General features: G+C 37.2%; 11 protein-coding genes and 2 long non-coding RNA genes across 21 annotated transcripts; 7 read left to right on the top strand and 6 right to left on the bottom strand.

Moving 5' to 3' along the window:
• Positions 1-17,907: 17,907 nt before the first annotated feature.
• LOC103438899 (uncharacterized) lies at positions 17,908-34,247 on the bottom strand. Of its 6 annotated transcripts, none has more exons than XM_070824574.1 (26): positions 33,776-34,247; positions 33,551-33,631; positions 33,097-33,234; positions 32,276-32,386; positions 32,133-32,183; positions 31,866-31,966; positions 31,546-31,634; positions 30,825-30,956; positions 30,485-30,742; positions 30,287-30,365; positions 29,191-29,282; positions 29,001-29,084; positions 28,525-28,599; positions 28,358-28,405; positions 27,986-28,081; positions 27,637-27,866; positions 23,716-27,212; positions 23,502-23,581; positions 23,270-23,350; positions 22,203-22,274; positions 22,019-22,124; positions 21,860-21,914; positions 20,895-21,023; positions 20,692-20,809; positions 19,060-19,139; positions 17,908-18,691 (listed from the first exon to the last, which is right to left on the bottom strand). In XM_070824574.1, the coding sequence occupies exons 6-26, from the start codon at positions 31,870-31,872 to the stop codon at positions 18,271-18,273; spliced, it is 5,829 nt and encodes a 1,942-aa protein (XP_070680675.1). In that variant the 5' UTR covers positions 31,873-31,966; positions 32,133-32,183; positions 32,276-32,386; positions 33,097-33,234; positions 33,551-33,631; positions 33,776-34,247; the 3' UTR covers positions 17,908-18,270. The 6 variants fall into 6 exon arrangements, with proteins under 6 accessions (XP_070680675.1, XP_070680674.1, XP_028961290.2 ...); XM_070824573.1 differs by having other exon boundaries at positions 31,546-31,639; positions 33,776-34,228; XM_029105457.2 differs by having other exon boundaries at positions 31,546-31,639; positions 32,133-32,173; positions 33,776-34,197.
• Positions 34,248-36,296: 2,049 nt separating this feature from the next.
• On the top strand, positions 36,297-40,227 carry LOC103438898 (protein NUCLEAR FUSION DEFECTIVE 4-like). The gene is made up of 3 exons (XM_008377437.4): positions 36,297-36,910; positions 38,422-39,362; positions 39,455-40,227. The coding sequence occupies exons 1-3, from the start codon at positions 36,602-36,604 to the stop codon at positions 39,954-39,956; spliced, it is 1,752 nt and encodes a 583-aa protein (XP_008375659.3). The 5' UTR covers positions 36,297-36,601; the 3' UTR covers positions 39,957-40,227.
• Positions 40,228-41,080: 853 nt separating this feature from the next.
• LOC108173739 (B3 domain-containing protein Os04g0386900-like) lies at positions 41,081-43,500 on the bottom strand. Of its 3 annotated transcripts, none has more exons than XR_011582668.1 (4): positions 43,338-43,500; positions 42,032-42,195; positions 41,477-41,781; positions 41,081-41,292 (listed from the first exon to the last, which is right to left on the bottom strand). XR_011582668.1 is itself a non-coding variant. In XM_029105452.2 (4 exons), exons 2-4 carry the CDS (start codon positions 42,724-42,726, stop codon positions 41,476-41,478), a joined length of 540 nt encoding a protein of 179 aa, XP_028961285.2. In that variant the 5' UTR covers positions 42,727-42,737; positions 43,338-43,402; the 3' UTR covers positions 41,338-41,475. The 3 variants fall into 3 exon arrangements, 1 of the variants encoding a protein (XP_028961285.2); XR_011582669.1 differs by having other exon boundaries at positions 42,032-42,189; positions 43,338-43,449; XM_029105452.2 differs by lacking the exon at positions 41,081-41,292 and adding an exon at positions 42,651-42,737 and having other exon boundaries at positions 41,338-41,781; positions 42,032-42,189; positions 43,338-43,402.
• A 5,189-nt stretch (positions 43,501-48,689) lies between these two features.
• On the bottom strand, positions 48,690-50,293 carry LOC103410080 (xylulose 5-phosphate/phosphate translocator, chloroplastic-like). The gene has a single exon (XM_008348847.4). The coding sequence runs from the start codon at positions 50,198-50,200 to the stop codon at positions 48,782-48,784; it is 1,419 nt and encodes a 472-aa protein (XP_008347069.2). The 5' UTR covers positions 50,201-50,293; the 3' UTR covers positions 48,690-48,781.
• Positions 50,294-57,019: 6,726 nt separating this feature from the next.
• Positions 57,020-59,043, top strand: LOC139197283 (uncharacterized). Its single transcript, XR_011582520.1, has 3 exons — positions 57,020-57,414; positions 57,496-57,592; positions 57,694-59,043. It is a non-coding gene; the product is annotated as an uncharacterized lncRNA (long non-coding RNA).
• Positions 59,044-69,607: 10,564 nt separating this feature from the next.
• LOC103438897 (AUGMIN subunit 7) lies at positions 69,608-75,134 on the top strand. The gene is made up of 9 exons (XM_008377436.4): positions 69,608-69,897; positions 69,992-70,068; positions 70,856-70,917; positions 71,286-71,377; positions 71,513-71,638; positions 71,948-72,038; positions 72,744-72,851; positions 73,267-73,365; positions 74,779-75,134. Exons 1-9 carry the CDS (start codon positions 69,764-69,766, stop codon positions 74,974-74,976), a joined length of 987 nt encoding a protein of 328 aa, XP_008375658.1. The 5' UTR covers positions 69,608-69,763; the 3' UTR covers positions 74,977-75,134.
• A 2,852-nt stretch (positions 75,135-77,986) lies between these two features.
• Positions 77,987-79,972, bottom strand: LOC139197284 (uncharacterized). The gene is made up of 3 exons (XR_011582521.1): positions 79,687-79,972; positions 79,225-79,283; positions 77,987-78,262 (listed from the first exon to the last, which is right to left on the bottom strand). It is a non-coding gene; the product is annotated as an uncharacterized lncRNA (long non-coding RNA).
• An 11,986-nt stretch (positions 79,973-91,958) lies between these two features.
• On the top strand, positions 91,959-93,325 carry LOC103438917 (aspartic proteinase CDR1-like). The gene has a single exon (XM_070825601.1). The coding sequence runs from the start codon at positions 91,964-91,966 to the stop codon at positions 93,323-93,325; it is 1,362 nt and encodes a 453-aa protein (XP_070681702.1). The 5' UTR covers positions 91,959-91,963.
• A 1,552-nt stretch (positions 93,326-94,877) lies between these two features.
• LOC103444401 (aspartic proteinase CDR1-like) lies at positions 94,878-96,251 on the top strand. The gene has a single exon (XM_008383325.3). It carries the CDS (start codon positions 94,878-94,880, stop codon positions 96,249-96,251), a length of 1,374 nt encoding a protein of 457 aa, XP_008381547.2.
• Positions 96,252-103,369: 7,118 nt separating this feature from the next.
• On the top strand, positions 103,370-104,731 carry LOC103432537 (aspartic proteinase CDR1-like). The gene has a single exon (XM_070825600.1). The coding sequence runs from the start codon at positions 103,370-103,372 to the stop codon at positions 104,729-104,731; it is 1,362 nt and encodes a 453-aa protein (XP_070681701.1).
• A 2,816-nt stretch (positions 104,732-107,547) lies between these two features.
• On the top strand, positions 107,548-108,384 carry LOC103438918 (aspartic proteinase CDR1-like). Its single transcript, XM_029104843.1, has 2 exons — positions 107,548-107,697; positions 108,010-108,384. Exons 1-2 carry the CDS (start codon positions 107,548-107,550, stop codon positions 108,382-108,384), a joined length of 525 nt encoding a protein of 174 aa, XP_028960676.1.
• A 58-nt stretch (positions 108,385-108,442) lies between these two features.
• On the bottom strand, positions 108,443-114,592 carry LOC103438894 (pentatricopeptide repeat-containing protein At5g01110). Of its 2 annotated transcripts, none has more exons than XM_008377434.4 (4): positions 114,260-114,592; positions 111,315-113,852; positions 110,449-110,538; positions 108,443-109,061 (listed from the first exon to the last, which is right to left on the bottom strand). In XM_008377434.4, exon 2 carries the CDS (start codon positions 113,599-113,601, stop codon positions 111,334-111,336), a length of 2,268 nt encoding a protein of 755 aa, XP_008375656.1. In that variant the 5' UTR covers positions 113,602-113,852; positions 114,260-114,592; the 3' UTR covers positions 108,443-109,061; positions 110,449-110,538; positions 111,315-111,333. The 2 variants fall into 2 exon arrangements, with proteins under 2 accessions (XP_008375656.1, XP_070680673.1); XM_070824572.1 differs by lacking the exon at positions 108,443-109,061 and adding an exon at positions 110,086-110,282 and having other exon boundaries at positions 114,260-114,573.
• Positions 114,593-115,556: 964 nt separating this feature from the next.
• On the bottom strand, positions 115,557-124,448 carry LOC103438896 (protein TIC 40, chloroplastic). Its single transcript, XM_008377435.4, has 14 exons — positions 124,085-124,448; positions 123,574-123,682; positions 123,362-123,419; positions 123,243-123,260; positions 122,623-122,953; positions 120,888-120,997; positions 120,742-120,805; positions 120,025-120,103; positions 119,313-119,353; positions 118,866-118,911; positions 118,075-118,169; positions 117,354-117,457; positions 116,867-116,914; positions 115,557-116,063 (listed from the first exon to the last, which is right to left on the bottom strand). The coding sequence occupies exons 1-14, from the start codon at positions 124,269-124,271 to the stop codon at positions 116,004-116,006; spliced, it is 1,350 nt and encodes a 449-aa protein (XP_008375657.3). The 5' UTR covers positions 124,272-124,448; the 3' UTR covers positions 115,557-116,003.
• Positions 124,449-133,362: the final 8,914 nt, after the last annotated feature.

Below are 133,362 nucleotides of genomic sequence, written 5' to 3'. Positions count from 1 at the left end.
TTGTTAGGAAATTCAAGGAAGCAGCATGGACAGATTGACCAAGAGCCAGAACATGACAAGTGAAAGGGTCAAATGTGAATACTAATTCTTTCTAACGTACTTGAACAGGATCTGTTCTCTAGGTTGTACCTCTGCTACCTGTATCTTTGATTTCTAAGGAGACAGCAGTGATCCTTGGACCATTCAAGCAGTCGACAATATCTTTCTCAGCCATGTTAATGTTGTGTAAAACTAATTTTGAATCAGTTTTTACTTCTGGAAATAGAAATGAAATGATGATGATGAAGGTTGAAGAAGAAAGTCAATGTTTCATTTCTTTACTTGTCATCATCTTAATAGAAACGGCTACATTCCTTGATGTAAGAGAATGTTTGCATAGATCCAAATACAAGATACCATGAGATTATGGCACATGGAGATTCAATGGCATGTAAGCCATAAGCCATAAACTTAAAAAGAAAAGATATATGCGACTCACCAGCTGATAGAGCATGTAGAGGTTTTCCTTTGGAATCCTTGGTTCGTGGAAGTAGCCTTGTGGTGTAGTTTTTATGCAGCTGGTAAAAATCAGACAGGGCCGTAGAAATGCAACTGAGAATAATCTGCCCTTCCATTGACCCCATGTCAAGAATCACACCCACATGAACATCTTCAACAACAATATTTTCAGCAAACAAGAGACCTAGAAGGCTAAACAAGGTCACTACGGACAGACAGATGATGGCTATTGGCTTCGTTGATTGAAACTCCATGTGCATCACTAACTCAAATTCCTCAATTAATCATTGTTTGGTTTAGCACCGTAGCATCGTTTCGCTTATATAGGGTTAAAATTGTTGGAATAGAGGTGAAGCAAGAAAGTGATGGTATCTACATCTCTCAACAAAAGTACATGAGAGACATGTTGCAGAAGTTCAATAAGGACAAGTGCAATGTTGTCAACACTTCAGTTGCAACTAGATTGAAGTTGTCCAAGGAAGAAGAAGGTGAGTTTGTAAACTCAACCGTGTACAAAAGCCTCATTGGAAGCCTAAGGTACCTTACAATCACAAGACTGGATACCTTTTCTTGAAATACGTTCCCCGAGTGTTGCAACTGAAGTGGGAAAGAGAAAACACTTTAACTAAAATGGTCGATAGATAAATTTTTTAAAAGATATGTATAACATTAAGATTGTGTCTAATCAACATATGCCTCCAATGAGGAAGAGAAAACACGGGGAGGGTATATAAAGGCCACCAATCGTCGCCTACAACCGACATTGTTTTCAAAATATTTTAAAAAATTAAAATCTGTATCAGCTACAACCGACACCGGCTTTGAAAATATTTCTTTTAACCAACACTAACATTATGTCGGTTACAACCGACACCGGGTTTCAAAATTTTTAATAAAAATTAAAACCTATGTTGGCTACAACCGACACTATCTTTGAAAATATTTAAAAACTATCATTAGTGTCGGCCATAAGCAACACCAGTTGTCTTTTAACCGACGCTAACGTTATGTCGGTTAAAGCGACACATTTTTTTTTTAATGTGACACCAGTATTAAAAATATTAAAATCAATGTCGGTTATAAGCGACATTAACAGTTTATGTCGGTTATAACCGACAGTAACTCCAACACCATATTAAATGGGTGTCAGATGTCTTATCTGCCATTATGTTGTATAAAAGCTACACCACCCACCGACACAATAAGGCTCTTTTGTAGTAGTGAGTGATTGGGGAGGTGACCAAGATGAAAGGAAAAGCACAACTAGCTACGTGTTTTTTCTAGAATCAACAGTTTTCTCATAGATTTCAAAGAAGCAATCAATTGTTGCTTTGTCATCGTGTGAAGCCGAGGACGTAGCTACGGCCACAACTGTGTGTGAGGCAATTTAGTTAAGAAATCTATAGAAGTCAATGTGTCATCCACAAGTGGAATTGACTGTGATTCATGTGGATAACAAATCAGCAATCAAGCTTACAAAGAATCATGTTCAACATGGAAGGAGCAAGCACATCGATACCAGGTTCCATTTTTTTAGGAACCATGTGAAGCAAAAGACAATTGAGCTTATCAATTGTCACACCAAGGAACAAGTGGCTGATATCTTCACAAAGCCACTACCAATTGAGCCATTCAAGTTGTTGCGTGAAATGCTAGGCATGAAGGCATTTTGATTTGAGGGGGCGTGTTAGAAGTTCAAAGCAAAATAAATGCCAATAGTTACATATTGGTGGAATAGTTGGCGGCATAACCATCATTTCAGCTAGCATGTTTTTTTAACTTTCTATAGCTGCCTTGTTTTTTAAACAACATCAGCTATACTTGACTTTTACTCTGATAACATTCAATGCTATGTTTTAAGTTGTCTTGTAAAATCTCTATAATAGAGATACGTGCATGTACGTTCCGTATATCCCATTCCAGCAATAAGAGTTGTAAAATCTTCCAATATTTCAGAGTATTTTCTCAAAGCTTGCTGCTTCTTTCTTTCTGTCGGTCCAGTTTCAAAGTGAGTGAAGTGAGAGATGAGATAGTTTGTAAACTTATCATTTATATATTTTGGTATTGAGTTAGTAAACTTTAAATACCAAAGAAAGTCAATAAATAATTTCACAGGAAGAGCCTTGTTTTTTAGTACCTGAAACCCCAAAAGAAGTGAATGAGAAGAGATTTCACAATTGGATTGAGGTTTTGAATAAGGCGACCTTTTCATTTAAAAAAATAATAATTCATAAGAAAAATTATGACTTAAGACATCTTCCTTGTTACTTCCCTTTAATATTAACTGAGTGTAAGAAGGAAAACTTTCACTGTCAGGACTTCTTCCTTGTTACTTCTCCTTAATTAATTATGGAGTAGCTAAAAAAATGAATCTTGGAGCAGCTAGCTGGGTTGGGGTGGTGCGGCGTTGGAAGCAAGATTCGTAAACAATTTCCGTTGTTAGGAAATTCAAGGAAGCAGCGTGAACCGATTGACCAAGAGCCAGAATATGACAGGTGAAAGGGTCAAATGTGAATATTAATTCTTTCTAACGTACTTGAACAGGATCTGTTCTCTAGGTTGTACCTCTGTTCCCTGTATCTTTGATTTCTATGGAGACAGGAGTGATCCTTGGATCATTCAAGCAGGCGATAATCTTTCTCAGCCGTGTTAATGTTGTGTAAAACTAATTTTGAATCAGTTTTTACTTCTGGAAATAGAAATGAAATGAAGAAGATGAAGGTTGAAGTAGAAAGTCAATGTTTCATTTCTATACTTGTCATCATAACAGAAACAGCTACATTCCTTGATGTAAGAGAATGTTTGCACAGATCCAAACCTAATACAAGATACCATGAGATTATGACACATGGAGATTCAATGGCACGTAACAAGGACAGAGCCAAAAAAAGATTATTTGGATGGGCTAGCTAAGGAGGGTGTAGTCAAACTAAGATTTTAAAGGATTTTAAAAGTGATAGATTTGATAGGATTTAAGAGGATTAAAGATTCCTACAAAATTCATATGGATTTGAATGGATAGTTTGTAGATTTTGGTGGATTGTGATGGAAGGATTTGAAATCCTAGGGGGTGAGGTTGGATTCTTTTTAGCCTTGATTACATATAGAAATCCTTAGAAATCCTTTAAAATCCACAACTTATAGAAATCCTCCAAAATTTGAATACACTTAGATTTGGATGGATTTTAAAATCCTTTAAAATCTTTTAATTGACTACACCTAGATTTTAATGGATTCTAAAATCCTTTAAAATCTTTTAATTGACTACACTAGGATTTTAAAGTCTTTTAAAATCCTCTCAAATCCAAGTTTGACTACACAAAAAATTACCCTAAAATCAAATCGGTTTTTTTTTTTTTTTTTGTGCTACATACGTATTGTATGCAAAAATTTAAGTTTAACTTCTGTATTTGTATACTTAAAGTTTGTCTGGCAGGAACTCAATAAGCTTCACAATTGCAAACTAACAAAGTTACAATGAATCACAAAATTTCACATATATTTATATTTAAACACAAGAAGAAGATAGAAAACTTGATATCTCAATTACAACCACACAACTAGCACAAAGTAAAACACTTAAAGTAAAAGTAAAGACAATCTTAAAAAAGTTGGTTGAAACTAATATAAACCCCACTATCTCGAAGCAGAATAATCTTGAACAAAATGACATCACAATTTTCGTAGTAATTTTTATATTTTTAGTTGTAATAAATACTCACTGGGCTAGTTTCATTAAAAATAATTCTTCTTACTCATTTTTTTGTCTATTATATAGACTATACACTAAAGTATATATACATATTGCTACAAATCCTCCCTAGGCTATAGTTCACTATAGCCTTTGGTGTGGCTACGCCATTGGCATGTAAGCCATAAGCTAGGAATGAATCTAAGAGATACTCTTGGCATCTTACAAACTGAAACTCGGAAGAAAAAAGGACAAAATTTCGAAAAGAGAGCTTAGTAAGCTATTTAACTCTAACACTCCCTTCTAATTGGCTTACTGACTTTACCCCAAGAATTTTCCTAAGATATGTAAACTTAGACCTAGCATTCGTGTCGTGTTTTTCGTGTTATACCCAATATCTTAACAGGTCGTGTCGTGTAACATCTGTTAAAGTAAACGGGTAATATGACTCGATCCGAAATCGACCCGTTAATATTATCAGGTAATAGACCCGACCCATTACCCGGTAAAAAAACTTATTTTAAATCAATAAAGAATAAAAATGAAAAACATAATACTAAATCAGTATATGCATACCACATTGTCACATAAATATTACTCCAAAACATAAAAAATTTAAAAAATAAAATAAAAAACATTTGTCTTTTAGGTAATATATACTCCAGAGTAAGGGCCTAATGTAAAAACATTAGTACATAACTATAAAATACCAAATGTTCAAGGATATGCAAAATGAAAGGAGTTGTATTTCAAGGTTGAGGAACCTTGCACGTTTATATATGTTTTAACATTTTTTTGACTTGTACATTAATGATTATGAATTTTACTTATTTTGAACTCCCTTAAAAATACTATTCATGAGGATTTTATGGTTTTAAAATTCAAACTACGATGTACCCATACTCATAGAATAGAGGATGTTGATCACGAACCTTTGCATATTTTTTTTTATTTTTCGCAATTGTAAATTAATTATTATGATTTTTTAATGTGTTTGGTATTTTAAATTACTTGATACTTTTATTTTATGTGTTTTATAATTTTTTTAATCTCATTCTTTACCTATAGTATATTATAAATAAAACTTAATTTTTTAAATTCATATAGAATAATAATACAATGATACATATTTAATATACAATATATACATACCAATGTTCTAAAAGATGCTAGGCATTGGTTGGGCGGCGGGCTGGGGCCTAGCGCCTAGGTGAACTAGGTGGATTTGTGTAAATCTATTATTTTTTTTGTAAATAAGTGTTAGTTTATACTTAAAATATGTATTATGAAGTGTAACATAGTGAAAACATAGAGAACAAGATTATAATGTGTGTTCATTTAAGTCTACAACAAATCTCTTACAATTTATTGAAAAAAATAATAAAATGCAAAATGAAAGTTATCTATTTTCTGTCTAAGTGAGTCGCAACCTAGGCAGGTGCCTGGGCGGGTCTGGGCAGGGTAGGTGGGTGCTTAGGTGGTCTAGGCGGGCGCCTCAGTAGGTCTAGGTATCATTTCCTAATTTTTAAAACAATGATACATATACACTATGGCTGTTGTATTTATAGTAAGTTTTTTAGTAGTTTAAAAAATTAAAATCATCGAAATAATTTTTTCCTTAACATGTCGGAACAGGTTACTCACATGTCACTTTCGTGTAAACCTATGACCCAATTAGTTATCGTGTTGACCCGAAACCTGTTATTTTCGTGTCATTTACGTGTCGTGTTAACAAGTCGTGTAAGAAATTGTCAGGTCTATGTAAACTGATTTTTTGGCAGTGCTTTGGTAGTGATAGCTGCCAATTGTTCCTCAGTTTTGCAGTAGACGAGTTCAATCACATTTTCTTGCAGAGCTTGCCTTATGAAGCGATACCTTCAATTAATATGCTTTTGACTTTTGATGAAATACAAGGTCCTTAGTGATGGCAATTGCAGACTTAAGGAGAGGAGTGGCGTCAAGTTGAATTTCAACAAAATCTTCCAAGACAAATCTGATCCATGTAGTTTTTTAGCCCAAATTTTTATAGAGGGGTATGAGCATACTTCCTTTGGTGAATGAAGATGCTCTTCTCAGTTTGGATTACCCCGATATCAAGGAAATGGTGTAATAGACCTAGATTAGACATTTCATATTTTGCCATCATATGAGTTTTGTAATCACTCAACATTTTCTCACAATTCCAGTGTATACCACATCATCAACATATAATGAAACTATGAGTTCAGAGTCACCTTCAATTTTGATATAGAATGTTGCCTCATTTGTGCTTCTTGGAAACCCATTTGCAGTGAAATAGGGGTAGATTTCTTGGTATCAAGCTCTAGGAGCTTGTTTTAGACCATGGAGAGCATTTTTTCAATCGATAGACCATGTCTTCTTCTCCTTTGATAATGAATCACTCAGATTAATCCACATAAACCTCCCCATCTATCACTAGCTATCACTAGATTAAGGAATGTTTATTTGACATTAGGCTGGTACTATTTCCGTTCTTTCTATGCCACAAGTGCAATCAGTGTTCTTATGGTGTCCAACCATGCTACTGGTGCAAATGTTTCATTGAAAATTCCCCAAGTTTCTTTGAATACCCTTTTGCAACAAGCCTTGCCTTGTTGTTCTAAATTGAACCATATAGGTTAATGTTGGTCTTGTATACCCACTTAACATCTATCATTGGCTTCTTTGTGGGTTTCTCCACTAAATCCCAATAGCCATTTTTCACAATCATGAAGAGTTCATCCTCTATTGCTTTTTTCCATGCACCATCCTATGTTGTTTTGAAATTGGTACTAGGTAGAATATCTTGCAAACAAACAACTCAATTTTGCACAGTAGACTAGCCAAATGAGCTGGTCAACTAGTTACAAGTTAGTCAATGATAGAAAGTACAATTGCAAGTACGGATCCTGGTTGACCAGTACATCTAACTAATCATAGTTTGTCCAGATCAGTTTCACAACATCAAATCCTAAACTTGAACACATTTACATATTAGTTCATTATGCAAAGCAGTAATGACAAAGCAATTATGAATTAATGTATCTTGGATTGATTAATCAAGCTTATCAGTCAACTAAGTATAGATTCGTTAGTTAACCAAATGCAAATCTACGAATCAAACTTAGTTCACTACAAGTTATTCTAGTCAATAACAATTCAGTTCATAGTTCATAATATGCAGTGTAAACTTAGTCACAAACACATATCAATTAACAACTCAGGATGCAAGAAACATATACTAGTAAATAAGTTATGTGAACAAGTTTAAGAGAAAAAGAACGCAATAAGTTTTTGGCCAAAAAAAAAAACCACCTCTAGGTTAAAAAACCGGAGACTCTCCACTGAGTCCAATCCACTAGTGTAAACAAGATTCATACAAAGTATCCACACGAGTCCAATTCCTAGATCCTAATATACGGAGCAACTTATACCTTTATGTAACCTTGCCTTACACGAGATGAAGATTCCTTCGGTCTTCACGAAGTAGCAACTCTTCCTGGGCTCTTCACCTTGTGACACCGAAATGGAGTCGTCTCTAATCTTCACAAGATGGCACATGATGTGATAATGATGATAGTGTGTAATCTAGATTCAATGATTAGTCAGTTTCTTCAATCAAACAGTTGAAAGAAGAAACTGACGAGAATCCAAAGCTGGTCAATAAGCAGATTTGAAACTTGTAAAACTTGACCAAAAAATTTAATGCAAAACCATGAAGAACAATGCAACCCTATTATGCAATGATTGGGCATGGTTTTGTCGATAGGGTTTCTAATGAAGAACACAAGAGGCAACCTAAAGTTTTAAAAACTCTATGAAAATGAAAATTTTCCTAGCCAAAATAGTTGAGCATATAAGAAGATTTAAACAAGTATTTTCAAAGATCAATATATAAATATTCAAAGAATAATATTACCCAGAAAAAAAAATGCTTGATCCTAATAGGAAGATCTTAGTTGGTGAGGAAAAACCAACCATAAGAAAATTGTAAACTTTCTCTCCAAAGAGGAAATTAAATCCTCTAAATCTATTAAAACAAAACCTTTGATTGTTGCAAACAAGGTACAAAGAAACACTTGTCAAATATACAAGCAATATGAGCATATCAATGGTGAAAAGCTTAATCCCGTATAAAAGGTGTCAATCACAAATGTGGGCTGTCTTAAATTGTGTACCCTGCTAGCTGGACACAAGTGAGAAATTCTGACAAGACAAGGTCACTAGTCAAAATGCATCAGTAAGTTAAACATGAAATGCACATGCATGAGCAAACCTTTGAGGTGATGTGCCACAGCCTCAAACACTTATTCTTAGCAACAAAAGCCCTTAAGGAAATATTCTAAAACTAATTGGAGCATGTGTGGTACAATTACAATTTTGACAAGGAAAGTCAAACATAAAACTCTAGATTTCACAATCTCCCTCTTTGACTTTCCTCAACAAAATACCTCAAGTCTAAAACTAATTTCATTTGCCCACACTCAAGAAAAGAACCAAGGAAGGAATCATGTACAATAACAACTCTTGACAAGAACAAGTAAAATTTATCATGGGTAAAAAGCTTGCAACGTAAGAACACAACTAAAAATTTTCTCCCTCATTCTATCATAGTAAGATAAAGACAAGGCGGAATATCGCACTCAAGATCTAAATTTTTAGCAAATACACAATGCAAGGATAGCAAAAGCACATCAAATAATAAATAGTAATAGATCATAAAAGTTCGCCTAAGTAAAGTGTAGTAACAATTAGATTAGCAACAAGTAAACATAGATCATACAAATAATCTCAAGTAAAGCACAAGTTATTCAACTTAGCACAAAGTCCTAAAAGAAGAACTACTCCCCCAAAAATAGTACTTTCCTAAAAACCAACACCCTCGTAAGAAATACTCCAACAACTTTCTAGCTAAAACTCAAAGGAATAATGGAGCTTTATAACTCCCCAGAATGGAACTCGTTACCAAAAGCAACAGAGTCAGAGACATAGTCAACCAACCCACACTAATCCAAGACAGCTTATTTCGATTCATAGACAGTAGTCACAGTAATACTGAAGGCACAAAATTTAAAGCATACAACCAATAAGGTTCTATGGAAAGGACCGGATCCATAGGCAACTCAAAAGAATGGTGGAGATGGAGTATAGAATTGCAATTTGACATGAGAGAAGCACAAAAGAATAGAGTTAGGTAATGAATTTAGTAATTTAGTACACACAGTACACAAACAAAACAAAAAAAATCTAACTCCCCCATAACATGAGCTCTAAACAAAATACTATACTCCCACATAATGAGTCATCTGATAAGGCAACATGACTCCCCCGTAATACCCAGATGTGAAGATGGAGAATAAAGCATAATATCAACACAAAGTGGTAGAATGATACATATATGCCCTTAAGAGATACTCAGATTTAGTGGTGTCAGCATAAGTAATGACAAGATAGTCATATAATGAAAACCAAAGAGATGTGACTGAGATGATTCCATATCAACAATAGATAAGAGCATTCCTTGCAAATTGACAATCCCAAATGACCTAAGTAACCCTTAAATTTTTTACTCTTTTGACGAGAACCAGTTACTCGATAGACCATTTAAAACTGATTTTATGCAAGAGTACACAACAATGTACCCAAACAATTTGGACAACACACAACGAAAAATTGAGATCAAGGAAGATATGCATAATCTTAGCACCAATAAATTACAGCTAACCAGACAATCCACAATGGAATTGAAACACAAAGTAGTTTGAATATTTATGCTTCCAAGGAATGATTAGCAATGCAAGAACTTGAGAAATAGACATGCAGTGCATCTCAAATGACAAATTTTCAAAGGCATACATGGGCAATAAAGCATAGATTAACACAAGCTCATAATGCAACAATGATGTGCCAAGGTATAGGAAGAGGGATTGATGATAGCTTTCTTGAAATCATAGCTCCATGCCACTAAGCCCAAGGTTAACTAAAAGGCTAACCAAACTTTTAATAACCTATTAAGCTTAAGAAACAACACTTCCTTCATAATATGAACAAATGATAAGACTCGCAAAAAGTAAGACACAACTCTTGAAAGAAAGTGAACTTTGGTGTGGAACTTTGAGTGAGACAGCAATTTGAGATATGCCAAGGTCAATTGAATGAAGGTGAATATTTATGACACACCATTTGATTTTTAGAAATTCAAATCCATGACCTACAGAGGGGATCTTGAACCACAACTTCATGAAATTGCATGGAAATGCCATATTGATGAGATTTTCCCATTTTTTATGATATATGATTTATTTTTTAAGACACTCCTCTCATACAACACTCCCATTTGAATTTTTGTTTTGATTTGGGGAGATGACAAGAAGAAGATAAATGACACATGGTCCAAATTATAGAGTAAGAAAAGTCACTACAACTTAATCAAGACCAAAGTGAACTTAACCCACAAATCAACCCAAGCTTTTGTGAGGTAAGAAAAATGATTTTCAGATGCAACATGAAGTAATAGGGAGAACCTTTGACATCACATTGGAAAAATTATCCAAGGTTAATCAACAAAATACTAACAATGTATGATACTTAAGAGATGCATACAAAGAGATAAATACAAGTATCTGATGAGTCAACTGACAAGGCAGATGCACAAAAGCTGGACATACTAGAAGACCTTGGAATCTTAGCTATTCAACCTATTTAATTTAGCACAAAGATAGCTAACTGTTTTTCAGTTGGCACAAAGATTAAAGCAAAAATTTCGCATATCTCTAATGAAGTGATGTCGCATGTCAATATGTTTAGTTCTTAAGTGTTGGACAGGGTTCTTCAAAATGTCAATTGTACACATGTTGACACAAAAACAAGAGATTGCGGGAGCCTTAAAACCATAAATCTCATAAACACCGAGCACTTGGAGTTTGTTACACCATTGGAATTACCATAATCCTTAAAATCATTTGGTGAATTAATGTTGACTTCTTCATTGAGGTGACCATTAGGAATAAAAGTTTTGCCACCCATTTTGAAGAATTTGAACTTCAGCTTGAATGTAATGGGACGAAGGAAATTTATAGATTCAAGTTGTGCACAAAAGCGAAGGTTTCATCAATGTCAACACCTTCAAGTTGAGAGCAATCTTGAGTAACAAGTTTGGCTATATTTATGATTACATTTCCTGACCCAACAAACTTGTTGATGTATATTTATTTAATGCCAATAATATGAAAGATTGATAGGCGATTGGCAAAGGACCAGCCAACATTTCTTTCAAGATGATTTAGCTTTTCCTGCACAGCTGAGATCCATTTCTTATTAGTCAACGCAACTTTAATGTACTTTAGCTCATATTAGGAAACAAATCACACATGACCAGTCTTGATTCTGACTAGAGCAAAAGGACCGAACATAGATTTACTCGGCTAACTTTGTACTTAGTGAGCAATTGATGTGAAGTGTTACATTTCTCTCTCTCGAAACGTACACCCAAGTGAACATAAGGTAGTCATCCACAATTAGCAGACATAAATTATTCCCATTGAAAGATGGAGGCAAAATTGGACCAACAAGATTCATGTGTTTACTTGAGGAGGCATGGATGTTTTAATGTTAGACAATTTCCTAATGGACACCTTAGTTAGTTTCCCCAAAAACCATGATCCACAAACACGAGTCAGAGATAAAATGATGTAACAGCCCCTTAACAACCTTTTTCTTGGATAATCTTTGTAGACCCTTAATGTTCACATGACCAAGTTGTCTATGAAACAACACACTCATTTCATCAATTGCTTGGTCGAACACTAGAAGATTTACCAATTTTAGAAGCATTAAGGATGTAGCATTTGTCTCTGAACCTTAGGAAGACAAGCATATTATTTCCAATTTTATCAACAACTCGGCAGTCTCTTTTGGAGGAACACACTTCATCAACCACTTTGTCACACAACTGACTAATACTAATGAGACTTAACTTCGACCCAATTGCATAGCAAACATTCTTTAACTAAGGAAAATCAGGAATGTTGATAGCACCATTTTCAATTAATCGAGACTTGTCCCCACAACCAAACACAATGTCACCACCATTAAAGGGAGCAAAAGACAAGAAAACATCTTTGTCTCTAGTTATATGACAAGAACACTCACTGTCAAAAATGTCACACATTCAGTTTGGTAACATGCGTTGAATATCACAAGACATTTATTAGAAACTTTCTTGATCCATTTAGAGTTTGGCTTCACATGATTCAAACTAGATGACTGAACAAGTTGTGAAATTCTGTTAGCTTCAATGACCATTTGATCAACCTAACCTTTCAAGGTGTCATTCTTTCCAATTTAAAGCAACCAATGGTTTGGTCAAATATGAACTACTTCATCACAATGATGACATATAGGAAATAATCTTCTCATTGGACTAGGACTGACTTCAGTTGCCACAAGCTTTTATTCCTTTACACACTTTATCTTGGTAACCATAAAGCTTGAAGTACTTTCAACATAACCAATACCACTTTTATCAACATATGGCTTCCCAACACTCATCATTTTTTTCAACCTTTTCAGCTTTAATAGTCAGTTGAATGACCATGTTGTTAGGTTCATTCAATTTGGTTAACTACGTCAAGTTAGTCTCATGGTACATTAGATTGTTGGCCTTTAATACATGAACTTGATTTAGCATGTTTTCTTGAGATTTCTTTAAGTCCTGAACTTGAGCTTCAATGGCAGCAACTTCATCATTTTCTTCTTTATCATCACAAGCAGGGCCCCTTCCATTTAGAGACTTGACTTGAGCCCCAAGAGAAATAACCTTTTTCACCCAGTTCCATTCTGACAAGTCAGAGTGACTCATTTTCTCTCGGCGCCTTAGAGACTTTTTTGGACAGTTCAACATTATCCACTTTAGCAACACAAGTCTTATCAAAAAGTTAGTCATACTTTATACACATAACATCATAAGTCAATTCCAAAAGATCATCCAACACACGTTCATTAACATTGAGTTAGCCTTCTTCCACCAAAGCAACAAGAGCAACAATTTGTACTTCATTATCAGATGACTGGTCAGATTGTTGAGAGTAATTACTCTCACAATCACTTGAAGGCTCCATCTTAGCTTTATCTCTTCTGTAAACTAGTTTTTTAAAGCTATTGGCACATACATCAGCATGATGATCAGCTCCACCATAAGTGTAACACGATCGAAGCTCACTCAAAGATGATGTAACTTTAAGATTGAAAAGTTTTGCTTGCTTACTATCAAAAGACTTCTTTTCTTGTGATAGAAACTTTGGATTTTTGGAATAGTCTCCAGTCCTTTTGACATCTCTTCCTTTGTTCTTGAGAGTCCTTCTAAATTGTTTGACAAACAAAGCCAAATCCTCTTCAAGAGATAGATCTTTTGATCTCAAATCAACTTTAGCTTTTGGAACCCCTTGGAAAGCAACATCATTCCCCCTTTTCTAATCTACATGCACCATATCAAGAGTAAGAACCAAGGGCAATCAAACCCTAAGCATCCAAGAAAATTTGAAATTTCTCACTCTAAGCAGCGTAATTTGTTACATCAAATAAAGAAAAAGAGTTAGATGAACCAATAAATCAGTCACGATCCATAATGAGATTCCACCCAATACCAACAACTCCCAGAGATCATTATATGTATATCTAGAGCAAGGATCTAATACCAATTAAAATTGGTACTAGGTGGAATATCCTGCAAATAAACAACTTAACTTTGCACAATAAACTAGCCAAATGAGCAGGTCAGCTAGTTACAAGTTAGTCAGTGATAGAAAGTGCAGTTGCAAGAACAGATCCTGGTTTTACTGTATTGTATGGTTGATTGCATCATCTATCATCTGGCTCGTAAGCTGATGTCGCTCACTTAACAGGAGCTTGTTTTCCAGGATGTGTGAGAAATTATTGATTCAAAGGCTACGCTCATGAAGAGGGTGTTTATGCGACTGGTGTCGTTCTTTTGATCATATGGAAAGGGAGAAACTCCTCAACAAACTACTAAATAGTAGAGGAAGGAGAACCTCATCCCTTGCTTCTTCAGTCTTATTAAACTGAACTACTCAGGACCGCTACTTGCCGAACAAGTTTGGCTGCTCAACCCGATACCATCGCTTCTCGACCAATACATCCAACTAATCAGAATCTACCCATATCAGTTTCACAACACCAAATCCTAAACTTAAACACATTTACATATCAGTTCATTATGCAAACAGCAATGACAAAGCAATTATGAATTCAGGTATGCTGGATTGATTAGTCAAGCTTTTCAGTTAACTAATTATAGATTTGTCAGTTAACCAAATGCAAATCTATGAATCAAACTTAGTTCACTACAAGTTATTCTACTCAATAACAATTCAATTCATCGCTCATAATATGCAGTGTAAATATAGTCACAAACACATATTAATTAACAACTCAGGATGCATGAAACATATACCAGTAAATAGGTATGTGAACAAGTTTAAGGGAAAGAACGCCATAAGTTTTTGGCCAAAAAAACCACCTCTGGGTTAAAAAATCAGGGACTCCCCAATGAGTCCAATCCACTAGTGTAAACAAGATTCATGCAAAGTATCCACACAAGCTCAATTCCTAGATCCTAATCTATGGAGCATCTTATACCTTTGTGCAACCTTGCCTTACACGAGATGAGGATTTCTTCAGTCTTCACAAAGTGGCAGCTCCTCCTAAGCTCTTCACCTTGTGGCACCAAAATAGAGTCGTTTCTAATCTTCACAAGATGGCAGCTTCTCTTGAACTCTTCACCTTGAGTTACCGAGATCGACACCAAAAAATGCACATGATGGGATAGTATGCAATCTGGATTCAATGACTAGTCAATTTCTTCAACCAAATAGTTGAAAGAAGAAACTGACGAGAATCCAAAAACTGGTCAATAAGCATATTTGAAACTTGAAAAACTTGACCATAAATTTAATGCAAAACCATGAAGAACAATGCAACCTATTATGCAATGATTGTGTGTTGAATGCATGAACATGGTTTTGTGGCTAGAGTTTCTAATGAAGAACACAAGAGGCAACCCAAGGTTTTAAAAACACTCTTTAAAAATGTAAAATTTCCTATCCAAAACAATTGAGCATATAAGAAAATTTAAACAAGCATTTTCAGAGATAGATTTATTAGCTCACTAGTCGAAATGCATCAGTAAGTTAAACATGAAATGCATATGCATGAACAAACCTTTGAGGTGATGTGCCACAACCTTGAAGACTTACTCCCAACAACAAAAACTCTTAAGGAAATGTTCTAAAAACTAATTTGAGCATGTATGGTACAATTACAATATTGACAAGGAAAACCAAACATAAAAATCTAGACTTCACATGCTTCCTCATAACTCTCGGGTTCAATAATGCAAAGATTGCAGTGTGCATATACGTTAGTCTGGCTTCTTAGTTTTACAAGAGTTGAGCTTGATATTAAGTTATGTGATTTTGTTACATCTTCTAGGGGTCGGGTATTTTTACAGCCCAAATTAAGTCCATTGACTTTAAAATTGACTTTTAAGTTAAGAACATTTTAGGGAAATGTGGAAAAATAACCATAATTTAGTCCTCATATAGGATTCTAGCCATCATTTAAGATTTATAATAATTATAACCAAAAGTTGACATGAAATTATTAAAATACCATTTGATACAGTTTTATAATTTTATACTGTACACACAAATGTGGGGCTGAGGTGGAGAGAGAAGGTTGCAGCCGCCGGGTGTGATGGTCCAGATGGATGGATGGAGGATTGAGTAATGGTATAGGATTGCTGCTAGGTTATGGGTACTTGTTTTTTGGCTTTTTAGCCAAAACGATTCTTAAGATTTGCATAACTCATCACTTTGGTCCTTGATATTTGAAATCAATAGAAGTGATCCCTGAGTTTGTCCATCATCAATCATTTTGGTCCTTCCTTGAAAAACTAAGGACCAAATGACAAAAATACCCTCAATTTAATAAACAATGGGCTGAAATGACTTGACAAAAATTGAGGGTGTTTTTGTTATTTTATCTTTATTTAATGGAGATTTTTCAAGGAATGATCAAAATGATTGATGGTGGACAAACTCAGGGACCAAAGTGAGAAATTATACAAATCTCAGGAACCATTTTAGCTAAAAAGTCTTGTTTTTTTTCAACTTTAATTGAAGTTACTCAATTTGATTTGGGTTTGTTGGATTTGTTTTCAAGTTTTATCCTTCTTAATTATCTCTTAATTTCTAATTTAAGGATATATTTGAATTTTTTTTTTTCAGTTATAATTATCAAAATTTGAAAGAGTGATTATAATTTTATATGGAGTCTAAATTTTTGTTTTGTTTTTAATTTTAGTTACATGTCAAATTGTAAGTACTTTTATGAAAGCTAGTGGGGGAGATTGGGAGAATAAGAAATTGTAAGGTGCAACAAGCGTTTTTCATTGCAATAATTCACTTTTAATGAGCTCGTTGTTTGCCTACAACTTTTATGAAAACATGAATTATAGAGTTGCTTGATTTTGTTTAAGAGAAATGTTAAGAAGACTCTTTCAAAATAAGACTTTTTATGGATTCTCTGACATGGTGACACTTCACAGTTAACATTATAAAACATTGTGCCAAAACTATGAGATGGCAGAGAGTCCATAGAGATTTCCACTAAGAGTCTCCTTAGCATTTTTCTCTTTGCTTAAATCATGTTAGCCTAAACAAGTTGCAACGAACTAAGAGTTGGGATTTTATTGGCCTCACATTTCCTTATTGATAAAACTACAACATATATTGCCCTTTATTTTGACTGACATGTTAATTCTCCCAAATGGCTTAACATCGCGAGTCCATTCCATATACCACCATGTGGAATTCCGGTTATCACCTTAAAATTTCTCCAACATGAAACTCTTTTTCTTTCTGATTATATTGAGGAGGAGGAGGAGAGCAACGGCATAAACCGTGTACGCATTTGCCATCACCTTCCCATAAACCTTCAATATGCATGTTAGCTGCATTTTCTCCTCTTGGCATCTACGCGGCTGGGGGATCTGCCATGTACTCAGGAACATCGCTGTCGACTCCTCAAGTCTCAGGCATTATGGCTCTACTCAAAGCAATGCATCCTGATTGGTCCCCAACAGCCATTAGATCAGCATTAGTGGCAACTGGTATTCATATTTTGATATAGTCTAATTTCATTATCACGATATATGTGAAACTTAACAGTGTTACGAAATGTCGTCAATAATGCAGCATGGAGGAATGCTCCATCTGGTTTACCATTGCTAACTAATGTCATTCGATGCTTAAACACCGTGGAGTGATCTCTTCTCAACGTTTGTGTGAGATCCAATTGTTTCTTTAGTCCTCATGTAACCATAACCTTATGATCGAACCTCCGAGTCGATGAATACAACTTTCCCTTGAATAAAAACACACTTTTTATTGCAAAATCTTGGAGCAACGTAGGGAGTGGTGGACGGCTTTCCAGCACGGAGCTTCGGAATGCTGTAGTACAGGCTTCTACTGGGGAGGAATTGGATTTATCTGCATGTGTGTTGGGCTCTCTGGCAGCTTTTCAGGTCTTTCTGGTGTTCATGGGAGCAACACGATGCAAATGTTTTCGCTCGTTAATTCATGGATTGAGGAGCCACTGCTAAAGTGGCAGGGATGTGTGTGAAATCGAACTCAAGTGCATACGAAAGAGCACATCCGATTAGCCATCTAAATTACAAAAAGGAAATATTTTGCCATATTCTGAGCTGAGATGATTTCTGTCTAAGTATGCAAGACACTAAACACAAAATACAAGTTCTCAAATTAAGGTACAAGAATGTTACACAAGGCCTCATCAGAATTTCACCTTTTTACCACCACATCAAGCAACCATGTCGGGATTCCGGTCGAGAGCATCCTTTCAAAATCTGTGTTCAGAATCTCTTTGTAATGGTTTTTCCCCGAGGGAGATCAGAGTACGACCTAGTACACTGCACGTCTTTCTGTACGTACGCTTGAGCATTGTAGCCTAGAACCCAATTTTACTCGTTCTGAAACTATTAGTCATAAATGTTTCCTTTCCCATTTTCCTTCTCGTCTACCATCGCGTTCCCTCCGCTCCACTACCTGCCTGGATTTGCTCCCCCTAGAACCATGCCTCTGACCTGACCCATATCCACCAGGTTGTCCGTCAAATGCTGATACTGAGTCCGGATCTCCAACACTACCCGTGTCACCAGAGTCCTTGCTTCCATCCAGATTTTCTTCATAACCACTGCCGCCATCATCCAGACGATCACGTGATTGTAAAATCGTAGGCTGGCTTGAAAATTGCCGGGACCCAGACAGAACCACAGTTGGCATGGTCCCCATGGAAGAACTGGTAGTTGAAGTTTCGAGCTGCAAGTTTCCGGTACTTGATCTTGTGCTACCGTCACTACCCGCTCTTCCATTTTCTCTTTCACGATACCTATCTCGGGGCCGACTGCAAATGAATAATACCAAACTGAGTCTAAACTGAAAGTAAATGCAGAATATAAAAACAGATGCAGCAAAACATGCATGCACAACAATAAACCAAGGAAAACAGCACAAATGAACACATGCCAGTTCAAAAAACTAATTGCAGGTAATTATGGAAATTAAAGAAAGTAACCACGCCCGATATTTGCCACAGATGCAACTTAGGATGCTACACAGAAAATACAAAGAAAATTCATATTTTATTCAAACTTTCAGTGGCATGCCCTCCACCTTTATATTGGCTAAATAAATATTTTAACATACACTAGCTATTCATGGATGAAAGTTTAGGATCATAAACCAGTCCCACAAATGGCACAGAAGTCTCACCTGCTGTAAGTAGAGGAGAAGTCGCGTCGTGATGGTCGTACTCCTGCTTCAGCCTGTTCTAGTTCACGCTGAAGCTCTCTCTGCCAAATGGAAAGTGTCGAGATATTAGCATGTAACCTTTTTTAGCCAAAGTACTATATGTAAACATATCTAAAGCCCACAAACAAGAGGCCATAGAAACTGCTTCAGTAAAAGGCCTATTACTTTCAAATATTGTGCTTCCACCTTTTAATCAATATAATAAACTTGAATCATAAGACCGTTCCCTCACCATGTTAACAAATTTATCAAAAAATGATGTTTATCAGAGGACTTGCAGATGGCAGAAAACTGGAATGACCAGATACTTCCAGTGATGCCAAATTATCAGCTCTCTAAAAATAGAATTTGAAACCTAAGAGAAAAAACAGAGTGGATGGATTCTCATTTGAGTCATTTATTTCCAAGGGATGCTTTCGAAAGATCTTACTCAATTCATTCTCGAGTTTGTTCATGCCTACATACACAGCTACATACATATGCACAAATAGATCCAAAGATTCTCTCTGCAGGGCGTCTATTCTTTCTTGAATGACGGACTAGGAGAGAATCATACATAATACTCAATTTCATTCAACCTTGATGTCATTTATTGACAGGATTAGGATGGCGCTTTAAAGCTTCAGCATTACGTTTAAGTATCAGACTCGGCCGAACCCAAAGTTTGAGACTTAAAACCTAAAAAACGTCCTGTCCAAAGGACTCTAAATTTAGACATCTAACATGTAAAGATAGGTAAAGGTGGGAAGAAATGGAGGAATGCAAGCACTAATAGAGAACTCCAGGGTATAGATCAGTAAGGGCTGGTTTGGTATTGCTGTGCTTTGAAAAAAAACTGCTGTGAGAATAAGCGGCTGCGAAATAAATCAGCAGAGTGTTTGGTAAATTTTTTTGTAAAAGTGCTTTTGGAAAAAGAAAAAAATAAAAAAAAAGCAATCTGATAGTGGGTCTTTTCATTAAAGGAGCACTGTAGCTTCGTGTGCTTTGAAAAAAAAGCTAGTTTTCCAAAGCTGCAAATAGCAGCTTCAGCTTTTTCCTTTGATTTCAGCTTATTCTCACAGCAGCTTCCAAAATAAGCCCTTTTTTTTCAATTTACCAAACGCCTAAAACCCTCACAGCTTTTTTTCATGGGTGCTTTTTTTAAGCACCTCACTCCCAAACCACCCCTAAATATATGGAGTAGAGGGGAAAGCATGATCACCCAATGTATATCAGCTAATAATTTAATCGGGTATAGGTATAGCAGAAAAAGTTATAGGTCCAAGTCCTCCTGGCTCTCATGGTCCTTTGGTCAAATTAATGAGACAAGTAATGAGAATACAAAGGATACTTTCAAGCCAACATAGAACTAAGAGTCAGGGACCACCATGAACAATGGTCTAACAAATTTTTCACATGAATTTACCAGTCTGCCAATTATCCAACAGACAGCCCAAAGAGTAACAGCATTTCTGATGCCAATTTTACTGAAAGGATTTTTATCGCATATCAAAAGAGCCAAAAAAATGTTGACTGAAATTTCACAGATCAAGATAGTAATGAAAGGGTTTTTATCACATATCAACATAGTACTGAATAGTGCTAGGGCATTACCTGTGTTTGCCTTTCTTTCTCCATCTCGAGGTTTTGTCGCAGCTCCCTCGTTTTTGCACGCTCAATTTCTAGCAATCTCTGCCTCTCGATATCCTTTTCAACTTCAGCTGCTCTCTCCCTGGTACATTTAGTCCATATGTTAGTTGTAGCACGGGCGAATATGCAACAACTACAATATAACACAAGATGACAGGAAGCAACACCTGTCAAGTTCTTGAAGTAGCTCAGCTTCTCGTAAAGCTGCCTCCTCCAAATACTTCTGCCGGTCACGTCTCATGAGAAGTTTTTTCTGCCTGCGGGCAACTATGTCTTCACGTAGCTTGGACTTTTCTCTGATAGCAAAGTAAGACCATAAAAAATGAATTTGAAGTCTAACAAGCTCCCAGCCAAAGAAACTGAAAACCTTCCCAAAACCAAGGGACGATAGTTGAAGAATTGGTACAAGATTATTTCTGATTTCCTAGCTGTTATGCGTAAAAGATTTGATTGTTCTAAAATTTGGTGCTCATTGTCCATCAAAGTTGGGTGCCTTAAAGATTAGGTCAAATGGCACCTGTTGAAGAATTTCAAAAACTGACTCGGAATATCTTGACAACCAAACTTTGAGCTAGTGGATCCTTTGTTAGGAGAAGAGCCTTATTTGTTTCGGCAAAAAGGCCTTGTAGAAGTACTTGACAGTTAGTTTTACTAAAGGTTAATAACAAGAAAAAGTAGGCACTGAAAATCTGAGCGTAAAAGGTAAACTTGAAGACTCCTGAATGAGCAAACTAGTCTATGTTACCAGCCAATAGCAACTCAAAAGTAACCATTTTCTGTACACTTCATAGTGATTCTATAGAGGTTAAAGAGGATCTCAGCAGCGCACAAGTTGTAAGTGGTAACTAGACTTGGGTATGTCATGTGCTCATTTGTTGGTGCATGTTTGTTGGCTGGTAGTTGGGTTTCTCAAGAAAGGGAAAAAAAGATGAGGAAAAACAAATCTAAGATAAAACATAATATCACGGAGCTGGCCCAAATTCAGATTTTGGAATCCTTCCATTTCTGTGCTGGTATGCCTCAAACATAGATATATTGCTGATGTTTTGGACAAAAATAAAAGTTGTGAAGCTTGCTCATTCCAGTGAGTTTTACTAATAACTAACATACCAAGAATATTCGTATCACTTACAAGGAATGAATGCAATCCTTGATTTGCTGAAGCTGTGCATCATCTTTCAGAGGAGCTGAAAAACAGAAAGTTAACTATTTCTGAAGAAAAAAATTGAGCATGACAGTTCTCAAACAGGCAATAAAAAGTAACGGAAAATCTAGGGAATGAAAGGATTACAGCTTAAAGAAGGAATCCGGTGTGCATCTTTAGAATTGTTAGGTGATTCTTGTAATGCATGTTCTTTCTGAAGAATATCCAATTCCAATTCAGCCTCCTCTAGTTCCTATGACATATACAGATAATGTAACCACATCTATAAGTTTGCAACATAACAAAGGCATCTACTCTAATAAAGGCTCACCATGACTTCTTGGTCAATTTTGTTTGAGAAAATGTCGAAGTACGACGTTGCAGAAGTTAAACTGGCAAGGACCTGTGATAAATTACAATTATTATTAGCTTTCACAAGATGGAAAGGCTGTAGGTCAACTGAGCCTCTTATTCTAGGCCCTATTTTTCTTAATTTGAGGACAAAAATAACCCATATGTGTTTCGAGTGCTCCTGTATTATCAAAGTAAAGAGATAATGCCAAATATGTTTAGTAAATATCAGATGGATGCCTATCAGATAGCATTTGAGATGTATGGATAGGTAGATACCCATAACAGATACGACTGCTGTTTGAAAGTATATACTTAGGATTTTAAAGCTCAAAGTGGTTGCAAGAACAAAGGTGGTCAGACCTAAAATTGATAAAAAGGTCGTACCCAGTGCACAAGGCTCCCGCTTTACGCAGGGTCTGGGAGAGGTGAATGTCGGCTAGCCTTACCCCCATTTATGGAGAGGCTGCTCCCAAGTCTCGAACCCGAGACCTACCGCTCATGGGCGAAGGCACTTGCCATCGCACCAAGTGCGACCTCTAGACCTAAAATTGATAATAAAAAAAAAAAAAAAGCAAAACATTTATAGCAAAAATTTGAGTAAAAATCAGTAAAACAACACATCCTACAAGATCAAGTATACCACCAACACATATAAATATGAAATACTATGCATTTGTATTGAAACCAGAATACAACCCCATTGCAGCTCTGTTTGATAAGAAAGACAAGGACCTCTAACAAGCAATCCTAGCTTTATTAAATTCCAACAACCATAAATGAATAGTATAGCATTTTGGTTACGACGCAAAATTTCTGGATGTACTTAAAACAGTAAATATTTATGACTATTCAAGAAGAACTTAACCTTTACAGGATCTTTTATGCATCCTATTAGAATAAGTATGTGTCCTATTAGATTAAGCTTTTCAGGAGGGCGGGATCAAACAAAGATTTTTCAATACAAACAAAATTACAATAACATCAAACAATCACTATGCGCAAGTCAATTATATTTTACCATATCATCTCTAAAATGTTCCTTACCTGAAGAACAGACTCACGAGTACTTTCAAAATCTGGGTCAAATTGTTTTGAAGAGCTTGAAGATAACACTTCTCTCAGGACCTTACATGTAAAATGATTTTCAATCAATAAATGAATATAATTTTAAATCACTGATAAAACAAAACCATGTCCAAGGAAAATGTTGGCCAGGTAGTCCAAGTTTTTGAGATGTTTCTGTGACAACAATAAACAAGACTTTCCTATTACCTACCTCTTTAGCTTCATCCCCTTCATTTCTTAATCTACATAAGACTTGGCAAGCCCTTTTCTCGACACCCCCAGACCTGCCATCTAATGAAGGAGCAATAGGAAAATAAAGATAAAAATTAAATAAAATACATAATATAAAAAGGAAAGACAAATATCACTCCAAACACCTCCGGGATGATATTAAAAAAAGTAGAGAGATTATGGCAGGTGGATACCAGTTTTTGACAATGCTAGAGTCTCAATATTCTTCCAAACATTTTGAGGAATCAGAGAGATATCTTCATCTGGACAGTATAGACAAGCACCAGCAATCAGTGCCAATGAAAGCCTCAGCGATGGGCCCTCACAAGTAGAACGGGAAAGCTCTCCCAAACCATGAATACTATCAGTTGCCGCGAGAAAAGACTGTAACAGACGTCGCTCAGCAAATGGGATATAATCAACAAGAAGTGCCATCGCACGAGTCCTTACAAGTAACGATGCATCAGATGATGCCAGCACAACCACCAGATCCCATGTACTTGAAACCAAATGAGAGATTATTGACTCGGGAACAGATGTAACTAAACCAGGTGAAACTAAATTTTTGTAGAGCATGGAAGATTGAAGGTCACTTGCCCCACTCAAATCTTGGCCAGCAAGCTTTCCCAAGAGCTTAAGCACTATAGATCGTTGCTCAGGTTCAGGATGACCCAGCATTGTACAGAACAAATCAACAAGAGGAGCCTCACATTCCTTAAGGGAATGGACACCTCTAGTAAGCATAATCAATAACCATTTATCACTTTGTAATCGCCAAGCAATTTTCGGTGCATCGCAAGAACTGTTCTTTATTGCAGAACAGATGGAGCCAATCACACTATTAAGGGCAAACTTATGGGGCACAGCAAGTAGGCAATCAAGCATGACAGATGCAACTTCCCAGCAGCTGTTTTTCTGAAGGGTCAGAATGGTCTCAGAAATTACTTCTAAGCCATACCTCCAATGATCAAGGAACTGGTCAGCTGAAGTAGCTGGGAAAGAAATTTCAGAGTCATTTTCTTGAGCGTTGTTGACTCCTTTTGCAATTGATGCCAAGCATCTTGAGTACATAAGACACTCTGTTGATATAATAGTCATCTTCTTAGATAGTTGATGATGAAGATTCCAACACAGCTCAGTCGTTGAGTAAAGCTTACCAATGAGAACCTCCAAGTGTTTTGAGAATTCTTCTATCTCCGTGGGAAATAAATGATAGACCCTTTTGTTCGCAATATCAGCATCAACATTATTACCATTCAACTTCTCGGAAACCTTATATTGACCAGCACTCGGGTAGACATCACTGACAAACCACAAATGTGACTCCAAACTACTACCATTTGATACATCAGTGGGCAGCTCCAGTGGGATGGCACCAAAGAATCGTAAAGTCTGAACTAACAGAAGTTTGCAACTCTCCAGAACACTCTGAAATGCACAAAGGTAATTGTGGAAAGAAGAAGTTGGCTCAAAGGCAGTAAAATCAGCCCAAAAAATCAGGGACTGCAGCATTTCCCTCCTACTCTGACCAGATAAATCAGGAAAGACAGACGCCAAAATGAAAATTGTCAATCCTCTGTTGTACACTTTTTCTGTAGAATTATCTTCATTTGCTGCCTGCTTGATGTCATTGAAAAGCTCATCAAAGCATAATGACTCAAAATTAACACATGAATCATCAACCAATGACCTTTCCTCATCGCACACCTTACATAAAGAATACGAGATAATTGGTTTCAACAAACGCAATACAGAATCCAGAAATGATACATCGCAGTAAGATGCCCTACAAAGGGATGCCAGCACTTGCACCACTCTAGGTATCTCAGGCACCATTGCCTCCATGTGCTCAGTTATGATGGCTTCAAGTGTATAAAGGATGATTGCTTTGGCATTCTTTGAAACATAACCTTTCAAATTGTCATGACTGTTTCGTGCAGAAAGCTGCTCTGTATAAAGAAATGGCCATGAACACAACTCAGAGAACCAACATAAAATATCAGGCACCATACTCGAAGAAAGGGACCTCAACTGCAGTGCAACAGCCTCCAAAATGGTTTCTCCAAAAGCTTCAAATTGCTTTTTCATATTGGGAAAGAACTTAGAGAGGTCAGGATAGATGACACGAAAAGATTGGTCCCGATGTTGCTGATCATCAAATTTAAATCCTTTAATGGATGCAGAAACAATGTTGTCTCCTGATTCTTCATATTTTCGATTGACAACATTATCCACTAAAGAAAGTTCATCTGAAAATACAGATAATAAGTACGTCAGCTGTGGTAGATCTGAAGCAAGAAAAAGCTGATCATTCATGTACTGTCTTGCATTACGAGATACTGCCATCCAACCAAGAAATCGAACAAGAGGGGATGTGGATCTGGAAAACGTAGATATCCTCTGCATCCAGGCTGAAGGTGGAATCAGATTTCCATAACGAAAACAACTTTTATTGATTGCAAAGTCTGCTTCCTCATCACCACCACTTGAAGAAATAACCAATCTTTGAAGAAGTATCCACCGTCGTTGTATCCCATGTATTGTTTCTGGCTCCAACTGGAGATTGCCATCTTTGAACTGGTAATACAGGGATCTGAGCATCCCATTTAAGTACTCAGCGGATCCTAATGCAATGTCAATCACATGTTCTGGAGCACAGCATAGCTTGGTAGCAGAATTCAACAAAAATATCATGCACTGCATAAGAATTTCATGCATTGAGTGCTGCTCCCTTTGCAATCGTTGGACCAGAAAGCAGCACACCAAAGCTTGATTTTGTCGAACCAAGGTGATAGCATCTGCAGATTGTACATCAAGGGCAGACACCATAATAACTTGTTCATCAAATCCTGCAGTGCAGTACGGATTAATTCCTGCATCTGAAACTTGTTCTCGATATTTCCTGTCTAACTCTGCAGCCTCAAGCAGAATTTGAAGAACAGTTTTGTCTCTTTTCCTTTCAAGAAGAGCTATGGTTTCTAATTCACTCTTAGACTTTTCAGCGAGCATTTGCATCCCCGTTTCATGATTTTGTGGAGTCCTAGTCCCATTAGTGTTTATTTCCTTCATTAACTTTGGACTGCCTCTGAAAGACATCATAAAAAAGGGATTGACATAGCACTCTGCTGCCAAGAGCAAAGCATCTATAGCAGCATCATGACTCTCAACAGTAATCTCGTTCTGTGAATGCAAATCTAAGGCCAAACGACGGAATTCAGAAGCCCTGAGCTCGCAGTCTTGATAGCTTATAAGTTGAAAATAATCGGCCTGCACGTTGAAATATTCCGCTGAGAAACCAGAATCTAGTTTTAAGTCAGTTTGAAACTGGTGTGGAAAATTTTTCCCAACATGTTTTGGTTCAGATCCACCATCCCCATGCTTAGAGACAGAGCTGTTCTCATTGGGACCACTGGATATATTTGTCAGTACAATGTTATGCAGTTCCGGAGGAGAAAAAAGAAGATTGACGTCTTCTGAAATGTCAATTTTTACGGCTGTATCAGAAACATCTGTCTTCCCATCAAATTCATCGTGGCTGTTTGATTTTGAAGATGCTACCCCATGGTGAGAAACTGAAGAATGGGATAAACTAGATGAAAATTCAGGTTGCAGTGGTCTGGAGGCAGGAGACGTACGAAGATCAATTTCAGGAGGCAACTGCATGTGAGGTTCCAATACCGAGAGTAACACACTGCATCAAGAATTGTATGTCAATCACCAAATCCAATATATCGCAATAAAATTTGTTTGCAGGGGCAAAAACAATAATGTTAATTTGAAACACTACAGATTTCACTAAATGAAAAGTGATATGTGTGAAACAACAGGATAGCATTAACTTGTATATTCGAGGTCTGATAACAGTAAATAGAAGCTTGAACTGTGATAACCATAAATAGAAGATCCGTTACTTTTTTTCCTCAGAGCCATATGGAAATTCATATACATTTGGGCAAGCTGAATTCGAATTAAAACGAGAGTTCAGTAGGTAAAGCCAACAAGTCATAATAGCGTTAAAAATTAAAAATATCCCCCAGTCCCATTTAACCCAAGTAATTATAAAAAGTAAAAAAAAAATAAAGTAAAAACCTTATGACAGGCACATGTATTATTACCTAGGAGCAACTGTTCCACGCCTCCATTCAGATTCCAATGAAGGGAGAACTGCTGGTTTCTGCACTGCTGTACGAATAACATTGAGGGCAATAACACAATTCTCTTCCTGCTTTTCTGGATATGCAGAAGATAGATCTCCAAAGGCTATTTTCCCCTTCAATCTGCCTACAGCAGGATCAAGGAAAGGCTCTAGCATCTCCACAAGAAAGAGTATCCTGTGCTTGACTTCCTGAAAACGTTGAAAGTACAGCATAAAGAAGCTATTAGAAATATTCTTTTAACTCCACAAACATATCAAATTTAAACTACTAATCATGATGAAAAGAAAACAAAAACACATTGCTATACCTTATACTTTCCTAGCATATCATCCAAATGACCAGAGAGAGCCAGAACAAAGTATTTTAAGGCAGCACGAGCACAAGGCAGGGAATGGCGAGCACCCTAAAACAAAAGCAACAACAGTGTTTACATATTGAAAACAAAAGCTAGCTATCAAAAGGTAAATAACATTCATAGTTATGTAAACCTAGTACAATATCATGGATGAAGTTCCATTATATATTTCAATTTTGAACCCAGGAACCATTTAATCCCAACTATGTACAAAAACAAAGAGACTTTAACAGCTGCCCAGTTGGCACTGGCAGTTATACAAAGTTTGATTTATAAGAACATTATACCATTAACATTTGTAGCTCACATAACTGACAAGGATACCTGAATTACACCCAAAAGGTCCTCTAGAAGCTCTACAGCCAGATCAACCTGTATTGAAGTGAAAATTGGATGCTTAGAATTCACACCAAAGAGAAAAAGTTTGAAAAGAAGGGAAAATTCAACCACACTATAGAAAGTAACACAAAAGAAATCTGCCTCTGACAAACCTTTGCAACAACTTGACTTAGCCAAGGTGCTAGCACACCACAACACAGATCAATTAAAACACATGCAGCCTTAGCCTGCAAAACAAAATAGGTCAACACAGATTGTTCCCAGATGAGAACAATAGATTTGTTGATAAATAATGCTTCAAACTATAGTGTATTAGTTTGTGCATATTAGAACTTATATTTATGGGTTATGTATTAATATGAGAGTAAGTATCAACGAAATATCTAACACTCTCACACGTAACTTCAAATTTTTTTTTTTTTACATTGACACAATTTGAACAAAACAATATCATCTTTTTCCGCATCAAAAGACTGTCATTCAATCATTGAAATTGTAGTTGATGAAATCATCTAAAAGGTCATTTCTTAAATGTATAGAAAAATTATCTCATTCTTATTTCTTACATATAATATGAAGAGAGGATAGTATTCTGAGCAGGATAATAAGAATGAACAGAGTGACTAACATGTGATGGTGAATATGAAGATAAATAGCCAGCACAGGCATGAAGAAGTGGACGGTATAATGATGAGGACGATGTTGCTACAATCTGCAATAATAACACCATGATCAGACTTATTATGATCACACAGACAAAAAACCAAAATCATAAATACCAGCTGAAATGAATAATTTGCATTAACATTAATGTTAACCTGAGAGAGGGCTTGTTGCACAATTGGTTGTTTCCATGGAGAGAAACTGTCATCAACAATGTCGGAAGGACGGCTAACAGAGGGACGAAGTGCTGTAAAATGCAAAGAACATGTGAAACAAATTGATCAAACGCTCCAAGATATTTGAGTAAATAATGGATACGACATTTTACATATGCTGAACTTTTGGCTATACGAAAAACAACAAATACACTGTTAGAAATCACATCATGTTCATAACTTCATATATAGCTCAACTTTTCAATTGACTACTGTTTCTAAACGGTCCCATACCTCTTACATTCTCAATTTAAGTCTGAATTAACTTTTCAAATTATAAAGTTAAACAGCCAAAGTACAAAACAGAAATTACAACTAAACTTTTTGCCCAAAAAACATTACAACCAAACTTAAACCACCATCAACAAAATTTTAAGGATGAGAGTGGAACAATATATTTTAAGGACTTCTGTATGACAGCAATGTATTAAAAGCGTGAGGCATGGGCGAGGCATCCGAGGGATAGCCTAGCCTAGGCGTGAGGTGAAGCCTCACAGGACCTAAATTTTTTAATATATACACAGTGCGCACACATATATTATATTAAAAGAAAAAAGATTATTAATCAATAATCACCCTGAGCACACACATATATTATAAATACACACACACACACACACACACACACACACACACATATATATATATATATATATATATAAAATAGAGGATGAAAAGCACAATGAGCATATATATAACAATGCACACAGACAGCACACACATCCATTATATAAAAAAATTAAAAACAGAAAAAAAGGCAAAGAGACGATAGTGCAAGGTAGAGGTATGAGGCAGTTAAAACCTACCCAAAATTTGGGTTTGGGAGTAAAAAAAACATAAAAAAATATTAAAAAAAAAGCCCTGAGGCACGCCTAGGCGGCTCCGACAACGCCTTCCGCCCACTCCCTCAAAACATCGGCGGCAACCCTCACAGCCAAGCCTCAGAGGATGCCTAGGCACGCCCTAAGGCGAGCCTTTTAAAACATTTGACATGACATGACAATACAAGGAAGAGCGATTAGGTGTGATAATCAACCTGGAAGTAACGCTTGAACTAGCGGTAACGCAGACCAGAAGTCAGAAGTCCTATCAGCTAATTTGCTGCAGAGAAGAGGCTGAAAAATACCACAGATTAAATTGTAAGCAGATGGATCCGAACAGCAGCAAAACAAATCAGACATCAGAATAGCAGAAGATGCGTATTGAGTATTATGTTCCAATTGCTCTAATCAACCTGTGACGCACACGCATAAAGAACGTGTAAAATCCCTTCCTCCACTGCTCCTATATCCAAGATGTTAAGAGAGCTTGAGTCCCAGTGATCATCCGGCAACTGGAATTCTTCCCCAAACAAGTTTGAGTAATCAACTAAAGGAGCGGGATTAGTTATTTCAGACTTTGCTGCTTCATCTTCAGATGTCACTTCACGAGGAGATGCCGATCCTTCATGTGCTGGAACAGGCTCTATAAGCTTATGTAAAAATCTTGCAGCCTGAGATGAACAGAAGATGTAGTAAAATCAAAAGCTTGTCAATGACCAACAAAAGGCAAAAGTGCAGAGACCGATGCATTACCATTCTGCAAACGATTCCTAGATCAGAATCTTTATATGCCTTTCTCAACAGCAGAAAAATTGCATCTGCCCTGAATACTATAGAACTGGATGTCGATAGGACAAAAGGTAAAGTGCTGCGTGATCTCCGTGGCTGCATACGATAAAAGGAGCAAGAGGGCTTATACAGTTATCTAAGAAAACAAATAATGAGAAGTTCCAGAATATAATGCAGCAGGCTATGGCAAGAAACAGAAAGAAAAAAAAATTCAAGAACAACAAGAAATTCGGTGATAAAAATAAGTAAAAATATAACACTGTAAAAGAGATTAAGATATTAAAAACGTATTTAACATAATTTATAAAACAAAAGTAAAAGCATATTCTTGAGTTACTTTATGTATAATTTACATTTAAGGAACACATAAAATCACAAGATATTGTTTTTTCTTGTCCGCTGTATTTGGACAGTACAAAACTCAAGAGTTGGAAAAATTTTACTCAATATTACCTATACATATGAATATATAAATATGAAATGATTCCAATAAAGTTGTAAGTCAAACAAATCGAATATGTAGAGCATGCCACCCCCATTCCCACAGTCCATAGGGGGAACATTTGAGGATAGTTATGCATGTCTAAAACAACAACAAAAAAGCCTTATCCCACTAAGTTATGCATGTCTAGTCAAACAAAAAAGGAAATGAGAAAAATTATAAAAGAAAAAACACAAAAGCAACCTCAAAATTAGAAGACACGGTTAGGGATGATGACGGCTGGCTATTTTTAGAAACTTCAGAATCTGAGATATTGCCCGAAGACTTTGCAGCTGTCCTACATTATCAATACAAACAACTTTTAGTACATTGGCATAGCTAAGAGACCAAAATGTGAAAGCGTGCAAAAATGAGAGATCTACAGGAGCAATGATGACTGAAAGGCCAACTTTATAGAAAAAAATCAAATTTATGGCTAACCGAAAACTTAATAACTTAGCAGTTATTAACGACTATGCAAACTTTGAAATAGCATGTGTGAAAGATGTTAAGGAGGTACATGCCTTTCATTCCCAAGATTAAGTATCGGATACAAAGGACCAGCAAGCATAGCAAGAAAGCGTAAGTTAGATTCAGCAGAATCCACAAAACTGCTAAGGTCTGCCTGCACAATTTGGAAAAAAAAAATATTGCATTAAAAAAGGCCATCAATGCAATAGAAAAAAGAGAAGGAAAAAAATAGAAGATAAGGGGAAAAACAGTAAGAAAAATAGGGACAAACGCAGAAGGAAAAGAAAATATATACTAATTTGAGACAAACGTGTATATACCTCAAGTTGGGGAAGGAACACAACCAACCGACTTGTCATGTCTTTAAGCAACTACAAACTAGTGGGCATCAGAAGACAGAAAGATTTGAAAATACAAGAACATGGTAGACAGTAAGCATTATAGATAGCACAGTGGGATCCACCTGAAGATGCATATCCTGAGCATCTTGTTTGTGAGATGTAATAGATGGCAACAGGTGGTTAACCACAGGTTGAAACTCTGGCTCCAGGCCAACCACTGAAACCCCAATAAGCTGAAAAGGTAGAAATATTAGAATTTTCAGTGCCAAAAAGTCTGAGGCAAGATGTGATTGACAATCAAATTATGGGATCGTTTTAGGCAGGAAATAAATCCACAAATATATATATATATATTCAAAACCGTGGAAAAGATAGGACTTTTAAGAGATCAAGGTGAGATCTCTCCATGTACAAAGCCTTTTTATTAAAAGAAGACACATACTTTACTAAAGAATCATGTTGAATCACAATAGCATTGAACAAAAACAACAAAGAAGCCTTATCCCACTAAGTGGGGTCGGCTGCACAATAGCATTGAACAAAAACAACAAGAAGAACAATAACAAAGAAGCCTTATCCCACTAAGTGGGGTCGGCTGCACAATAGCATTGAACAAGGAGTCAAATTTTAAAAAGAAACTAACCGCGAGAGAAATTCTCTATGTTCTGAGTAAGCAAGCAGAAGAAATTTATGTGCAGGAGCTATAGAATTTTGATGTATTATTGTCTAGAACCATATGACCCTTGGTCTTATGGGTGAAAAGTGGTCGGTACCAAGGTTGGGTATGGACATTATTTTGTAGAAGAGGGAGGTGTTGTGGCATTGGGGGCAATAACTCAGAGCTTGATAAAATGAAATTTATCGCAAAACAAATCCATCGGGATATTAATCTTCTAAGGGAGATTTAACCAATAGTGTAGCAGAAATAATTCCCATATCATACCTGTATGAAGAAAATAGATATAGGATTTCCCCGCAAACAAGAAATTCGCACGTAGCGGCAGGGAGTATAGTTCATTGGATATATCATGTCGCGTCGCGGTGCTTCACAACGTGGGCGAACTTTTACAAACGCCTCTGGCTGTTCAAAAATGAAACAGAATAAGAGCGACAGAAGCGAACAACTTGGCACCGAATGCACCAAAAACATGCTAACTGATTATGAATGCTCTATCAGTAGTTCCCACTTCCCAGTATTCCTAAATCATATCAATCAAAAGATGCGATGTTCATGTGCAATTGCTCACTGCTTACATTAGACATCACATAGCTAAAGCGGATATCAATGAAACAAAATTTGAGCCCCAAAAAATGCCACAGGTCAAATTAGACAAGGAAGTGAACTTTCCCATGCCACAAAACCAAAAAACCAAATACAAACCAAGCAGCACACTGACCTTGTAGCGTAAGCCAACAGAAATCTCCCATTCCAGCACAGACTTGTTGTAAATTCGTATGTGCGATAGCAAGCAAGGTTCCTACCAAAACCCAGAATACAAAACTTAAACTAAATCAAAATTAACTTAAACTAAATCAAAATCAAGTGAACAAAAAAACATATTAAATAATTTAAATTAGGGTTAGGGTTAGAATTGAAAGGGAGGGAGAAGGAGAGGAGGTACGTTGAGTTCGAGAAGAATCCACTCCTTGGTATTGGTGGCGGTGGACCAGTGGGAGCGGAGGTCGGCGTCGAGCACGTGACCGGCCTTCTGGGACGGCGACTCGCGTGACATTGCCTTGACTTTGTATTCCAGAGGTTTCACCCTCGGCTCCAACTCTATCTCCATCTTCTCTTTTTCCTGTCTTTCGAGCTTTCCAGTGAAGAGGGGCTGCTGAGACTGACTGACAGCGGAGAGAAGAAGAAGAAGAAGAAGAATATTGTTATTCAGTACAATTGTGTGGTTGCGGAAGCGCCGGCGGCTGAGGCTGCGGCTGGTCGTCGTCTCCGTGAAGGACAAATGGTTATACTGAGGTGGTGTTTGATTCTTTTGTCCTGATTTCTCTTTTTTTATTATTTTTTAATATAATTTCTCTAATCAACGCCAAAGAGCGAAGAAGGGCGAAGAGATGGCACATTTCTTTCAACGTTGTGACGAATACCATTAAAGCATAATGCCTTGACAAACCGATTTTACTTCTCACACTTCTTTTAATTTTCAATCATCGGATCGAAAGAATATAAGAACATCAATTAACAAAAATTATCAAGGGTATATAAAATGTAAAAATGTGTATATGAATAGCATTACCCTTTTGAAAAGAAAAAAAATTATGAAAAATAAGTCCATATCTAGAGTTGGTTAACCTTTGGTTGTTTTTCTTGTCTTAAATTTAAACCAATGATGATTAACTGTTAAGTGGTACTTCTTTTCAAATGTTGGAATAGAGAAATGATTATGACTAGATAAATCATTATGGTTCACACACACTTTGTTTTTTGCTCTCTTCTGCGGAGTAGGGTTATTTACTTTTATCTTTCTGTAGTTGTAATAACTTGTAAGTTTTGTTAGTTGAACTTTTCCTTGCAGGATAATCGTAAGTTTTTTTAATAAATTGAACTCGTTGGTTCTTATTGTCACACATAAATCTTTAAGGCTTAGTTGTAACAGTGATCCCTAAACGTTACCCCTAGTTTAATTTTAGTCCCTCAACTCTTATACTAGTTTTTTCTAGTCTTCGAACTTAATAATGTGTTATATTATTGGTTATTTTCACTAATGCCGTCTATTTTTCCATTAAATTTAGGGCTATATTATGAACTTCATCTCACATCATTAAAAATGAGAAAGGAAATGGACCGTCAAAAAAAATTTCTTTTTTATTTTTGTGTATGAAAATTCATAGGATTTTTTTTTCGAAGTTCATTATGTGATTTGTTAGTTGCTTAAGTCTAGCCACAGTTTGTTCTCCTACCAACTTTGAAATCACATTGCCTAATATTTACAAGTTGTTAAAGTCCAACCATTTTCATTTTGTATTTTTATAGTTCAAAATGCACTTTGTTTTAAGTTTTAGATATTAGTTTATAAATTTTCATTTGTTTTTTTGCTTCTTTTATTGTTTTTAATTTTTAAATTGTAGTTCCTAATATACCCTAGATTTAACGGGAAAAAAGACGTTAGTACAAATGATCAATGGTACAACACAATGTTAAGTTCGAGGATTAAAGAAACTAATATGAGAGTTCATTGACTAAAATTAAACAAGGGGTAAAGTTCATGAACCATTAGTACAAATAAGCCAATTTTTAATTATCACATTGGCTCTATCACCTCTTTAGTGATGCACATCTCTACACTTAGTTTGATGGCTATTCGGTCGGTATACTTCACGTTTCACCACATAATTAGACTTGTAGAACCTTATGTGTGCCACATCAACAAATAATTGAAAATTTGACGAAATACAACTAAATCTTGCCATTTTGCTTCTTGGTATTATTCCTCCAAGTGTTCAATGCAGTGGCTCATCGGATACCACCATTTGAACTTCGAAACCGGGCTTTTCGTCTTGGATGGCAGATGTGAGTATCATACATTGGAGATCAAATTCTTACATCAAAATACTTAAAAATCTTGAGTCCAACGATCCAAGTCGATACGATAAGCTTCCTTTTATAAATTCAAAAGGGAAGGAGTAATTCAGCCATAAGATCCTTTATAAATCATTTTAGAATGTCTTGCTGTCCTTAACCAATAAAACAGAGGAGTTTAAGATCCCTAAGCAAATTTGGAAGACAGGTATTAAGTCATTGCATGACGGCGTGAGTTCGAACTCATCAGTGGTTAATTTAACACATAATCTAACAAAATATATCGTTTGACAAAATATATCGGTAAATGTTCTTGTCGGGGAATTTCAACACGGTCTAAGAAAAAACTCCCTGAGCAAAAGTCAAAGACTTTTTGAGCAAAAATCATATTAAATTAACTAATAAATATCCCAGGCTCCCAGTCCAGTCCCAGCAATAATATGCTTGCAAGTTTGAACTACTAACCACCATCTACATATAATATAAACTCCTCAAAACAAGGCTCAACAAATCAATATCTTAACGCACAAGCAATTTTCACCCACCAGCACGTAACAAATATCCAAACAACCCTTCCTTTCACAGAAATATTACTGCCTTATCTGATTCTTTACATGTGTGTGTGTATATATATATATATATATAGATTGTAGAGAGAGAAACTGATGCATAAAAAAGAGGGCAACAACAAACACCACCAGCATGTACAAACATAGCAGTTGCCGAATATAGTTACACCACCATAACAAAACATCAATCCAATCCTAACCCAGAACAAAACCTACCTCTAAAACCCCTTCTTTCTCCCTCAAACCCCACAAACCCATTTTGTTTTTTCTACATCCTATGCGGATTGGGTTTCTGATTCAAAGAACAATTTGAATTAGAAATCAAAGATTTCGGGGTCCGAGAAAGAATGGTTGCGCAATCAAGAAAATGGATGATACTCGTGGCGGCGACATGGATACAGGCGTTCACAGGAACGAACTTTGATTTCGCGTCCTATTCATCCGACCTGAAATCTGTGCTGGGGATTTCTCAGGTGCAGCTCAACTATCTATCGGTGGCCTCGGATATGGGGAAGGCATTGGGTTGGTGTTCTGGGGTTTCTCTCATGTATTTTCCCTTGTGGGTTGTTATGTTCATGGCTGCCTTCATGGGTTTGTTTGGTTATGGCCTCCAATGGTTTGTCATTCAAAGACTCATCTCTCTGCCTTATGTTATGGTTAGTCACTTCTCATCTTTCTTTCTTTTAATTCTTTTATCGAAATTATGTGATTCTCGCTCTCTCATTTTCTTTCTTTAAATCAACGAAGAATCTATGAACAAAAACATAAAAACGAGTTCAAGAAGAGAAAACGAGAGTGAAAATCGCTACCCTTGTTTAATATTTCATTTCTAATTTTGTTGGAGTGGGTTTTCTTTTTCTTGTTTTCCTTTTTTTGTTTAGTTGTTGTATTTTCTTGGCAAAGTCAAGGGGAAGTTTGGCCTAAAATTGGTGAACTTCTAACCTCCACGGCTCCACACAGTAACCACAACAACCACAAAAGCATCAGGCTGATGTGTAAGTTAGGACTCCATCTACCACTTTCCAAAAGAAAAATCCAAACCATTTTATGTTGCATAAACTAGAAACCCTAAACCCCCAAAAAAAACTAGAAACCGGGAGACGATGAATTATTTCCCTCTCTTTTTTTGTTTTGGTTTTGTTTCGGCACAGAGAAAAAAAATACCGTCAAAATAAAAGTTGTAGGTCATTTAGTATTTCGATTTAGAGGTATTTTTCATTATTTAAAAGTTAGAAGTTCTAAGTTTAATTCCCGTTAATGGCGTGTATGACACCACATTATTCTTGCTGGTGCATTGTGTAGCTATGCCAAAATTCTCGTCCCTTGGTAATTATATAATCGTAATTCAAAAAACGAAAATAAAAAAGTTGTGGACCTAAATATATCAGTTCTCAAAAGGACAAAATTAATGTTATAGTAAGGCTAATATTATATTAACACCAGAAACTTACAAGTCAGTGACAAAGATCCAAAAATAGACAGAAAAAAGGATAATGTTAGAGTAAATCCATTTTCTTTTCCCGAGATTTATAATTTGATATCAAATATCCCCTTCGTTTATGAGGTCATGGGAGTCATCCATCTTTACCTAGACAAATACTCAGCTCTGTAAAAAAAAATGAATTTACTGTGGTAAAAAATAAAAAACAGAATAAAAAAATGATCATACACTAAATTAACCTTTCATAAATCAACTATTTGTTTTGTTAAACTTAGGAAGGTTTGTTTATGTTTCTTTTCTAAATAACCAGTCACGAAGTATTAGTACACGTGACGTCAGGTGCAGGAATAAACGCTCTTAACCTTCCATAAATCAACTTCTTACTCTGATAAACTAAGGTAGGTTGGTTTGTGTTTTTTATGTTTCTAAAGAACCAATATTGATTAGAATAGTACACATGGCTTCAAATGCAAGAATGAACGCTCTTAACTACTTATGCTACAAATCTCTATCAAGGTTTATTTCTTTGAATAAATAAGACAAAAAGCTTCAAAGAAATAAGAATAAGGACACAATACATGTTTAGGCCAAGTGATCATCACTTCATAAGAACCTATTAATGAAAAAGTAGCAAAAACAATTGAGAACAAAATAAAAACCAAAGGAAGATTGAGGATCAAAAAACAACTAACCAGATGATTAATGTTAAGTATTTTGGCTTGGCAGGTATTCCTTCTATGCTTGTTGGCTGGATGCAGCATCTGCTGGTTCAACACAGTCTGCTATGTTCTATGCATCAGACACTTCCAAGCCAACCGGGCACTTGCGTTGTCTCTCACAGTCAGTTTCAATGGGGTAAGTGCCGCCCTCTACACCCTCATTGCCAATGCAATAAACCCGAGCGACGATACCATCTACCTCTTCCTTAATGCTCTAGTTCCTCTCTTCACATCCGGCTTAGCACTCATCCCTGTGCTCCGTCAGCCCCCAGTTCAATCACTTCCTGCTGAGGCCACTCGTCGTGACTCCATGATTTTTCTTTTCCTAAACATCCTAGCTGTGGTCACAGGCATATATCTCCTCCTCCTTAACTCACTATCCTCTGATGTGTCAAAAGCTCGGACACTCTTAGTTGGTGCGATTTGTCTCCTAACCCTACCTCTGTGTCTGCCTGGCATGGCATACGCACGTGAGTGGGCTCGTAGGAACTTCCCCTCAAGCCTACGTTCTGAAAACTCATCAACCTTCAATCTGGTTGACACTGATGATTTTGAGCTTCATAAGGAACTCATTGATGTAAGTGAAAATGCTAATGCCACGAAGGCCACAAATGCCACAAATTCCACGAACTCCAATTCATATGGGCTGGTAGACAAGGAACGCTTTTTTGGGTGTTTTGCGTGTTTTGGGAAGGTGATGGAAAAAGATAGGTTGACAGTGCTAGGTGAAGAGCACTCAGCTAGGCTGCTTGTACGTCGATGGGATTTTTGGCTATACTATGCTGCATACTTTTGTGGGGGAACTATTGGGTTGGTCTACAGCAACAATCTTGGCCAGATTTCACAATCACTTGGATACAGTTCCCTGACTACTTCTCTTGTCACACTATATTCTTCATGCTCCTTCTTCGGCCGTTTGCTCTCAGCTGCACCAGATTTCCTGCGTGAGTAAGTATCTAAAAAACTAATGCTTTTATCAATTGGAGAATGAGAAAAAAAACCTGATGCAATAAAAACTAACCTGCGTCTTGCTAATGCAGCAAGGTTTATTTTGCGAGGACTGGATGGCTACTAGTTGCTCTGGTGCCAACACCAATTGCCTTCATTCTGCTTGCTACATCAGGCAGTGAGGCAATGCTGCGTGCTGGAACAGGCTTGATTGGGATAAGCTCCGGCTTTGTGTTCTCTGCAGCTGTGTCAGTTACATCAGAGCTTTTCGGCCCAAACAGCGCTGGCGTAAACCACAACATCCTCATCACCAACATCCCAATTGGCTCACTCCTATACGGCCTTCTTGCAGCTTTGGTGTATGATTCCAATGACGGAAGCTCAACAACCTCAGTGAGCTTGTTAAAGGAAGCAACATTGTGCATGGGAAGCTCATGCTATAGGCAGACATTCATATGGTGGGGCTGTATTTCAATAGTAGGGTTAGCTTCAAGCTTATTACTATTCCTACGAACAAGGACTGCTTATAATCGGTTTGAGAGGAATAGGACTAAGACGCAAGTCACACAATCCTCCTTACAAACCTCCTCTTAGCTTCAAATTCGCCTGTTTTTATAAATGGTAAGTTCTGGAAAAGCTAATAGATGTGTGGCATTTCATATCATGTTAACTTCGGGAAGAGCTTAAAGATGTGTAGGATTTCAAAGAGAGTCAAAGATACGAAAACATAGATGTAAGCAATGAGTATATGCTTGTTACTCAGACTGGGAAGATAAAGAGATTACCTGTAACATAGTAGAAGGTAAGATGTCAGGAAGAACGTTAGAAATTTTTGTAGATGGGTTCTAACCATCTTTCACCCTTCTGTTTTTGTTGTGCCCTTTTTTTCTTTATGTATTCTTTCACACATGCTTCAAAGTACAAATTACAGTTGCATATAAACAACAAAAACATTACTGTAAGAACCAGGTTATTTTTGTCCAGGTCAAATTCATCATCTATCCTAATCCCAAATTCCTAATCATTTTTCCTATCCCCTCACTGCTTGAGCTAGCCCCAAACCTTATAAACCGGTTTTACGCCATAAACTACTGCGATTTACAGGAGTTCAACTACTGTTCAACAGATTGAGAGTTCAACAGATTGAGATTTTCTTTTTCTTTTTAACATCCTACTCAATATATTTAATCAGGGTTTGAAAGTCTAAGCATTCTTGTCTACTGTTGGCTGGAGAAGCAATCAAATAGCTAATCAGCGGTAACAGCTCTCTTTTTTTTTTCTTTTTTTTTTTCCCAGTAACTGCTCAACTTCTGAGAGAAAAAGAAATGAAATAACAGAATGAAAAGATACAATCTTAAATCAAATGACGGAACTACAGAGTCTCCTAAATTATTAAACATACGTAAGGACTAAACAAAGACAACTTAGAGGTTTAATAAATCGGTGCCATCCTCTTTCAGTTACATCAGATTCAAGAATCCCTTGGGGACAACGAAGTCCTTCAAACCGAGAATTGTGATAGTCACAGAAAATCTCCCAACTCATCAGAAATAGACAGTATTGCCACAGTAGTGGATTATGTGACCTTCAGAATTCATTCCTCAGGTTTTTTGATGCATTTTGAGACATCAGATCAGTTGAACGGTATGAACTTGTTAAAGTGGACAGTTATCGAAACCGACTTTACTAAATAACATTCTTTCAAACGTATCCAAATGTGCATAAAATAGATTCTTATATATAAAATATCATGTCAGATTACACCATAAGGCCTAGACTGGAACAACATAAGGGACTCAATAGTATACAGATCTAGCATCCTTAACAGGATCCGCTGGAGTTCCACAAATTCAAATTATATTCGCTCCTGACAATAATGTACTCGGGAAACTGAGAGCATTGATGAAAGAGGGAGGGAATATCGAATATACTAAAAGGTCGTACCCAGTGCACAAGGCTCCCGCTTTACGCAGGGTCTGGGAGAGGTGAATGTCGGCTAGCCTTACCCCCATTTATGGAGAGGCTGCTCCCAAGTCTCGAACCCGAGACCTACCGCTCATGGGCGAAGGCACTTGCCATCGCACCAAGTGCGACCTCTGGAATATCGAATATACTAATCAATAATAATTGGTGCATCTACAATATCACCCTTGAGATTGCCTAGAAGTTCAGATGGGATGTCACCTCTGAGAATTTGGACTCTGAATGCCAGTTTTGTGCTGCTGCACTCCTGAAGTTCAAATACACATGCATCTCCAACCTTCAAATTGTTGTCGTTGACAAATTCTCTCCAGTTAATATCGAACTTTCTCTGAATGGATCCACCAGTATATGTCATCTCCCAGTTTTTGCCCCCAAACGTGAGAACTGTAGGAATTGAACAGGAAGGTAGTGTTGGTTGAAATTTGGCCGGGATCACCTATTCCAACAAATTAGCATATGAGTACTGCACACTTTTATGGATTTAAAGCGGTATTGATGCAAAGACAGAAAGAAAAAAAAGTTCCAGCAGCAACCAAATTATCTTTAATTGCGCTGGTTCAACAAATTGTTACTCCATTGCAATGGCCTATTGACAATAATGTTAATGTGGACCGTATCAACAGTTAAGAAGTTGACATAGTCGGATACCTCACCACCTTTTTATCATGGGAAGATAAGATACTTACCATTTGATAAGAGGGCTTGACATTTGCTTTTCTGATGATGACTTCAAAAAAGGGTTTCTTCGAGAGTGGCCAAAACTCATCCCCTTGCAATTCAATCGTGGGATTTGATATGGGTTCGTGACGTTGGTCTCCCATTTGAGGATCTTCTACTTTAGCAACTGGAACTTAACAAAAAGGAAATTATCAACGAAACAGATCATGCTCTTAATGAAAAGATACCTAACAGCGCAAAACACAAGAAAACATCTTGCAACGAAAACTAAGTCAGAAATTTTGAAGGTTATGACAAGTTGCTAACAGCTTCAAAAATAACTTCACAAAACATGCATTGGCGCAGGAAACATAAATTATATTGCAAATGATGAGCAAAAGGAGAACTTTTTTACCTAGTACGTAAAATAAAACTGTTCAGAAGTATCCGAAAGGGTGAAAGTGAAACACAAGGAAACCAGTTACAAAACATACGATGAACTAAGGAGACTGATATAAAGTTTGCCAATAGACTAAAAACTTCAGGATTATATGAAGAAGTATTCCGAACAGCGAGTAGCCAAACTAGAATATATACGTGTTTAAAAGAAAGTATTTTTATAATTTTATTGTCAACCAACTTCTGCACCTGAAGCCCCCAAATCCCAGGGGTGTGGAACGGAAGTAAATTGTACGGAATGCTGGCCATGAATCACCAGAGTCATCTAAAGCTTGTCTGTAAACTCCAAAAACATGAGGATAAAAGATTGAAAATATTCAGACTGACCAGTGACCACAAGTGAAGCTAAAAACATATGAATATCAAGAATTATTTTAACCTCAACCACATCCACATCCACATCCGCAACCATATCGAAAAAATGTGGAGGTATTAGTCCATCGGAGAACAACCATGGATCGCCATCAGAAGCCAGTAATTGAGGAGCATTCATAATTTTAAAAAATAACCTTGCCGCAATCTCAAATATTTCCGCAAGCAATGGCCATTGAAGTTGATGAGCGAAACAATGAAGAAAAATGGTGAACAGGTTTTCTTCAAATATGAGATTTTAAGACCATTTTGAGCTCCAACATAACGTTGCCCACAAATGGAAAATATATTCAAACTCTTGAGAGTCCAAGGAAAGATATATCCAACAAAAAGATAAACAAACAAACATAAACCTAGTATTTTCCAAACTAACCACCTCTTGTGCTCTATGAACAACGTAATTCATTCAAAACCCATAAGTCATGAGGCATACCACATTAACGATTAAGGATAAAAGCTTAAGACCAGGAAATTTGAAACCAATTTTAATAGGAAAAATTATACCTTGGAGAACCTGGTTGAAGTGGGTTGGTCACTGTCACTGAGGTGAGGGTAGCCGATGACAGTGAACGAGCAGGGGAGAAGGGCAGAGGGAATCAATCAACCTTTTTTTTTTGGGCGAAATGTTATTGACATTCCAAAAATTTCATTCTAACGTAGAAAGTTTAGAGCATAGAATGAGATTTTTGGAATGCTAATAACAATTCTTTTTTTTTTTTTTCGAAGAAACAATATTATCTACATGGGTGGAAGGGTGGACTAAAGTTCAAAATAAACTAGCAATAATCTGATTCAAATTCGTCTTTGATAAAAATCAATCGTAAACTCTTTCACTGATCATAGTATTAAGTGGCCAATCAACCCATTTTAATTTAAGGGATTTTTTTTTTTTTTTTAAAAACCTATAAATTTCTATCTAGGAATCTGGAATCTGGATTGTACCCTGAAGGCAAGAAGCGCGGGAATTGGAATGACATCTTAAATTTTGAAATTGGCATACTTATTATACTTTAAGTTCGAATTGTGACCGATGTTCCATAATCATCATATAACGCAAAAATTATTCATAATGTTACTAATAGGCAAATGTGAGTGAGAAATTTGCTAGAGACCAAAATGAAAGAGGAGTAATGTATTGCACTTTTTATTTTTGTAATTGTATCAGACAATGAACGCAAGTAAAGAGGAGAAAAAGATTGGTATTCACTTTCTACTTTTGATCTTGTGATGTATAAGTTACAAATGCATCTCTATATATAGAGGTTTTCATCCGGCACCTTTTTAAATGTATGAAGAAAATGTACATTCCAAAATAGTGAAAACCAAACTTTTACTACTAAGCTACAATGTTGACTTTTCATTCTTTCATCTTTAGTCAAATTATGTGTGCATTCACACAGTTTTATGATATATAAGTTTTAAACACAAATTAATCATTAGGTATTGTCATAAGTGAATGTGGAGAAAATTTTCAATCTACTTAGAACACGAGTCGGTACAATACTTGTTATAATACAAGTTGAGAAACACTGAATCTCTCCAATTATATTATGACATTTGATGTAACAACTGATGTTCCTAGTATATAAAAAAAGAACGGAGCTTGGCTACTTAAAAATCAGCAGTAGCTCCTATTGCTAGTGAATCACGGGTGGACACGTATCCAAATAATTGATTTTATAATCACAATTTAGACAAATGTCCACCGATGATTTGCTAGTAGTAGCTAATTTTTTCAGCAGCAAAGCTTTCTCCATAAAAAAATATCTCCCCACTTGAGGTTCATTACGCGTAATACCAAGAGTATTAGGCCTAGGTTTTAGGTCATCTCCAATAAAAAGCTAAAACCCAAAATTAACCTTTTTTTTAGTGATCACACTCCAATGTCTTGTCTTCCTACCCACCTTTTAATGATTTTTTTTATTACAATTTTGTCCATTTGCAAAAAGATTGATAAGGACATTAATTATCTTGCTTTGCTTAATTTAAAAAAAAAAATTGGGCGTGGGAGACTATTTGTCTACCTTAAATTCTAACTCATATTTTCATCTCCTTTCATTTAGAGAAAGTAAAAAAAATATCAATGGACTTAGAAGATGACTTTTTCATTGAACAGGTGGAAGATGACACTTCTACGGAAGAGGTAGAAGATTATGTTTCCATTGAAAATGTAGAAGAATAATTTATGTGTAGACCATTTGAATTTGTCCATCGTATTTTTAGGTTGTCAAATTCATTTGAATTTGGATACCTTTGTCATTTCCATTTGAATTTGTAGACATTAGTGCGTTTCATTTACATATTATTTGTTATATTTTTTAAGAGACAATTTATAATTTCATATGTATGTATATATTAAAGGTTATTTTGAGAATAATAGTGGGTGGGAAAATAACATTTTAATTTTTTAAGATGAGTAGAATTATAACGTGGATGAGAAAATAAGACAATAAAGTGGATTTAGTAGCTTTTTTTTTCTTTCTCAAAATTCAGTTCCAATGAAGGGCAAAAAAATCTACACAAACAAAATTCCGGCCCCATGAAGTGAAAAAGCTGTGTGGAACAGCATATGGCAGCAATCATGTGGTGCGGTTTACATGTTTTATCATGCACTCGTGGCCTTTTGTCCACAAGATGACGTTGCTGTTAAATCCAAAGGCCAAGATTTTTTTCTACTTTGAAAACGTAAAAACAGATTTTTAAACCAAAAATTATTTTGCTATAGTTCTCAATTTTACACCTGTCATATTCGAAATATTTATCTCTAAAGATAGATATTTTTGATATACTTTTTCTTTATAAAAAAAATATGTTCCAAAAATTATATTTAAATAGGTATAAATAGTAATTTAAACAACAAATAATAGTTGATGTGTGAGTTTTGTATCATAATATTATGGGAACTTTAACGAAAAACACCTGGTACTGTTCACTTTAACGAAAAACCACATTTTTACACTAAAAAGTCAATCCTGGTACTATTCACTTTACCCTTTATTTTGTCCTTATCATTAAAACTCATAGTTTTTAAGCATTTTTCATTAGTTTTCCTTAATATTTATGCTAAAAAGCAATAAAATATTAAGAAGAACAAAATGTAATCCCAAAACCATTGAAGATGAAAAATTATAGCTTTGCACTATTCCTTAAAGTATGGGCAAACCATTAAAGATGGCCTTAGGGGACAATATCGTTGCATGACCACTTTAGTAGTGGAGCTTAAGAATCTTGTGACACAACACTAAAAACAAATCCGTAAATTTGACTTTTGCATCTCAAATTTGCACCTCTTAATTGTACGCTCTCATTAAGTCAAGTCAATACATTCTCACTTAAACAGTAGAAATTTTGGTTTTATTGGCACCTATTGTCTCAGCTTGTAATTTGCATATTAATGTACATTTTTTTGTAACGTAATTAAGACGAAATGACATACGAATTGAAAAGTGACAAAAACAAAAAAGTGAAAACATGCAAATAATAGAGTAAAACACGAAGGATATATATCCCCATGTTTTGTTGAAGTGAATTTCTTGTCTTTGCTAAGGCAGGAATAAGACCCCGCTGCTGGTTTTTATTAAGTTTTGTCGTCCCTACAGTACCGGCACCGTGCTCGTGCCGTGCCGGTTTGACACCTCTACTTCAATGGGAGCCAAGTTCCATATCTCAGTCGGTGCTCGGTGGCTCAAAAACAGTTTTTTGAGTTGAGAAAAACTTGGTACTCAATAGTTTAGATGAATCAGGGTGTACATACAACTCATCGGTTGCCAATATTCTACACGTTGTAGCTTCTTCTTACAAGGTAGGGAAGCTCAAGAAGGATATGAACGGTAAACTACCGTACCAGTAATCCATGTTCCCCCAAACCTTCAGTCTCAGACTCTCAGGCAAGTTAACTATAAAATGACCTTCTCCATATGTGAAAGGTTAAAACCAAAAGGAAAAATCTGCACTCAACTTCCTAGTTCTCTCTAGGCTTAAACAAACATCAAAACTAAATCATTCGAATTTCGAAAAACTTCACACCCAACAAGCAGGTAACAAGTGAACAGGTAGAATAAAGGCCTCAGCAATTCTAGCATACATTCACCAATATCACACACGGACTCAAGCGGATTAGAATGCATTAGGGATCTAACTGGATTTCTAAACACTAACACAGTGGATACGATTACCACCACTCTCTCCATTGTATTCCCAACAGTGCTTGATACCAGTAATAATATATTGAGAGGAACAAAATATAATCCCTGCACCATTGAAGATGAAAAATTATAGTTTTGCGGTATTTCTTAAAATATAGCCAAACCCTTGGAGATGGCCTTAGGGGACAATATTGTTGCATGATCACTTTAGTAGTGGAACTTATGAAGCTTGTGACACAACATTAAAAATAAGTCTGTAAATTGGACTTTTACATCTCAAATTTGCACCTCATCATTGTACGTTCTTACTAAGTCAAGTCAATACATTCCCACTTAAACAGTAGAAATCTTGGTTTTATTAGCACCTATTGTCTCAGCTTGTAATTTGCATGTTAGTGTACATTTTTTTGTAGCGTGATTGAGACGAAATGACATATGAATTTACAAAGTGACGAAAACAAAAAATTGAAAACATACAAATAATAGAGCAACACATTTTGATTTGCATTTTTTTTTTTTTTTGGTCAACATTTTGATTTGGTTTATTCAATAACCAGATGTGTGTATGTGAGAGAGAGAGATGGAATAGTGGGGAGCCATTCATCACCACCAGTCAGACATGAATTAAGTTTGTAGACGAAACATGTGTATCCCCATTTTTTGTTCAAGTGAATTTCTTGTGTTTGGCAGCAATAAGACCCCACTGCTGGTTTTTATTTAGTTTTGTCGTCCCTACAGTACCACAATACAGTACCGGCACCATGCTCGTGCCGCGCAGTTTTGACATCTCTACTTCAATGGGAGCCAATTTCCATATCTCAGTCGTTGCTCGGTGGCTCAAAAACAGTTTCTCCTCCTCTAGTGTGACGAATGAGTGCTTCGTACATAAACAATCGCGTCCTGGCAATCGACGAATTATACTGGGGGAGGTTAACGTAAGCATAATTGGCGAATATTTTCGACTTTCTGCAAATCTTTCTACAATATTGTGAATGCAAGTTAGCAGTATCAATCTACCTCTACAAAGATGAGCAGTGGAACGTAACAAAATAGTGCGGTCGTTGCATTGCATATGACAGAAAAATGGACAAACAAGTTTAAACGTTGCAACTGAAAATAATGAAGCAGCGCTTACGGTCTCGGAACTAGATGCAAAAGAAAAAGAAGAGAAGTAAAGTTCATCGATCATGCAAATGACAAACAGAGGTTAACACGACAGAAACTCAATAACATGTGAATTTGGTCTACTCAATGTGAAGGATGAATTTGGGGCTCCATATCTTCCTTGGAATTTTGGGTTCATCTATAGCCATCCTTGTTTCTTTGCTTTGCTTAAAATTTTACTAAAGCGTAGGTTTTCATCATGTCACTATAAACTACTATCTTACAAGTAAACCATGTTCCCCAAACCTTCATAGTCTCAGGTGCCGCGTAACTATAAAGCCAGACAACATGCATCTGAAACTTAACTATAAAATGACCTTCTCCATATGCGTAAGCTTAACCAAAAGGCAAAGCTCTGCAATGAACTTCCTAGGTCTCTCTAGGCTCAAATAAACACCAAAACTAAATCATTCGACTTTCGAACAAAAACTTCACGCCCGACAAGCAGGTAACAAGTAAGCAGGTAGAATAAAGGCCTCATCAATCCTAGCATACATTCACCAATAACACACACGGAAGCAAGTATGAAATCAAAGGGAAGGAATGATGATATCAAAACCTGAGCCATTATTAAAACTTGATAGCTGTATAATAAACCAAAGCAAAATCACAAATTTTACCAGACCAAGTAAATTATATTCAATCCTTCTTTTCACCTCCCTTTTTCTTTTTAGCTGTTGCCTGCGAATACAAGAAAGTCCCAAATATTGCAACGGCGGAGCCAAGTGCATTAAGAGGTCTAACTGGATTTCTGAACACTAACACAGTCGATACGATTACCACCACCCTCTTCATTGTGTTTCCAACTGAAAAGGTCAAGGGACTAATTTCGTCAAGTGCTTGATACGACGATTGGTTATAGAGATGGTAAAACACTCCGGATAACAACACCCATATGTACAATGTGGATGGTTTTCCCACAGCTGCAAGAGCATTGTGATATCCTTGAACCCATTGAGACCCTTCAACGAAAATAGCGGCGGGAAACAGATAGAAGAACGAAATTATACTGATCCAACCATATAAATTCAACCCATCTACTTCCTTGAAGTTCTGTAAACTACGTTTCGAGTAAATGTTCCTCAACACAAACCCGACATTGCTAATCAAAGCACCCCAAAGGCCTTGCACATTGAATGACACCTCAGTGATAGCAGCTAGAGCACAACCCATTACAATAGGGAGAATTGAGAGCCAGACCTGTAACGGGTACGAATCTCCTAGGAACGACGAAAACACTACTGAGAAAACGGGCTCCGAGGATTTGATTACATGGGTGAAAGAAACAGCCACCTTAGAGAAGGAGACACATGCTGAAATGTGGCCTACAGTGTGGAACAATGCAGGTCCAAGGAGTGCAACGATGAAAGGTTTTGAAATTTTCGGGCGGGGTTGGAGCTTCAAAGACCAGAGAATGAACATCCAGACAGACCCAGCAAAGAGCTGAAAAGATGCGAGAAGCCATGGAAATGGAAAGACATTCAGTACCTTCTTGTTGTAGATGTTGAAGACAATGTTTTGGAAGTACCAGAGCCCAAAAATAAGCGCGAGCCGGACGGTGGTGGCCTTGGGCTTTGATACTGCGGCTTCCTTTTCTCCTCCTGGATTTGATTCAGAAGCAGCTTTGGGGATTTGGGATTTGGGTTTTGTTCCAAACCCAGATGGGAATCCACAGGTTTTGCTCAAATGGCTGATCTTTGAGCTCAAATCTCGAATCTGGCACATGGGTTTTGTTTCTTTTGAAGAAATTCCAAATGGGTAGCCATGGATTCTGGTAAAGCTTGAGAATTTGGAGGATATTTGGGGTTTCAAAGAGGTGGGTTCTTGGGGCAGAGGATATGAGTGCGTTTGGATTCTGGTGAGAAGTGATGAGGAAGGGGAGGAGGAGGCATTAATAGGGGGGAGTTGATGGCGGGATTTGGAGAAAGTGACAGGGGAAGAAGGACAACTGAGATTCAAGGTAAGCATTTGGTGTTGTGGCAATTGGTTGTGGTTGTGCCGTTGTGGAGAGAGAGAGAGAGAGAGAGAGAGAGAAGGACAGAGACTCTGCAAGTACATATAAATACGCAGGGTTTGGAGATTTGAGGACCCGAGATTTTTCTAATTCTCTGGTTGGAGATTTTGTAATTCCTTTTCAGTTTGGAATATGCGTAAGATATTTTGTTGAGGCAAAAGGCAATTTACTAGAAGAGGCTTCGGTAAGAGGCGGCGTTTGACTCTTGACCGACCAATGGAATCAAAATGTCAAATAATTATAACAAAAAATCGATAAAAAGTACTAGTATACTCTTAATTACTAATATCCTCCTCTTTTGCTCTTAACTGTCTAGGAAGTAGCAGTGCTAGCTTCAGTTTTTCCAATTTCATCTGTGTTTCACTTCCCATCATACTTGCCATACAATTCATGTACTATTTGACCAATATTAAACACTAATGCAGGAATACATTTCCTCCCCTGAAATGGGGTTCTGAGTCTCGCGTTTTCTAATACAACTTGCCAGAATCATGTCTTTTATATTCTTCAATTTGTAAGAAAACTTGCCAGCTCCATACCTTTTACATTCTTGGTCCATAAAATGAACAAATTAATTAACCTGCAATTCATACAATTAAATAAAATAAGAACAACAAACCCATTTATTTTTTTCTTAGAGCAATTCCACCCCTAAAGACTTTGCGACATCATCCAGCGCATTTATCCACTCAAGTGAACAGTAATAGACCCCAGTGAACAGTAATAGACCAAAACATCTTCATCCCTAAAACTAAATAGCCTAATCAATTTTATTAAAATATTATTAATTTTTATTATAAAATAATAAAAATTAATAATTTGATTTTTACTTTCTGAGTTTCTCCCCAAAAATGCACCTTAGACTAGAGCATGCCGACCCACCCCCCATCTCCACCCTCCATCAAATCCCCACCTCCCCTTCACTCTCCGCTTCCTCTCCACCGTCCTCCGCGGTATGACCCGCCCCATACTGGTCGACATCAGCGCCCGGGCTCGCCAGCTCCAAACCCGCCACCTCTAGACCTACGCCCTGACCTTCAGCTGCATCGTCGAATTTGTATGTCATTGTCCTCAACAGCTTCCAAGACCAGCTCGTCCTTAACAGCAAGTTCCGGGTCGACGGCCTCGTCCTCGAAGGTTGCGTCGTCCAGCCGTTTTCCTCACCAGAGATGAAGTTCGTCGTCACCGATTTTAGATCATGACGTCATGTAGGCCGGTCCCAAGGCCTGTCAATTTTGGGCTGGCTTGGAGACCAGCTTAGGCTGGGTGCCAAACAATCCCGTGGGCTGGAGAGACTTCCCTAGGTGCTAGGCCATTTTTTTGGCTGTGTACCGGCCTATCCTACCCCCGGTGGAAGTGCTCTTAGAAAAACACCGAATTAGCTTTAGATGTAATCATATTTGTTTTGAAAAAAAAAATCATTAAAAACAAAATTAAAGAGACATTCAAGAAACCTAGCACATAAGGTCGGTTCCAAAGAGTGGGCATTTAAGATAGATGTACTCTGATGTTTCACTGCTACCTAAGAAACTAAACAACAAATTTAAGATCAACACAAAAACCAGCAATTCTGCGTTTGACATAATAATCACTTGGTTCAATTGCATTTGAGTAAAGAGAAGTGTGGTTGTAGTGTTTCAACAATTGGAATAGAGATGAAGAGTAAAGAAACAAACACCCGAGGTAGGAGAAGAAGAGAGACTTTTGACATAAGAGTAATTAAGTCTTTTTAGCTTCAATTTTGGTTAGTTTTATAAGAATTGAAAAATATAGACCATATTTCATTAAATGGTTTTCAAAATGGTTATATTCCCAAATTTTCCCTCTTTTTTTCACTTTCCTTTTCTTATTTGCATTCCTCATTCATCAACTGTCATATGTACTCTACTATCAGTTTTAAACACAATATTTAATGTGTTGTAAAACTAATTATTTAGTTTCCACATATGGCCTTAGACCTGACCATTTCTTACACAACCCCTTAACACGACATATAAACGACACAAAAATAATGGGTTTCGGGTCAATACGATAACTAATCAGATTGTTATTGGATCACAAAATAAGAACCCATTAATAACAGGTCCTTAAGAGGTTTACACGAGTGACACACAGGTAACATGTTTCGACACGTTAAGAGAAAATTTATTGTGATGATTTTAATTTTTTAAAGTACTAAAAAAAACTTACTATAAAATACAAGAGCCATATTGTATATTAAATTGTATTATTGTATTATCTATCTATATATATAAAGTGAGCACCCTAAAATGGTGAAACATTCAAAATACCATACATTGCCCTTTAAGAATTTCATAAATTACAATTGAACCAAAAGAAGCTAAAGTATTTAACCATATTTTTATTTTGAATGAATTTAATATTTAAAAATATAAAAAATATATAAAAAAACCTCCCACATTAGTGGGTGGTTTCACGTCTTTAATTCATTTCTTTTTTTTAAATAATTTTTTAAAAATATGTAAATTAATTATTTAAATAAAAAAAATTTAAAAGGTCAATTGCCACACGCATATGCGTGTGGCAAGAGGTTAGTTCTATATAAATTTAAAAGATTTAAGTTTTATTTATTTAATTTTATAGTATACTATAGGTAAAGAGTGGGATTAAAAAACTATAAAGCACACGAAAATTAAAAATATCAAGTAATTAAAAAATATCAAACACATTGAAAAAATTATACTAATTAATTTACGAGTGTGAAAAATGTGAAGAAAATATGCAAATGCTCATGATGCATCCTCTACGTTTTGATGATGTGTACATCGTCATTTGAATTTTTAAAACCATACAAACCCTCATGAATAGTATTTTTAAAGGATTTCAAAATAAATAAAATTTGTAATCATTGATGTACAAGTTTGAAAAATGTGAAAGCATATAAAAACGATCGTGGTTGGATCTTTTACGCTTAGACGATGATTACATGGTTGTTTAGATTTTTGAAACTCTCCAAATCTCATGAATAGTATATTTTATTTGAGTGCTAAACTTAATAATAATTATTATAGGATTGTGAAAAATGTAAAAAAAAAATACACAATCACTCGTAATGACAAGCTTTACAACTTTCGTGAATGGGTCAACTTCGAAATCCGACACCATAATCCATAAACCTCATATTTAAATTTAATTGTCAATTATCGTTTAAACTTTATTCTTTTTTAGATTTTCATTATTTATTGATTTAAAATATATTTTCTTTAACGGGTAACGGGTCAGTCATATTACCTGATAATATTAATTGGTCAATTTCGGGTAAGGTCATATTTGCCGTTTACTTTAATAGGTGTTACGGGACACGATCAATTAAGCTATCGGGTATATCACGAAAACGACACAAACACGAAAAACACAACACAAATGCCAGGTTTATATGGCCTCATTAATTTACCATATAAGACCTAACAACGATTTGAAATCAAGATTAAAATTACGTGCGCCACCCCACCTCCACGTCAACTCCACTAAGCTCTAATTTAAACACAATATTTAAATGTTCAATTGCAGCCACTTAGGTCATCTCCAACCGAAGGAGGGTCAGAGAGCTCGTTTTAGCCCTCTGGCCCTCCAAGAAATTAATATTTTAATGAACAATGCAGAACCATATTTCTTACCATCTCCAACCAAGGGCCAAAGGGCCAAAAATAATTTATTATTTTAATTGAATTGCTATGGTTACTTAAATTAAATTACCTCAATAATTTTATGTTATGGATTGTCAATAATTTTCATGTTGTTAAATGTTTTTTAAAATGTTGTTTAAGTTTCATGTTAACATTTTTTTTTGTTTAACGTTACTTAATGTTATTTAATGTTGTTTAATATTGTTTAATGTTGTTTCATGTTACTTCATGTTATTTAATTACTTAAGGAAGTTATAGGAAAAAAAATAGAAATTTTAAATTAAAAAAAATTGAAAAAATAAATAAAATATGATGTCAGCATATGGCCCACCCCGAGGTTGGCTGGATGGCTTGGTTGGGCCAGTCGGTTGGTCCTTTGGCCTTTTTTTTCTAGTGGGGCCCACGAGCCCACTAGAAAAATAGTTGAGTTTTGAATCACTCAATTTCCATTTTTGAATCACTCGATTTCGTTGAGTTTGACAAAGTTATGGCCGTTTAAAGTTGGTGTAGTTTTCCAGTTGAATCCGACCTTCTCCTTCCTTTGAATTCTGCAACCCAAAAATCCCAAGGCCTTTGGACCTTTCCTGCCGAGCCCAACCGAAAACCCATTTGAAAACGGTACTTTGTATCCCTCGAAGAGACAAAGAGAATGGTACCTCGCACGATGTCTAACTCGTCATGATTTGGCCGGAAAACGCCTCGAAAGCCGTCGGACTCGCCGGAAACTGAGTAAGATTCAAATGAGTATAACTTCTTCAATACTCAACAAAATTGGTTGAAACAAAAAGGAAAGTTGTAGTACTCAGCGAGGCGAATAGATTGATACTTCATACGCCGGCTAACTCGCCATAGTTTGACCGGAAATTGCCTTGAAAGTGGTGGTGCTCGCCAAAAAATTTGGAAAAGCTTTCCCGAGCTATTTTCTGTGATTCAAACGTATACATAACTTAAAACAAGCTTCAATCTAACCCTAAAACACATCCCAAGGGTTTTTAGAAGCTTACCAACGTTGAAAAATCCAGAAACTCATCGGGGAAGACGATGAACAGTACCGACCGAATGGAAGAGAGGGGTTTGGGGTATCCTTTCTTCGATTCTAAGCTCACTGGGGTGTTAATGGAGATGTTGATGTTTTTGTGGTGATGTTTGTTGGTAAGAAAATCCTTTGGAGGGGCTGAGATAGAGAGAGCCGAGAGAGTGTAAGGGAGAGTGAGGGAGAAGAGAGAAAGAGAGACTTTTCAGAAGAAAGAAGAAAGAAAAAAAAATAAAAGAAAGGGAAAGGGAACGGGGGACAAAATAGGGGGTGGGCCCTTTGGGCACACCATTTAAGACCCAAAAACAATTTTAAAAACAAGATAATCTCAAACTTAGTGAAAATATAATTTAAATTAGGGGTGGGTGTAACAATCAACAATAAGGTTCAGAAGTGAAGCAGTGGAAATATGTGTTGAGACGAACACATATCGTTGGAAAATAACAGATGTGATGCCTATGATTTCTAGTAAGATGGTGATACAATCTGCTGACCTTCTGTACTAAAACCTTCAACCAACTCTTACTAAAAGACCGCTTAAACCTCACGCCCACGTGCTCTCGAACCAAAGGATCCTGGTGAGAGGTAGTAGAAAGCTGCGTTGAGACGAACACATCACATCATTGAAAAAGTCTACCAAAGTAAGATATATAATGAGTGGTGTCCATTCAATTCAGCGTGAAGATAGTGATGCAATCTGCTAATCATCTGTACCCCAATCTTCACCGGTTTCTTACCAAAAGACGACTCAAACTTCACACCCACGAGGAACTCTTTCTGGTAAGTCTGGTAAGCTTGTGAAAAGGTTATGCTCTTATCGTTCCTGTCCGAATCGACACGAATTGGGTGCACACTTTCGCGGAAACGATCAATCGTGAATTTCTCACTGATTGAGCGAGAAACCATGTCGAGAAGGCTGAAAGAACACTCAAGAAATTGAGGGTCAAAACAAGTCCATTAAATCCAAAGTACAAGACTCGATCATGCTGTGGTGCCATTCCAGAGTGCACCAACAAACCTGCTAGAACTGTTTCGACATCAACATACTCACAACAAAAAAGTCCTTCTTCTTTCTACCAACTTTGACCCTATTTTACTAGAGATCTGCAACTAAGCAAAAATGGAGAGGTGGATTGAGCATTACAACAACTCCCAAGAGATACTGCTTATTAGGAAAGGTGAATCTCGTTTTCTACTTGCTTGGCTCGAGCTTTTGGGTCTACTACTAACATGGTAGCCGTTTCTCTTGAATCCCAAGGTACAATTTTAAAATGGGTTCTTTGTTGACAAAATTTTGGAGTAGTTAGTCACATTTGGAAGAACCGAGGAGGATGGTGTACTTGGTGCTAGATGGAATCATTACGACGACAATTCTTATTTTGTTCGGTTTGAGTATGGCACTTTTGCGACATGGTACAAGGGTTTCTACATGCAACACTAGTTGGCCGGGGAGTATTGTGAACTAGTATTCGGATGATCGAATTTACGACGTGTGAAATTATGCACCCTCAGGAAATTACTGCTTGCTTATCGAGACAACAATGTGTTGTAAGTATTGCGAGCTGCAGACCGTTGTATCGATAACTTATTTGTTGAGTTCGTTAAGCAAGTGGGCAGGAAGATCCGTCTTTAGCAGTTGTGCGGAATTGTTATTCTTGGGACTCTAACCAAAGATTCATGTTCTTGAATTGCGTGACGTTTCGTATGCGTAGGCGAGACCCACTCTCATTTTTCAGTTTTGGTTTTCAGTATAAGTATTTTAACTTCATTTACTTTAGTTATTTGTTTTTGACATTACAAATGTTTTGGGGGAAGTATTTTCCGTTTTCAGTTTTAAGTTCAGCACGAGTTTTCGACCTATATGTTAGTACATATCTATTTTTGACGCTATAGTATTTTGTGTACTTATTTTTGACCTTACGTCAATATATGTTTTTGACTTTATATCTTATTAAAGTATGTTTTCTACTTTTACACTGATGGGGAAGAAAGTAAGAGCTTGGATGCATGATAGAGGATTTTGTAACCCACTCGCGACGGTGTGACATATTCTCTTTGATGCATCCACTCTGACTTAATTTCTCTTTATACATATATTCTTCTTACTATTTTCGAGTATTTCAGTTTAGTAAGTGATTTTAAATTTTGGGGACGAAATTCTTTTAAGGGGGGTAGATTGTTACACCCACCCCTAATTTAAATTGTATTTTCACTAAGTTTGAGATTATCTTGCTTTTAAAATTGTTTTTGGATCTTAAATGATGTGCCCAAAGGGCCCACCCCCTGTTTTGTCCCCCGTTCCCTTTCCCTTTCTTTTATTTTTTTTCTTTCTTCTTTCTTTTGAAAAGTCTCTCTTTCTCTCTCCTCCCTCACTCTCCCTTACACTCTCTCGGCTCTCTCTATCTCAGCCCCTCCAAGGGATTTTCTTACCAACAAACATCACCACAACAAAATCAACATCTCCATTAGCACCCTAGTGAGCTTAGAATCGAAGAAAGGACACCCCAAACCCCTCTTTTCCATTCGGCTGATACTGTTTATCGTCTTCCTCGATGAGTTTCTGGATTTTTCAACGTTGGTAAGCTTCTAAAAACCCTTGGGATGTGTTTTAGGGTTAGATCGAAGCTTGTTTTAAGTTGTGTGTACATTTGAATCACAGAAAATAGCTTGGGAAAGCTTTTCCAAATTTTCCGGCAAGCACCGCCACTTTCCAGGCAATTTCCTACCAAACTACCATGATTTGGCTCATGTACAAGGTATCAATCTCTTCGTCTCACTGAGTACTACAACTTTCCTTTTTGTTTCAACTAATTTCGTTGAGTATTGAAGAAGTTATACTCATTTGAATCTTACCCAGTTTCCAACGAGTCCGACGGCTTTCGAGGCGTTTTCTAGCCAAACCATGGTGAGTTAGACATCGTGCAAGGTACCATTCTCTTCGTCTCTTCTAGGGATACAATTTCTATTTTTGAATCACTCGCTTTTGTTGAGTTTTGATAAAGTTATGGCCGTTTAAAGTTGGTGTAGTTTTCCGGCCGAATCCGGCCTTCTCCTTCCTTTGAATTCTGCAACCCAAAAATCCCAAGGCCTTTGGGCCTTTCCTGCCAAGCCCAACCCAAAACCCATTTCAGTTTTTATTATGTATTTTTTATTAATTGTTTTAAGTTAAAGGCCTTTGGGCCAAATTAGCTAAAGCCCTAAGCCTTTTTATCTAAAAACCCAAACCCCTTAGCCCTTAGCCTAAACCCATTAACCCATTAACCCATTCTTCTAGAACTTAACCTTAACTGGTCCAAACCCTTTTTGGGGAATATTTCGTTAGGAAATATTCCGTCAGGGAATATTCAAGGAATATTCTATTGACGTTTACGAAGTTTAAACGAGACCCTTCTTAGAGTAATTCGACGTTTTGAATTCGTTTCCAATGTCCGTTTTCCCAATTCAATTGCTATTATATAGTTTTATTAATTAAGCCATTTATGTGCTTAGGGGCAATTATAGTGGCGTTTTTGTCTTCCCTAGTTGCATGGCTCTTCGGCCGAAGTACTGTGAGTGGACCCCTTCTAAAAATGCATGTTTTAATAGTAGAAGTGCATACATGAAAGGCATGATTTAATGATTACGTTTTATGAAACGCTTTGAAATAACATGCTTATTAAGGCTAGTTTGAATTATTACTATTTTTCCTATAACCCATGTTCTTATAGAATATCCGATGGATGATGATATGATATTTAGAACATGTTTCGAACACATCTTTATAGTATAGATGATGTTGACTTTATACTATGAAGTTGCTTTTCAATATATATATGTTCAGTGGTTTTGCACTTACCTAGTGGTCTTTTCTGCTACGGGACGTAGGGATAGATTCCGGTCCATCATGGGCGACGGTTTGGTGTTGGCATATGGCCTGGAGTGTGTTTCCTCTGACTATTTAGCACAAGGATGGGGAGCTGGCATAGGGCCTGAAGTGTATTTTTCTCTAACTGTCTGCTTAGAGACGGGGAGCCGGCATAGGCCTGGGGGTTATCGGACAATTCACTAGTGATTATTATATATATAAGTTATGATTTGAGACATTGCACGACATGCTAGGTTTCAGAAAACCTATGTTTATCATTGTATATGTGTTTTCATAAAACCTGGGGGTTAGTACGTTGATAACTGTTTTACTATATACATATATATCAACTTGGTCCACTCATGTTTATTTTGCGCCTCATTCAGGACTTAGAATTAAGGTATACAATCCCGGCATCCAGGCACTTCTGCTTCGGCATCTTCGAGTCCTCTCAGTGTAGGACCCACTCCTTTGTTCATCTAATTTTATATTATTTCCTTTAGTGTTCTAGTTAGTTGTATGCTCTGAACACGTTCATTAAATGCTTATTCTTTATTCTTTTATATTTATAAGTCTTACTTATCCTTTATTTTCAGCAATTGCACTCAATAAATCGTTTTCGTCACCCTCGGGTGTCGGCTAGCACGTGTCTTTCTTGGTATTCGGGGAATATCGGGATCGGGGTGTGTCACTGGCCCTCGGTTGGAGATAGTTTTCGGGCTATTTTCTGCCCTCTGGACCATTCGGTTGGAGATGGCCTTAATACTACGGTCTAGTGGTATGCCTCTTCACTTGTAAGTGAGAAATCTTACATTTGATTCTCGGCAAAGATAAATTTGAACCACATTATTGATAACCCATTGTGAGACTTAGCCCACTCCATCACCCCTTAGTATAGATAATATCGTTTGTCCCAAAAAAAAAATGTTCAACTATAGAATCAATATCCAACGGTTCAAATTAAAAAAAAAAGAAAAACAAAAGAAAAGAACAAAAATGGTTACAAGCTGTGTTCTTCCATTTATGTAGTGACATTAGAACGGTCTAGAATTGATTCACCTATTACACGACTCGCATCAGCAACATGAAAATGAACTGTGGCTATCGTTACCAGTCCCAGCCAAAGTTCTCTTCCTCAGAGAGGAGTTGGATCCGCAAAGGTCAACCAAGAAAGCAGCGGAAAATGCCAATTCATGCGGGTTTCTTAACTTTGATTGTAAGATTTTGGGGCATTTCTTTAAAGATAGACGTGAAAACACACGATCTCATTCCGACCTCGATATGTGGAATCGTCTTGCGCCATATGTACTGAGATTGTTCGGGAGACATCGTCCAAGCCCGGTATGGCATAGGAATAGAAGAGTCTTTTTGTAAAAACTGTATTTTAATGAAAAATAACACTACCATGTTAGGTTTGGAGTGCGGTCATTATTATCTACCCGGGGCGCAAGGAAATCCCGGGAAAGCAGAAGGCCGACTGGTCGTGTAACTTAACCAGTAATGGCCCGGTTCTTGTCCTCTATTCGATCGAGCATGCATTTAAGCCTTTCTTTTCTGATCGTGCTTAAGAAACGGTGCTGCTCCGTATTAGGTAGGGCTAAGTAGAGCTAAGTTTGTTTTGCTAAAGACGACCGTGTTAGTTACGTGGAGGCTATCCCTGCTTCAATCAGCGTCAAAAATGAAAATTCTTTTTGATCAACTAGGTTTATTTCCTGGTTGCCTTACTCATTTAGGGCTTAGTCTGAAGCGAGCCCCTTTCAGAGAAAGTCATTGCGAGCTAGCCTCCCTGTATAGGTTTCCAAACCTGCGCACCCCTAAACTACAACAAGCTTTAAAGCCCCTACTTATTTTATTTATTTTATGCGATATTTTGAAGTCCTTTCTACAAAACAAACCTTTCTATAATATAAGGGAAGCTCGAAGAGCTTTCTTCGCATGCTTGAGCGCATTTTTCCCCTTATTGGTACAAGAGGTTGTGGATACACTTCTTGATAATGGAATCCGTAGACAACCAATGAGGGACGATCATAATAAGGTTTACAAGTCGTTTTCAGATGTAATTGAAGGAAAAAAGGGAAGATTTCATGAGACTCTGCTTGGCAAACGGGTCGATTATTCGGGGCATTCTGTGATTGTCGTAGGTCCCTTTGCCCATTCTCCCCTATTCAATTCCCAATGAACAACATGATCTTGACCTATCATTTGTTCAATTTGGTCGATCTGATACTTATGTAACTCTTTTATCTTTATGTTCCCACTGATACCTAATCGATAAAGAACTTGAATGGCTTTTTTAGGTCCAAAGAATTTGTAGATTTGTTCCGCCCAAAATGGGAATGGGCTAGGGTTATAAACTTATAATCTATAATCATGGAATCCCTTACCAGTTATCTTGACGTCTTGTATGATTGCAAGGTTGTTCGGAAATTCCTTTGCAACTTCCTGGATGTTCATACTTTGTTCTGTAGCTCCTTGCTCTAGTTGAGTTACTTTGTCCCTTCCTCACGCTGGAGAGGTATAGCTATAGCCAGGTGTTCCTCTGGTTATTCCTTTTTAGTAGAATGAATTGTTTTCTTTGTGTCGACCTTGCTACAGAGAAAGTCTTAGCAAAAAGACTCTCTTTTACTTTTGGTGAAGTATATTAAAGGTCGTCCGATAGGAACAGTTGACAATTGAATCCAATTTTTCCCATTATTTTTGTATCCGTACTAGTGTGAAAAGAAGGCTCGACTCCAAGTTGTTCAAGAATAGTGGCGTTGAATTTCTCGACCATTTGCCTTAGGATTAGTTAGTTCTATTTCTCGATGAGGGGCAAGACAAGGCAAGGGAAGAGTTATAACTCAACGGTAGAGTGTCACCTTGACATATAAACTCCCTTCATACTCAAGGCTTCTATGACTTGCCTCTCTTTGCTAGTGATTTGTAACTTTTGTTGGTAGATTGTGATTGTGATGACACTACTTGGGAAGTGCCACCAGTGCATCCTTGCACTTGTTGAAAACTAAATGATGATAACTTACAATTAGTCACCTTATAAAATCCAATTGATATTCTTTTTATCACAATTTACACAAATTATTGTTGAAAAAAAAAGATAAAGAATAAAGCCAAATTTCATAGAAGAAAGAGAGATTACTATTGAGCCAATAAAAGATATTGATATGGAGCAGCATCATCTTGAAAGATATTAATATTTAAAATTATAGAAAGAAAAAAATTCCCGCGTTAGTGGGTGGTTTCACGTCTTTAATTTATTTCTTTTTTTTTAAAAATAATTTTTTAAAAATATGTAAATTAATTATTTAAATAAAAAAATTTAAAAAAGGTCAATTTCCACACGCGTATGCGTGTGGCAAGAGGCTAGTTCTATATAAATTTAAAAGATTTAAGTTTTATTTATTTATTTTATAATATACTATAGGTAAAGAGAGGGATTAAAAAACTATCAAGCACACTAAAATTAAAAATATCAAGTAATTTAAAAATATCAAACAAATTGAAAAAATTATAATAATTAATTTACAAGTGCGAAAATATGTGAAGAAAATATGCAAACGCTCGTGATGCATCCTCTACGTTCTGAGGATTGCACATCGTTGTTTGAATGTTTAAAACCATACAAACCCTCATGAATAATATTTTTTCAAGGATTTCAAAATAAATAAAATTCGTAATTATTGATGTACAAGTTTGAAAAATGTGAAAGCATATAAAAATGCTCATGGTTGGATCCTCTACGCTTAGACGATGATTACATGGTTGTTTAGATTTTTGAAACTCTCCAAATCTCATGAATAGTATATTTTATTTGAGTGCTAAATTTAATAATAATTATTGACACACCCCGACCCGAATCAGGCATGTTGGCCGTCACGTGAGGATGATGTAGCCATGTGCATAATGCGGAAGCAATAATGATAATAGAGAATACGAATAATTAAAAACGAATTCATAAGAGTACTAGCTAAGGTAAGTGCTAGAAAATGTGTGAATACACAATCAGAGCATAACCTAAGTTCAGTCCAGAAAACAAGCACTAATTAAACGACACCCAAAGATGCCTTACATTTGTGATAGTCTGTCAGAACCTCTAGTTAATTCTCGTGAGCCACCAATGAACAAGCTTATCTAAAACTTGGAGGGGCGCAAAACAGAAAGTGTGAGTAGGCAAAAACAAAGCTTTTCAAAACCATTTCATTATCAAATGCTCTAATCACTCGCCGTAAAACATGTATAATTTATCCAGAAATGGAATATAATATATAAATATATATATATATATATATATATATATATACATATATTTCAATTCATGCTTCACATATCCATTTTCATAAGTATGCCATGTCAAAATATAAAATAGAATAAGTAACTCAGGTGATAATAAATTCATGAAAAAATAACATATTAGCCGGAACCCCTGCAGAGGTCTATACGGCTGAATTCATAGCTCATTAGTCAATCTAACCTGAGTGATTGCAAGTGACCTATACAACACTACACTGCACATGAGTCGGAACCACTGTAATGGTTTGTACGACATGACTGGGTGTAATATAACTATGCTCCTTACTACTTTCTCATTATAACTATGAGATAAATCGCTAGTCACCTACGAGTCGGAACCACATATAATGGTCTGTACGACAAGACTGTGCACCTAAATTGGATCTAATGTGAGCATATGGTGTGGGAGGTGACATTATATACATGCCTATGCCATATCTTTGGCTAACTCACTAACACCGAGGTGTAGGTTTATAAGCTCTATGTTTCTCAATTAATCACAACCGTTATTCACATTCATAATTCATAACTCACCTGGGGCGAGCGTCCACATCACCACAATTATATATATATATATATATATATATATATATATATATATATATGTAAACATCATATGCATATAATGTAAAACATTTGGCATGACAATTTAAGTCATAACTCATTTAAATGCATTTTCTGGGAAAGATACCAAGCATATACATATATATTTAAAACCAAAATCCCACTCACTGGTATGTCGAAGGGTCGTAGCCCCCGAGTCGACCTTGACTGCGCTCGTCCTCGGGATAAGTCTCCCCTATATGCGAAACAACTATAAAAATGTTAATTTAAAGCACATAACCAATACTGGCTAATAACTTCTTCTATATTGCTCAAATGGGGTGTGTAAATATACCAACGTGACCTACACAACTCCATGAACATGCCCAAAATTTTAAAATAATTTTTGGGAGCCCTCACGCGCCGGCAAGGGCACGGCCCTATGCGCCCCCAAACCTTAACTGAGGCCTAACGGCCGTTAGGAATAGTCCGTTAAATGTAAGGAATATTTCGTTAAAATTAACTAACGCCGTTAGTCACCGTTAGTGAAGGATAATTTTGTGAAAACATGTTCATTTAAGCAACATATATAAGCATGCAATTAACAATTAAAGACGGAATCATGTTTGCATGCACTTAAAAACAAAACATTAACCATGAAATTCAAAGCCTAGTAGATTGGTGAACCAAAACTCCACTCAAAACAAAGTGAGTTGCAATTGTACCTTTGTAGATTCCTCTTTGCATAAGCAAAGGCTAATCACCCAAAGAGAGGGCCTTCATTCCTTGCATATTAAATCTATGGATTTGGATGGAAGAATAGGATTCTCCAAGTTCCCAAAATAGAGAACCTCTAAGTATCTTCACCAAGGTTAGATTGGAGAAGAAATGAGTGACCTTGGAGTAGTGGGATTGCTAGATGCACCCTCCAAGGGGCCGGCCTCTTTAGAGAGAAATGGAGAGAAATGTTCTCACCAATTTCCTCTAATGAAACCCTTAATGAATTTTGGCTATAAAGTCATATTTATACCTTTATTCATTTGAGTGGCAAACTTGTAAATAAGTCCAAGTTCACTACCCTTAACAATATGGCCGGCCTTAGGGTGTATTTGGGTTGTTTGGGCCTTTGTGAATATTTAGTCATTAAGTTGTCATACAACTTAAGTCAATGGGCTTGACGTTCGAAGCCCATTGGGCCTTAAGGTCCAAAACTATCCCGAGGTCTTTAACGAACTTATTCGTTTGATTAATTAACATATTAATTAATCATTGCCATAAATAATTAAACCATTTAATTATTCTTACTCATCTCCATTGTTTCTTCAATCTCCACCTTACACGGTGTACGATCCATTAGGTTCCTTTTAGCGAGGCAGTGGACTCTTTCAAATCGATTGTGAATCGAAACTTACTTTCAATTCTCCCTTTAGTGATTATACACGTTTAGGGCTTCCACAAACCAAGAGTGACACATAGCAGCATATCATGGTTACCCAAGCTAATCAGAAGAGGTAGAGAACCTATTCAGTTTAGGATTACAAATGCAATACGGTCTTTCTCTAATACAATACTCTTGACCACATTGTTTGGTTTGATAGTTTATTTATTCATGTCTACTATCCAATGTGATTCGTGTGCTTATATGATTACCTTGAATGTGATTTGGAACGCATTCCTAAATCTCATTCATACTCTGGCCAGAGATTCTAAATCATATCATAGAGTATTCTCCCTCAAACAGTTTGAAGGTTAGAGATCCCTTGTTGCGCATTCACTTGCCTCCATGGCTAAGTGGCTTAACCTCAACGATGCCGTGGACACTCCAATGGAATGACGTTTGACATAATCAAAGATCAAGACTTAACCACAAGACAACGACGATGCCTCAGGTCAAAGGACTACTTTGCATTATCCCAACCATGAGTTCTCATGTGACATGAATATGAGAACTCTTCGTTGATCGTGTTCAGTGAACTCATTCTCTATTGAGCACCTACGTACTTGTCTTGATGTCACACACACCAATGACTCGAGACTAGTCACTCTCCCTGAGAGAAGACACAACACGTACCGATCTTAACGGACTGTCAATGCCTAATTGACAATCCTATGATCAGGAACATTTAGGATGTGTCTACGAAAGAATGGTCTCATGAATCTAACTTCATTAGATAGCATTCTCCCAATCACATATTCCTTGGACTTTATCGTTTAAGCATATAACATTTATATGAGACGGCTCAAACAATAATCTTTGCCCTTTCTATTAAACTAGATTAGTTTAACATGTGAAATGTCCGTAAAGTATCATCATATGATTGGTTTTAGGGCACATTTTCAACAGTTAGGAATATTCCGTCATCTTCTACCTTCGAACTCCGACGACCGTTGTAGTCGCCGGAAACTGGAAAATCTAAAAATCCTTCAAACTTTTTCATTTTTGCACCAAAATTCAGGAAACTTATACTGAATTGAAGCTTACAATGAGCTGAACACATTCTTACCAATTTCAAGCTCAAAAAATCACGGGATCTCATCGGAGAATGTACGATAATTCCGGCCAACTTTCAAACTCGCCAAACTCGACGTCTAATTTGCTTGGTTTTTCTTCTCCGAGCTTCGTAAGAACGTCCTAAAGCTTCCTATGAGCTTAAAATCGCCTGAAACATCCATAATTACGACCACATGAACAATACTCAAATCGGGGTGATGGTTTCTCAGGTTTTTGAGGGTTCCACGATCTAAAAATGGCATATATGAACTCAAATACTTGCAAGGAGTTTGAATCTTACCTTCTTGACGTCGATCCTTGCTTGAAATGTGAGTTTGGTGTTCGTCCGTACGTTTTGTGTGGAAATGGCAGGAAGGCCGAGAGAAGGAGAGAGAGGGAGAGAGAGAGAGAGTGCACGAGGTGTTTTTGTGTGTGTGTGTGTGTCTTCACTTGGTCATCAACCAAAACAAACAAAAGTTTAACTTTTAACTGAGTCCAAAACTTAGGAACTCAACATATTGGTCTACATCCCAAAAGCATGTCACACACATCACAATCTCAACGTCCAAGGATAAAACCGTCATTTCACACCGTCGAAACTAAATATTTCAGGACGGGCTGTGACAATTATTGTAGGATTGTGGAAAATGTAAAAAAAAAAAAAAAAAAAAACACAATCACTCGTGATGACAAGCTTTACAACTTTTGTGAAGGGATCAACTCCGAAATCCAACACCATAATCCATAAACCTCATATTTAAATTTAATCGTTAATTGTTGTTTACACTTTATTCTACTAACTGAATTTCATTTTTTAGATTTTCATTATTTATTGATTTAAAGTATAATTTCTTTAATGGGTAACGGGTCGGTCATATTACTTGATAATATTAACTGATCAATTTCGGGTCAAATCATATTTGCCATTTACTTTAATAAGTGTTACGTGACACGACCCGCTAAGCTATCGGGTATATCACGAAAACGACCTAAACACAAAAAACACGACACAAATACCAGGTTTATCTCATTAATTTACCATATAAGACCCAACAAAAATTTGAAATCAAGATTAAAATTAAGTGCGCCACCCACCTTGATGGCAACTCCACTAGGCTCTAATTTAAACACAATATTTAAATGTTCAATTGCAGCCACGTAATACTACGATCTAGTGGTATGCCTCTTTACTTGTAAGTGAGAGATCTTACGTTCGATTCTCACCAAAGACGAATTTGAACCACATTATTGCTAGCCCATTGTGAGAATTAGCCCACTCCATCACCCCTTAGTATAGATAATATCGTTTGTTAAAAAAAAAATGTTCAACTGCATAATCAATATCCAGCAGTTCAAATTAAAAAAAAAAAGAACAAAAATGGTTACAGGCTGTGTTCTTGCATTTGTGCAGTGACATCCAAACTATAAACTCCCTTCATACTCAAGGCTTTTATGACTTGCATCTCTTTGCTGGTGATTTGTACCTTTTATTGGTAGATTGTGATTGTGGTGACACTACTTGGGATGTGCCACCAGTGCATCCTTGCACCTGTTGAAAACCAAATGATAATAGCTTACTAGTCGCCCAATAAAATCCGATTGATATTCTTTTTATCACAATTTACACAAATTATTGTTGAAAAAAAAAGATAAAGAATAAAGCCAAATTTCATAGAAGAAAGTGAGATTACTATTGAGCCAATAAAATATATTGATATGGAGCAACACCAGTTTCAAATATTTAGAATTAGCACAATACAACAACAATATAAAACTTGTCTTAGGACTGTAACAATTGATATGTAACTAATGAAATCCTGAGAGAAGAAATCCTAAATGCCAAATCAAGACTACTTTCCACTGACATGCATTATGAGTTTGAGCATCAACAAAAAAATATGTAAACATCATTACAGAACCTACTATGATGAGGAAATAATGGTAGAAAAGTTAAAAGAAAAATCTTTGTTCCTTATAGTCATTTTGCATAAAAAATATCCTTAAGAGGCAATTGACCAAAGTTTTGGTCCTTATGGGGAATCCTCCCTATTAACTAGTGCATACATGAATATTTTTTTTTATTCCTTTTATTTGTTACTCAGTTTCTTTTTTATTCCTTTTATTCAATTCAAAGGTTAAAAAAATAAATAAATGAGGGCATGGGTGAAAAATAAGTGCGAAAATTACTTTCATTTTTTCATATTAAATGAAAAGTGATGTTCACACATTTATTTTCTAATCACGCATACTCCTATTTATTTTGAACTTTTGTGTTGAATTAATCAAGAGTAATGCTATCGTCACACTTATTTTTACTTCACACATACCTCTCTCAATTCTCGGTCATCAAATCGAGCGAATTGAAGAAGATCAATGACAAAAAAATTAATAAGGGCATATGGGGAAAGAAAAGATAGATTTGTGAATAGCACTTGATTTAGGTTTGGTTTGAGATTGTAGTGCTTTTAAAAAAAGTAGCTTATTAAAAAATTTGGAACATTAAGAGGGGTGTATTCAATTACACCCCCCTAAATGTGTTTGGTAAAATAAAATACAAATGTTTTTTTTTATATAAAATTGATGTCAATGAAAGTAGAAAAACATAGAAAAACAGAAGTAGAGTCTACCATGTTTCTAAAAAAATGTTTTTTTTTTCAAAACATAGTAATCAATGCTCATTTAATGAACTTTTCAAATGTCAAGTATACCCCTACACGTTTTACAAAATTACAATTTTTACCGCTACATTATTGTCTTTGATAATTGTTATATAACAGTAAATACTATATTATTTTTAGTCATTTAACATATTCAAAGCAATTCATATAAAAAGTTTATCAAACAATCAGAATTTTTTTTTATTAAAAACACTTTTACAAAAAAAGGTTTACCAAACACTTAACAACTTGATTTTACAACTGTTTATTCTTACAGTACAATAGAAAGTTTTTTTTTTTAAAGTACAACAATATCAAATTAGCGCTTAAAGAAATCGTTCCCCATGTGGATTTAATAGATTGGGCTTTGGGCCTCATATGTTTTCAGTTTATTTTATCTTGGCCCAATCATTTTGGTTCTGAGAATTCGGTGGCAAAAGAAGTCCCTCCATCATTCGCTAATTAAACAAAAGAGTAAATTATAGCTATGGTCCCTGAACTTTAATCAAATTGGAGCAATGGTCCCTCAACTAAAAATCCATTACCATTGGTCCTTCAACTCATCAAAACGTGTAGCTATGGTCCCTCAACTAAAAATCCATTACATTTGGTCCCTCAACTTTAATTCAACTGGAGAAATGATCCCTTAACTTTAACCCAATTGTAGCAATGGTCATTCCAACATAACTCGTTTTGACAAAATTTTTTATGTAGTTGGCGAAAATGACCATAATTACATACTTTGATGAGTTGAGGGACCCTAATTATATAAATGGTTATTCCAACATAACATATTTTGACAAAATTTTGAAGAAATTGTTGAAAAGGACTATAGCTACACATTTTGATAAGTTGAGGGACCAATGGTAATGGATTTTTAGTTGAGGGACCATTGCTCTAATTTGATTAAAGTTCAGGGACCATTGCTACAATTTACTCTAAACAAAATTCAAAAGTAATTTATCAAATCAAAAGCCAACATCTCAAATTGTTGATTGATTCAAACGCCCCAACTAAAACCTCAAAATTCACCAAAACATTTTTCAGTTTTTGTGACGATTTCGGATCTCAGTCCAAGTGTTTGATTTAGTGTTCGAGTTCGAAAATGGCAGCAAGACAAATGGAAGAGATACAGAGGAAGCTGGCGCTTCTGAATTATCCTAGAGCCACTGCGGCTGCTCAGTCCCTCCTCTTCGCCGGCATGGAGCGCTACGCCCTTCTCGAGTGGCTCTTCTTCCGGTACACCACATGTCGTTACCTCTACTTCTTTGACCTTTTCTGGTTCTCACTGTGTAACAATTTTGATTGCCCTGATTGTGTGGTGTAATTTCAGCTTGCTGGGGGACAAGTCGCCATTCTCTCAACAAAAGCTTCAAGGGGACGCCAACGAAGAGACCGCTCGAATCCAGTGTAAGCCCTCTTTTGTAGAATGTTGAATTGGGTCGTGCCGAATTTGTTGAGATTTTGATGAAAATGTAGACTTTATATTGGTTTTTGAATTTTATCGTATGGTTGATCTAAAGTTTATTAATGTGTTGTAATGTTAATTATAAACGGAAATGTGGGCCGCTATGTTTGTTTAACTCGTCTGCAGACTTCTTAAATTTTCGTGATGATATTGAAGATTGACAAAAATTATGACTTTAAAGAACTTCTGCAGTAGTTTCCGACCACTAACAAAAAACAACCTTTTGGTATCAGCACTACATATATGTTCTACATGGCCATGCCAAACTGATATGGCAAAATCGCCAATCTCTCAAATCTAGAATAAGACGATTTAGTGTACGAAGATAAGAATACGTATCAATCCTACTATATAAAAGATGGATGCTTGCTGCAGCTATTATTGCACAATCTCAACCCAGTGTCACCTTAACGAAGCAAGCACGGGTAGGATATTCCTTGTGCTTGGGAGTTTATAAATTATCCAACTTGGTACTGTATGCACCCAAATTCTCTCCTTATGGACTTTTTAAGATAACTTTGGGGATCATCCTTCTCTTGCTGCTTCCATTTTGTTTAATCCTTCTTCTAAAGCCATCTGGCGTTGATTGTTTTTTCCTTTCCGAATTCCAAGTTTCTGAGTATGTGATATTCTATATGATGCACCTGCTATGTTTCCCTGTTTTCGGTCATTGATGCAACAATATTCTCTTTTATTGTTTCTCATAACATATATTCTTTTGTTTTGCAGATTTGGCAGAGATTGCAAAGTTTTTGGGTATTACTACTACTATTGACACAGAAGCCATCCAAGTTAGTTGTGGATTTGTGTTGATTTAGGAGTATTTTTTCTGCTGATATGGGAAATTTCTTTTTTTCTTTAGCAAGCTTTACAAATTGAGTGCACTTTTACTTGTGTTGTCTTTTCATTTCATATCCCATTTGGAAGTCATTGTTTGGTTGGTTTCTCAGGCAACCAATCTTTATGACAATTGCATCAAGAGTCGAATCGATATATTCATATTTCTATTGAGTTTCCATTAAGTAAAATTTAGTAATTGATACTCCTTAAATCATGTCGATCTTTTTTCATTGCTGTTTATTTGAAGTGCTTTGGGTAGCAACTCTTTACTGTGTGAGTTTTCTCCACTTTTGTTGAATGCAAAGAAATTTTGTTGTAGGGTCGAGGAAGCTATGAAGATCGCACTGAAATGCTTCGTCTAATTGTAGATCTTGTGGAGGCGAGTATTTATGCTGATAATCAAGAATGGAGGTAGGATGGTACTAAGTATTACATGGCTTGGCAAGGTGTTATTGTTTGATAAAATAACTTTTACATCTTCTACAACATGTGATTTGTTTTCTGATTTCGAAAATCATTTTAGGCTGAGACCTGTAATTTCTGCAGTACCGATGAGCAGGTAGCAAAGGACATACAACTAATTGATTCCATAGCTGAAAAACAAGCTCAAATATTCTCCGAGGAGTGCAAATTGTTCCCTGCAGATGTTCAGATTCAGTCCATATATCCATTGTAAGGCTATCTATTTTTCAACACCGCCCATGAAGTAACACAATGAAAGATAATTGCTTCATTGAAAATCTATCCTTGTACTGTTTAACAAAAAAAGAAAAGCCCTCATTTTTGTTTCTACTCCCCTGAATTAAAAAGAATAACCGCTTCCCTGAAATTTTATTGTCAAAAAGAAGAAACCTCGTTGAAAACCAACCCAATTAATTAGGATAAAATGCTTAAATGAGATGATCACATCATGTAAATTTGAACAACTTATTCCATTAGATACAATAACATCCTGTTGGTTTAATCAAAGTTCATTCGCAGGCCTGATGTTTCTGAACTGGAGAAAAAGCTTTCAGAACAATCAAAGATATTCTTAAGTCTTCAACAGAAGGTTGACGATTTGGCTTCAAAGGTTCTATTCCTTTACTTAGACCTTCTGGCCTTATACAGAAGTTGCTTATATTTTCTTATGATTTGTATCCTGGAACTATTCAGCTATTTGATCAGCTTCACCTAGCTCTCTTTGTGCTATATAATTATGCCAATTGTTTATTTCAGCATAATAACTAAATCGTCCAACTTAAACCAGAAAATAACCTCTTCTTTAAAAAAAAAAAAAAAAAAAAGTACACTACTCCTTTTCTTTTACAGCCATTCTACTGTCATTACCCTCTAACATTGTGTTTATGAAAGTTCTCAGTTTCTCTGACTGCCTCTGACACCAAAAGACACCACCTCCTTACTTTTCCATTTCTCTTTGAGCTTGACCTATCCTATGCTGATATGCAGAGAACAGATGCATAGTAATGCCCTCTCTAGTGCCAAAGATTGCTGAAAGATTCATTTATATGTTCATAGGGTTGTTCTTAATATATATATATAATTTAGTATGGTATATTAACATTCCCTTATTGTCGTATGCATTTTGGATTTTTTTTTTCTGTTTTTTTTTTAATAATCTTTCCCAATGCCTATAAGTCAACTATATTTCTTCTGGCAATGAGTTCTCCCTCGAATTTGGGTTGTCAATCTCCATCTTATGTATTTACCATTTATAAAGTTCCTCTCGTCCCAGTTAATTCCTTCTTTTTCTCACTCTATGTGCTATTGCATGTAGCATGCTTACAACCCAGATGAGGATTATGCAGAGGTGGAATCAAGATTGCGTGCACATTTGGAGTCTTTTCTGGAAACTGCAAAATCATTCAATACGATTTACACTAAGGTTGGAGCTGCTCTGTCTTTTTATACTCTGCCTTCTGACAATCTGATGTCCCTTTTCTTCTTTTCTTTTCCTGTTTGTTGTACCACTTTTAAATATTTTGACATGTTACTTAGAATTTTATATCTGCTAAAAAAAAATGAGGCGCGGTTGGTACATGTGCACCATGATGAACTATGTGCTTTTTGATGGATTCCATAGTCACATATCTGGCTTGGTTGGCGTGGGAGAAATTTATGCTTCCGTTTCAGCTCCTTGCTTATATTGAAGTTCACTTTTTAGCTACTACTCCAGTTGGAATGTTGACATTTATTTATGTGCTTGAATCCAAAATACCCATCTGTTATTTGATTTGCTTTGTGTGCATGTGTATGAGGTATCTATGCTCTGTAACCTTGAAATGTTGTGCCTTTCGTAGGAAATACGTCCCTGGACACATATGATGGAGGTACCCCAGCTCCATGGATTTGGGCCGGCTGCCAATCGATTGTTGGAGGCATACAAGATGCTTTTGAAGGTATATCTTTTGCTAATCTATACATTTTTTCCTAGCACATTAGTCTGAATGCCAATTCACTAGTTCATATACCGCTAGTGTAGTGATGATTTTTATATAGTATTAAGACCTCATGGAGAACTCATTTTCCACTTATTCAACAGGTGTTACTACCTGTCTAGAAAGTGACATATTTTCTTGTTATACGTAATTATGTACTGGTGAAGTATATCTCTACTGCAGTTCATCAATATTCAATCTATACTAAATTTCATTTACTATTGAATGTCACAAGTGTGTTTTCATTTATTTAAGGTGATGAACATATGTATCTGGGGTTAATTGGTTGGAAGGGGTCTGGATTGAAATTGTTCAAAGTAAGCTACATGCCACATTTGGCTTGTTCTCTACCGAGGTTTCATGGGGATATTGTCTTTTATCATGGTTCATTTGGTTTTACATATAATCTTGATCTTTGGTTATTCTTTTGAAGTATCACACATAATAAGTATCTTGGTAGCACAGTGGGGCACGCATGATGGGCTTTAGTTGAAGCTGGCTGGGGGGAACAATTGAACGTTCTTCTGCATATCCCCACATTTTTCATTGGCCTTTTTATTCTGAAACCTTGATCTTCTAAATTTAATGCTGTCCCATCTCTTCTCTCCCTTCACATTTGTGCCTTGTGTTTGCTGCCCATATGGAAATGCTGTGGTGGCTAATCCACCACTTGTTTACACGGACTATCCCTGGTTCAAACGTCCATAGTGGCCTGTTAAGTTAGCATGGAAAATTAAGTAAAAGAGTAGCCGTTTTCTTGTAGCACTTACTCAGTGCTCACTTGGTCAACTTCACCTTTTACCTTTTGTTTTGGAGAAAAGGTGAAGGAAAGAAGTGGGAAAGGCCGTATATCCTTAAGCTATGAAAGCATTCTTCTCGAGCTCGGTCAAGCATTATCCTCCAACATGGGGAGAAAAAATGGGAAGACTGAATGTCTGGTTACTTATTTTTACCTTGTGATCTTAAAAAAACAAAATGGGTACCAAAATGTTTGTACAGAATGCAAAGGGAAATAGTGTACTTCAACCATTTCTGGATTTCTTTGCTTCCCTTCTCTTTTCATCAGACGAGGAAAATCCATGTTCTTCAACTGAACAGTAGGAGAGAACCATAACCAAAATCGTCTGGTGGGATTCTCCCATTCTCTCTTGCTCCCAAACATGGTATTACTTCCCCCATTGCATTTTGTAAGTGTGTTCATGTTGCTGTAGGTCTAGTTGGGTTAGGAGTTAAATATGCAAGGTGGGATTACTTGGGCATGGAGCAGTGTAGCTCAAATTACTGAATAATACCATATTTTAACCAGAACTATTCGTATGACCATGAATTTTGTAACAAGGTGTTTTCTTCTTATAATTCTTACATTTATTGCAGTTCCTGGGGAACTTGAGGAATCTTAGAGACTCATACGCAGCTCTTGCTGTTGGATCGTCTGACTCAGTTGCTGGCGAGCCCTCATCTGTCACAAGAATAATCTCTGAGTGTGAATCTGCGTTGACGTTCCTAAATCGCGACCTGGGGATTCTCTCAGCTTCCATTGCTCGCGAGCAAGGTGAGGAGGTGAGTTTATGATGAAATTGTTGAGGGCCATGAATTCAGTCTCTTCCCCTTCTTTCGGGACTGCAGATGTATGTTTGGAAAATGTAGTTTCTTCATGTCGAATGAAAGCGAAGTACAATGTAATACTGATTCTGTGTTCTTATCACGCATCCTTGTTCGTTTGGCTTGCAGACTGATTACATGACTAGACCTTTCTTTTTAAGTACCTAGGATTTAACCCTAGGTTTAGTTTTAGAAGCTTCGACATAAAATTATGGAAATCTTCATTAATCTGCTTCCTATAAACAAATATACTAGCAAGTTTGGAAAACGATTACTTTAAACTTGATTAGCTAAGGCATGGATAAAAGAGAGAAGTTAATTGAGAAAGTTCTCTTTGATGACCAAGACTTCATATGGTAATTGAAAGTATTTTTGTTCTTCACCATAAACTATGTTGTATGCTCATAATACTCCTAATTATCTGACTCGTGTTTTTTTTACTTAACTTTGGTTAATTTTTTACAAAATTAAAAAAGTAACATTTAATGTGAAAGTTAATTAGATTTAGGTGAAATGACACGTAACAGATGATTAAGTGTATGGTGAGCATACACCATAATTATAGTGGTGAGGAAAAATGCTTCCTACCGGTAATTGTGAAAGTTATGATACCTGTTGGCAAAACTGATTTTCCTTCATATACAACTTTTCCTAGGTAGCATTTGGTCGAGACTCCAGATTATGACAACCTTACCAAACCGATCATGAACTAATAATCTGGTCAATCTGACTAAATAATAATCAACTTTGTAATTAAATTATATTTTATCAAATTAACTTTAGCCCACATAATAAATTCATACCTCATCTTTTGAACATTATGATGTCATAGATAAACTTGGAAATTGTAGTAATAGTCTCTCAACTTTACCCCAACTGTAGTAATGGTCCTCAACTAAACATCTGTGACCATTAGTCCCCTTAACTCATTAACATGCGCAATTATGGTCATTTTTGTCAACTCCGTTTGAACTTTCGTCAAAATAAGTCACGTGCCACACACGTGAGACTGAATCAATGGACAAATATGGAAAACCAAATGAGAAAAATTGTAGCAATGGGCCCTCAATTTTAATTGAATTGGAGCAATAACCCTTAACTTTAATCCAATTGGAGCAATAATCCTTCAACTTTAATCCAATTGGAGTAAGGTTCCATAACTCATCAAAACGTACATCTATGGTCCCTTTTGTCAACTTCGTCAGATCCGTCAAAATGAGTCATGTTGGAAGGAATTCTAACGAAGTTGACAAAATGGACCATAGTTGTACGTTTTGATTAGTTAAAGGACATTTGCTCCAATTGGGTTAAAGTTAATGAACCATTGCTACAATTTTCTCTACAAAAACTTACGCACTTGTTCCAATGTCATAGCTCCATTAGTCAATCAGTTAATTTGACCAGTAAATGATGGTTTGCCCACTATAGGTCACCATATTTTACTGATGTGATGTCAAATTTGTTCCATGTGTACAAACAACCAAAAAAATTCTGAAATTACGAAAATGGTATTGAATTCGTGGCGGTAAACCGAGTTTGGCATCAGGTTGTGCTGCTGCTATTTCATGGAGATAGGATCCTGGTCTGGGGGTGCAGCAGCGACTTCAGTGACTTTCAAGCGGGTGACAGATGGTGATAGTCTAGTGATTGGTGGTGGGTCAAATCGCGGTGGTGGTGGGGAATGAGCAAGTGGGTTCGAGTCAAGCAGATTGTGGGTTGGGATCTCCTGGGTCTTGCGAGTGGTGCAGGGGTGCAGATGTGCAGAGGTGCAGTGGAAGAACAGTGGTGGTGTAGAGTGGATGATTCGATGGTACGAGTAGGCTGGTGCGGCTGCAGGCTGATGCTTCATAATATTTTTTTTATTTATTAACAAAAATCTTAACAAAATTGATACATCAAATGAATATGGCCCCAAAAAAGTGATTTAATCTACTTGGATGGAGGAAGATAAATGGAGGTGGAGATAGAGAAGAAGGGAAGGGTTATCATCGCCAGGGTTGGGGCGGGCTACTAATGTTAGGTCTATTGAATTTAATTTAAAGACTGTTGGAACCAAATTCTCACATCACCATTGACGGAGGAACTACGCAAGTCCGACCACCTAGAAGAAACCAAACAACCATATTCAAATCTTGGGCATCGATGTGATATCGGCCAAAGGGTCTCCAAAGGTTAAGTTAATAAGCAATATTAAGACTTAAGCAGTGGGCAAGATAATAAGCAAAGAGTATGTGTAGATTGTGCTATATGTGTTACCAAAGTTATGCCCTAGATGAGGGTGTTTATACTAGTCGAGTGAGAGACCCTTCAGAAAATGGAATTTGTATCAAATTGGGAGAATCTAAGAGAATATATAGGATTAGATATTGTTTCCTTAGGAGGGTGATTACTTACGAAATGGTCGATCTCAGCAAAGTTTGCAGACTTTGCCTACCGTACTGGGTACAGCAGGATGTGGTAGCATTGGTTTGTTTAAGCAGCTCAATTTGATTGGAGCTGTTGAGTTCATGGTCGGATTTCTGGCGGACGCATATTTCAATTCGCCTTACTGCACCCTTGGAAACTTGGGAGTAAGATTCTCTCCCTTTTGGTCCCCTCTTATTTAATCTATCATAATTAAGCCATGTCAACATCTTGTGTTGACTTCTTTATAGAGAGAGAAAGACAAAATGGAAAGTGAGAATGGAAGGGAGCAGAGGATAAAGGATTTATTAGGGCCAGTTTGGCATTGTTGTGTTTTAAAAAAAAAAAAACTGCTTTTGCTGTGCTTTAAGAATAATCAACTATAAAATATAGTAGATGAGTGTTTGGTTAACTGTAATTTAAAAGTGTTGTGAGTAAGAAAAACAGTGTAAAGGTGTTTGGTAAATTTTAATATAAAAGTAATATAATTGTATACAATGATTGTCACGTCCCGATCCCAACATACGTCGAGAATCGACACGTGACAAGGAAAATAACGTTCGTTGAATACGGTATAAGTTACGGAATGAAATACTTTAACTGATAACCCAAAATAATGTGAAGGTGGCTAAGTTCTCCACAAAATATTTACAAATATCTACATCCCAAAAAGAAGCATAAACTTTGCTTTACTAAGAACAAGTATGAGGTGCTCAAAACAAAGTCCCAAAAGATAAAGTACAAGAGTGAAACAAGGGTAACCTAATGCTCCAAGTCTCTAATAACTGCACTGCTACCCCCACCTACAAACTTCTCAGAGTCTACTCAAACCTGTCACCTGTACGATCAGTGCCTACACCATCGGAATGGTGCACCGGGCAAACAACAACCTAGATAAATTGCGAAGCTTAGGAGAGTGACAATAACATCAAGTATGTGAGAATAATGCTAATGACAACCATCAAACACAATTTACATATCTTGAATATAAATCATTCATAAGAAATCAATACCAACTTTTGTAAACCCCGAAGGAGTCACCTAGACATCCAACGGTTCGTCTAAAACCAATCACAACATCTCACAACCATCTTCTCATACAACACAATGAAAAGTAGAGTTAGAGCGACACAGTTTGGCCGAAGCCTACACCTTTGAAGTCATCACAATTCAAATTCAATAAATCCCAAGGTGAGTACGATCCCGGACCACCACTCAACGGAATCGCGAAATAGGAGGGATTCCGGACCATCTCTCAACGAAATCCAAGTGGATACGATTCCGGACCCTCACTCAACGGAATCGCTAAATACAATACGTAACAATAACTAAATGAAACCCAATTTAGATACGATTCCGGAACATCTCTCAATAGAATTCGAGTGGATACGATTCCGGACCATCACTTAACGGAATCGCAGAAGACCAACAATCAGAATGTACAGTGGCTCAAAGAATGAGACAAGCACAGACTACTTAATTTACAAAAACTCAACAAAGGGAGATTATGCACAATTACTAAATTTAGAATCAATCACCGAAGCGGAAGGTGAAACAATATTGAAGCAACAAATCCCCATCATATTGGTTAACAGTCATTACTAGTCCTCACATTAATCTCAACATGTCATTCATACAAATCAAACCACATTTCCAATATACATGCCACACCCCATTTCATGAACATAAATTGATGTCGAAGTATTGGAATAACAATTCAATAGAACATATTCATAAAACCAATTCATATCCACACAGGATCATAATTATGACAACCTGGTAATTACCAATATCACATATACTAAAGTCACTCACCTGGAGTCTGTGCTAATGTACCCTAGCACGATAGTCAAGGCATCACGTTCTATCACCGCCTAACAAAGCACAAGTCCACATTTAGATTTCCTTCGATAATTCACATACTAAAAAATTCTCATATGTCTCCCACAACAACATTTAATGAGGAATCGAACCGTCGTTCTAATGTAGGGTCCATGATCTTACGTCATTTGCTTCGTAAAATCCAATCACTAGATTTTCACTTATAAGTCCCTAAGGTCCTTAAACAATATCTACCATAGCATATTAAAATCTTGTCTCAATCCAATGATAAGATTGTCAATTGTTAGAATAATCAAGTCGCAGACCTTATCGATAAAATATACACTCAACATCATTTTCATAATCGAATGTCACATATCGGAAAATTCGACTTTTTCCAAAAATTCTCAAATTTTACATAAATGAAGATTTCAACAAGTAGAGTAAACTTTATACCTGTGGCCGAGTCCAATTTGGCCAGGAAGGCCCTCAAATTGGCTCGCACCCAATGAAACCCTAAGGTGGGTGTTCTTCAATTCGGCTTCCTTGGTGTTCCAACGCCCCAACCACCAGTTGGGTCTTGTTCTTGGGTCTAAGGAAAGTTGATTAAGGGTGATGGTGAATGGTGATACTCTCCGGAATGACAATTCATCGTCGAGAACCCCCGGGTTCTCCTATGGAGTTCTACATGAAATAGACCTTAAAAACCCTTAATTTTTGGTAGAGAGGGAAAGAGGAAGGTAGTTGAGCAAGTTTTAGGTGAAGGAGATAGGAAAATCAACTGGGAAATGGAGGAATTGGACTGAAATTGGCCGGTTTGAATTTGGCTGGTGGACCTTACGGTTTCACGAAATAGGGAGGGAGAAAGTGGCCCTTCCTTTTTCTTTTCCAAATGGATCCTTTCATACCCTTTAAACATCTGATAGGTCCCCACTTTTTTGTTTTTTTTTCTTTACTAACTTAACCTTTAACCCATGCTTCCCACAATCTATAGTTCACAACTTCAAACGTCCGTAACTATACCATTATAATTCGGACTCGCAAACGGCTTTCGCCTATGCGTTCGTGGGTTCAAGATTTATTTAAAAACACTAGTTATAACTTCGAAATGTCAACGAAAGATAAAGATTGATTATGAAACTTCCAACTCGATAACTAATCAATTACTAAACTTATAATTAGTGGAATTAAAATTAACTAATAAAGATAATGTAATTGCGAATACAAATTTAAATTACGAAATACGTAATAAATGGTGAAATTCTGGGGATGGAATTTCACAATGACAATAGTAGTAGGAGCGAGGAGACGATAATAGTTGCGGGAAAAATGGTGGTAATGGTGGTGTTGGTTGCGGTGGTGGTGATAGTAGTAGCAATGTAGAGGTATGGTGGTGGTGTTAATAGTGGGATGTGGTGGTTGAGTTTGTAAAGGTAACAATGGTGCTAGGGGCAGTGGTAGCGTCAATAGTGGCAATTGTGGTTGTGGGGGCAATGGTGGCGGTTGTGGTTATTGCGGAGGTATGGTGGTGGTGCTAATAGTGGGATATGGTGGTCTAGGTGTAGAGATAACAATGGTGGTAGGGACGGTGGTAATGCTAGTGGTCGCAGTGGTGGCAACGGTGGCGGTTGCAGTTATGGTGGTGATGATGGCAGTGGTGGCAACAATGGTGGTGACAATGGTGGTAGTGGCGGTTGTGGTTGTGGTAGCACTGATGGCAGTTGCGGTGGTGTCAACAATGGTGGTGGTAATGGCATTGGTGGTATAAGTTTAGTATTTGTAGTGGTTGGTCGTAGCGGTCACTTTATTTTCTAAGGGATAAAATGTATGTGGAAGGCAAATTATGTCATTTAAAAAAAATTAATGAAGGTATTACAACTATTAAAAATATTAATTAAAGGCTCAATTTTGTTTTTTTTATCAAAGAAGCTTTTAAAAGCAACATACATGCTGCTTAGGAATATTTTGTTTTTTCACTTCTAAAAGCTTTTAAAAGTTGTTGTATGGAGGTCATTGCTTTTAAAATAAGCAAGATATTTTACTTTTACCAAACACTTTTTTACTTCTTAAAATGAAGCAGTTTTGAGTGAAAAAAACAATACCAAACGGGATCTTAAAGGAGAGAGAATCCTACTCCATAAATTTAGTAAAACAGTTTTTATTTCCTTTTTTTTTTTAATTATAAGGATCACACTAATAAGAAATATAATTATTCATGCAGAATCCCATACGCGTTGACTAGTGCATTGGGCCGATCGATTGATCCATTCATAATTTAAGACTAATCCACACAAAATAATCTTGTCCTATATAAAGGTAAAAAAATAAGACAAGTGATATTCCCACCCCGATGTCTTATTTCCCCACCCACCATTTAATGAAAATGTTAATAACATATTTATCATTTTAAAAGAAGACTCATAAACCCCTATTTAATTTAGTACTAAAATTTTGAAAAAACAAAAAATAATTTAAAATAATAAATAAATAATGGTGGGTGGGGTGTGATATCTTTGGTGGAAAGAGGTTGGGAAAGATTTGGGTTAGAATCGACGGAAAGGTTGGAGGAAGGAATGCGCATGTGCTACATGAAGGCGAGAAACTTTAATGGAGAAAAAAGAGAATTGGGTGTGAGATCTACGGTTTTGACAAAAAAAGGAGGAAGAAGAGTGGTTTGGGGATCCGGGGTGTGGAGCCAAAAATATTCACTAGGCGACACGTGGATTTTTGGACGAAAGAGGACAAAAATACCCTTGAGGCATAACTGGATTTCTATGCGCGAGCAGCGGGCAATCATCCCTCAACGAAGTTAAAAAAGGTCCAAAAAAGGTAACAATTCAAAAATTCATCTCATCAAATCCTTCTACAAGGTAATTCCTAAAATTTATTTCACCCTATACATCTTTTACCTAATTTCCCCTTTTTAGCTAAATCAATTAGCTAATTATTACATGACCTAATTATCTATTTATTCTAAATATTCTATAACCACCAAAACATTCCCCTTATGTTTAATTAGCCAATTAATTGGCTAATTAAACCAAAATTAAACCCAAAACCCTACCTAATGGCCGGCCACTCATTCTCCAAAGAGAATCGGCCTATCCCTATAAATAGTCTCTCATTTTCACCAAAAGATCATTCCAACACACTTGCACAATTCTCAATACTCTCTAAACACTTTTCTCTCTAAATTCTAACTTTGGCATCGGAGGTTCTTCGGCTAAAGCCCCCCCATTCATCGTGGGCGCGTGAGGCTCTTGGCCTTGACCCTAAGGTGTTAATTGTTTTGTAGGTGCAATTTTGTCCAAGATTAAGGAGGAAGAAATTTGCTTCCACAAATTGGTGCTTTCATTGAGAGGTGAAATCCATATTCGTAGAAGACTCTTGCATAAAAAGGTTTTTCTCTATTTTTTAGTCCATTTGAATATTTTTCATACGTTCTTATTATTAGAATTTTTTACTTGCAAAGGTTCTTTGATAAAACATATAAGAAAAATATAATGGCTAGAAATTTAGAAAATTCCATAAGTGAAAATTCCAATACTCAAGATATGGGATTGCGAAGATCCACGAGGCAAAATGCGATCGTAAGCAGAGTGACACCATCACTACGAGGTTCCATCATGACCCAAACCATGCCATCCAAGCTTGCACGGGCCTGAGCCTAAGCCTCGTATTCGCATGCACCACGCATTGAGCAGCCTGCTCCTGCTCCTGCGACCCAGCCTGCTCCTGCAGCCCAGCCTGCCCTTGCAGCCCAGCCTGCTCTCATGGCTTCCCAAGCAGCCCAAGTCGGCCCGAGACTATCTCACCCATCGGGACCAATTGTCGAGCCGGTGGCATTTACACCGCATTTCTCCGCGGATTTAACATTTCCCAACTCAAATCTCGTACCCGGAGTTTATTACCCTTCCACTGTTCAAGGAGGCACTTTCCATCCAAGCTCTTCCAATCTAAATGGCGAACAACACTAGTTTCGACAAGTCATAGAGTTGACGAACGCCTTTGCACAACAAACAACCTTGGTGAATTAACTTTTGCAATGCACCGAGATCCAACGTGCCCCAGATGAGAGGTCCCAAAGTAGGACAAGGGCAGACGAGGAACCTCTCAAGCAGTATCCTGGGAAGCAGCCACTCAACCAACCACAAACAGAGCATTCAGGCAGTGCACACTCCCGATTTGGCCCCCGAGATAGCGTATACTCCCGTCTTAGCGCGCGGATGAACGTGCACTCTCGACTAGGCCCACGGGTAAGTATACTTCACGGTTGGGGCCACGCTTCAATAATCAACATGGGTAGCCTTCTAGGCAAAACGTTCATTCGCGGTTAGGCCCGCAAGGAGCATCCTCCACATCACATCGGAGCAGGGCGTTTGATGAACGGAAGGAATCAGTCATTCAATCCGACTCTAGTTCAACCGGTAGCCTGCAAAGAAATCCCTCGCCTGCTAGGAACCTATCTCATACACCGCAGCCACGTGATAGACGAGCCGAGTGTGTAGAAGAGCAGCCTAGATTGGTAGGTCAAGACCAAGGGCAGCCGAGAGCTCCGCTACCCCAACAAAGGCAAATCCAAGAAGAGGTAGAAATTCTTTTCAATGAATGGATGTGTTTCCAACGCAACGAAATGGCTGATGAAGCACTAAGGCGAGATATGACCAACATAAGTAGGTCACCTTTCACGGATGAGATGGAGTAGGCAGAGCCTCCACGCAAGTTTAGCATGCCGCACTTCACATCTTTCAAAGGAGATGGAGATCCGAAAAGGCATTTGAAGCATTACCGAACCGCGATGGTCCTTTATCGGAACAATGATGCCCTTATGTTCAAAATATTTGCCACCACTGTACAAGGTGAGGCACAAGATTGGTTTCATACCTTGCCATCGTGATCCATCCAGAATTTTTATGATCTTTCTTTGGTTTTCACCAAAGAATACTCATCTTACCGCTCGATTAAGAAAAAGTCCGATCACTTGTCAACGTAAAGAAAAACCCAAAGGAGTCACTTCGCGACTACGTGAAGAGATTTAAAGTAGAGAAGGCAAAGATTGTCGGATGCGATGACTCGATAGCAAGTGCAGCCTTCCAAAAAGGACTCCCAGCAGACCACCCATTGTTCGGAGAAATGATCATGAAAGAAGATCTAACTCTGGCAGGCTCTTTCGCTCTGGCAAAGAAGCATGCACTTTGGTACGAGGTTCACCAATGCACATTTAAGGACTTGAAGAAGTATTCAGCATCACCTATCTACTATCCAAACTAGAAGCAACGGATAACTTAGTTGCATGTTTGACGGTATCTAAAGCAGTAATAAGCTCTACAATCATACGAGAAGAGCCGGGGGCTCGACTACCTGTATTCCACAGTTCAAAAGCTCTCATCGATGCTATTAGAAATTCAAAAGATAACTTTGGCGATAGTTGTTACAACCCGGAAGCTCAAGTTTTACCTTCAAACACACGCAGTCATCCTCATGACACACTATTCCGCCCAATCCAGGCGCGTGACGATAAAGACGTAAACCCTGACGGATGCAAAGTTTTTTTACGAACGCAACAACTCAGCCCAAAAGACACGCCAAGGGCAGACAAACATTGGAAAGACATATTCGAAAACAAGTTTTGTCTCTGTCACCCCAAAAGATTCTACATAAGAGTACCATGTACTGGCAGTTGAGCACCACCTCCTGTTGCGCGTCACATGTCCCTAGCCGACCCTTGCTGCATAATTTAGCTATAGAATAGTCCAATACCAGCAGCTGAGCATCTCCTGCTACGTGTAACATGGTCTTAGCTCCATAACTCCCTACCAAGCATTCATGACGCAACAGAGCAGCCCAACGACCCTACGAAGGTAGCTGAGCACGCCTTAGCCACGCCTGCTCCACCTGATGGAGACTTTTGGAATTTGTATGTCGAAGGCGCATCCAACTACAAAGGTTCCAAAGTAGGTGTAGTCCTTGTCATTCTAGGCTTCAAAGCATCCAACAACGAAATAGAGTACGAGACCCTACTAGCAGTCATCTGAATAACAAAAGACTTGGCAGTGAAAAAGCTCACAATTCATTTTGATTCCCAGCTAATCATTAGCAAGATTACTTGAGGCATTTCAGACTTACACCATCACTCAAGTTCCACAAGCAGACAACGCTCACATGGACGCACTAGCCAGCCTAGGCTCCGCCTTCGACCATCAACTCAAACGCTCTATTCCGGTAGAGTATATAAACGAGTCAAGCATAGAGGTGAAGCCAGCAGCTGAGGTGTCACAGATCTCTGCTGCCTAGCGCCTCCCGTTAACCTGAAGGTTTTAAGCTCAATCCATGAAGGCGTTTGTGGAAATCACTCTGGAGGTTAATCCTTAGCATAGAAGGCTCTTAATGCAGGCTACTGCTGGCTTACCATGCACCAAGATGCTAAGAAGTTAGTACAAAAGTGCGACCATTGCCAACGCTACAAGCTGGTACCAGCACTGCCTGCCAGCGAGCTACACCGGCAGACAAGTCCTTGGCCGTTTATACAGTGGGCAATCGACCTGGTAGGAACTATGTAGCCTGCTACTGGGGGCAAAGGCATGATGATCGTGGCAACCGACTACTTCACAAAATGGGTAGCGGCAGAGCCCATGACGACCATAACTCAGACGAACATAGAGCGCTCCATATGGAGGAATATCATTTGTCGATTTGGCATCATTCAATTCATCGTCACCTACAACAGCCCGTAATTCGTGGGCAAAGATTTGGCGAAGCTCTTCCAAAAATATGGCATCAAGCAGCACATGTCCATGCCAAGATATCCTCAAGGCAATAGGCGGGCCGAAGCATCCAACAAGATGATCCTCGACTGCCTCAAGAAATCCCTCACCAAGAAGAAGGGAAATGGCTAGACGAACTCTCCAGATGTCTATGGGCATATTGCACCACCGAAAGACGAGCAACCGGTTAGACTTCTTTCTCTTTGGCATTTGGCTCAAAAGCAATCATTCATCCCAATGTCATTAAGCTAAGTATCACCGCTCTACTTCCAAGCATTGAGTAGAACAGTAAGGATATGGCCATAATCTTAAATCTGACAGAAGAGAAGCGTGAGTAGACCATCGCAATCATCGCAGCCTACTAGTAGCAGATCCTCTCTAGCTACAACAAAAAGGCCAAGATCCGGCAGTTCCAGCCCGAAGATCTAGTCCTAAGAAAAACCTTCATCATTGCCCCCAGAGAAGGCTCCAAAAAAGATGGATCCCATATAGGAAGGTCCGTACAAGATCAGTAGAGTAGGCGGAAAGAGTAATTACACCTTCGCCACCATGAAACGACAAAAAGATCGAAAAACAGTGGAATGCCTACAATCTGAGAAAGTACCATGTGTGACCTTCCGTTACATCAAAGCCCAAAGACTCAAGCAGCTTGACAGGCACCACCTCATAAGCTGAAGATTATCTAGTTGTTATGCAGTTCATACATTATAGCTAAGTTCTCGTTCGTTTCACTCATTTTTCAATGAGGAATTCAGATGTAATCACAACTTGGCTCGGCTGCATGCTTACAACAACTGATCACTCATGCACTTCAAAAGAAGATCGCACCCTTTGTAGGGATTCATCGCAGAAATTGCGCCCTCCGAGGGACCAACCATACTCTCTAGTGCGAGAGGATAAACTAATTGCTCTCCAGTGCGAGAGGGTAAACCAATTCCCCAACACCCACATGGGTCAGCTCTCAAAGACGGGAGGATAAACTCTACACTCTGAATATCCAGATGTGGATGAGCCTGGCTGCCCTAGTATAACTAGATGCACGATGGCTTGCGCCGGGATTCCTAGAAGGAATAACAATGGTCTTTTTCAAGGCTTAGCTAATTGAAGGATTTTGGGTCTCTTGACCTAATCCGCGGGGAACTGGGGAGGGGGCACATTACGCAGTACGCCCTACAGAAGGCTGCCTTGGAACCCTAAAGCTGCTACCGAGTGCACTAAGGTAGCCTACGATTTTTCGGAAGACTGCCTACGACTTGCCCTTCAAGCAGTAAAACCACGCTAAACTTATACAACCTCACATTCTTATGAAAGGTTAAACAAGCTAGCGTGCATATACGAAGCTTTATCCACTGTCGACATGCTACGTAGTTGATAAGCTTCACCTCTGCCAAGCACAGAACAACCTACACCGAGTCCTAAAATGTTGTGATACTTGCTACACAACCTACGAAATTGGAAAAAGCCAACGTTAACAGCCTAGTGGTTATGCGGATTCGTCTACTTCTCTAAGTAAGGCATCCAGCTGCCAACCTTATGGCTAACAACTTTGCAAAAGTTCTACACCAACACCTAAGGCTGCGTAGGCTACACATGCTTGTCTACTTATAGAAAAGTAGCACGTCTGCCACTGGTCTATAAGGTCTAAAGGTTAGGGCATGGACAAAAAGAAGCGAAGATGGAGAAAAGCAAAGGAAGCAAGTTCATTAAATTTTCTAGCAAAATTGATAAACAACTAGCAAATACTGACGGAGTTCAAGCAAAAGCAACAAAGGAAAACAAAGAAAATTTTAAAGGCTACCTAGAAGACTACTCTTCAAATAGCTTAGATGTCTCAAGACTAATCGGTAACCACACCTTCAGCAGCCTTGATGTTCTTAGCAACGGCATCCTCCGACGCTTTACCCTCGGCTGCCCTAGCTTGGGCACCAACTTCTCCAACTACTTCACCGATAGAAGACTTAAAAGTAAAAACGAGTAAGTCTTTCAAAGAAATAGAGAAGGTCTCGAAGTCTTTACCGGAAAACTCAAAGTCAGACGGTCGCCCATAGAGATGATCTACATAACCTAACTTGTAGAAATCGGCTTGACTCTGAGTAAGCGAAGCCTCGAACCCAACCTTTTCACCCTTCAATTGCTCATTCTCCTCAAGCAGGCAAGCACGAACCCGCTGCAACTCCTCAATTTCCTTCTTCAGATTGCCGTTAACCTTCAAAGCACTTTGAAGTTCCAACACTTGAGGCTTAAGCCTATCGGTAACCTTTTTGAAATGGATCACTTGGTTGTAAGCAGCGATCAATTATTCATCCTTTGCATAAGTAGCGGAGCGGAATTTAGAGATGGAACGCTCAAGATCTTGAATTTGAGCAGACGAATTGGTTGCAGCAGCGGAGGAAGTAGGTTTTGGCGCCACTTTAGCAGGCAGGGGCACCTTGTCACTCTTCATAGTAGCAAGTCTCTCCAAAGATGAGCCAGACTTAGCTCCAGACAAACGTTTTGGCACAAACTTCGGCACCTGAGGCATGGAGGAACTTCTGCGCTGGGCAATCCTTTCAGTAATTGAGTTAGCAGCCTTCGGAGTAATAGGTGTTACCAGCACGAATCTAGCAGTTCTTTCTTTCTCGCTCTTATAGGAAGTCAAGTCAATCACAAACTTGGGAACAGTTGATGAACCCTCGCGAACAGCGGAAGTAATCTTCGGTTTTTTCTTAACAGGTATTTCTTGAGCAGCGGGAGAATCCCTACGAGCAGTCTTCAGTTTCTTTTCAGCAGGCATCTCTTGAGCAGGCGGGGAATGTTTTTTTTTCCCACCTTCATTGATAGCATGCTCCATCACAGTGATAAGATGAGCCATCGCATCTGCCTTGATCCATTTTATCTCATCTTTTGGGGGCAGCCCACCTTTTTCCTACGAAGAGGACTAAGCAGCCAACGCCACTCACGATATTCGGAAAGGATACCCAGAGTGACATGTACTTTCTTCATGTCAGGAGAAACCTTAGAAGTTGATTCGAATTCCGAATCTATAAAAAACAACGGAAAACAATCAGAAAATTGAAAAGTAACTTGACATTAAAGCAAAGCAGCCGAGAAGATTAAGTAGCCTGCTTACCAGATATGAAGACCGTTGGTACACGTAGCTCGGGGGAAGAATCAGACCCCCATTCTCCACTTATCTCCAAAGTCTCTTTGGCCCAGTCATGATCTCCCTTGCTCGAGTTATCAAAAAGCTTATGGCAAGATCGCAGTTGCCCAACTCCGTCAATGTGACCTATGTCAAAGAAGTACCAAAATTCGTTGATGGTTAGATCTAAGTCAAATAATTGGCTTAGATTGTGGAATCCCACCATCACACGGACCGCGTTCGGGGAACATTGGGCGGGGGCACATCTCATGGAGCAAAGCATTTCTTGGAAGAAACGCGGCATATGGAAAGTAAACCCTAACACAAAATAGTAGGGGTGGAACTTGATGGCTATCCGAGTTCCACTGCATGGTTCCTGGCTGCTACCACCCTTAACTCGCTTCACACGCACTCCCGACGGAATGGCATGCCAGTACGCCTCAAGAAAATCTCTAAACAAATCATCGGAGCTAATCTTGAAGTGAGTAGCTTTGAAGTAGCCAACCTTGCTCAAAGACCCGTCTTGACGGTACAACGGCAGCACACCATCATCATTCTTGTGGCTCGAGGAAGACATGCTTGAAATTCTACAAAAAACACAAGTGGGATTTGTTAGAGAGTTGTTTTCCAAAAAAAAAAAAAAAAAAAAAAGCAGCTCTCGGCAAAAAAAAAAAAAAAAGGCTTAAAGCCTAGCCGCAAAAACCCAAAAGGGCATAAAGCCCTTTAGCTCTTTCCTAGGGCACGTGCCCAACCAAAAAAAAAAATGGCAAAGCAGGGAGCCTAGCCCGCGCTGGCTCCCTCATCATTCTTCTCGGTCTAAGGGCCTTGCGGCCTAGCTCAGCTGACAGGGGGCAGGCGCCCCCACACTTTCTCCTTCCTCACAGCCCAAGCACAAAGGCCCAGACTGCAGCACCAACCCACAGCAACAGTGCCGCAGCCTCCCTAGGTCCTTTGTCAAATCTCCTCGATCTTTATCAAGACAATTTCAAGCCCCGAGGTATAAAAAAAAATCAGGAAAAGTAATTTTTTTCTTACCTAGAAGCAACGAGAGGACGAAGCAAGCAACGAAAGACGATCCTTTGCACGGGCAAGATGTAGAAGATGGCTAGAGGAAGGGGAATAAATATCCTCTAAGCTTTCTCTCGCTTGTAGGGTGAAATAAGTTTCTCTCAAAAAGTTGATTTAATAATCCACTTAAGGTGGACTTAAATAAACTTTGAGAGGGATTTATTTTCTTTTCTTAGAAGGATCTAATTTTCTATTAAAAGAGAGAATCATCACCAAAATAAGAAGCAATTCAAAGTTTCCTAAAGCAAGAAAATCTCTACACCTGTTGCCCTTTTCTGTGAGCAGCCCAACAGGTGTAGGGGCATTTGTGGAGCCAAAAATATTCATTAGGTGACACGTGGATTTTTGGACGAAAGAGGACAAAAATACCCTTGAGGCATAACGGGATTCCTACTGCGAGCAGCGGGCTTTCATCCCTCAACGAAGTAAAAAAAGGTCCGAAAAAGGTAACAATTCAAAAATTCATCTCATCAAATCCTTCTACAAGGTAATTCCTAAAATTTATTTCACCCCATATATCTTTTACCTAATTTCCTTTTTTTAGCTAAATCAATTAGCTAATTATTACATGACCTAATTATCTATTTATTCTAAATATTCTATAACCACCAAAACATTCCCCTTATGTTTAATTAGCCAGTTAATTGGCTAATTAAACCAAAATTAAACCCAAAAACCCTGCCTAATGGTCGGCCACTCCTTCTCCAAAGAGGACCGGCCTATCCCTATAAATAGTCTCTCATTTTCACCAAAAGATCATTCTAACACACTTGCAAAATTCCCAATAATCTCTAAACACTTTTCTCTCTAAATTCTAACTTTGGCATCGGAGGTTCTTCGGCCAAAGCCCCCCCATTCATCGTGGGCTCGTGAAGCTCTTGGCCTTGACCCTAAGGTGTTAATTGTTTTGTAGGTGCAATTTTTTCCAAGATTAAGGAGGAAGAAATTTGCATCCACATAGGGTCTCTGCAGGGTGGCGTTAGGTGTGAAGGAGATGATGAATGTCTAGGTCTTAGGTCTTTCATTTTTTTTCTATTTTATTTATTTATAATATTATTTAAAGATATATTAGAGTTATTTAAAAATATATTATGGTTATTGTGGGAATAATGGTGGGTGGGGGAGGGGGGAATAACGTTTTACTTTTTTAATTTTCTATGGTGGGTGGGATTATCATGTGCGTGAGAAAATAAGATACTGAGATGGGTCTAGTAGCACTCAAAAATAAAATAAAGGTATCTAATCAATCCTCCCAATCTTCAAAATCAGACTAATTACCAGTAATATAATAAAGAGAAACTCACACACGCATTGACTCATCACGAAGCAAACCGTAATCTTGGGACAAATCCATGCAAAATCCCCTACTCGTTAATTAATCATTTGATAAGTCAACTTGAAAATTTATATAGGATTAGAATTCCTATCCTTCCATATCTCCGCGTCTTGATTCTCCTACTCTTTCACTTTCCTCTTTTTCTTTATTTCTACAAAAAAGTAAACACCTTCAAATAAGAAGGGACCGAAGCAGAAGGAGATTTGAAGGAGAGAGAATCTTGCTATATTTATATGTTGGTGGAAGAATCACTGAGAATCCAAGAAAAAGGAAACAAACGTCAATCTAGGCAACAAATTATCATACAATTGGATATCAAATTCATGGTTGTCGTAAGAGCAAATCCCAGATTTCCTCTTTGAATCACATAATTTAGGCTCCTCTCTACCTATAAATACACACCATAATCCCAATGTCTTCCTCACATACTAATCTTTTCTAGCCATGGCAGCTTATCATTCTCTCGCCTTCGTTTCATTGTCAACAACTACATTGCTTTTTATTCTTTGGGCCTCTAGTTTCTCTTTGGTCTCAGCTCTCAATGGTGGCTTCAGTGTGGACCTCATTCACCGTGACTCACCAAAATCTCCCTTCTACAACCCTTCACTAACCCCAGCTGAGCGTCTGCGCCACGCCTTTCGGCGTTCCATTAACCGAATCAATCACTTCAACCCAACAGCTTCTTCACTCTCTCAGCAGGCTGGTCCTAACCAACCTGAGGCCACTATCATCAGCGATAATGGTGAGTACCTCTTGGAGTTATCTATCGGAACACCGCCCTTTCCAATCAAAGGAATTGCTGACACAGGTAGTGATCTAATTTGGACCCAATGCAACCCTTGCGTAAGTTGTTACAAACAAAAAGATCCTCTTTTTGAACCCGAAAAATCCTCAACCTACAAAGCCCTTTCTTGCTCTTCAAGCCAATGTAATTCTCTAAATGGTACTTGCTCAAGTGAGAGTTCTAGCAACTGCCAGTACGAAGTCACCTATGGAGACCAATCATACAGCTATGGAGATTTTGCCAGAGAAACCCTAACCCTAGAATCCACCACTGGCAGAAATATATCATTCCCCAAAACCCTAATTGGATGTGGGTTTGACAATAAATTTACCGCTGGTAGAGGTAGCGCATCCGGCATAGTAGGCCTTGGAGGTGGCTCAGAGTCCCTAATTACCCAATTGGGTTCTTCTATTGGTGGAAAATTCTCCCATTGCTTGGTCCCATTGGGTTCCGAAACCACAAGCAAGTTGAATTTTGGTAGCAACGCTGTCGTTACAGGCGCTGGAGTTGTGTCCACTCCTATAGTCCAGGGCCAAGATCCTAAAACCTTCTACTTCTTGACCTTGGAAGGTATAAGTGTTGGTAACACAAGAATTCCTTCTAATTCATCAGCTTTCTCCTCAGGTGAAGGCAACATTATTATCGATTCTGGCACCACATTGACCTTACTTCCACCATCGGTGTACTCGGATTTGGAAGCAGAGGTTGATAAAGCTGTTGGTAGTTTGGAACGTGTGCGACTCCCCGGCGTTCCTTTGAATCTTTGCTACAAGATTAGTGAATCCAGTTCTGATGATTTCAATCCACCAACCATCACCGTGCATTTCAGCGGTGGCGATTTGAAGTTGCCTCCGACTAACACCTTTATTAGGGTCAGTGAGGAGGCTGTGTGCTTTGCTTTCAGTGCTTCGCCAGGTGTTTCAATCTTTGGGAACCTATCACAGATGAACTTCTTGGTCGGATATGATACTAAGGAGGGGACTGTTTCCTTCAAGCCAACTGACTGCACCAAGCAGCAGTAATAGTCCCTATTGCTTGTAATCTGTGTTTTATATTTGGTGATTTTCTATTTAATGTACTTTTAGGCTTCTCATTGTTGTTGCTTTGTGATAAATAATTAATCGAATAATAATTTGTTTTTTTATATTCTTCTACTTTCCATTTTTAATTCTCTTTGCTAGCTCACCATTTTCATTTAAATTCAAAAGTTGAAGATTAGCTAACTGCAGTTTCACTTGAACTATTTTATTTTCCAGTTAATGATAAAGATTTATTTGATTAGAGACGTTTCTAGGGTTTCTAATTAACTAAATAAATCTTCAACATTTGCAATAGTATTTAAAAATCTTGCCTACAAGAAACTTATGCAGTTGCACTTTTTACGAAAGCATTGACTTTTACCATTACCCATTAATCCGATCATTCGTTTTTTATTATTTTTTATTGTTTTTTTATAATTTATTTTTATATTTGGTCTCAGTATTGAACTCAATCACCAAAATCTCCCTTCTACAACCTTGATCTCTAACTCGGTCACAACGGTTGACCAATGCTCTTCGTAGTTCCTTCCGTTGGTTTGAACCAAACGTTTCAACCCGACAGCCACAAGTACTCTCCGTAGTTCCTTTGGTTGTATTTCTTAGCTGCTTCTCGTGCTTGTGATGCCACAGATCCATCAATATAATGGCTATATTAAATTAGCTAAGTTGACCATGTTTTAGTACGAGAATCCAATAAAATTTAATACATAATGTCCTTTATTAAGTTTATATTTTTCTTTAACATTCTAATAACACTGCTATCGTTTTACTTAAAACATTTCGACAAAAAAAACCTTTTCAAAAGCGCAATTAATTTAGAACATATATATATTGAGCTGCCATTGAGACAGACCAACCAAGAAAATAGAAGGTTTGCTGGATCTTATCTTTTGTGCAAAGAAGGTTTCCTGGAATTTTGTGCCACCAAATAGAAAAGGACACCAGCACGTATGTCATTTGCACGTACGTTTAAAACTCAAACGTGATGCGTTTATCGTGTTTTAAGTTTGTTGCGTTTATCTTGTTTTAGTAACAGATTTGTATTGATGACGTTTTGTAGGAGTATGACAGTGTTTGTGGTAGCCGTATAAGAATTTACTATAATTTGTTTCATTGTGCAAATTTACTCTAGATCAATTTCTTGATCACTAGAGCTTATGTACCTAATTAACAACCTCTAATTATTTGTGAAATTCAAAGAAATACCACCCCATAATTTCTGGTAGAAACAACTCAAACCGAGGAATTAGACATAAGTGGAAACAAACTATAAATCCAAATAATAATACCCACAAAGCATTAAATATAGTCAAACCATTCCACTTTCTAGAAACAGTTTTGACTCTCTCAGGTCTAACCATGATTTAATTAATAACCAAATCCTACCAGATGTGCTCTGATATTTTTATTCTTTTGAGACTCTCATTTAGAAAAGAATCCGTTATATGAGATTCTGGTTCCGCCACTAATTATATATAATACCATCGCAGAGACTGTTTTGTTATATGTTCAAAGTGTTGTCTTCATCTTACTCATGGGAGCTATTCACTCACTTTTCACCATTGCATTTGCCATTATTTTCCTCCCATTTCTCTCGCTCACAGAAGATGATGACCATCACCACGGAATCGGCTTTAGCCTCGAACTGATCCACCGCGATTCACCATCATCTCCATTGTACAATCCGGCGGAGTCTCATTGGCAACGCGTAAGCAACGCCTTGCAACGCTCGCATCACCGTGTGACCAACGATTTTGGCAGAAAAGGTTCAGGACTACGCGCTTCGAGTCCTATAGCGGAAGCCCGTTTAATCTATGTTGCGGGAGAGTATTTGGTGAACATATCGATTGGGATACCGCCCAAAACTTTGATCGGCATTGTGGACACCGGCAGCGATCTTACGTGGACGCAATGCAAGCCGTGTAAGGACTGTTTCAAGCAAAAAATCCCCATCTTTGATCCCAATTCTTCTTCAACATATGAGCCCCTTTCTTGTTTGTCCAAACAGTGCCATTTGCTAATTGAAGGAACTTGCTCAAACGATAAATTTTGCTATTACAATTATACGTATGGGGACAATTCCTACACCTCTGGAAATCTGTCCGTGGACACTGTTACATTGGCTTCCAGAACCGCAGGCAAGGCCGCCGTATCAATCCCCAACACCATATTTGGATGTGGACACGACAACGGAGGAATCTTCAGCGGGACTGAGACAGGCATAGTCGGACTTGGAAGCGGAGCTGTGTCGCTTATATCCCAAATCGGAAATGTGGTTGGTAGGAAATCTTTCTCTTACTGCTTGGTGCCGAGTTACGAACTACAATTTCATTCAAATTTGCACTCTAAGCAAAGTAGTCAAAGTGAAATCCCAAGCAAGATGTACTTTGGTGGTAAAGTTTCAGGCCGTGATGTGGTCTCAACTCCTTTCCTGTCGAACGGTTCGCAAACCTATTACTACCTTGAGCTACAAGGCATCAGCGTCGGAGACGACTATCTAAAGCTTCAAGTTTCCAGTCGTCAAAGTTTTAAGGGCAACATGATCATAGACTCCGGGACTACTATAACAACTTTGCCTACAAAGCTTTATCAAAGTTTCGAAACGGCAATTAGAAAGGCAATTCATCTGGAGGTGACGAAAGATCCAACCGGCATTCTACGGCTCTGCTACAAGACTAAACCGGAAATCGACGCTCCCATTGTTACCGTCCATTTCCGTGGTGCAGACGTGAAGTTAAAGTCCGTCAACACTTTCGTTAGGGTTAGGGAAGATGTTGTGTGTCTTGCATTTTCCCCGACCAACGATGTGGGGATCTATGGGAATGTGGCACAAATGAACTTCTTGGTAGGATTTGACCTCCAAGAAAGGACGTTGTCCTTCAAGGCAACCAATTGCGGTACGGGGTAAAAAATTGCCATGGATTTTGTTTTCCATATTTATTTGCCATGGTACCGGATGCCAAAGAATAATAATAACAGTGATCATATATAATGGAATTTTTGTAGCATTGTTCTAATTTACAAGAGAATTGATGAAAATAAATAGTAGAAAAATTGAAGATTCACAATTTTTGTTCTCAATGGATTTGTAAAACCGATCGATATTACTTAGAAATTTTCACAACCCGTCACATCAAATTCCGAAAACAGCTGCCGATACCAACATTACAAAAGCCTGTAGATGGCTCGTTAGTCATCTGTGTTTTTTCGAGATGGCTCGTTAGTCATCTAAAAGAGCGAGATGAGCTTGGAGTTCACAAATTATAACCTTACAGCACTGGGCAGTGAGTCCAGCCTCTCCAGTCTTCCCTGCAACAGAGGTTCTCGAATATGCTAGAGTGGTCATCCAACCTGCTTCAACTCTCTGATCTCACCGGACTGAATCTGTCTCCATTCCTGGAATCTGTGGGAAAGCCATTCATACTGTTTATGACACAAAAGGAGAGCATAAAAAAGAAACTGAAATTGCAGAAAGCGAATATTGTTCTAGGAAAATCATGTAAACCCTGCAACCAACTTTATTTGAACCCATGTCATCTCACTCTACAGTCTACACCCAACTTAAACCATAAATGTGAATCGTCTTTTCAGTCCTATTGTATAATTACCGTTAAAGACAGGATTTTATTAAAACTAAAACCAAATTTATGTATAAACCCACATCCAATAATCAAACCCTCCACTTCGTGCCTCCATTCCTGGAGAGCAATGGGCTCGTCAAACCCTTGAAAAAGTTTCTTTCAGAAGCACAAATAGAGAATGGGGGATTGAAGAACTCTTTACTGGATTTAGAAGAAATGTACTGCACGTATTTTGAGATGTGTAGTGCAGGTACAAATGTCCACCGTGAAGAAAGTATTTAATGCCTTAGAATAGCTGTAATGACTGACAACTATTACAAGGAGGCAAAGAATTCCAAGAAAGCTTCTAGTGCAATTGAAGAAATTTTAAAGATAACAGAATTAAACATTTAGTTACTTGTTTCTGTAAAGTTCTTGTGAATGACAATGAGTGTTAGTTAATATTACTTGAATAACAGTTAGCTTGGTTTTCAAGTTAACTGTGACGCAGATAGTATAGTTGGTCTCAACTTCGTAAGGGTTATGGAGTCTTATTTCATGCAGCTAACTTAAAGCAATTCTGATAAGGATTGAATGCAAAGATGTTTAATCATGATAGGACTCATTCATTATTAAGGCGATAAGGATACACAACTGTTAATAGGCTGGTTGTGTAACCCTAGTGATATATATATATATATATATATATGAAGTTATAGTCCCTGCTCCCATACGTGAAAAACCCTAGAGATACCGAAACCTATTCATACAGTAAGGGAGCTATTGAGTAGTGGGAGTAGAAGACTGACTTGCGTTGCAATTATGGCATCAAACACAAGTAGGTGTTTTTGTAATTAGTTTCTGATATGCTTTATATTCTGCATGATGTAATTGTATTGTAACCCTAGTGCCCAGTTGTTGTGGTTGTAGTTTACAAGTTTTATCCAACTATGCAAAATTAATATGAACAACATCTGTCTAAAGATGTTGATGTGTTCATATGCTTGTTGAGGGAAAACATTATGTGAAAGTTTTCCTCATTAACTGTTAAGGTGCAGATTGAATATACTGGCATCAAGGAAATTTTGTATTTTGTAGCTCCACATATGACCTCCCTTAACTTCAACAACATTGAAACCCTTACTGGTTCCAACTTCAAGAAGTGGAAAGAGGATGTACAGATAGTTTTGGGACTAATGGACCTTGACTTGGCATTGAGAAAAGACAAACCTGCAACCTTAACAGATGAGAGCATGCCTGATCAGAAATCAAAATTTGAAAAATGGGAAAGAGCCAACAGAATGTCCCTAATGATTATGACAAAAGCCATGGCACAAACTGTCAAGGGAGGGATTCCAAAGCTTGACAATGCCAAGGAATTCTTAGCTGTTGTTGGAGAAAAATTCAAAGAATCAGAAAAGGCAGAGACAAGCACATTCCTCACTCAGCTTACCTCCATGAAGTTTGATGGCACATGGAGTGTGAGGGAGCACATTCTCAGGATGGTCGATCTCTCTCTGAAGCTGAAAGACTTAGAGCTACCTATGACTGATCAATTCTTGGTTCATATGGCTTTAAACTCATTACCTGCTAAGTATGGTCAGCTGAAGGTCTCATACAACACACAGAAAGACAAATGAGGTATAAATGAACTGATCTTAATGTGTGTGCAAGAGGAGGAACGACTTAAGGTTGACAAAACTGGTGAAGTGAACCTGGTGCAAATGGAGAAAGGGTCCAAGTCATTCAATGTTGGTTCAACTTTTACTGCTGGTAAGAAGAAGAATAATGTAATTTCTTCTTCTTTTAAAAATGCTAACACTTCTAAAGGATCTGTCAAACTCAAACTAGTGAACACTGAGATAGAAAAGGAAAAGGAATGCTATTTTTGTAAAGAAACAGGTCATTTAAGAAGGAATTGCGTCGGTTTCAAAAATTGGCTTACAAAGAAAGGTAAAATAATAAATGTTTTTGTCTGTGTAGAGTCTAATTTAATTTTTATTCCTCCTCAAAGTTGGTGGTTTGACACTGGATGTTCAATTCACATAACTAATTCTTTGCAGGGCTTCTAAAAAACAAAGGAAGTAAACAATGAAGTCTACAATGTTTATGTTGGGAATGGGAGCAAGGTTGCTGTCGAGTCCATTGGTAGTGTCAAATTAGTTATGTCATCTGGTTTTATTTTGGAATTATGTCCAGTGCTTTATGTACCTTCAATGAGAAGGAGTCTAATTTCTGTGTCCAAATTAGTTAAGTTAGGTATTTCTTTTGTTGCGGACAATGAAAGTGTAAGGTTTTTCGAATAAAATAATATGAATTCCTTGCTTGGTGTTGCTCATTTACAAACTGATATGTGGCAAATGGAATGTTCATATGTGCATGAGTGTTTTAATGTTCAAAGTGTTGGTTCTAAAAGGCTGCTCACTTCTGAAAAATCCTCTATGCTTTGGCACAAGAGGTTGGGGCACATTTCAAAGGAAAGAATCATCACTTTGAGCAAACAAAACTTGTTGCCCCAATTAAATTTTGACGATTTCAAAATCTGCACAGATTGTTTTAAAGGGAAACTTACTAACACAAGGAAAATGGGTTCAACACGCAGTCAACACTTGAAATCATTCACACTGACATTTGTGGACCTTTTCCAAACAAAACTATATGTGGAAAGACATATTTCATCACTTTCATTGATGACTTTTCACGCTTTGCTTTTGTTTATTTGATTTCTGAAAAATCTGAAGCGTTGGATTGTTTTAAAATCTTTAAGTTAGAGGTTGAAAAACAATTGGAAAAACACATTAAAATAGTAAGATCCGATAGAGGTGGTGAGTATTTTGGCAGGTACACTGAAACTGGACAGCACAAAGGACCCTTTGCTACATACCTTCAAGACAATGGCATAGTTGCTCAATACACAACCCCAGGGACTCCACAACAGAATGGGGTGGCCGATAGGAGGAATATGACCCTAAAAGACATGATTCGGTCAATGTTTGCACAATCAAGATTACCTATGTTTATGTGGGGGGAAGCCTTGAAAACTGCTAACTACATAATCAATAGAGTGCCGAGTAAGTCAGTAACAATAGTGCCTTTTAAAGCTTGGACTGGAAGAAAACCAAGCTTCAATCATTTTCACATATGGGGTTGCAAAGCTGAGGCACGTTTTTATAATCCAAATGAGAAGAAGCTTGATTCAAGAACAACAAGTTGCAGGTTTATTGGTTACTCGGAAAAATCGAAAGGGTTTAAATTTTACCTTCCTCATGGTCAGTCTCGAATAATGGAAACTCACAATGCAAAGTTTATAGAAGAATCTAAGGAGTTGAGTTCATCTGCCACTAATTCACAGCCTTTTGAGTTCGAAGAAATGAGCAACGATAATAGTTCTTTACATGATCAGCCAGAAGCCATAATGCAAATCCCAACAGTGACATTTCTCCCAACCGTGATAGCTCCACTTGAAATGAATACTGAAGCACCGACTGCGACTACATTCGCTCAAGAACCAGCTTTAAATGATGTCACTGAAAATAGTGCCATCGATGAAGAAATAGATGTGCAATCACATGACATTCCCATTGAAGAAAATGAAGTGCCAACTGAAGTACTGGCTGCTGGAAATGTCAGAAAGTCCCAAAGAACTAGGAAAATTAATGTGTTTCCAGATTTTGTATATTTAAATGAAGCAGAATTCAGCCTAGGAGATGAAGATGACCCTGCAACATACCACCAAGCCATCACAAGTATGAGAGCATCCCTATGGCACCAAGCAATGGAGGAAGAGATTGATTCAATGCTGAAAAACAAAGTTTGGAGTATTGTGCCAAAACCTGCAGGTGTTACAAAAACAGTAGGTTGCAAGTGGGTATTCAAGACCAAAAGAAACTCACAAGGCAACATTGACAAACATAAGGCAAGGTTGGTGGCCAACGGTTTCACTCAAAGGGAAGGAATTGATTACAATGAAATGTTCTCTCCCGTGTCTACAAAAGATTCAATGCGAGTGATTCTAGCCCTAACTGATCATTTTGACCTAGAACTGCATCAAATGGATGTCAAGACCGCTTTTCTCAATGGCGATCTTGAGGAAGACATTTATATGCATCATCCACCAGGATTTGTTGAAAGGGGGAAGGAATCTATGATTTGCAAATTAAATAAATCCATCTATGGATTGAAACAAGCCTCTCGGCAATGGAACAAAAAGTTTGATCATTTCATGTCATCATTTGGCTTTCGGGAAAATAAGATGGATGAATGCGTGTACCTCAAGATAAGTGGTTCCAAAGTTGTATTCCTAGTTTTATACGTTGATTATATTTTAATTGCTAGCTCAGATTTAACTCTTCTGCAATCAACCAAAGAGATGCTAGCCAACAATTTTGATATGAAGGACCTGGGAGAAGCCAAGTTCATTATGGGAATTGAGATTATTAGAGACAGAAGCAAGAAAGCTCTTGGACTTTCTCATAGACTGTATGTTGACAAAATAACCAAGAGGTTTAACATGGAAAATTGCTCCAGCAGTGAATTACCAATTGGGAAGGGTGATAAGTTCAGTAATGATCTGGAAAAGGATAGCATGAAGACCAAACCTTATGCATCACTTGTGGGCAGTTTGATGTATGCTCAAGTATGCACGAGGCCGGATTTAGCATTTACAGTAAGTGTACCGGGAAGATTTCAGTCAAATCCTAGGGCAACTCATTGGACTGCAGCCAAGAAAGTGCTGCGATATCTCAAAAGAACCAGGGATTTCATGCTTGTTTATGGTCAAATCGATGAATTAGAATTGGTAGCTTACACTGATTCAGATTTGGCATGATGTATCGATGATAGGAAATCTACTAATGGTTATTTATTCCTACTTGCTGGTGGTGCGATATCGTGGAAAAGTGCCAAGCAAAAGTTGATAGCATCGTCAACTATGGAAGCTGAATTCATTGGCTACTACACGGCAACCAAACAGGCAATATGGCTGAGGAATATGATAAAAGGATTGGAAATTGTGGACAACATTGACACACCATTGAAGCTATTTTGTGACAATAAAGCAGCTGTTTTTTTCTCTAAAAACAATAAGAGATCTTTGGCAAACAGGCTGATGGACATGAAGTATTTGAAGGTGAGGGATGAAGTTAAGAAAGGGACCATCAACATTCAGCATATAAGCACAACTCTTATGGTGGCCGATCCCATGACTAAAGCCCTACCATTGGGAGTATTCAAGAACCATGTTTTCAACATGGGTGTTAAAGAGACCTTTGAAGCAGCTAATGAGTGGGAGTAAGCACTCAATTGACTGTGATAGGTATGCTTATATATGTATGGTTGTTCTTCAGAACCTTAGTAGTTTTATTCAATCTGCAGACAGCATCTAATATGCTATGATATTCTCATTCATATTTTATTCTGATAGCTTTTGTTCTTATGTTGTGAGCTGTTGTTTTGGTTAATGGCTCTTGATATCATGACTTTGATGACAACATTGTGCTTTAAGTTTTATGTACTTGTAATCATGGAGTGCAAAAGAACATACCAATTTGGTTTTTGTTTGCTTTGGTTCGACATTAAATTTTTAGTGACCCATTGTCAAGAAAAGTTGGTTGCAAATTTTGAAGGCTCAGTGATCACCATGAATCCTTATGAGTTGAGATTTCTCATTGACATTCAAGTGGGAGAATGTAAAGTTCTTGTGAATGACAATGAGTGTTAGTTAATATTACTTGAATAACAGTTAGCTTGGTTTTCAAGTTAACTTTGACGTAGATAGTATAGTTGGTCTCAACTTCGTAAGGGTTATGGAGTCTTATTTCATGCAGCTAACTTAAAGCAATTCTGATAAGGATTGAATGCAAAGATGTTTAATCATGATAGGACTCATTCATTATTAAGGCGATAAGGATACACAACTGTTAATACTCTGGTTGTGTAACCCTAGTGATATATATATATATATATATATATATATATATATATATATATATATATATATAAAGAAATAGATGTTTGGGGGGGGGTGTAAAACCGTAAGATATAAAGAGAGTTTATGGGGTGCAAAATGGTCGGTTGCAATCAAAAGGAGTTATTAACATCACATTAATTTACTTCTTAAATTGCTTTAAGAAATTTCAGTTATAGACTTTGAAATGAAAAAATACGCGGTGCAAACTTTACCAGTTGATGCAGATCAAATCAAAACGTAATTCAAATTCAAACAAGAAATAAAAACAAAACGGTTTGATTGCATAACTCCTTAAGCTAAAATCAATTGACTTTCAATATTGGTAATAAAGCAAAACGTTGTGTATATAATATTGGTAGTAAAAAAAAACATAAATATATTTAAATATTTAAATAAAAACATATTTGCTCCAACAAATCACATAATTTAGGCTCCTCTCTACCTATAAATACACACCATAATCCCAATGTCTTCCTCACATACTAATCTTTTCTAGCCATGGCAGCTTATCATTCTCTCGCCTTGGTTTCATTGTCAACAACAACATTGCTTTTTATTCTTTGTGCCTCTAGTTTCTCTTTGGTCTCAGCTCTCAATGGTGGCTTCAGTGTGGACCTCATTCACCGTGACTCACCAAAATCACCCTTCTACAACCCTTCACTAACCCCAGCTGAGCGTCTGCGCAACGCCTTTCGGCGTTCCATTAACCGAATCAATCACTTCAACCCAACAGCTTCACTCTCTCAGCAGGCTGGTCCTAACCAACCTGAGGCCACTATCATCAGCGATAATGGCGAGTACCTCTTGGAGTTATCTATCGGAACACCGCCCTTTCCAATCAAAGGAGTTGCTGACACAGGTAGTGATCTAATTTGGACCCAATGCAACCCTTGCGTAAGTTGTTACAAACAAAAAGATCCTCTTTTTGAACCCGAAAAATCCTCAACCTACAAAGCCCTTTCTTGCTCTTCAAGCCAATGTAACTCTCTAAATGGTACTTGCTCTAGTGAGAGTTCAAGTAACTGCCAGTACGAAGTCACCTATGGAGACCAATCATACAGCCATGGAGATTTTGCCAGAGAAACCCTAACCCTAGAATCCACCACTGGCAGAAATATAGCATTCCCCAAAACCCTAATTGGATGTGGGTTTGACAATAAATTTTCCGCTGGTAGAGGTAGCGCGTCCGGCATAGTAGGCCTTGGAGGTGGCTCAGAGTCCCTAATTACCCAATTGGGTTCTTCTATTGATGGAAAATTCTCCCATTGCTTGGTCCCATTGGGTTCCGAAACCACAAGCAAGTTAAATTTTGGTAGCAACGCTGTCGTTACAGGCACTGGAGTTGTGTCCACTCCTATAGTCCAGGGCCAAGATCCTAAAACCTTCTACTTCTTGACCTTGGAAGGTATTAGTGTTGGTAACACAAGAATTCCTTCTTCTTCCTCATCAGCTTTCTCCTCAGGTGAAGGTAACATTATTATCGATTCTGGCACCACATTGACCTTACTTCCACCATTGGTATACTCGGATTTGGAAGCAGAAGTTGATAAAGCCGTTGGTAGTTTGGAACGTGTGCAACTCCCCGGAGTTCCTTTGAATCGTTGCTACAAGATTAGTGAATCCAGTTCTGATGATTTCAATCCACCAACCATCACCGTGCATTTCAGCGGTGGTGATTTGAAGTTGCCTCCGACTAACACCTTTATTAGGGTCAGTGAGGAGGCTGTGTGCTTTGTTTTCAGTGCTTCTCCAAGTGTTTCAATCTTCGGGAACCTGTCACAGATGAACTTCTTGGTCGGATATGATACTAAGGAGGGGACTGTTTCCTTCAAGCCAACTGACTGCACCAAGCAGCAGTAATAATGTACTTTAGGCTTCTCATTGTTGTTGCTTTGTGATAAATAATTTTTTTTTATATTCTATTTTCCATTTTTAATTCTCTTTGTTAGCTCACCATTTTCATTTAAATTCAAAAGTTGAAGATTAGCTAACTGCAGTTTCACTAGAACTATTTTATTTTTCAGTTAATGATAGGGGTGTGCTATCCACACACCCCATTTTACTTCTCACACACTCCTTGATGATTTATGTCCTTTGATCTTCTTCAATTCATCCGATCCGACGGCCGAAAATTAAAAAGGTGTGTGAGAAGTAAAATGAGGTGTGTGGATATCACACCCCTAATGATAAAGATATATCTCTTGTTTTTTTATTTTTTATTTTTTTATTTTTTTATATTTGGTCTCAGTATTGAACTCAATCACCAAAATCTCCCTTCTACAACCTTGATCTCTAACTCGGTCACAACGGTTGACCAATGCTCTTCGTAGTTCCTTCCGTTGGTTTGAACCAAACGTTTCAACCCGACAGCCACAAGTACTCTCCGTAGTTCCTTGGTTGTATTTCTTAGCTGCTTCTCGTGCTTGTGATGCCACAGATCCATCAATATAACGGCTATATTAAATTAGCTAAGTTGACCATGTTTTAGTGCGAGAATCCAATAAAATTTAATACATAATGTCCTTTATTAAGTTTATATTTTTCTTTAACATTCTAATAACACTGCTATCGTTTTACTTAAAACATTTCGACAAAAAAAAAACCTTTTCAAAAGCGCAATTAATTTAGAACATATATATATATATATCAATTGAGCTGCCATTGAGACAGACCAACCAAGAAAATAGGTGGTTTGCTGGATCTTATCTTTTGTGCAAAGAAAGAAGGTTTGCTGGAATTTTGTGCCACCAAATAGAAAAGGACGACAACACGTACGTTTAAAACTCAAATGTGGTGTGTCTATTGTGTTTTAAGTTTGTTGCATTTATCTTGTTTTTGCACTAGATTTGTATTGATGACGTTTTGTAGAGGTATTACACTGTTTGTGGTAGCAGTATAAGGGTATACTATAATTTGCTTCATTGTGCAAATTTACTCTAGATCAATTTCTTGATCACTAAAACTTATGTACCTAATCTAATTATTTGTGAAATTCAATGAAATACCATCCCATAATTTCTGGTAGAAACAACTCAAACCGAGGAATTAGACGAAAGAGGAAACAAACTATAAATCCAAATAATAATTCCCACAAAGCATTAAATTTGATGCTACTTACTCATAAGAAAATATAGTCAAACCATTCCACTTTCTAGAAACAGTTTTGACTCTCACAGGTCCAACCATGATTTAATTAAGGGATACTTTGGATGCGGTCCCTAGCTATCAATATCCTTTGATTGAAACCTTGTTAGTTTTTAGTTTTTGATTGAGGTCCCTGATATTAATGTAATAATGTAAGTTACTATATTTTTTTAATTAAAAATTAAAAATTGAAATTTGTAATTGTTTATATTAATGAGATTTTAAATAAAACCCATAATTATGGGATTAAAAATAATAAAATATAAATTATTCTCTCTATTATATTGTGTGTGTGTATATACATATATGTATGGGTACATTAACCAAAATTAACAAAAAAAGTTATTGTACCAAAACATGAATACATTCTCAAATCAACGAAAAAGAATGTACCCATATAAGTTTAAACATGAATTAAAAAATTTGAATGGATTTTATATTAAAAAAGGGTACATTTTACATATAACAAATTGATATATTTGAGAATGGGTACATTTAAGATTAAAAAAATTGAAAAATTATATGAATGGGTACATTTAAGATTAAAAAATTGAGAATCTTTTTATATATAAAAAAAAACTAATAGGTACAAACTTAATTTAATTTTTTTTTTTTGTTTTGGAAATGTTTGAATTGAAAATTAATTAGAAGTTTAATAGAGGTGTGAGTATTAAACCCTAAATTAATTACTAATTTTTATATTAAAAAAATTATATAATAAACATGTAAATTCATTATCACATTAATGCTAGGGACTTGAATTAAAATTTGAGAACTAATAAGGTGTTAATCAATGAACAGTAAAAACTAGGGACCGGATACTAATTTTTCCTTTAATTAATAACCAAATGCTGCTAGATGTGCTCTGATAATTTTATTCTTTTGAGACTCATTTAGAAAATGATCCGTTATATGATATTCTGGTTCGCCACTAATTATATAAAATACCATTGCAGAGACTGTTTTGTCATATGTTCGAAGTGTTGTCTTCATCTTTCTCATGGAGCTATTCACTCACTTTTCACCATTGCATTTGCCATTATTTTCCTCCCATTTCTCTCACTCACAGAAGATGATGACCATCACCACGGAATCGGCTTTAGCCTCGAACTGATCCACCGCGATTCGCCATCATCTCCGTCATACAATCCGGTGGGGTCTCATTGGCAACGCTTAAGCAACGCCTTGCAACGCTCGCATCACCGTGTGACCAATCATTTCGGCAGAAAAGGTTCAGGACTACGCGCTACTAGTCCAATAGGAAGCCCGTTTAATCTATGTTGCAGGAGAGTATTTGGTGAACATATCGATTGGGACACCGCCCAAAACTTTGATCGGCATTGTGGACACCGGCAGCCATCTTACGTGGACGCAATGCAAGCCGTGTAAGGACTGTTTCAAGCAAAAAATCCCCATCTTTGATCCCATTTCTTCTTCAACATATGTGCCCCCTTCTTGTTTGTCCAAACAATGCCATTTGCTAAGTGAAGGCACTTGCTCAAACGACAAGTTTTGCTATTACAATTAAACGTATGGGGACAATTCCTACACCTCTGGAAATCTGTCCGTGGACACTGTTACATTGGCTTCCAGAACTGCAGGCAAGGCCGCCGTATCAATCCCCAACACCATATTTGGATGTGGACACGACAACGGAGGAATCTTCAGCGGGACTGAGACAGGTATAGTCGGACTTGGAAGCGGAGCTGTGTCGCTTATATCCCAAATCGGAAATGTGGTTTGTAGGAAATCTTTCTCTTACTGCTTGGTCGAGTTACCAACTACAATTTCATTCAAACTTGCACTCTAAGCAAAGTAGTCAAAATGAAATCCCAAGCAAGATGTATTTTGGTGGTAAGGTTTCAGGCCGTGATGTGGTCTCAACTCCTTTCCTGTCGAATGGTTCGCAAACCTATTACTACCTTGAGCTACAAGGCATCAGCGTCTGAGACGACTATCTTAAGCTTCAAGTTTCCAGTCCTCAAAGTTTTAAGGGCAACATGATCATAGACTCCGGGACTACTATAACAACTTCGCCTACAAAGCTTTATCAAAGTTTCGAAACGGCAATTAGAAAGGCAATTCATCTGGAGGTGACGAAAGATCCAACCGGCATTCTACGGCTCTGTTACAAGACTAAACCGGAAATCGACGCTCCCATTGTTACAGTCCATTTCCGTGGTGCAGACATGAAGTTAAAATCCGTCAACACTTTCGTTAGGTTTAGGGAAGATGTTGTGTGTCTTGCATTTTCCCCGACCAACGATGTCGGGATCTATGGGAATGTGGCACAAATGAACTTCTTGGTAGGATTTGACCTCCAAGAAAGGACGTTGTCCTTCAAGGCAACCGATTGCGGTACCGGGTAAAAAATTGGCATGGTTTTGTTTTCCATATTTGTTTGCCATGGTACCTGATGCCAAAGAATAATAATAACAGTGATCATATATAATGGAATTTTTTTGTAGCATCGTTCTAATTTACAAGAGAATTGATGAAAATAAATAGTAAAGGAATTTGAAGATTCACAATTTTTGTTCTCAATGGATTTGTAAAACCGATCGATATTAGGAATTTTTCACAACCTGTCACGTCAAATTCCGAAAACAGCTGCCGATACCAACATTACAAAAGCCTGTAGATGGCTCCCCCGGCCTCTCCTCCCAAATTATTGCAGGGTGCCATTTTTGCAGCACACTGTGATGACTGATGACTGATGAGGGCACATTCGTACTGGCTTCGTACTGGCTTCATCAGGCCAGTCACACCTTATTTTTCAGATGTGCAATTTTTCTTTTGCTTTTGGTATTCCTCAAAAATCATCACTCAGTGTAATTAGTCTCTGTTTTTTTGAGATGGCTCGTTAGTCATCCAAAAGAGCGAGATGAGCTTGGAGTTCACAAATTATAACCTTACAGCACTGGGCAGTGAGTCCAGCCTCTCCAGTCTTCCCTGCAACAGAGGTTCTCGAATATGCTAGAGTGGTCATCTAACCTGCTTCAACTCTCTGATCTCACCGGACTGAATCTGGCTCCATTCCTGGAATCTGTGGGAAAGCCATTCATACTGTTTATGACACAAAAGGAGAGCATAAAAAAGAAACTGAAATTGCAGAAAGCGAATATTGTTCTAGGAAAATCATGTAAACCCTGCAACCAATTTATTTGAACCCATGTCATCTCATTCTACAGTCTACACCCAACTTAAACCATAAATGTGAATCATCTTTTCTGTCCTATTGTACAATTACCGTTAAAGACAGGATTTTATTAAAACTAAAACCAAATTTATGTATAAACCCACATCCAAAAATCAAACCCTCCACTTTGTGCCTCCATTCCTGGAGAGCAATGGGCTCGTCAAACCCTTGAAAAAGTTTCTTTCAGAAGCACAAATAGAGAATGGTGGATTGAAGAACTCTTTACTGGATTTAGAAGAAATGTACAGCAAGTATTTTGAAATGTGTAGTGCAGGTAAAAATGTCCACCGTGAAGAAAGTATTTAATGCCTTATAATAGCTGTAATGACTGACAAGTATTACAAGGAGGCAAAGAATTCCAAGAAAGCTTCTAGTGCAATTGAAGAAATTTTAAAGACAACAGAATTAAACATTTAGTTACTTGTTTCTTCATCACAAAATCTTGTGATTGAAATTCTTGCCAATGAGAATAGAGTTGTCCTAGACAACCAAAAAAAGGGTACGCCCTGAAATAAGGACTAGACCCCGTGAGCTAGTATGACCTTTGCCATTCATAGCTAACAGTCGCTCCTCAATCTCCACATATTTTTAAATGGGGTGTAAAGATAAATTTACATATTGGATTCGGTTTGTAAAGGTAGTTTAAGTAGTAAATTTGGGTTTAAATAAACAGTTCATATCAAAATGCCTGTATATGAGTAAAGCAAATGTAATTCTGGGTACATGCAAGAGTCACATATACTACCTGCTGAAGTTCGAAAATTCACTATAGACACTAAAAGATAGGATGAAGAATATAACATGCTACAGATGTAAATGCATGACTTTCCGCCCTTTTCATTTCCACGAAATCTAAAGATTGAAGGCTATATTTTGCTTCCAACTACACTTGATTATAAGCAATTAACTCTATTACGGGCCAAGTTGGCACCTTTCATAAAGCAATTGCAGCTGTAGCAGATAAGGGGACACTTTTGCTCTACTTTTTCTTTCTTTTATGGTGATGGGAAATTTTCCCTCCACTTCAAACTTTTCACCACCGGGAAGTGAAAGACGACTGGACCAAGCCTAATTGATGATGACAAATCAAATTTTCGAACTTCAGAGACCAACGGTATTTATGCTTTGCAAAGTAAAAAGCACAAAATGCTCGCAATTTTTAACTAAATAAGTGAGAACAGAAAGCTCCAACAATAGCTAATGTAAATACAGCAGAAGAAGAAAAGGAACTTACAATATGTCTTCTAGCCATCACTGTACGTACTACTGAAACATGGACTTACATTTGAAGGAAGAAGGTTTCTTCATCTCCTCAAGTAAATATCTACAAGGAAACGAATAGAATTAATCTTCTTTATAATAGCATGAAAAACATGTGATTAAGTTCTTCGAAAGAAGTATGTTGATATTAATTATCCAAATCTGCCACTGATACAAAGTAATTTTCTTTTCCTGTCCATTAATTAATTAATAAAAACATACTTAAAAACTGTCTGAACAAACTCTAAAAATGCAAAATTGAGAAGTAAAAAAAGAAAAAAAAAAAAAAACATAGTTATGAATCAGTCAGACTCTATACTCAATGAGGTTAAAGCAGGAGAGTAGGATACATAATTAATCGATAGGTACTTCAAATCATAGTGACTAGAATTGCTTGGTATTTTAATTTTGATTATTTCATATCGATTTACGACAGAGTAATATATGATGATGACTCACAGGATATATTCACTATAAATCCCATCCAAAAGTGAAATCCTCTCATAAATAAATTCCCTCATGTAATTGCAGCTGAAGTACTAAACGTAGAAAAGCATAAAAATCCTATAATGGCTATTTAAAAGATGATGAAAACAAATATAAGATGAGTAAGCATCATCTCACTACATTCAATATGGTGTATGACAGAATAGAGCTGTATATCCATTATTTAAGAAATCGTAATCTCACTTCATAATAACAAAATACAAGACAAGGTATGTAAAGTAATGAATTCAAGTCCCTTTATGTAAAATATAAACATAAGATCATTAGGTCACAACATTTTAGAGGTAGCTAATTAAAATGAAGAGCGCAACGAGATTTAAGAGAATATCCAACCTTCAGCTGCAAGAGCAAACTAGAATTCATCATCTGGCACAAATCCCCTTTGAAGCATCTCATCATGGAACCGAAATGCCTCCTTCAAATTGTCCTGGGTCACATGTCCATTTATCAATGACGTATAAGTGGATCTATCAGGTTTTACACCTCTCTCAATCATCTTCCGCAATACTAGCTCGGCTTCGTGCATTCTACCTTGCCTACAGAACCCATTTAGAATTATATTGTATGTAAACTGATCCGACAGTATCCCTTGCTTTTCCATCTCCTGAACTGAGGAAAATGCTTTGTTCAGATTCTCTTCTTTTACATATCCGTTAATCAAAGTGTTGTAAGTAATACTGTCAGGAACAACTCCTTTTGAAATCATTTTGCCTAAGAACTCATCTGCCTTTGTTGTGTCACCAGAGCGGCAATAACCTTTAATGACAGTGTTACAAGTAACTAGAGTGGGTTTGATGCCTTCTTCAATCATCTGGTCCCACAACCTAAACGCCTCATGCACGTTCCCCAAGCTACAAAATCCATTGATTAGGATGCCATATGAAATGTGATTGGGTAATATCCTTCTTGAAACCATGTCACCCCATAACTCCTTAGCTTTATCCATTTCACCTAGTTTGCAGAAGCCATCAAACAATGTGTTGTATGTGACAATATCAGGCTTAATATTTCCATTAGTCATTGCATCAAACAGATTGAGAGATTTAGTCATATTCCCGTGCTTGCAATAGCCATGAATGAGCGTTGTGAAAGTATAAAAATCAGGAATGACACCCCTTTCCAACATTTCATTGAAAAGCTCATCTGCATCAGAAAGCATTTTCTCTCGACACAGTCCATTTAAAATTGTATTGAACGTTACCACATCAATAGTGCAACCTTGCTCAAGCATTTCATCACGCAGCTTCAAAGCCTCTAACATCATTCCCTTTCTACAATATCCATCTATAAGAATGGTGTAGATCACATTATCTGGAACCAAGCCTGCCCTTTTCATATCTCGAAAATATAGTAACGCACGATCAATATTTTTGTTCCTCGAAAAAACCCCAATAAGTGAACTGAAACTAACTATATCAGGAACAACACCTCTCAGTGACATTTCATGGAAAATTTCCTCAGCCTCTAAAATATCACCTTTTCTACAGCTCTCAAAAAGCATTGTATTATAAGTAGTAGTATCAGGATTCAATCCACCTTGCAACATTTCATCCAACAGTTCCTTTGCTCTTGCATAATTTCCTACTTTACATAAACCATTCATGATAGCATTGTACGTGAAAAGCTCAGGTTTCAACCCCTTAGAAGACATAGAGTTCTTTAACTGAAAAGCTTCTTCTAGAAGCCCTTCGCGACAATATGCATTGATTAGTGTATTATATGTCACAATATCTGAAAACACCCCCTTCTCTTCCATATCCGATAAGAAGAATTTAACGCTCTCAATTTTGCGAGCTTTGCATAAGGCATTAACCATTATATTTAGTGTATAAACGTTTAACTGAATCCCACTGCTAACAACTTCCCCGTAGACCACCCATGCCAAATCAAACCACCCGACCTTCACAAGCCCACCAAGAAGACTATTGCAAGCATTTATCGAAACACAAAATCCCTTTCTTCTAAACACCTGAAACGCCTCAAATCCTTCTCTCAACTTCTTAGCCTGCACATACGTTCTAACAAACAGATCAAAGATCAAAGAACTTGAGCCGCAACTGCTATAAGTTGAAACCAAAGAGTCTGCCACTCCAACACGCGAAATGCCACTCTTTCTAACCATTCTAAGAATCAGAGGTTGTGCATCCGACACCCTTCGACCACGCACCAACATGTGAATCATTGCACTCAGAGATTCTGACGAATGTTTAAAATTATGGCTATTTAACAGAATCAAATCAACAAACTTCAGACCCAGTTGCAAATTTTCACGGCAGCGAGAAAGAACTTCAACAATAAGAAATGGGTTTAACCGAAAACTGCGCAAGGACGTGAGGGTACCTTGCTTCAAACCTAATAAAATCTTTTCCACCAAAAGAGAATCTGATAGAGAAGCTGACGAAAACGGTTCTTGGCTTGTACTACTACAGAGTTCTTGGGATTGCATACTTTTAAGACCAAGTTCCAGGTCATTTGGTGGACAATAAGCAAAAGAATGAGGTCTATGAGAGTGAAAGAGTGAGTACTTGGTTGGTTTTGTGAAGGTTGTGAGGGTTCTGGGAGCTACATTTCTCAAAATTAGCCGTTGGGTTTGCATATTTGAAACTATAGTTATAGCCATTGAGGAATGAACTTAGAATTCAAAAGGATGAGGGATGCTTGGGGGTTGAAAGGGCCTGTCTACCGATTAAAAGTTCATTCCAGTTTGACGGGGTTAGGTCCCAAACCAAGAACCAGTGCCAAACAGTTTGTAGGCCATAAAGATGAACCGGAAACTGAAAACTTGGACCTTAAATAGACTGACCGTATACCGAAACTTTTAAGTATGGTCTGGTCTCATTGAATTAAATGCTCATTTCTAGCAGGTTGATCCTGAAAAAAGCAAAAAGCAGTCATCAATATCGAAACAAAACAAGAGAACGAAAATACTTTTTCGCGATATAACAAAGGAAAAATGAGAATAGCAGGTATAATGAATATCGAAACTGCATAATCTAAAGGTAATAGAAAACACTTCAACAGGCATTGGATTGGAACGAGAATCTCCGAATATGGGCAGAAAGAATTCGAACAGATGATTAATTCATAACAAAAATGATAATCCAGATTAAAAAAAGTCTAAGGGTACAATTATTTAATCAAAATTTCCATGCTTGTTCCTAAAATTTTAAGATATTTCAGCAAAATTTACAGTAATGGCACTTTGTCAGTTGCAAGATATTCCGGCAAAATCTTGTTCCTAAAATTTTAAGAATCACGGAAAGTAGAAGAAAAATAACCATGAAATCTGAAGATTGCCTCGGTGTTCGGACGGACCAAGTCCAACAGCGGCGATAGGAACTGAGAGCAGCGAACGATGGGCTATCAAGGAGTGGATGACGACTTCAAGAGTTCGAGCTTCGATAGAAACCTTCAGTGGAAGAAGAAAAGCATGAGTTCAGATGGGAGGTCGAGAGGAATGGGAGGATTCTGGTGGCTGTGAATGGCGGGTTCCGGTGGTTATGACGTTGAAAGAGAGGAGGGAGAGAATTCCAGAGAGAGAGGTCGACAGATGGAGAGTGCAGAGGGGTTTTTACTTAAAACGACACAGGGTAGGCGTAGGCTTAGGCACCAAGTACTACCGTTTAAATTTTCCTTTTTAATTGTAAGAAGTGGTATAATCGATTTTCGTCAAAGGTAAATTTGAACTGCAATATAAGCTCATCATATCTCTATTAGTTTAGATAATATCGTTTATTTAAAATAAAATAAAAAAACATGTGGGTAAATAAAATAAAAAAACATGTGGGTATGTCTTCAAGATCATCTTCCACACTACATCTTCGAAATTGATGGCAATGTACTTTGTTCGAAATTTGTAAAACATAAAACTAGCTCCGTAATCCGTTTGCTACTTGATTTGAGGATCGACGACCCACTTTCTTCTTCCAAATCGATGACATTCATTCCTCCAAAGCGACTTTGAAATTTTGGGATTGTTGATTTGACTTGATCAACGGCAAGAACCCGTCTAAGTAAAGTTACTATTTGTGTTCAATTTGTCAAATTAATTTAGTGTTCATAGTTAATTATGTATGCGTGTTGATGTAATTTGTGAAAGTATAGGGTTAATGTAGGTTTATGAATACTTGTTGACATTGTTCAATTGGGTTGAGTTGGAGTTGTATTGTTGACTTGGGTTGAGTTGTGCTGATGAAATCTTGTTGGAATTTATGAATGGACTACAATTTTCTTTTTCATGAAGCTTCGTTTAGGGTTGATGTATGTTTATGATACTTGGATGGCTAAGATTTTAACGTGGTGGATTCCGTTATTTCCAGATTTCCAACAACCCGGCAAAACTATATTGGAAATCAAACAAAATACAATATACGGATGCTAGCAACCTTCTCATTTGAATCTTCTTCCATGTTTTTTTTTATCTAAATTACAACGTTGCTTGATAATCGAAACTGTCTGTTCTCTAAGCCAACCTCTAAAGATCAACCTTGCCAAAAGCCCCTTCATGCAAGGAGACTTTTCATTTTAGCAACCGAGGTCATGCGTTTGATTCTTGCTACCTCGATATCACTTGCATTAAGACGAATGCATCTTTTATTCAAATTTTCCTACGTACGGTCAATAGAATCCATTGAGAATATCATCCTTAAACATAACATCACATGTTGTACAGTCATAAACCTTGTAAAACCTACCATTTTCTATTCCGAATTGGTCACACTTCCCTACATAAAGTTCTGAACAAAGCTACCAACACCAACATTACAAAAAGTCTGCTAGACAGATGGTCTCGGACACCAATATACATTTCGTTTTCACATTAAGGGACATGAAGCTTTTAGTTCGTCCACTACGCTACAAGGGTGTCAACTCATCTCCAAACAGGGCAGCAAAATGAGCCTATCGTGCTATGCATGGGCATGAGAACGACAAGCATGTTCAGTTTCGCAGGACTGGTAAAGCTCTAATTCCCTTACTTAGTGAGCATGTTTAACTAGAGAAACTAGCATCCATGAACAGAAATTAAGGCGAACCAGACACCCCAGGGAAGAGTTCTGATATCTTATTGAAAACATCCATAACCTGAGACAACAGAACACAGCAAAATGTCATATTATATTAAATACGTAGTATACTCATAACAGCAATCAATGCCACATCCCAACCTGGTAAAACCACATAATGCCCTTTAAAGTACATTGTGTATCCCAAAACATGATCAATCAAACTTAAGTAAACTTGAGGCATGCTGGGAGAAAACCATTTCCAACGATCCTCAACAAAAACAGATAACCAATAATATCGCTTGATCCAAGTCAAAATATCCCATTGTAATATTAAGTAATTGTACTGTTCCGCGTCAGCTGTTAGATCACTGTATGCATACTTTGGCAGGTTTTGCTAATGTTTTATACGACTTACTGAAATATTGCCTATTGAATTTGGATCTCACAAATTAACCAACAGTATGTGCTCGTATGATGTCTCTTGGAAGGAATTTATTCATCTAAATAAAGGTCTTAATAAAGTACTTCTACGAGTTATCCAAAAGCTCTGAATTACATTCCATTAGAAAGATATTATCCAGTTAAAGTTATGAGAAGGAAGCAAGAATACAAATCAGAACTTTACAAGCCGTAGCCATCATCTCCAATACAATAAAGTAATTTATTGTTACTCTCATGCTAGCTAAATAAGAAACAGATGAATTAGAGTGTTAAAACAATCATTTTGAAGAAGAGAAGAAAAAAACTCAATAATAATCATATAGTGAGTTACCGATAGGATAAATTATATGTTAAAAAGGTAATAAATAAACACAACTAGAAACCACATAATTAGGCAAATCAGAAATCATTATTGAAAGTAAAATAGTTCTAACATACCTCCTTATCGTTTTGATATTTTGCAATGCTCAGTGGGTTCTGTGAACACTGCAAAAGAAACATAATAATTTAAGAGAATTGGTATGTACCACATAAGAGTGATGCTATTACCTCCCATCATTCCCAGTTGCCCACCCACCAGGTTTCTCCACCTCTACCAACTTTAAAAGTATTAATTTACTCTTCCCACCCTTATTATTCCCATATAGTCTATTTCTTAACTTTGACCATGATACCAGTTAGGACTCCACCCCATAGTGGGAGGCCAGTCGGACTGACCTTCCTCAGAGTGAGGCTACCAGCGGCCAGTAACACTATAATTCTATTATCTTTTATCTTCATATTTTGCAAAAAAAAGTAGTGTTGTTAAACATTGTTCTTGAACATAGTTTTACAAAAGAACAAAGTACGTGGGTAAACAGAAACGTGGGGTGAAAAGAGACATTCTAAATTAAATCCACTATCCAAGTACATTGGAAATACATACATCCATGATTGCTGCTTGAACTCTTGGGTTTTGAAATGCCATAGCAACTTCAGGATTGGCCATTATTTTTGAAATTACTTCCTCAGGTGAAAGCCCAATTTGGTCTGCAAAATATAAACAGAGAAGAATTAAGGAAAATACATGCCGCATAAATTTATCTGTTCTCCTTGAGCTTTTATACCTAGACTCACCGCTCCATGGGAGAAAAATAAGTCTACTTTGATGTTTTTTTTAGCCAGATACTTTCTTGTTAAATGAGAAGGAAATTGTTTTGAAGCCAATGAGGGCAGGAAAATTTTATAAATATCAACTTATCAAGGAAAGAATAGTGTTGAAAGTGAAGAACAGCTTGAAAAACGAACAAATAAGTTTTACATCAGTCGAAAGCCAAATAAAGCATACACAATTGACAACTGAGAACGTTTCAAAAGGAAAAATAAAAGAATAATAATGGAACAAACAATAAAAGATCAAGAATGATGTAAATTACTCAATCTTAAACTTGGTCTATACTAAAATTATCCAATCCACCTAGTCACTAGCACATCATTCTGCCATGATGGAAACTGATCTAACTTCCAGATTTATGGAATTATCAAATTTAATCAGGAAAATGAAGTAGCCGGAAGATAAAAATTGTAAATGAATGCCATTCGCTGAAGCGTTTAAAATTTAATCAGAATAGACTGAAATCCAACAAGACTTGGTACTTCACACTTACCAAACTGCTGCTTAACCTCAGGACTGCTAAGATCAAAATTTTTCAATGAATCCATCATACGATTGTCCCATTCACTGCTTCCGCCCATATTATTTCTGAAACAAACATCAAGCATAAAAAAGATAAGAGAAATTAAATTGGATAAAGATTAGAATATCTTGTTTAGCATAAGCATCACACTGCTGCAGCCTTCTCTGGTAACAAAATGTTTTTCGTAAAGTTTAGTGGACACTGGTTCTCAAGTATTAATTCCACAGACACAAGGGTTCAAAATTCTGATGAACAATACATCCTTTAACATGACTGACTAACAAGCATGGTCGTTCAGATATACATGCAATTGAGATCACTGACTAAATCAGGTTTCTTTTATATTGAAGCAATGGTATGTCAACTATGGTCAAAGTTTGTTACAGGAATGCCGACTTGATACGGTTTCAGCATCATGAGAACTTAAAGTATTACAGGATGTCAGAACAGGCAATGCACATGCAACTTATGGCATAAATTGTCTTCAGGCAAGTTAGTACAGCTGTAGCAGATGGGAGAACGATTTTGTTCCATAAATTTTGTCCTCTGTTAAAGAAAACATTAATCCACCTTTAACAAAATGCCGGGATTGAGAAAATGAGAAGAAAATCAAAATTTGGGTCAAACTTCAGAGACTAAAAATATTGTTTTGCCACATCAATTTATGAAGCAAAAATGCTCAGAATCTAAGTACAAACACGAGAATAAAAAGCTACCAGCAATATCAAATGTAGATAGAGCCAAGAAAAAGAAGAACTTACAGCATGTCCTCTAGCTGTTTGCGATACTCTGGATTTTGTAGCATCCCTATCAAATGATGACCATCATAATAAGACTAATGATCAAAAGCTACAGATTAAGAGACAAAAAATGAATTCTAGGCCAACAAAAAAGAAATGGAATGGAGAAAACAACCCTCCACCATGAAAGAACACATGGTCACAACAAAAAAGAGTTTTAAAAATAAAAATAAGGAAAAGGTTCTACGTAATATGAAAAAAGACCAGATATTATGCAGTAAGATCAGCTATGACACAGGACAACATAGACATTGCTTCAAACAGGCAGATGGCCGCAATTAGTCTTATCAGGTGTGAACAAATAATTATCAAATTGAAAACATTATTTATGGTTATAAGCCATATCAAGGCTATAACTGATAACCCAGGATCTTAAGGAAAAGCCGTGTTACTGAAAGATGGACTTACATTTGAAAGTGGTAGGATTCCTCATCTCCTCTGGTAAATAGCTACAAGGGTATAAATAAAATTAATTTTCATTCCAATAGCAAGAAAAACATGTTATAGTTCCTCTAGAGGAGTAAGTTGATGTTAAGTCACATTCATGAGACAGAATAAAATTAAAAAATGTTAAACAAAGAGTACGACAACTGGAAGCTTATTACAACATATGATATACACTTAGAAGGAAACTCTGAGATCAGCTTTTATAATCACATAAACATTCCAAGAAATGAATGAAAGGAATGAACAAGATATTTAATAATGGAACTAAAAGGTGAGGGATTAGCCAAAGGATAACCATCTTCCTATAAAATGTCAAAATTTTGACTGAAAATTGGTATTCCTGAACAACAGACCAAACACTTTCAGCTTGAAATAGTCAATAAGTTATCCTCATCCAAATGACGAGGTTACCTTTAACAAGCTTGAAAAATTATCCTTGTCCAAATGAATTTAATACCCCAAAAGTAAACAGTTCAAGCTGGATTTAAATTGCATACGCAGAGAATTTGATAAAATCTTATTCCAACCCAATCAAAATACCATTGACTCTCCAGAAATTCACAAAGGTATGCAAGTGATACGTAGCTAATTAACTAGATTCAACCATGATAAGACACTACAACAAGATCATTTTTCACAAGTAGTAAGCACATAAGATAAGAAGGTATATTACGGATAAACCATCTTCTGCACTGTCGGATCTTCCAACATTTTCTCCAAGGCTTCCACTGATATTGCAGGATTTTCTTTTCCTATCCATTAATAAATAAAAACATACTTAAACTGTCTGATTAGATTCCAAAAATGAAAATCATAGCCACTTAAAGACATACTGATTAGGATTACACAGTAATGCAATCAGGATTATTTCATATCCATTTACGGCATAGTCGTGTAATCCTCTCAGCTGGCATACACTATTTAAGTAAGCACTACCTTAACAGACCTATGCGACTATTTAATTCAAATGGCACATTTTCAAGCAGTAGTTTCGGAGAGATGATTTATTAGCAATTTATTTTTCAATTTATCCATATAAAACAAGTTTTGGTGTCAACATTAGTCAATCAAATGTATAAAGGTAGTGCCTCATTCTAGGTCTTTTCTTTTTTAAGGGGCTGCCCTAATTTCCCAGGGTTGGGCCTTGCTTTTAGGGCAGGCCAGCCCAATCCTTGATCAGATCCATGCACGAGTCTTTACACAACTAGAACTCTAGAACCATTATCCCAAGTGGAGCAGGCGAAATTTAGCATAAGCAGTTCAAAAGTCTTTAGATAAAGATGGCCTTTATCACAACTAAGCTACCAAAAATATTTGATATCAAATCTAAAGCAAAGCATTCGCTGGAATCCTGAGAGACTGCAAAAGTCTCACATGACTCTTTACATACCAGTAGATTGGGAACCGGTGAAAGAACCTGCCCCCTGCTTAAAAGCAGCTCCATTTTGAGAAACCTTCATGGAGTTTGGAAATAGTTAAATTTGAAGATTTACTAAAAACACAACATCTTGAGTAACACTGACAGTAGATACTCACTTCCACATCATTCTGGGTACCCTTAGATGAACTTGCTTCAGAAACATCTTTTAAGCTACTTTCGAAAGGACTCTTTTGCTCTGTTTCTTCTGGAGTGACATCTACAAAAGCTGTCAGTAGAACATAAATTTAGAATCTCTAACAGGAAACCTTCATAAGAAAACATTTCAATGTCCAAATAAGAGTATCTTGTCAAAAAATCAGACGAAGAATTGATGGCCTTCATTTGTTATAGAAATTTTCAATCCATTCACTACAGTAAACGATTAAGGTATTGACAATAATCCTACGTGTCAATATAAGACAGGTCATATGACCAGCCCCCACAGTTGTATGCAGGTAACTGCCTCTGACAGATCTAAGGCTTCCGTTGCAATTCAAGCCCACAAGATCATTGTGAAAAAGATTTTGTGAGTTCAACATCACGGCAATCACATATTTAGCCTTGATAGTTTGTCAATCATACTTTTTGACATCAAACCACCCATAAACAGCAATCTGCCTTTAAATCAGATCAGCTCCGTTAGAATCAAATGGCCTCTATTTATTACTACTAGCTGTGTGACAGAACCATCATAGCATGGATTCATATAAACTAAAAATAACACAACTACTAACATATTACAATGATAAGCCTTGCACGCCTTAGATTAGTAGAAGAAATATAACTATTCATCTAAGTTATCTATGTATCTTTTTTTATATATAAATTAATATATTTATATATATATATATATATATATACATACATACATACATACATACATATATATGTAGTCCTCTTATTATAATGATCGCTTGTGAGGAGAATATATAGATTGAATTCCTTTATTAATAGGGATCGGACTCAATAGGAATCCCTTGTGAGGAGAATCAAAAGGGGATCCCACTGGTCCACCATGCAATGCAGTTCAGTGATCCAAACGTCCACTACCAGAGCCCCAACAGTGAAAATTGTGCCTTTAACAGATGGACCAAGTGTTGTGCTGCCCATACCATTAGCAACTTACCTTTCTTTCCAAATTTGACTACTTTGTTTTTTTGGTCAAATGATAGATTTGGTTAGATTAGATGTTAGATTAGGACCCGACGGGATTCTAACTCACGCCGTAATGCAAGGGCACAACAACCTTTCCACCACTGTGGTAAAGGGCCACTTGCATTTGTGACTACTTTGTTGAACTATTGAAGAAATCTCCCAGATATATATCTTTATAAGTATGATAATTCCTGAGGAATGATTAAATGTATTGCCCAAAACAAAAGATTTCAACGCTCCTAACAAGATGTCTAACAAAAATCAGTATATGACATGATACCTCAGATATAGATAGCCCACACCGATCTTCACTCGTTCTTGCAGCCATCAATAAATGATACTTTAGAATGCCCACATCTATTTAGAATTTTTTTATAAAGTCCCAGCCACTATAGAAGTGAATTCCCTGTTTTACTTTCATGGCTATTTGAGCAACTTAAATTTACTATAACCAATATATTGGAACATTGAAAAGGGAATTTAGATCATGTATTAGGATCCCAAGATAAAGTTAAAGAAAAAGAAGCAATGGAAAAACAAGATACATACATTGAAGGCCATAAGGATTATTAATAACATAAAATATTCTAGGTCAGAGACAATTTTCTTTGTAGATTAAATATAAATTTCAGATTGAGAAAATTGAACCATAAAAATTCTCTGTGCAATATAAATGAGAGTATGGTATGGGCTTACCAAATCTGTTTGACTTTTTATTTAGTTCTGAGTCACTTTTGACATCAGTGGCGGGGGTGGCTGGTGTGGTCGGCGTGGTAGGTGTGGCTTGTGCTGCTGGTGCGGAGGATGGTGCTGCTGGTGCGGATGGTGCTGCATCTACTCTGGTTGCAGATACATCTACTGTCGAATGTTGGGAAGTAGGTGGAAAAGGTGAGCCAAAAGGCCCTGATCCTGGAGCCGATGGAAACGGAAAAGGTGACCCCGGAGAAAATCCAGCATTGTTGAACTGGCTATCTTGTGGATTCATTTGACCCATCAAAGTCTTAAAAGCTTGTTGCATAGCATAATTCTGAAAGAATATTGAAGACAAGTTTAAATTAAAACAAAACTCACATATCAAAAGAGTGTGAGGCTAGATTTTGTGTCAGACAATAAACAAACACTTATCCTTTTTAACATATGTACTCGCATACACATTTGAGGATGGTAATTTGAAAAAAGTTCTTTCACAAATATTAAACATGTTAAGAGCACTCAACTCAAATATTGTCTTTTTATACACACCCTGCGATATTAAAATCCAGTAATTGAAAACGAAAAAAAATAAGACCCATAAATTGTAGAATGAAAAGACGCACCTTTAATCTTGTAGCTACCTGTCATTAAATATAACTTGTCAAACACACAGCAAAGGTGAAATGGTCTAATAAAAGTTCATTTTATCAAGCAAAAAGCATGCAATAATCCATGTTCTCACCCATGAAAATAGTGCTGAAAGCCCAACACCAACTCCAATCCAAAACAGAGGCGACCCTCTAGAACATAAAAGGTCAAAAAGGTGTAAGATGAAATGGTCATGAGCGTTTGGGCACAAGGACGAAAGAAGAAGCAGCCCAAAAAGCTCATAAAATACATGATTAGTTATAAAATAAATTAATAACAGAGAAAGTGAAGAAAACAAATCCTTACACATAGGAGGGTGGGGGAGGTACTGAGATTTGTGGGTTGACACCAACTGAAGATGTTTCTTGGGTACTCGAAGAAGAAATGCTCGCAAATCGTTCCACTTCTAACTTTGCTGCAACGGTATCATAAAAATAACCCGTGTCAGTACAACTAAATTGAAAACTTGCACAACCGAGAGATCATAGGAAATATGGCATCATAGAATCAGTAAGATACATTAGCACTTTAGAAGAAAAATAAAACAACATCCTTAAAAGCTAGCTTCTTTGTTTTTCCCACCCTCAAGAGCTATCATTATAGTCTGATAGATACACAATGTAGGGTAAGAATAGTAGTGTTCAAGCCACTTTCAAACTTAGAAATCCAACTCATACAACACCAATGAACATATTTCCTGTCCCGGATGCATCATTTCAGACTCACAATTCAACATAGAACCATAACAGGTAAACAAATTTCTAAAAATTTCTTACTTGAGTCAGTCAACAGTAAATGGAATCAGTAAAATTAGAACCTGGGAGGCGAGGGGCAGTGAAGCGACCAGTGGCTCTGGAATTTTGGTGCTTTTTGGAGTTTCTGAGATTGGCGGAGCATCGAAAGAGAGGGAATCGATTGAATGAGGGAGCGAGAATTCTTGGTTGGTTTGAATGGAGGAGCGGCGGCGAGCGAGGAAGCGAGTGAGGAAGAGACAGAGACGTCATGATTTGCTACGAAACAATCAAGGAAAAGGGCACTGCAATTGTACCAACCCAGAACCAGTATAAAGCATAAAACCCAAAGCTTTGGTACGGTTTTCTTGTGTAACTGAAGAAGAGAAGAACCTGAGCCCAAGCGTATATCTCTTCCTTTTTTTTTCAATTTAAAAAAAAAATAAATAAATAAAAAATAAAAAATAAAAAATAAAAAAAACAAGTGACAATATTTATCTACTTAAATAACAGTTTTTTTTTTTATAAAAAAATATAGCATCTAGTCTTTAGTTTCTAATATTGATTAATTAAGACCTTATCAATTTTTAAATTTTGATCAAATCCTTACTATTAATATATTAATGAATTAGATGTAAGTTACATAATTTTTATAATAAAAATTAGTAACTGATTTAGAGTTTTAATACTTACACCCTTATTATACTCCTAATTAATTTTCAATTCAAACATTTTCAAAAACTAAAAAATAAAATTAGAATAAATTTGTACCTATTAAATTTTTCTAAAAAAAATTCAAATTTTTAATCTTATATGTACTCTTTCTTAAATATATCAATTTGTTATATGAAAAATGTACCCTTTTTTAATATAAAATGTACCCATTTTTTTATATAAAATTCATTCAATCTTTTCTCATATCCATTTTTAAAACTTATATGAGTACATTCTATTTCGTTGAATTGAGAATGTATCCATGTCTAGTTTAATATGTTATTAAGTCTAATATCTTCTTTTTTGTGTCTTTGAATAACTTACTCATGTTTTGGTACAATAATTTTTTGGTTAATTTTTATGAACGTACTCGTGTATACACACACACACAATTTATTAAAGAGTATAATTCATCTTTAATATTTTTAATCTCATAAATTATAGGTTTAATTTAAAATTTCATTAATATAAATAACTACAAATTTCATTTTTAATATAAAAATATAATAACCTGCATATAAATACATCATTACATTAATATCATGGGCTTCGATAAAAAACTAAAAAGCACAAAGGTTTCAATCAAAGAACATTGGTAGTTAGGGACTGCATCCAAAGTGTCCCTTTTTTTTTAAATTCATGTCAGACTTAATAGAGTTGCTCTTCTAAAGTTAGGCTCGAGCTCGGCAAACGGGTTGTGTTTGCCGTGTTTCGTATCGTTTTCGTGTAACACATGTTATCTTAACATATCGTGTCGTGTCACACCCGTTATCTTAACATATCGTGTCGTGTCACACTCGTTATCTTAACGGGTCCTTAACAAGTCGGGTCACTTTACCCAACAGGTAAAATGACCCGACTCGGTATGACCCTTTAAGAAAAATATTTTTTTTCCTTAAATTTGCACGTACCACATTGCCACATAAATATTACTTCAAAACATAAAAACACATTTGTCATTAAGTACTACATTTACACTCCAAAATAAGAGCCTAATAAAAAAACACGAATACACTACTAGTCTACTACAAAATATCAAATGTGCAAGGATATGCAAAATGAAGGAGTTTTTCTTTCAAGGTTGCGAAACCTTTCTCAGAAGTTAAAACCTTTCCAATGAAAATCTAAGCTTGCATGTTATTTCTTTTATAAATTCCTTCAATTTTCACTGATCATCATGGGGGAAATTGTATTGGAACTTTGGCCTGATTGCCTTCAAGACTTATGTTGATGATGTTTTTGGTAAGGTTTTCCGCATCAGAACTCTCTTATGTATAAACTAAGTATAGAAAAACCAAACATTATAAACCATTCAAATTATGAGAAGTTTACCAAAATAATTATGAAAATAAATAAAACAATAGTACTATACCATATAAAAATATATTACCTCCTTTTCCAAATTTTCTAAATTTAGTTTAATATACTTATATTATATATAATTATTAATTTAGTGGTATAAAATTATTAAATTAATAATTTGCTTATCGTGTATCGGGTTACTCGATAACGACCCGATTTGTTATCATGTTGACCTGGTAACCTGTTAATTTTGTGTCGTTTCGTGTCGAGTTAACAGGTCGTGTCAGAAATTGCCAAGCCTGTCTTAAGTCATCATCTTAAAATAGATATAAATAATTCTTGTTACATAGAAACAAAATACTAATTGATAAAACAAAAAGATAAGAAGAGAGAAGAAGGTTTCACGTCATACCGAATCCCTTATTTTTGCAAAATCAAATTGTATAAAACTCCAATCACTTTAAACATCCAATTTCATCCAATCTCTTGTCAATAATATTCAAACCCAGTTAATTACAAGGCACCAAAAAATTGAGATTGTGTGGTCTCGATCATTAAGGATCGCCTTCTTCTTGAACACGTGAACTTTTTTTCCATACAGAATTTTGAATTTTTTTAATTCAATGAATTCTTAGAATTATTGTGTATAGGTGCAACAATAATTATTTAAATTGATAGCTTAATCTTCCATAGGACTAATATGAATGTTCATATGAAAATGACCTCACAAATCCTCAAAATGAGGACCTTATGAGAGCAATTATCTGTATCAAGTGCAGTTTTAATCTGGATTAATGCTCACCTAAGGACCTCATTTGAGGACTTGTGAGGTCCTCTTTGATTTAAAACGCTTAGATTAATCTGACAGTGAATTAATTAATAACCATATATTATCCTTGCTACACCCTAATAAAATAATAATGTCGATTAAAAATAAAAGAAAAAACATTCGCGCGTGAAACAGTTTCGCCTTCTTCCCATACCATCTCTCTCCCCTCCATCCCCTCTCTCACCCTCCCTCTTCATCTAAATTTTCTACCCAGAGAAAATATATAACATAACATTCAATGTCATACATGCATCATGCATTTCACTTTCCAGATGATTGGATCCTTAACAGTAGGCAGAACATTTCCGTTAATTGACCTTTTGTTCTCATAATTATCCTTAGCATAGGTTACATAGCTAGAACCACTTGTTTGCACCTAAAATATGCACAATTTTACTTATTTGGGCCTAAAGTCAAAATATGGCATTTGGAGGATTATTGTACAAGAGGGCTAACTTGGAAGATATTTGGCTATATCAAGTGGGATGGTTTGACATTAAAATATTGCTTTTCCCTTTTGTTTGGGTGGTAGAGGTGTGCTAATAGCTTTATTTAATCAAGACAATTGCACGCTTTCCCATTGCAAGTGGATTGGAAGGCAACATGTGGACATTTTGGCAGAGGACATGTGGTGAAAGAAGCCAGCTTGCTTCTTTTAATTATTAATTTATTGCATATGATGGAAACATGTGGTGGAAATGTGAGTTGGCCTCTTTTAATATTATCTCATATGCAAGCTAGCAGTGGAGTTCTATTGGGCAAGTTCAATGTTTTCAGCAAATGGGCTCTTTCAGATCTTTATATAAAGAAGTAGAGGCACAAGTATTATGGACACTCAACCAATCAATTAAGCAACTCTACTCAAATCAACTCCTCAATTCCGTTGTAGACATTTACTTTTAGCCAAACACCCTTTACTTTCCTTGTTTTTAGCTCTATTGCTCACTTGGTAGTATCGATCTCCTTTGTATTTTTATTTACAACCTTCAAAGCAATTCCCCAAACCACCAGAAATTGCCACAAGACTAGAGCAACTTGCCCAATCCGTCGGGAACAAGCTTGAACCTTGCATTTGGCATCCCTTTGTACTTATAATGCTTTGTATTTTAAATAATTGCATTTCTGTACATCTCATTTCCAATCATTGAATTTACAAGCAATCTACAATACCAATCATTTACTTTCCTCTGCCATTCACATTTCCATCAACCTTGTCATTTACATGTTGTTACATTTCTCTACATAAGTAAAGTCCTTATCTTTAAGGCAAAGAAAGAACCTTGATTTGAGCCACTCCCACTCAATGGTGCAATCTCTTGGTTAGAAGTCGAACTCAAGCGTAATCTCAATCATTCAGATCCGGTCTACTAACGGCATCTAGTAGTGGCACACCAACACCCACCAATTTCTTGTTCAAGTAAATTCCCGGCATGCTCGCGAAGCCAATGACAAATTTAAGGGGCGAACATATTGACATCAGTGGGACACTTATATGGAGTTAGATCATGAACAATCCTTATGTTCATTTTTTTTCTCAACATGCTTTCGACCATTACATTTCGGAGTATGAAGAGGATGACGGTGTTGAAAATTGCCCAAACTATGGCTATGACAAAAATCACATGAAGCCAACCTATGAGTACGTGGCTGGAGAGTACTCAAGTCCCATGGAATGTGATTGTTGGCCAATTAATGACTACCAACTAAACAATAATAATCTTGAAGATTGGCCAACTTATGGCCATGGTGAAAGTTATTATTCTTTTGATGACAATCACATTCATGGAAACTATGATAGGTCAACAAATGGCTTTGAGTATCAAAGTGCTACCAATGAGTACATAGAGCCAATATATGAGATGCCAACTAATGATCATTCGGATGAAGAGCTTTACTATAAGGATGTGGGCAAATTAGAGGAGAAATTGTCTAAACTCCATGTGGTAAGCATCAAATATAGTGAAGAGGTGACCAAGTGTTTTGAAAGGATGGTGGAAAGCTACATAACTTTCAGAGAAAATATGAGAAAGTTGATAGATCAAATGTGTCAAATCCCCTATACAAAACAAACTATAACCAAGGAAGAACAAATCATACACATTGATAAAAGCCAAACAATGGCCCCAATCAATGAAAAATCTATGAAAATGGATTTGTTGTAGGAGAACAAGCCGACTTGTCGAAACCAATAACGGCTAAAATGGAGCTTATGGCTAGTAAAGGCAAAACACAAACACTCGGGGGGCTTAAACTTGCATCTCATGTGAAGCCCGAAGAAGAAGAGAGCTCTTACACTTTCCCCCGCCAACACAAGTATGTCGTCCATGCCGAGATTTCAAAAATGACAGGGCTTGGGGTGATACATGAATGGCCTCCTTCGACAGCTCCTAAACTACATGGTATGGTATGGCCAATTTAAATGTTGGTTTTGATTTTTCTGCACTCAACTTTAAAAAGAGAAAAAGGTTTGAGTGTTAAGAGAAATAAAATCTGGACAATTAAGGGTCTTCACCCAGTGTGCCCGAATAAGGCTTATTTTTGTTGTTTCCTCGTTTGCCCAAAGTGGGTTCCTTCACTTTCTTTTCGTTACTTTTTCTCCTTTCTCCTTTCTTCTTTCTTTCTTCTTTTTTTTTTTTTTTTTTTTTGCTTTCTCTCTTTTTGCCTTTTTTCCCGAATGGGCTTTCTTTTTTATTTCAAAAAAGTCATTAAAAAAAATAAAAAACTGGGTTGCTTTTTCTAGTTACCCGAATGGGCTGTTTGTGTTAGACCATCTCCAACCGAAAGATCCAAAGGGCTAGAGGGCCAAAAATAGCCCAAAAACCATCTCCAACTGAGGGCTAGGCCAAAGAGCTCGTGGGACCCATTGGACAGAAAAGGGCCAAAAGGCCAACCAGCCAGCCCCAAGCTGGGCCACAATTCAAATTGCAACGGCTAGTTAGCTGACATCAACTGACCGTTATTTTTAATTTTTTTTTACAAAATTTTTAAATTCTATTTTTTTTCTATAACTTCCTAAGCCATCAAACAACATTAAATTAAATTAAGTAACATGAAACAACATAAGTAAAGTCCATATATTTAAAGCAAAGAAAGAACCTTGATTTGAGCCATTCACACTCAATGGTGCAATCTCTTGGTTAGAAGTCAAACTCAGGCGCAATCTCAATCATTCAAATCCCGTCTGTTGATGCACAAAATCAGCGAGGATTTTGGTACAATAGAAAGTGTTAAGTTTGTGACCTTCGCTAGATTGCTCCGATCACTAGTGTGGATAAGTAAGTAAATGGGTAGGGACAGGGAAGCGAACACAAGATGTACGTGGTTCACCCAGATTGGCTACATCCACGGAGTAGAGGAGTTCTCATTAATTGTGAAGGGTTTACATAAGTACATAGGTTCAAGCTCTCCTTTAGTGAGCACTAGTGAATGATTTAGTACAAATGACATTAGGAAATATTGTGAGAGAATGATCTCTATTTATAGAAGAGAGTTTCTAGTTTCATTTTGACATTGACATGTGTCGTGTTGTGATTGGCTTCTAATGTTGACACGTGTTGCGCTATGATTGGCTTCTGATGTCGACACGTGTCGCGCTGTGATTGGCCTCCTGGTTGGAGAGAAACTCTTATGGGTCCTTGACGGTATAACGTTGACCGGTGCTCAGTAATTTCAGGATTGGTCAAGTATGGTACAAACAGTTCTCCCCTAAGTTCCTGAGTGAGGGAAGCTCCTCGGTTGGGGACTTGCAAGATCCAAGCCTTTGAGTAATCACGAAACTTCTAAGTACCGAAGTGTGGTATCATTTTCACTTGCCTTATCTGTCTCATATGTAGATGTGGCATCTTCTTTGGAAGTACTTTTCCTCCATCCAGGGGTGGTATCTTTAACCGATGAAGATGCACAAGGTAATGTATCAATTTCACTTGAAGCTTACTTGTAGTTTCGGGCTTGGTCAAGTGCGATACAAACCCTATAATAGGAGTACCCCAAGTCGCCGAGCTAAGAGATTTGTCGAAGGAGGTAACAGACAAGGTAAACAATCAGACTTCCAAGCAAACAACCTGGATTGGAGGTTCGACTTCGGCTTTTGGTTGATTGTTCTCATTCTCCTTGTGTTGTAAACAGCAACAAGGATAATGAGAACCAAATGGAGAAAAGATTATATGAGATACTTTTGCTTTTGAAGAAGTAACTTTCCACAGGCTTATTCTTGAACTGGGCTGGAGGGTTTTCTGGTTTCCTTTAGAGTATAAGGCCGACTCAAGAATTTGAGGGTCAAAACAAGTTCATCAAATCTAGAGTACGTTCGACCCTGATGATATGGGATACTTTTGCTGTTGACAAAGTAGTGGATGCATCGGCACGCATTCTGTTACACTTGTCTCCACATGCTTCCTTGTATCTTTCACACTTGCCCTATCTGTTTCTCAGGCAGATATGGTATATTCTCTGGAAGCATAAGACGTTAAAGATGAGTACTTGAGAGTAATGCCAGGTAAGTAATCAGGAAAAGGGTTCTAGGCAGTCAGTTCTTGACTGGAAGCTTGATTTCAAGTGTTGACTGATTGGATTGCTCTCTTTCTCCTTGTCTTGCAGGTAAGAGCAAGGCCAAAGGAAAAGACAGGGAAAAAGCATGATATGAGATACTTTTGCTTTTAACCCTGATGATATGAGATACTCTTGCTCTGGTGTGGCTTGTTTGCAGAGGTTTTATCAAGAGGAAATGAAGTTGATTATTTCGAGAGACTTTGCTGAGAGTGCCTTCTCGGATGTGAAGAAATTGAGCATTTTTTTTATTTACAGGTCTGCCTGGCTGTGGAGGATGGAGGTCGACATATATAAGAGTCTCCCTAACAACAAGTAGTAGTGCTATTCCTTTACCCTTCTTGGTCATAACAATGTAGTAGGAGCTACAAGCTTCACGTGTTTTAACTTTGTTAGAGCACTTTGAAAAAGTGGTCTGTGGTATCTCGAAAGTTGATGTTGCGTGTGAAGATTGCAAACAAGATTTAGCCAAGGAAATCTGGCTCTCGAAGTTCAAAGAGCGGTGCCTCTTCGATTTTCGAACAAGCAATCATGTCGGGGATCTGGCTTTCGAGATTTAGAGAACGGTGCCTCTTCAATTTTTAAGAAAGCAATCCTGTTAGAAGTTTGACTCTTGAGATTCGGAGAGCAGTGTCTCTTCGATTTTTGAGAAAGTAATCCTGTTGGGAGTCTGACTCTCGAGATTCGGAAGGCGGTGCCTCTTCGATTTTTGAGCACGTAATCCTGTTGGGAGTCTGGCTCTCGAGATTCGGAGAGCTGTGCCTCTTCGATTTTTGAGAAATCAATCTTGTTGGGAGTTTGACTTTTGAGATTTGGAGAGCAATGTCTCTTCGATTTTTGAGAAAGTAATCCTGTTGGGAGTCTGGCTCTTGAGATTCAGAGGGAGATACCTCTTTGATTTTTGAGCACGTAATCCTGTTGGGAGTCTGGCTCTCGAGATTCAGAGAGCTGTGCCTTTTCGATTTTTGAGCAAGCAATCTTGTTGGAAGTGTTTTCTTAAATGTGAGTAAAGGTTAGGCATTTTTGCCAGTCTGTCTTGCCACAGAGCACAGAGGTTAACACACATTGGGACTTTTTAGTTATCAAGCAATGATGATGTTCCTTTACCCTTGTGGGTAATAGCAGGGTAGCTGGACCTTTAAAATTTATGTGTCTAAACTTTGTCAGAGATCTTTGGCAAAGTTATCTGTGGTACCCGAGGAGCTGATGTTGCGTGTGGAAAGTGGTGCCTCTTCGAAATCCGGAAAGTGGTGCCTCTTCGATTTTTGAACCAACAGCCTGTTGCCCTTTCTTTTATAAGGCCACCAATTGTGTGTAAGGAGTACATTCAGAGAGTTATTGCTTGTAGGAATTTTCCCCTTTCTTCAGAGATTTATTGCACCTCATTTCTCCTTCATCATTTCTGAGAATGTCTGGCCCATCTGACCATCGTTTTGACTTGAACTATGGTGAAGAGGCAGCCATGCCTTCTCAAGACAACATATGGCGCCCATCCTTCTTATCCCCTATTGGTCATCTTACCATTGAGGACTCTGTGATGAAGAATGATATGACCGTTGCGGTGGTGGCCAGGAACCTTCTCACTCCCAAAGATAACAGACTACTTTCCAAATGGTCTGATGAGTTGGCTGTTAAGGATTCTATGACTCTAAGTGTTCAATGTGCAGGTTCAGTGTCTAATATGGCCCAACGCCTATTTGTTCAAACCTGCCAAGTTGAATCATTGGCGGTTGAAGTGATAAGTCTCAAACAGGAGATCAGAAGGCTCAAACATGAGAATAAACAGTTGCACAGGCTCGCACATGACTATGCTACAAACATGAAGAGGAAGCTCGACCAGTTGCAGGAATCTGATGGTCAAATGTTACTTGATCATCAGAGGTTTGTGGGTTTGTTCCAAAGGCATTTATTGCCTTCGTCTTCTGGGGTTCTACCCCGTAATGAAGCTCCAAATGATCAACCTTTGGTGCCTCC

This window comes from Malus domestica, chromosome 07 (genome assembly GCF_042453785.1).
Source record: "Malus domestica chromosome 07, GDT2T_hap1".
NCBI lineage: Eukaryota > Viridiplantae > Streptophyta > Magnoliopsida > Rosales > Rosaceae > Malus > Malus domestica.
The sequence above is the reverse complement of the archived record's forward strand: the minus strand, read 5'-3'. Positions and strand labels throughout refer to the sequence as shown.

Coding starts and splice junctions, on each gene's coding strand:
- LOC103438899 (XM_070824573.1), bottom strand. CDS start 33,940: ATGGAGATAGAGTTGGAGCCGAGGGTGAAACCTCTGGAATACAAAGTC. Junction 22,125..22,202: donor AAATTGACCAAGAAGTCATG/GTGAGCCTTTAT, acceptor TATATGTCATAG/GAACTAGAGGAGGCTGAATT. Junction 19,140..20,691: donor AGAAAGAAAGGCAAACACAG/GTAATGCCCTAG, acceptor TCCATTTGGCAG/AGAGAGCTTCAGCGTGAACT.
- LOC103438897 (XM_008377436.4), top strand. CDS start 69,764: ATGGCAGCAAGACAAATGGAAGAGATACAGAGGAAGCTGGCGCTTCTG. Junction 70,918..71,285: donor TTGACACAGAAGCCATCCAA/GTTAGTTGTGGA, acceptor ATTTTGTTGTAG/GGTCGAGGAAGCTATGAAGA. Junction 71,378..71,512: donor GCTGATAATCAAGAATGGAG/GTAGGATGGTAC, acceptor TAATTTCTGCAG/TACCGATGAGCAGGTAGCAA.
- LOC103444401 (XM_008383325.3), top strand. CDS start 94,878: ATGGGAGCTATTCACTCACTTTTCACCATTGCATTTGCCATTATTTTC.
- LOC108173739 (XM_029105452.2), bottom strand. CDS start 42,726: ATGACTCTGGTGATTCATGGCCAGCATTCCGTACAATTTACTTCCGTT. Junction 42,190..42,650: donor CTGGGATTTGGGGGCTTCAG/GTGCAGAAGTTG, acceptor GTTAAGTTCCAG/TTGCTAAAGTAGAAGATCCT. Junction 41,782..42,031: donor TCAAGCCCTCTTATCAAATG/GTAAGTATCTTA, acceptor TTGTTGGAATAG/GTGATCCCGGCCAAATTTCA.
- LOC103432537 (XM_070825600.1), top strand. CDS start 103,370: ATGGCAGCTTATCATTCTCTCGCCTTGGTTTCATTGTCAACAACAACA.
- LOC103438896 (XM_008377435.4), bottom strand. CDS start 124,271: ATGACGTCTCTGTCTCTTCCTCACTCGCTTCCTCGCTCGCCGCCGCTC. Junction 120,806..120,887: donor GTACCCAGAATGATGTGGAA/GTGAGTATCTAC, acceptor AACTCCATGAAG/GTTTCTCAAAATGGAGCTGC. Junction 116,064..116,866: donor AATATCAAAACGATAAGGAG/GTATGTTAGAAC, acceptor CTGTTGTCTCAG/GTTATGGATGTTTTCAATAA.
- LOC103410080 (XM_008348847.4), bottom strand. CDS start 50,200: ATGTACTTGCAGAGTCTCTGTCCTTCTCTCTCTCTCTCTCTCTCTCTC.
- LOC103438898 (XM_008377437.4), top strand. CDS start 36,602: ATGGTTGCGCAATCAAGAAAATGGATGATACTCGTGGCGGCGACATGG. Junction 36,911..38,421: donor TCTCTCTGCCTTATGTTATG/GTTAGTCACTTC, acceptor TTGGCTTGGCAG/GTATTCCTTCTATGCTTGTT. Junction 39,363..39,454: donor GCACCAGATTTCCTGCGTGA/GTAAGTATCTAA, acceptor TTGCTAATGCAG/CAAGGTTTATTTTGCGAGGA.
- LOC103438894 (XM_008377434.4), bottom strand. CDS start 113,601: ATGGCTATAACTATAGTTTCAAATATGCAAACCCAACGGCTAATTTTG.
- LOC103438917 (XM_070825601.1), top strand. CDS start 91,964: ATGGCAGCTTATCATTCTCTCGCCTTCGTTTCATTGTCAACAACTACA.
- LOC103438918 (XM_029104843.1), top strand. CDS start 107,548: ATGGGGACAATTCCTACACCTCTGGAAATCTGTCCGTGGACACTGTTA. Junction 107,698..108,009: donor CTTCAGCGGGACTGAGACAG/GTATAGTCGGAC, acceptor CAAAGTTTTAAG/GGCAACATGATCATAGACTC.